Genomic DNA, 141,097 nt, shown 5'->3' on the forward strand with positions numbered 1-141,097 from the left:
TCGGTAGATGGAAGACGTGTCGGAGAGTGTTTACTGGGATTCCTAGTTCCAGACCCTTTAAACACCTGGTGCTATTCTGAGTCGTCTTTCAGGTTTTCACTCACATTCCAGGGAGGGGTGCAATCACCTGTCACCCTAGATCGTCCCAGACCCTACTGCAGAAGCCTGGGCAAGTGGGTCAAAAAGTATCCATAGGACACCACTGTGCTTCATTTTAACACTAAGCTCTCCACCGCAGGAGGTGCTTAAGCCTTGTTACCATCTTATGCAACCCATGTTGAAGCATATTTCCGAACTGTTCTTGTGTGGACTTGTATCCATTCCTGCATGTGTGGACAAGAATACTACGTAAGAGGTATTCATTTTCACCTAAGACAAAAGATAACCTGTTTTCCCCGGCTTGTGGAGACACAGCTTTAGGAATAATTCCCTATGGTTTCCTAATTTGCTGCACTAAATTGTTTGGTGTGAGGACTCCTTCTGGGGTGTTTCTTGATTGAACTCTGGGAAGAAAGGCCCACAATTTTGAGTGACAGCTTGACCTAATTTGGAGTAGGATTATGAATTTGATGCTTATGCAAAGAGATACATTTTTAATAAAGTTACCTTTAGTCCAAGCAGCTTTTGTGAGTAAACAAACCACTCGTTTTGCAGGTGCCATTTTTCTGTCTGAAGCATTGTTAACAACTTAAGTACACGAGTTCTCTTCCTTGCGGCCCCCAAATAAAACTCATTTGGGGCAGCCATCCTCAGAACTCAGTTTTTCCTGGGTTCTCACTTAGGGATTGTGCTGGAGGTTTCGGCTCATTAGGATCGCCTGGCATCACTGTAGTGATTCTGATTTCATTTGAAAGGACTGGGGCCTGAGCATTAGTTTTCTTTTTCTTTTCTTTTTTTAAACACACACACACAAAAAAAACCTATTCCAAGTGATCTCAATGAGAAGTGAGAACCCCTGGGTAATTCCATTTCAAAGGCCCATATTCTCTGGGATATTTTGTGTGGGATTAGGGCCCACCTTATTCGCCCTGTTATTCCTTGGGCAGATATATAAATCTGTGCCACAACACATGCCCCTGAGATAAGCTTTTATAAGAAAAATAACAGGTAGAAGAGAATGTGTACTAATATTTTTGTATTTTATTGGAGACTATAAAGTACATATTTATCATATTTTATTAAATGTTTCTCCTAAATATTTTATAAAGATTTCCACGCACTTCATGATGACATTTCAACCAATGATGGACCAAATATAGGATCGTGGTCCCATAAGATTACAATGGAGGCAAAAAATTCTTATCTTCTAGTAACATTGTATCTGTCATAATGTTGTAGTGCAACACAATATCCATTTGTGGTGATGGCCATATAAACAAACCTAGTGTATTGCCACTCTTATAAAAGTACAGCACACAAGCCAGCTGTTGTGGTAGAGTGGGTTTAGCTGCTGCCTGGGATATCCCATATCCTTAGTGGAGTGCTCTGCCTCATTTCCAATCCATCTTTCTGAGAATTTGCCTGGGAGGTGCCAGAAGATGGATCAAGTACTTGGATCCCTGCTACCCACACAGGAAACCCGGATTAAGTTCGGGGCTCCTGGCTTCAGCCCTGGATGTTACAGGCATTTGGGGAGTGAACCAGCAGATGGAAGGGCTCTCTCTGTTTCTCTCCTGTCTCTTTCACACTCTGAGTTTAGAGTAAACACTTTTTTTTGTTTGTTTGCCAGACAGAGTTAGAGAGAGAGAGAGACAGAGAGAAAGGTATTCCTTCCATTAGTTCACCCTCCAAATGGCCGCTACGGCTGGCATGATGCACCGATCCGAAGCCAGGAGCCAGGTGCTTCCTCCTGGTCTCCCATGTGGGTGCAGGGCCCAAGCACTTGGGCCATCCTCCACTGCCTTCCTGGGCCACAGCAGAGAGCTGGACTGGAAGAGGAGAAACCAGGACAGAATCCGGCGCCCCAACCGGGACTAGAACACAAGGTGCCGGCACCGCAGGCGGAGGATTAGCCTAGTGAGCCGTGGCGCCAGCCTTAGAGTAAATACATCTTAACAAAAAGAAAAGAACAGTGATACAATTATATACAGTACATAATACTTGATAATAAATAACTATGTTACTGGTTTATGTATTTACTACCCTATACTTTTTTTTAAAAAGGTTTTATTTATTTATTTAAAAGTCAGGGTTTACAGAGAGAGAAGGAGAGGCAGAAAGAAAGAGAGAGAGAGGTCTTCCATTCACTGGTTCACTCCCCAATTGGGCACTACGGCTAGAGCTGCGCCGATCCGAAGCCAGGAGCCAGGAGCTTCTTCTGGGTCTCCCACATGGGTGCAGGGGCCCAAGGACTTGAGCCATCTTCTACTGCTTTCCCAGGCCACAGCAGAGAGCTGGGGATCAGAAGTGGAGCAGCCAGACTCAAAGCAGCACCCATATAGGATGCTGGCACTGCAGGCAGCAGCTTCACCTGCTACGCCACAGTGCCAGTCCCTATCCTATACTTTCTATCATTGTTTTAAAGTGCATCCCGGCCGGCGCCACAGCTCACTAGGCTAATCCTCCGCCTGCGGCGCCGGCACACTGGGTTCTAGTCCTGGTCGGGGTGCCAGATTCTGTCCCAGTTGCTCCTCTTCCAGGCCAGCTCTCTGCTGTGGCCCAGGAATGCAGTGGAGGATGGCCCAAGTGCTTGGGCCCTGCACCCGCATGGGAGACCAGGTTAAGCACCTGACTCCTGTCTTTGGATCAGCGTGGTGCGCCGGCTGCAGCACGCCAGCCGCGGCGGCCATTGGAGGGTGAACCAACGGCAAAGGAAGACCTTTCTCTCTGTCTCTCTCTCTCACTGTCCACTCTGCCTGTCAAAAAAAAAAATTAAAAATTAAATAAAAGACTTAAAAAAAAAAAAAAGTGCATCCCTCCTGCTTACGAAAAAGAAAAGGTTGACTGTAAAACAGGCTACTCTGTTACACTGGCAGCAGCTGCAAATGTCTTGGGTTTGCTGCCCCTTTTGATCACATAGAAGTCATGTGGAGTGACTGACCTGGACCATTTTAAGTTTGTGTAAGTACACTGGTATGCACACAATGGTGAAATTGCCTAACTATGCAGTTCTCAGAGATGTGTCAGTGAAGATTACATGAAGAATGTAAGAATAACATAATGAATACTAATACACCCACCACAATTTTGGGAAATAAAGGGGGCAGGCCTAGCAGTTAAAATGCTGGTTTGGGGCCGGCGCCATGGCTCACTTGGTTAATCCTCTGCTCGAGGCGCTAGCACCCTGGGTTCTAGTCCCGGTTGGGGAACCGGATTCTGTCCTGGTAGCTCCTCTTCCAGTCCAGCTCTCTGCTGTGGCACAGGAGGGCAGTGGAGGATGGCCCAAGTGCTTGGGCCCTGCACCCGCATGGAAGACCAGGAGGAAGCACCTGGCTCCTGACTTTGGATCGGCGCAGCGCGCCGGCTATGGCGGCTATTTGGAGGGTGAACCAAAGGAAGGAAGACCTTTCTCTCTCTCTCTCTCTCACTGTCTAACTCTGCCTGTCCAAAAAAAAAAAAAAAAAAAATGCTGGTTTGGACACCAACACCCTGTATCAGAGCATTTTCTTTTCTTTTTTTTAAAGATTTATTTTATTTATTTGAAAGAATTACAGAGGGAAGTCGAGACAGAGAGAGGTCTTCCATCCGCTGGTTCACTCCCCAGTTGGCTGCAATGGCCGGACCTGCGCTGATCCGAAGCCAGGAGCCAGGAGCTTCTTCAGGATCTCCTTCGCAGGTGCAGGGGCCCAAGGACTTGGGCCATCTTGTACTGCTTTTCAGGCCATAGCAGAGAGCTGGATCAGAAGTGGAGCAGCTGGGACTTGAACCAGCACCCATATGGGATGCCAGCACCTCAGGTCAGGGCTTTAACCTGCTGTACCACAGCGCCGGCCCCCACTTTAACTATTTTAAGTGTACATTTTAAGTGTAGCATTAAGTACATTCACATTGTGCAACCATAATTACCATCCACTTTCAGAACGATTTTTCCTTTCACAAAACTGAAACTCTGTAGCCATTAAACACAAACCCCCTTCTCACTCCACCCAGCCTCTGCAGCCATCATTCAACTTTCTGTTTGAATTTGACTATTCTGGGTATTCCATCTAAGTGGAATCATACAGTATTTGCCTTCTCTCTGAATTATTTCACTTAGCATAATGTCCTCAAGGCTCTATGATTTCTTTTGCAGTTATTTTGGGTTTCCTGCGCACAGCATTAATTACCTACATTAAATTCTCCTCAAACTTTTGTTGTACAAAGGAAGGGATGCTACTTCAAAAGCTTATAAAAGACATCTGGTATGTGCCAATGTTCATAGCAGCGTCACTCACAAGAGTCACAAGGTGGAAACAACCCAGGTGTCCATCAACAGCTGAATAGATAAACAATGTGCTACATATATTCAGTGAAATGATGCAACCTTAAAAAGGAAGATTCATACACATGCTACAACGTGGATGAACCTTGAGGACATTAGGTTAAGTGAAATAAGCCAGATTTAAAGGATACATGCTGTATGATTCCATGAGTCAAGTCTGACTATGTAGTCAAAGTCCCAGAGACAAGAAAGCAGAGTGGCGGTTGTCAGGGCCCGGCAGGGGTGGGAGAAGGATGCAGAATTAATGTTTAATGGGTATAGAGTTTCAGTTTCAGGTGATGAAGAGGTCTGGAAATAGTAGTGGCAGTTGCAAAACAGTATGACTACTTAATACCACCTAACTGCACACTTTAAAATGGCTAACAAGGTAAATTTCATACATATTTTATCACAATTTAAAAAGCAATTTAGGCCGGCGCTGTGGCTTAACAGGCTAATCCTCTGCCTTGCGGCACCGGCACACCGGGTTCTAGTCCCGGTTGGGGCGCCGGATTCTATCCCGGTTGCCCCTCTTCCAGGCCAGCTCTCTGCTATGGCCCGGGAAGGCAGTGGAGGATGGCCCAAGTTCTTGGGCCCTGCACCCCATGGGAGACCAGGAGAAGCACCTGGCTCCTGGCTTCGGATCAGCGCGATGCGCCGGCCGCAGCGGCCATTGGAGGGTGAACCAACAGCAAAAAGGAAGACCTTTCTCTCTGTCTCTCTCTCTCTCTCACTATCCACTCTGCCTGTCAAAAAAATAAAAATAAAAAGCAATTTACTAGGCTGGCATTGTGGAGCATCATTTAAGCTGCTGCTTGTAATGGCAGTATTCCATATGAAAGTGCTGGTTTGAGTCTCAGCTACTTCTCTGCTAATCCAGCTTACGCCTGGGAGAGTAGCAGATCAGATGATCGCACCACGTGCTTGGGCCCTGCCACTCATGTGGGAGACCCGGATGGAGTTCCCGGTTTCTAGCTTCTGCCTGGGCCAGCCCTGACTGTTACAAGTATATGGGAAGTAGACCAGAGAATGAAGATCTCTCTCCCTTCTCTTTATGTCTCTCCCTCTCTCTCTGGTACTAACTTTCAAATAAATAAATAAATATTTTAAAATATTTAAAACTCTTTACACAAACCAAATCATTTTAATCACATTATGTTAGCTCTCTATAGAAATGACTTTGCAGGACAATGACTTAATAGTTATGTATTTTTTAACAAGATCAACATAAGAAATGGTGACTTGGGCTGGTGCTGTGGTATAGCGGGTAAAGCCACCGCCTGCAGTGCCGGAATCCCATAAGGGCGCTGGTTCGGGTCCCAGCTGCTCCATTTCTGATCCAGCTCTCTGCTATGGCCTGGGAAAGCAGCAGAAGATGGCCCAAGTCCTTGGAACCCTGCACCTGCGTGGGAAGACCCAGAGGAAGCGCCTGGCTCCTGGTTTTGGATCAGCACAGCACGGACAGTTGCGGTCAATTGAGGAGTGAACCAGTGGATGGAAGACCTTTCTCATTCTCTGCCTCTCCTTTCTCTGTATAATTCTGACTTTCAAATATATAAAATAAATCCTTTTTTTATAAAGAAAGAAATGGTGACTTGAAAGAAGTTCTATGAGAGTCATGAATTGAATTTTTGGCTATTGGTGGCAGGATACATTATATTGTTAACTGTCCAATAAATTCTCTCTTGACTTCAGTTCAAGGGTGAGTTTGCTTTCTTGGTGAATTTCTGCCTGCTTTAGTAACCAAGAGTGTAGGATTCAGGCAAGAGTAGGGCACTGGGTTTACTGCTTCGGCTTGTTTTTCAGTGGATGCTCCAGGAAAGCCCATCTTACACAATCGTATTCAGAGGAGGCCAGAACACCACGAACAAGGAAAGCTGCAGGAAACCAGTCTGAGTCAGATTTTTGAGCACACAAGGAATAAAGATGTGTATCGCAAGCAGGAAGGCTCTCTGGCTGCTCCTGTCCCCGCATCCTGCAGACTCCTCTGACCCTCACTATAAAAGCTCCAGCAAACTTCCCAGGGAGGCAGTTTCTTCAGGGAACTATAGCTTCCTGTTGTCATATTCATCACAAATAAAACTTTCCTCTGCGCATCTCCAGTTTGAGGTTGATTATTTAGTAACATCCCAAAGGAACAGACTCCTTGTGTCCACTAACATTTTCTTTCAGACAACTAGAAATCTATTTACCTTTGACTGTCAGGGCCTGGGAGACATGGATTATGCTGAATTGTAATAAATAGCTGGCCAAACCGGATTTGCCTTGAGAACCATTAACTATCATTAAACTGGTCTACTTAGACCATTCCTCTAGGTGTGAAGTTAGGCCCAGCCAATCTGAAACACTCACTGTCTCAACAGGCCTTGTATTTTCTTACCTTAATGCTTTGGTTCATGTTTCTAGGCTTTGATAGAAAGTGCTTCTCTTTACCAAAACTCCAATTTCCACCAGCCAGAAACACTACTCTTCCTATGTATGACACTTCCTTCATTAAACATTCCTTGATTTTTTCCAAAGATGTGACCTACCTCTCCTGATTTTAATATGCTTCCAGCCTTTTATGAGGGTTCTTCAGAAAGTTCACGGACTTAAAAGTTCATGGGAATTAAAAGATAAATTTATGGGGTCTGGAAGTGTGTCACAGGAGGTTAAGTCACAGCTTGCAACACAATATTCATATACCATATTGGAGTGCCAGTTTCAGTCCCGGCTTCTCTACTTCTGATCTAGCTTCCTGCTAACGCACCTGGGAAGGAAGCAGAGGAGAGCTGAAGTACTTGGTTCCCTGGTACTCCTGTGGGAGATGGGAATGGAGCTCCTGGATTTGGCCTGGCCCAGCCCTGGCAGTTGCCAACATTTGGGGAGTGAACCAGCAGATGGAAGACCTTTCCCTCTCTGTCTCTCCCTCTCTGTCACTCTGCCTTTCAAATAAATATCTTAAAAAAGAAAGATACATTTATGGTGCAAAAATAATTTGAAACCAATTGTGGTAAATAAGATTTTTCTTATATTACACTTACTTGTGTATTTCTCTCTCCTACATAAGCTCCTAAGGTAATGAACAATAGCAATTTCTTTCTTTGCAGTTCTTTAAGTTTTCTGCCTTAGATCGATGTCTTCTACTCCAAAGTACTCAAAACGTGCTTACGGAATTGAAATTGGCACAAATACTGGCACTCTATCCCAAGGAAAGTACTCGAAGGGGGCTTTTAAAAAAATGTGCTATTTGTATAAAAATGCTGGTTCAGAACAGCAACACATAATAAGCAATCCAAAAATTCAACAGCAAGGGAGCGGTTAGATAAACTAAGGTCTGGGCCAGAATCTTACTCTGCTCCTGGCCCATTTAAAAGGCGTCCTCACTCGTACTCACTTTGATTCTCACAACAACCCTGCGAAGTACACACAGAGAGGTTGTCATTACCTCCGCTTCACAGGAAGGAAACCGCCCCACCGGGGTCGGGAATGACCGGCCCAGGCGGAGCCAGGACTCTAGCCCCTGCCTGCCGGGTGAAGGCGTCAGCCTAGGTGCAGGCGCAGGTGCAGGCGCAGGCGAGCGCGCCTCCGCAGGCCGAGTGTCCGGCCCGGCCCCGACACCATAGAGTCCGGAAGTGCGGACGGAGCGGCTCCCGGGGGCGGGGCGGTGGGCACAGCTCAGTCCCGCCGGGGACCAACGAGGGTTGCGCCCCGACTGGCGGGCGGGATGGCCGCAGCGCTGGCCCTGCGGGTGGTCGCGGGGCTGGCGGCCGCGGCGGTGGCGGCCCTGCTGCTGGAGCACTACGGCCTGGCCGGGCCGCCGTCGCCGCTGCCCCGGCCCCGCGCCCCCCGGAGGCCGCACCCCGCGCCGGGCCCCGGAGACAGCAACATCTTCTGGGGCCTGCAGGTGACACGGCGGGAGCCCGGCGGGGGGCGGGGGCGGCGCGGGCACGCTGCGGAGAGGCCCTGGCGGTTTCTGCGGGGCACGGCCCGCGCCCGGTGAGGGCCCCAAACTCTGAGGTGGGGGCGTCGGTCATGCGGTAACTGGAGGGTCTGTCCTGTGCTGGCCTCGCTCGGCCCCGCCTGGGAGGGCAACGACGGGTCGTTGGCACGCTGCGCGTTTGTCTTTTTTTTCCTTCCGCGCGAGAGCCGCTGGGCCGCCCCTGCCTGACTCAGACGTCTCTGTTCCATGCCTGCTTTCGGCAGATTTCCGACATTCACGTGAGCAGGTATCGCGATCCAGGCAGAGCGGTAGACTTAGAGAAGTTCTGTTCTGAGACTATTGACATCATTCAACCAGCTCTCGTCCTAGCCACAGGTAGGGAGGGTTGCCGTGCTGCGATGGTGTTCGGTGGTCCGGATGGTAGCATGCTAAGCCGGGGCTGCAGCTGTTCTCCCTGGGGACGTTGGGCGCGCGACGGCCACGGCCCCCCGGCGAGCCCGGCGAGGTATAGAGCAGTTGGGACGTGCTCTTTCCATTTGTCCCTGGACAGCCTGGGTCAAGGCCCAGGCTCAGGTGTCGGCCACCATAAGGTTTCCGGAAGTAGTGGAAGCAGCAGTTGCGTGGTCGGCTGTAGTCAGTCGTCTCTTTTTTTTTGGTTATTGTTGCAGTTCTAGAGAGGATTATGGAAAGTCTTTTCGTTACGGATCAAAACTTGTCTTCTTTTTCCAACTTCCCCGTTTTCTCTGCAGTTTCCATCTTCTATTTTTTAGTTGTTGGAGGCTTCAGGTGACTCAGGGGCACTTTTCCTTCATCCCTTGAGGACTTTGTGACTTGGGTTCGTTGGGCTTTTCAAACCCTTGACCATAGGCTCCCAAACGTGGCGGGTAGAAGCAGCTGCAGGAGCGTCTGTAGACTGGGGGATTCATCTGTCTCTCGGCTGAAAGCCGCCTGCTGATGTGATGGGGTGTCTGTCCTCATTTTGTCCACGGGTCCCTGCTTCACGTGTTCGGTTTTATTTCTGAGAGCCTTTACTCTTATTTTCTGAACTGCACCTTTCGGATTGGTTCCTAATGTGGAAATAATACGTGGTCAGGTCACACACTGTCCTTCTGGGTTTGGAAAATATGGTTGCCATTAATGTCAAGCACCTGCCTCGTGTTGGCATTTCTGATAAAGGATTTTCACTTTATCAGTTTATTCATGTACTTTGAACTGCTCTCTTCAAAGACTCCCCCCTACCACTCATTCGTTTCTAATATCCTAGGAGGTTAAATGGGCTCTGGCTAACTGGTAAGAAACAGACTGCTTGCTGAGAAAATCTTGTTCATGTAGACGGCTGCTTTAGGCATAAGTGGACTCCTAAGTGGCACCTGCCATGTGTTGAGTACTTTATCTTTGTTCCTTCAGTGTGCGTTTTTTAAACATTTGAATCCCCTGGGGTCTATTTGCACTGTGGTTCAGTGCTTCTGTAAACTTACAGGAGACCTGACAGACGCCAAAACCAAGGAACAGTTGGGATCTAGGCAGCAGGAGATAGAATGGCAGACTTACCAGGATATTCTGAAGAAGACAAAGGTGTTGGAAAAAACCAAGTGGCTGGATGTCAAAGGAAACCATGGTAAGAATCCAGACGCAAGTATAGTAAAGACCAGTTTGTTTTTTCCTTCAGGAACCTAGCTTCTCCAATTTATATTGTAAAACTATTTAAAAAAAAAAAAACATTAAATTTAAATGGACTGAAGGCCACAACTCTGAAACACAACTTTAATATGTGGTTCCAAAACTGCATTTGTCACCATTAGTCTTTGAGTTGAAAGTGTAGTCTTGTCTTCTTTGCATGGAAGAAAAACTTCTTGCAAAAATCGTAGAGGTAAGTATGTATGTGTATATATGTATATGTTTTAAAGTTTTATTTATTTATTACTTGAAAGTAAGAGTTAGCAAGATCTTCCATCCGCTGGTTCACTCCTCAGATGGTTGCAATGGCCAGTGCTGGGCCATGCTCAAGCAAGGAGCCAGGAACTTCTTTCAGGTCACCCACATGGGTGGCAGGGACCCCAGCAGTTGGGTCATCTTCTGCTGCTTTTCCCAGGCCATTGGCAGGGAGCTGGATCAGAAATGGAGCAGTTGGGGGCCCAGCGCTGTGGCACAGTGGGTTGATGCCCTGGCCTGAAGCGCCAGCAACCCATGTGGGCACTGGTTCAAGACTTGGCTGCTCCACTTCCAATCCAGCTCTCTGCTATGGCCTGGGAAAGCAGTACAAGATGGTCGAAGTCTTTGGGCCTCTGCACCTGCGAGGGAGCCCTGGAAGAAGCTCCTGGCTCCTGGCCGAAGCGCAGCTCTGGCTGTTGCAGCCAGTTGGGGAGTGAACCATCGGATGGAAGACCTCTCTCCCTGTCTCTCTGCCTCTTCTCTCTGTGTAACTCTGACTTTCAAATAAATAAATAAAAATCTTTTAAAAAAATGAAAAAAAAAAAAAAGAAAGAAAGAAATGGAGCAGTAGGGATTTGAACCGGCAGCCATATGAGATGCCAGCATTGCAGGCAGTGGTTTTACCTGCCATGCCACATGCTGGCTCCAAAAGTGGAAGAAGCTATCCTGTTAACTGCATAATGTATGATTCTATTTATATGACATTCATGAAAAAGTTAAACTATAGACAACAGATTCTGGTTGCTAGGGGTTGGGGATGGGGGAAGAGATTGACTACAAAGAGATATCATGAGAGGATTTTGGGGGGTGATGGGACTGTTTTGTATTTTGATTGTGGTGGTGGATTTTGTGTGCTCATATCTGTCAAGATACACAGCACTGTGCATGATAAAGGATGAACTTCATTGTGTATAAATTAAAAATTCTTTTAGTTATAAACATCCCCATAGACTAGGCAAAAAAAATGGATAATCTGTTGCATTGTTTAGATTATCCTTGTTGTGTTAGTACAGAAATGAACTCTTCAAAAGAGTACTGAGGGTAGATGTAGTTGTTTTATTTATTCTTTTTTTTTAACAGGCAGAGTGGATAGTGAGAGAGAGAGACAGAGAGAAAGGTCTTCCTTTTTGCCGTTGGTTCACCCTCCAATGGCCGCTGTGGCTGGCGCATCTCGCTGATCCGAAGCCAGGAGCTTCTCCTGGTCTCCCACGGGGTGCATGGCCCAAGCACTTGGGCCATCCTCTACTGCACTCCCTGGCCACAGCAGAGAGCTGGTCTGGAAGAGGGGCAACCGGGATAGAATCCAGCGCCCCGACCGGGACTAGAACCCGGTGTGCCGGTGCCGCAAGGCAGAGGAGTAGCCTGTTAAGCCACGGCGCCGGCCGATGTAGTTGTTTTATAAAGACTGACTATCTTACTAGTTAAGTACTTCATTTATCTGCTTTATTCAATCATTAATAGCCATTGAGTACCTATTTATATATTTTTTAAAAGTATCATTTTAAACAGATAGTTCTTCTTGGTGACATATACAACTCTTGGTTTAGTCAGAAAATGCTGTTTATAAATAATTCTTCCAAGGAGCTCAGAATTCTTAATTTAGAAAATAGGCTATCTGGCTTACAGCTTTCTCTGGCATGTGTTTCACCTTTTCCCGATCCTACATAGTGGTATAGGTAAAATTTTTTTCCCAGTAAATGCCAAACCTGCTTATATTTTTGAAAGTGTTCCAAGCCAAATTACTGACTTATTTATTTCAAGTAATAAATATAAAAAAGTCTTCCAATTCAATAATTTGGGCAGTCCTTTGTAGTTCATAATTACATAATTTGACTTGTGTAGGTATAAATGCTTATGATGTGTTCACATAGGGTTCACATATCATAAGATAGGTAAGGAAGCTTGATGTCAGTGAAATTTAACTACAGGTTGTTCTTGTTAGTAAGGAGATTGATACTTCTTTTGGCTTAACTGAACTCACAGGCTTACTCTCTAAGGTTATTAGAAATACAGTGGATTCCTGGAAGCTAAAAATGATGAGCAATTTTAGCTGTTGTAACCAAGCAATCAAAGTCTCTCGAATCATTATACTTCTAGGTGAATGTTCCAAGATATCTTAAACTTTACCATTCTATAACATCATTCCCATTGAATCTTCTAAGAGTTAAGAGAGGGGATTTTTCCCTGTTACCAAAGTGATCCACCATTTGGAATTACTTCTTCCTAGCTTCCAGAATCACATGATTTGACAGCAGCAACAACAGTCTATTCTTATAGCTTCAAATTGATTTATTCTGAATTTACATAATTCAAAGCACCTATTATTATCCAGTATATAGGTGCCTTAGAGAATCTAGGTAGTCTAAATTATTTTAAGCTATCATGATTTTAAAAAAAATATTGGTATAACTGAGTGGTGTTCTATTATTTATAAGTGTTATGGAAAGAATTGTCATTTTTCTTTAGTCATTAACATGTTTGCATTTTTCTTTTTAATGTAGATCCATGTTTGCTTTTTTCTTTTTGATTAGATGCATACAACCTTCCAAGTCTCAACAGTGTCCAGAATTATTACAGGTACTGTACTGATCAGGAGACAGACCACCATATGGAGCCTGTGTTATAAGCAGGTGCACTCAATTGAATGAATAAATGAAAACATTTTTAACATGCAACTTCTACATGAAGAACTTTTGGTAATTTAGAGAAGGAAGCTGTGTATGTATGTGACAAATTCAATACTTTTTGTTTTTTGAAATTTTTGCTTTCCTTTCATTCTGTTTCAAATACTTTAATGCTTTGTGTTAGTCAATGGTACTTTTATTTATTTATTTTTTAAAAGTTTATTTATTTGAAAGGCAGAGTTACAGAGAGGCAGAGAGAGAGAGAGAGAGGTCTTACATTTGTTGGTTCACTCCCCAGATGGCCACAGCTGGCTGGAGCTATGCCAGTCCAAAGCCAGGAGCCAGACGCTTCTGGGTCTCCCATGTGACTGCAGAGGCACAAGAACTTGGGCCATCTTCTGTTTTCCCAGGCCATAGCAGAGAGCTGGATTGGAGGTGGAGCAGCCAGGACTCAAACTGGTGCCCATTTGGGATGCTAGTGCTGCAGACCAGGGTTTTAATCCACTGCACCACAGCGCCGACCTTAGTGGTACTTTTAATACTCTACAGAGGCTTCTTTTGACCATTGGTGCATAGCAAAAGCCATTTCAGTCAGAGTTTGATAGCCAAATCCCTGAAGCCAATGGGTTTTCAGAATGCTGGGGTGGCTAGAGAGCCCAGTTGGTCACCCCTAGCTACTGTATCCTCCCTTCCTTCCTTCCTTCCTTCCTTCCTTCCTTCCTTCCTTCCTTCCTTCCTTCCTCTCTCTCTCTCTCTCTCTCATTTATTTATTTTTAAGATTTATTTTATTTATTTGAAAGACAGAGTTACAGAGAGAGGGAGACAGAGACAAAGAGGTCTTCCATCCGCTGGTTCACTCCCCAGATGGCCGCAACAGTAGGAACTGTGCCGATCTGAAGCCAGGAGCCAGGAGCTTCTTCTGGGTCTCCCATGTGGGTGCAGGGGCCCAAGGTCTTGAGCCATCTGCTGCTGCTTTCCTAGGCCATAGCAAAGAGCTGGATTGAAGAAGAGCGGCCGGGACTAGAACTGGTGCCCATATGGGATGCTGGCGCTTCAGGCCAGGGCATTAACCCGCTGCACCACAGTGCTGGCCCCTCTTTCTTTCTCTTTTTTTCTTATTTATTTGAGAGGCTGGTTCACTCCCCAAATGAACAGAGTTGGGCCATACCAAAGCCATGAGCCAGGAACTTCTTCTGGGTCTCCCATGTGGGTGCAGGGGCCAAACGACTTGGGCCATCTTCGACTGCTTTCCCAGGTCATTAGCAGGAAGCTGGATTGGCAGAGGAGTAGCCAGGACACAGACTGGCCCCCATATGAGATGCCTGTGCTGCAGGCAGAGGCTTAACCTACTACACCACAGCACAGACACTGCTCTATCCTTGCATCCCATGTCATACAAATAATAAATTTTCTTTATATGTCATAAATGTTAAAAAAAAAAGCTAGGAAATTTCTGAGTTAGAAAACCAGTTCTTTAGTTTCAGTGTGTTGAAATTCTTTGGGTCACAGTTTCACTTTCAATTCTTGGGTCACCATTGGCTTTGTTCTGCATTGTCAATCAGTAGCCAAGTGTTTATTGAGATAAAGGAGCTAATGTTTAAAAATGTGGCCTCTGTCTTCAAGGAATTTATAGTCCAGCTAAGGGAGAAAAGGATTACATAGGGAATGACTAGAAGAGAGCATGAAGGCAGGGCTAATGGAATGCTGGATGACTTAGTGCCCATGATAATCACAATGAGAAGTCAGAAGAGAGACTAAGGGGTGGACATGGGTCATAGTTTATAAAAGAAATAAAGTGGTCGGCCGGTGCCGTGGCTTAACAGGCTAATCCTCCGCCTTGCGGCGCCGGCACACCGGGTTCTAGTCCTGGTTGGGGTGCCAGATTCTATCCTGGTTGCCCCTCTTCCAGGCCAGCTCTCTGCTGTGGCCCGGGAGTGCAGTGGAGAATGGCCCAAGTCCTTGGGCCCTGCACCCCATGGGAGACCAGGAGAAGCACCTGGCTCCTGCCTTTGGATCAGCAAGATGCGCCGGCTGCAGCGGCCATTGGAGAGTGAACCAACGGCAAAAAGAAAGACCTTTCTCTCTGTCTCTCTCTCACTCACTGTCAAAAAAAAACCAAAACCATTGTGTATATTAAATTACATGTGTTTGTCAAATATTTCCTAAAAGGGCATTTAAATCTCTTCTGATTAGAGTCCTTTCTTACAAAGGAGAAATATAGCATTCTAAGAGAGTATGTGAGTTCACATCATCTATTTGTCAGAATTAGGATCCTTCCTTCACTAATGATAAGGAAGCTGGAAAAGCATAACAACAACAAAAAAAAACTTAAGTAAAAAAAAAAAAAAAGAAAGAAAGTGGTGTCCAGGCTTAAAATATAGCTTGCATTTGGAGAAGTAAGAAATACCAGGGAGTGTATTTTAGGCAAAAGGATAGGCATGAACAGAGCTTTGAAAGCTAGATGAGTTTGGAGTGTGGAGACAGGGGATGGCAGTAAAGAAATTAGTTTCATGAGAATGAAGATTCTCACTGAGGACTGGTGTGATGCTGGATAAGTAGCTTAGAGCAAGTTTATGGAAGTCATAACTAACAAGCACAGACATTTAGATAAGATAGGTAATAGTTCATAATCCAGTATAGATTCTTTAGGAGACAAGTAACATAATGAACACAGTATTTTGTACAGGGCAGTCTCACAACAGAAAAAGAAGAAGATAGGAGTAAAAAGGAAAACCTAGGGAGAGATTGGAGTTCGTGGGTCAAATAGGAGATCCTACTCCAGTCCTCTCTGGTATAGGAAGGGCCTGAAATGAACAGAAGGCATCTGTCTGTACAAAGTCCTTGATATGGGCATGCTGACATCAGCTTGGGGATGCCAGATCAAAAAGCTTTGATTAACCGACTACATTTATAGGATTAGAGTCACTGTAACTTGGAAGAAGAGATAATTCTTTTTTGTTAATGTGAGACAGGGAAAAGATAGATGAAAATCTTTCTTTTCACTGTTTCTTAGATGGTGACTAAGGACATAGTTATGAGACATTTTCAAAGAAGAATTACAGGACTTGGGGTCTGAGTAGTTACTGGGAAAGTAAAGTGATTTGTGACTTTTAAGTTTCTTTTATATTTTTTTGTTCCTAGCCATCTAAACAATCTGAATTTAATAAGTGACATTTTGTGAGAGATACACATTTTACAGAAATGTGAACTTGAGGGAAAAACATTTTAAGCTCAATCTTAATTTTTTTAAATTTATTTATTCATTGGAAAGGCAGAGTTACAGAGAGACAGGGGGAAACAGAGAGAAAGAGAGAGAGAGAGAGAGATCTTTTATCTGCTGATGACCAGATTAGCCCAATGGCTGGGGCTTGACCAAGCTGAAGTCAGGGGCTTTTTCTAGGTCTCCTAGGTGGATGGTGGGGACCCGAGTGCCTGGGACATCTGCTGCATTCCCAGATGCGTTAGCAGGGAGCTGAATCAGAAGCCGAGCAGCCAGGATTTGAATTGTACACAGTAAAATAAGTTTCAAATATTAGTTGGGAGATATACTAACAAATAATTGGGGTGGGGCCGCCGCTGTGGCGCAGCAGGTTAATGCCCTGGCCTGAAGCGCCAGCATCCTATATGGGCACTGGTTCAAGACCCAGCTGCTCCACTTCCAATCCAGCTGTCTGCTAGGCCTGGTGTATTTAATACCATTTTTTGAATTCTGCATTTTGGCTTTCTCTGGGGTCTTTTTTGTATTTCTATACTATCTTTTTATTCTCCTTTAAATGTTCTATACACACAAGGGATACTCTCTTTTCATCATACATTTCTTGGTAAAATTTTTTAACTTTAGGATATGGCATTTAGCGTGCTACTTTGTTTCTAAGTACTCCAGTTATTTGTTTTGTTTTATTTATTTTTAGGATTTATTTATTTATTTGAAAGTCAGAGTTACACAGAGGAGAGGCAGAGAGAGAGAGAGAGGTCTTCCATCCAATGGTTCACTCCCCAGTTGGCTGCAATGGCTGGAGCTATGCTGATCCAAAGCCAGGAGCCAGGAGCTTCTTCTGGGTCTCCCCCACTAGTGCAGGGGCCCAAGGACCTCGGCCATCTTCTGCTGCTTTCTCAGGCACATTAGCAAGGAGCTGGATCAGAAGTGGAGAGCTGGGACTCAAACTGGAGCCCATATGGGATGTTGGTGCTGCAGGCATTGGTTTAATCTGTTATGCCACATTGCTGGCCCCCAATTTTTTTAAATTTATTTATATATGAGAGACTGTGAGTGCTACTATTCATTGATTCACTCCCCAAATGCATGAAATAGCTCTTAGCCTGTTAGGAGCTGAAGCCAGGAGCTAGGAATTCAATCCATGCTTCCATATGGGTAGCAGGAACCCAACTGCCTGAGCCATCATTGCTCCCTCCTAGAGTCTTCATTAGCAAGAAGCTGGAATCAGGAGCTGGAGCTAGGAATTGAACCCAGGCACTGAAATATGGGATACAGGGGTCCCAGATGATGTCTTAACTGCTAAGCTAAATGCCCATTCCCATCATATATTTTACCCTCTGCTTTCAAGTGGGTGTATTTTTTTTTTAAGATTTTATTTATTTATTTGAGAGGTAGAGTTACAGACAGTGAGAGATAGAGACAGAGAGAAAGGTCTTCCTTTGGCTGGTTCACTCCCTAAATGGCGTCAACGGCCGGAGTTGCATGAATCAGGAGCCAGGAGCTTCTTCTGAGTGTCCCACTTGGGTGCAGGGGCCCAAGCATTTGGACCATCTTCCACTGGTTTCCCAGGCCATAGCAAGAGAGCTGGATTGGAAGAGGAGCAGCTGGGACTAGAACCAGTGCCCATGTGAGATGCTGGCGCTTCAGGCCAGGGCTTTAACCTGCTGTGCCACAGCGCCGGCCCTGAGGTGTTTTTTCCTTAAAAATTCTCATCTTTTTGTGAAAGGCAGAGAGACACAAAGAGAGGGAGAGAGTGCCTGTCCAATGGTTCACTTCCCAAGTACCCCAACAGCCAGGGCTCTGCCACATTGAGGCTAGGAGGCTGGAACACAATCTGGGTCTCCCACATGGGTGACAGTAGCCCAAGCATTTGAGCCATCACCTGCTGCCTCCTAGGGTTCACATTAGCAGGAAGCTAGAATCATTAGTACTAGGATTCAAACCCAGGCACTCTGAAATGGGATGCAGGCATCTTAACCACTGAGCCAAACATCCACTCAGATATTTATTTATTCAAATTTGTTACTCATTTTTATATGTTTGAAAGACAGAGCAAGAGAGAGAGAGAGAGAGAAATATCTTCTGTCCTCTGGTTCTGCCTCCAAGAGCTGGGACTGGACTAGGCTGAAGCCAGAAGCCAGGAGCTCCTCCATATGGGTCTCCCATGTGGTGGCAGGGTCTCAAGTACTTGGGCCATTGCCTGTTGCCGCCCTCGAACACTGGGACTGGATCCCAAGCATTCCAATATGGGATGCAGGCATCCCAAGCAGCCACTTAACCTGCTGTACTACAACCTCTGTACCACCCACACCCTCCATATATTTTTAAATGATTGAATTTTAATGTGTCAAAAAACATAGCAAGAGAAACAACTTCTGTGAGATAGTAAATCCTGAAGAGTAAGAATGAACAAATAAATAAATAGGTACAAATTTCAGAGAACCCTGAAATGGAAATTCATTACCAAGAGAGGCAATAGAATTAGTTGACTTTGTTTAATATAGGTTTGACTAATTTTTCAGTATTGATTATAATGTTTATGTAATATATTTTCTTTGTTTATATTGATGGCTGTTGTGGCTTAAATATAGCTCCCTTGTAACACATTAAATTTCAGAAGTCTATTTGTGTTTTAGAATATGTCTGTTAGGTTAAACATTATTTAAGACACTTAGACAAATTATGATACCAACTTTTCTTATGATGTTCTGCCATTTGAATAATATATGTATGCCCCTAATAGAACCTGTACTTTCCTAGTCATTTATTCCACAAATGCTAAATGAGAGCCTACTCTGTTAACATCCTTTTTCCCTGTCTTCACTCCTTAACTTTCTGGACTTGAGCACTGTTGACATTTAAGGAGGTTTGGACTGTCATTACTACCTGTGGACCCAGTATATTTTTAGGAACTGAAAAAGATTTACTCACCCAGTCCTAGATGAGCAGTATATGACTTCATCTTTGCAAGTCCTTTTTGAGAACTAAGCCTTTCTAGTCCTGTTTCAAGAAGCAAACACCTTTGGGGCCAGTGCTGTATCGTAGAGGGTAAAGCCTCCGCCTGCGACACCAGCATCCCATATGGGCACCAATTCAAGACCTGGCTGCTACACTTCTGATCCAGCTCCCTGCTAATGTTCCTGGGAAAGTAGCAGAAGATGGCCCAAATGCTTGGGCCCCTGTACCCATGTGGGAGACCTGAAAGAAGCTCCTGACTCCTGGCTTTGGGCCTGGCCCAGCCCCAGCTGTTGGAGCCATTTGGGGAGTGAATCAGCAGGTGGAAGATCTCTGTAACTCTGACTTTCAAGTCAATAAATAAATCTTTAAAAATAAATAAATAAAAGGAAACACCTTTTTTATGCAGAGACTTCAAAAAGTCAATGAAAAATGGAATTAAAAGATAAGTTTATTTTGGTACAAAAAAAGTTTGAAACTCATGCATAATTTTTTCATAACATTTTCCATGAAGTTTTTGAAGCCATTTCATATTTCACTACCCCCAGAACTCACTTGGGTACTCAGTAGGCTCTCACTGAAGTTTTAAGTGATTGATAAGTACTATTTCACTGGTTTCTTATTCATTTCTTTACAGTATTTATTGGATTGCCTAAAACAGCCTTTTTATTTCTCAGCTTTATTTGGTGACCTTATATTTGATTATTGACGAATTAGCTTGCACACGGCTTTGAAGACAGGAGAAGAAAATCTTCGAAATTTCTTTTAATCAGTTTATCCGTTGTGGACCTAATTTAATGTATTTCTCTGTCAGATCAGCAAATTTGTCCTTGAGAGGGAGGGAAAATCTAGTGTGATATTAGGGGAGGAATGTACATTGACCTTGTCTTTCTTATGGTTGCACTACAACTTTCCTGTCTTGTATTTTTTAGGAAATATTCTGCTGTACGTAGGGATGGCTCTTTCCATTATGTCCACAGTACTCCCTTTGGCAACTATTCTTTCATCTATGTGGACGCCACCCAAGATCCAGGGCCTAAGAGACCCTATAATTTCTTTGGGATTTTAGATCAGGTACAGTAAAAGTCTCACTTCCCTTTGTAGCTTACCTATTTTTTATTTTTTCCACAGATACATATGTATCACTTAAAGTTTCCTAGGTAAACAAGTTCTTATGTACAAATGCTTAAGAAAATTTTTATTGTGGTTCAGGTATAGCTCGAAGTTGTGCTACTTCAGCCATGTTATCAGATATCCCTGTTCTTAACCCCAAAATCTGGAGAAGAGGCACCTTGTATTTTGTATTTAGTCAGTAAGCATTTGTTAAACATGTACTAAGTGCAATATGTATTTTGTGACGTGCAGGGCATATAGCTTTGTGTGATGTGTGTTATAATACTAAATTCCTACACTTGGCCATTCTAACTAGTAGTCTACTTTTTTTTAATAAGTAAGGACAACAATTAAATTTGTTTCTTTTCAAATATTTTTGGCAAGACTAGTTAAAACTATAGCTATTTAACTAGTAAAACTATATACAACTGTCTATACAGTTACATTATCAACCTCTCCTTATGTCTTGGTCCAACAAATGCCAACTCATCATTTAATGAGCACATATACCTATCTAAGACATGTGTACCCATATGTAACTGTACAAAGCTGATAAGATAAAGTCCCTGGCCTCTTATTTAATCTAGTGGTACAATATACATCCAGTACAGAAATAACTAAAATAAACATCAGAATCTGCTAAGTGGTGAAAGAGGTTAGGAGTTATATGATGGTTCAAAAGATCTTTTTTTAATTTTAAGATTTATTTATTTATTGGAAAAATCAGAGTGACAGAGAAAGGGATGGGCCAGGTTGAATCCAGAAGGCCAGAACTCCATTCAGTTGTCCCACTTAGGTGGCAGGAACCCAAACCCTTGAGCCATCATCTGTTGCCTACCCAGTCATACAAACAGGAAGCTGGATCAAAGCAGAGGATTCAGGACTTGAACCAGACACTCCTATAAGGGATGCAAGTGTTGAAAGTGCCAGTTTAACCTACTGTGCCGCCATGCCTGCCCCTCACACCCCTCAAAGGGTCTTGAAATCAAGTTGAATGTTATATTGTCAAATGCATTGTGTGGTTTTCAACATTTAAATTAATAAAGTTAGATTTTGTTTCCTACCAACCAAATGTCTTTGGTCAGAATGGAGTAACTTTTTTTTTTTTTTTAAAGGAATTACTTATTTATTTGAAAGCATCATGGGGGGCGGGGAGAGAGAGAGAGAAAGAGAATCTGCCATCTGCTGGTTCACCCTTCATCCTCCAGACTGTCACAACTGCCAGGGCTGTGCCAGGCTGAAGCCAGGAACCAGGAGCTTCGTCCAGGTCTCTCACAAGGGTGCAGGGACCCAAACACTTGGGCCGGCTTCCATTGCTTTTCCCAGGCAGCTGGGATCAGAAGTGGAACAGCTGGGACATGAACCAGCACCTATATGGGATGCTGGCATTGCAGACAGTGACTTTACCTGCTCTGCCACAATGTTGGTCCTGGGTTAATTTAATCAAAACAACTGGAGTATTATAAAATGCAGATTCCCTGGCATTACCCCATACTTACCAGATTAGAAACCTTGAGGGTAGGGGTCAGAAATTTAGTGCTGTAAGCAGCACTTCACAAATCCTATCAATGCATATTTATGTGCAAGTTAGGTTTTGAAATCAACTTTATATCATTTATATGTAATAAAACACTTATTTTATATGTTTGAAGAGTTTTGACTGTTGTTCATATTGTGATACCACCACCACAGCCAAGAAATAGAACATTCCTACCCCGTAGAGAGTCTCCCTATACAGTCTATTTTCACCCGTTTGGAACCACTGACTAGTTTTCTCTTAGTATAGATTAGTTTCATTTGTTCTAGAGGTTTATATGAATGAAACCATTGAGTGTGACTTCTTGGGTGTGGCTTCTTGCGATCAGTCTATTTGTGAGATACACCACAGGGTTGTGTGTGGCCATAGTGATTTCCTTTTTATTGCTGAATAGTATTCCTTTTTATAGATATGCTGCAATTTGTTGATGGTTTCTAGCTTTTGGCTGTAGTAAGTAGAACTATGATGAAACATTTAGGTACAAAGTCTATCTGTTACATAGACACAGATGTGTTATTTTAGAAAATTTAGTTTTGGGGGCTGTGCTCTGACGCAGTGGTTAAGCTGCTGCCTGCAATGCTAGCATCCCATATGGGCACTGGTTTGAGTCCTGGCTGCTCCACTTCTGATCCATCTCCCTGCTGATGTGCCTGGCAAAGCAGCAAAAAGATGCCCAAGTGCTTGGGCCCCTGTACCACAATAGGAAACCCTTATGGAGCTCCTGGATTCAGCCTACCTCCTTCTCTCTATCTCTGGTTCTCTGTCTCTAGTTCTCTCTCTGTAACTCTGCCTTTCAAATAAATAAATAAGTCTTAAAAAAAAGAGAAATTTAGTTTCAGTTACCTCTTTATTAATTAAAGTGTGACATACAAAGCTAAAACTATTACTGGTAACAACTTTATTTAGTTTCCTTATCAAATGGTGATAATTCCTGCCCTACTTATTCCAGGTTACTTTTAGGATTAAATAAATTATAATGTATGTGAAAATAGTTTGAAACTTACAGGGGTTCAAATAGGCCATTCACTAGTAGGGTTTTTGCCTTTGATACAATATAATTATTATAAAACTTGAGAGCAGTTATTTAAATCTATTGACATTAGATTTCAACCTGAGCTCTAATAAAAGATGCTTCCCTCTTTATCCCATTTCAGAAGCGGATGGAGGAGCTCTTATTACTGTCCAAGGAAAGTAGTCAGAGCAACCACACTATTTGGTTTGGACACTTTACAACATCCACTATCCTTTCTCCATCACCAGGAATCCGGTCAATAATGAGGTGAGACGGCTTCCAAAATAAAAAGTGTTACACAGTGCTGCTCCTGAAGAGACATTTCAATTAGTTTTATATCACAAGTTATCTTTGTTCCTTTATCCCATTTATTTTTCATTGGCTAGTTCAGCCACGGCTTATTTCTGTGGGCACCTCCATACGCTTGGTGGACTGATGCCTGTTTTGCACACTCGTCACTCCCAAGGCACTTTGGAACTTGAGGTGGGAGACTGGAAGGATAACAGAAGGTAAGAGATCTACTCCATAAAATAAAACTGACATGCTGAAGTTTTGCTGAAACAATGACAGTTTTCTTATTTACATCAAATGTTATTCCAGTTAAGGAAAACTTGAGACATAGATTTTTGAAAGTAATGTATGTGTCTGTCAATCATCTCTATGCAAAAGCCTTGTTACAGCAGTGATGTTTACAATACCATGTTACATTGAATTTTTAAGTTGTATCCACCAGGAAATAGTCTCAAACTCTAATGTGCTCAAAAATTATAGAGGAGCTTATTAAAACTAAAAAATTTTGGGGGGCCGGTGCCATGGCTCACTTGGTTAATCCTCTGCTTGCAGTGCCAGCATCCCCTATGGGCACCAGGTTCTAGTCCTGGTTGCTCCTCTGCTGGTCTAGCTCTCTGCTGTGGCTCTGGAGGGCAGTGGAGGATGGCCCAAGTGCTTGGGCCCTGCACCTGCATGGGAGACCAGGAAGAAGCACCTGGCTCCTGGCTTCAGATCGGCGCAACGCCGGCTGTAGTGGCCATTTGGGGAGTGAACCAACGGAGGGGAGACTTTTCTCTGTCTCTCTCACTGTTTAACTCTGCCTGTCAAATTAAAAAAAAAAAAAAAAATTCATTCTTGCTACTTGGAGATTTTGATTGTGTTGATCTGGATTGGGGGCCAAAAGACTTTATTTTTAAAAAGCCTTATCAGGGGGCCGGTGCTGTGGCATAGCGGGTAAAGCCTTCGCCTGCAGTGCCAGCATTGCATATGGGCACTGGTTTGAGTTCCGGCTCCTCCACTTCCAATCCCATAAGGGCGCCTGTTCTAGTCCCGGTTGCTCCACTTCCAATCCAGCTCTCTGCTATGGCCAGGGAAAGCAGTAGAGGATGGCCCAAGTCCCTGCACTCACATGGGAGACCCAGAAGAACCTCCTGGTTCCTGGCTCCAGATTGGTGCAGCTCCGACCGTTGTGGCTATCTGGGGAGTTAACCCAGCAGATAGAAGGCTTCCCACTCTCTTTTCTCTCTGTAACTCTGCCTTTCAAATAAATAAATAAATCTTTTAAAAAAAATACCTTATCAAGTGGTTCATGGGCAACACATTAAGAAACAGTAGGACTAGGAATGCCATTCCCCCCACCAATGAATTTTATATCTACCATTCTATTTATTGCTGCAAGATGTTAGTGATTTAAGTTTTTCAAATATATAATAACTAGTTTTACAAAGGTTAAAGTCTAGCAGAGAACAAATGTGTTTATCAAAAGCATATAGTAAGATTAACTGTTTTTTCTCTTTTTTTTTTTTTAGAAGTATTTAAGTGAAATAGTGTAAGTGTATGAGTGTCATCTCATTGTTTAACAGAATTGTTTAACCTATTCAAACCTAGTACTGTGGAAATATTAGGCACTTAATAAATATTTTGGAACTCAACATTTCATCTTCCTATTTTTAATTACTTCCATTTGGTAAAAAGCATCTTTATATCTTGAAAGGTATTTCCTCATTTTCTTTGGCTTTCCTGGAATTTATAAGAGCTATGCTTACAGCCTATAATTACTTGGCAACTATAATTACTTTGAGCTGAGACTTGTTTTTCGTGGCTGTGAGACTGTGGGCTGGGCTGTGATTACCTTTTGTCACATAGCCTTCCTAACCCTTGATCAGCTTCTTTGTTTCTTCTAATGCTGCAGTTAGAAGTTGTGATGTTAACTATGAAACCATTTCCTTTCTTTCTCTTTCCTGAATTCCAACCTTGGTTTTATCTGGAGTTTTACTCGAAGTACCTGACCTTACCTACCCTTGTAAACATTTAAATTATATTAGTTCTAGTAGAATTTTTAAAAATAGTTAATCTATTAGTAATATTAGGCCATGTCTTCTTGTGGATGCTAGTAAACCCAGAAATATCAGTGGCTTAACACAATAAATGTTTATTTTTCATTCATATAAATCCAGTATGAGTTGGGGCACATCTTGTCCATGGGATGACTCAAGAATTCAGACTTCTTGCATCTCATAATGTCAATGTTTCAACATGCCAGTACCAGGGCAGGGAAGAGAACACAGAGAACTCACACCCACTCTTAAATGTTTTGGAGCAGAAGTGTGGTACATGCCACTTCTATTCACAGCCCACTGGCTGGTACTAGACACAGGGCCACAGTCTAAAACCAGGGAGAGTGGGAAATGCACAGGAGCTCGTGGAGTATTTGGTTAGCACTGGTTTCTGCTGTGATTAATCATTTCTTTTCTCAGTTTTAAAAGCTGAAAATCATAAAACTCAGGTCCTCTTTAATTAATATTTCATAACTTTTATCTTGCATTTGGAAAAACAAAACAACTTTAATTTCTTTGAAATTATAGAAATAAAGATAGATGGAAAAAGGAGCATGAAAGATTTCTAATTGTGCTCATATCAACCATTTTACTATGTTACGTAGCAATGCTGATAGGATGAAGAATGCCAGGCATTAGGCTTAGGATGAGTGGCTTAGGTTCAAAGTACTCTTAAAGTATTATATAAAAATAAAATTAATTTAAGTAACTATTGATTTAAAATTAAAACATGCATGCTATGTACTGGGCATTATTCTAGGTCATAGTTAAATTAGTTGTCTCAATCAGAGCCCAGCTGTAGTATAAAGTGATGGCACCAGGAAAGAAAGAGAAGCAATATTATTTATTCTGTATTCAAATTCATCATGTAAAAAAGTCCTAGTTTTATATTTTCGCATTTATTCTGTGTATTACTTACAAACCTTGTAATGTGAAGTGACTAAATTCCTTTATTGTCCTTTGCTCTCTAGGTACCGGATCTTTGCTTTTGATCATGACCTCTTCAGCTTTGCAGATTTGTCTTTTGACAAGTGGCCTGTGGTTCTCATCACCAATCCTAAACCACTGCTCTATACTTGTGCTAAACATGAACCACTAGAAAGACTCCTTCACTCAACACACATCAGGTATGTAGTCGTTTTTCAGAACTTACTTTCAGTTTGCTTTCAGTTTGATGTTGATGGGGAATAAGTCTTTGTGATTTGCTCCCATGTGAAACTGTGATGTCCTTCTTTATGTTTCTCAATAATGGAAACATTGTATAAATTTCTTATAAATTTCTTACTCTTGTTCACATTTAATTAAAAAATACATAATTTTTTTAAGCTGATGATATTCTAAAACCATCTGGAAACCCATAATCCAATCATTCTTTTTTTTTTTTTTGAGCCTTTTCATTTGCATGTTTTTTCGTTGTTATTATCTGGAGATACATATTCCATAGTATCCTATTTTTAAAAATTTATATTCCATATCAGAAATAGTTTTCATTTTGCTACATAGTCTTTCAAACAAACAAAAGCTACACTCCTTAGGGAATAGAAAATTCAGTTTGCATGTAACTTCAACAATATAGATTACTAGAATTTTTTTTTTTTTTTTTGAGAGGCAGAGTGGATAGTGAGAGAGAGAGAGACAGAGAGAAAGGTCTTCCTTTTTGCCGTTGGTTCACCCTCCAATGGCCGCTGCGGCCAGCGCATCTCGCTGATCTGAAGCCAGGAGCCAGGTGCTTCTCCTGGTCTCCCATGGGGATGGGGTGCAGGGCCCAAGGACTTGGGCCATCCTCCATTGCCTTCCCGGGCCATAGCAGAGAGCTGGCCTGGATTACTAGAATTTTAAGCAGATGTTAACATTCTTTTTGCAAAGAATCAAATAATTTTTTTCAAATTTCAGGGCATTTTAAAAATATACTCTATTTTATCTTAAAAAATAACATAACCTTTGGAAAATAGGGTGATGGGATTATAGAACATTTAGCCCCAATAGAACTTTTAGTCACATTTCTTAGTGTTCCTTCTGAGGCATAATCTTTTAGAAATGTTTTTACAATATAGGGCATAGTCTATTCCTTTTTTAAAATTTTATTTAAGTCATAGTCTATTCTATTACAGACAATATATCACAATTTCACCATTTTTCTATCATGTTAGTGAACTTTTACTTTTTTAATTAAATTCTTTTTTTAAAGATTTATTTATTTATTTGAAAGAGTTACACAGAGAGAGAAGGAGAGGCAGAGAGAGAGAGAGAAAGAGAGGGAGGGAGGTCTTCCATAAGCTGGTTCACTCCCGAGTTGGCCACAATGCCGGAGCTGTGCCAATCCAAAGCCAGGAGCCAGGAGCTTCTTCTGGGTCTCCCACACGAGTGCAGGGGCCGAAGGACTTGGATCATCTTCTACTGCTTTCCCAGGCCATAGCAGAGAGCTGGATTGGAAGTGGAGCGGCAGGACTCGAACCAGCACCCATATGGGATACCGGCATTGTAGGCGGCAGCTTAACCTGCTACGCCACAGCGCCGGCCCCAGTTAAATTCTTTTTAATACTGGCAAAATATACATAACATAAAATGTGCCGTTTTAATCATTTTTCAGTGTATGGTTCAATAGTGTTAAGTACATTCACACTGTTGTGCAACCATAACCACTACCCATCTCCAGAATTTTTCTCATCTTCTAAAAGTGAATTTTTGTGTCCATTAAACTGTAACACCCCACCCCCCTAACAAAGACCTTGACAACTTCCATTCTACTTTCTGTCCCCAAGAATTTGACAACTTTAGGTACCCTATATAAGTGCTTTTCTGTCTGACTTATTTCATTTAACGTAATGTCCTTAAGGTTAAATCATGTTGGAGCACATGTCAGAATTTCCTTCCTTTTTGAGTCTGAATAATATCCCACATAGGCCTCTACCACATTTTGTTTATCCTTTCATCTGAAGACAGACCCTCGGGCTGCATCCACCTTGTGACTGTACTCCTATTGAATCAATGCGTCTGTGAACCTCAGTGTACAAATATCTGCTCAAGCCTCTCCTTCCATTTATTGTAGATGTGTATCCAAAAGTTGAACTGCTGGATCTTACAATAATTTATTTTTAAAGATTTATTTATTTATTTGAAAGTCAGAGTTATGGGGAGAGAATCAGAAAGAGAGAGAGATCTTCTGGCTTGACCAGGCCAGAGCCAGGAGCTTCATCCAGGTCTCTCACATGGGGGCAGCAACCCAATTAGTTGGGCCATCTTTTGCTGCTTTCCCAGGCACATTAGCAGGGAATGGGATTGGAAGTAGAGCAGCCAGGAAGTAAACCAGTGCTCATGTGGGATGCCAGCATCACAGGTGGCAGCTTTACCCAGTATGACACAATGTTGGCCTCTGTTTTTTTTTTTTTTTTTTTTTTAACAGGCAGAGTGGACAGTAGAGGGAGACAGAGAGAAAGGTCTTCCTTTTTGCCGTTGGTTCACCCTCCAATGGCCACCGTGGTAGGTGCTCTGCGGCCAGTGCACCGCGCTGTTCCAATGGCAGAAGCCAGGTGCTTCTCCTGGTCTCCCATGCGGGTGCAGGGCCCAAGAACTTGGGCCATCCTCCACTGCACTCCCTGGCCACAGCAGAGAGCTGGCCTGGAAGAGGGGCAACCGGGACAGGATCGGTGCCCCGACCGGGACTAGAACCCGGTGTGCCGGCGCCGCAAGGCGGAGGATTAGCCTGTTAAGCCACGGCGCCGGCTCAATTCTGTTTAATTTTTTAAAGAGCTGCTTTACTGTTTTCTGTGGTGGGTGTACCATTTTACATTCCCACCAGGAGTGCACCAGGCAACCAGTTACTTTTAAAAATAGATAATAATTCATAAGGTTGCCAAGAAAGATGAGTACCAAATTTATAGCCTTCTTATAATTATTAGTTGTTTAAAAATAGTATATAAAATAGTAAATAAAAGTATTTACTAATTAATATGGAAGAAATGGTACCAAGCCGTTTATTTTTTTGACCACTAGTAAAAGTGAACACACATCTATCAGGCAGGTTTTTTGGTTTTTGTTTTTACAATTGATTTATTTATTTGAAAGTCAGAGTTAGAGAGAAAAAGGGAGAGACAGAGAGATCTCCCATCTGCTAGTTTACTTCCCAAGTAGCCACAATGGCCAGGGCAGAGCCAGGCTGAAGCCAGGAGCCAGGAGCTTTATCTGGATTTTCCACATGGGTAGCACCTGGGACGTCTTCTGCTGCCTTTCCTAGGCCTTTAGGAGAGAGCTGGATTGGAAGTGGGGCAACTGGGACATGAACTGGCACCCATATGGGGTACAGGTGTTGGTGGTGCAGGCCAAAACTTTACTCACTATCCCACAGCACAGGACCCTCATGCAGGTTTTGTAACGGGAGCTGGATATCAGGGTTAGACATTATACTTATGGAAGGGCCTGGAAGCCCAGCCCTGGTTTTGACCTTGCTTCTGTTGGGCAGAATCAAATGAGTAGAGGAGAGGTTTGGCATTAGAGTAGCAAAGTGACTTGTCTGCCCTGCATTCTCTGCCGAAGAGAAAAACCAGGACTTCAGGAGGTTCTTCAGAGAGACTTGGAGTAACCACAGCTGTATTTGTCAAAGAAATGAATTTTCCTTTCTGAAAAGTTAAAGAACAGTTTCTGAATCCTTAGCAATTCAGGTTTGCTGATCTGCCCAACTCTAAAAGCTTCCATTTAGAAAAAAATCAGATAGCTGTCCTTACAGTTGTGCAATGTGCTGGTACTGCCTCCACATGTGTTTTTAGGTTACAATAGAGTTGTTCTCCTTTACAGAAACAATGACAAACGCCTAAAACCATGCATTTAATGTATGCTCTCATTTCAGAGTCTTGGCCTTTTCCTTATCCTCCATTACTTCTGTCACAGTTAAGATTGATGGAGTTCATTTAGGGCAAGCTATTCACTTGTCTGGGCCTATTTTCATATTGAAGTGGAACCCCCAAAACTACAGTAATGGGACACATAACATAGAAGTGACTGTCCAGGTAAGTTAGTAATTTTTAGTTTGCTATGTCTGTGTTTTGACTGTAACCAAAATAAGCTCTGATTTAGAATTTCTTTTTTTATTTAGTTGATAAAGAAGCTGTTTAATTAAAAAAAAGAAGAAAACAACTAAATACACTGTATTTCATTCTGAAAATGAGCACTCATGAGTAGTTCTACTATTGGGCAAAAATGGGGCTGAGGAGAATGTGCAACTACCTTTTTTAAAATATTTATTTATTTGAAAGGCAGAGTTACAAGGAGAGAGGGAAAGGCAAAGAGAGATCTTCCATTCTGCTGGTTCACTTCTTAAATGGCCACACCATTTGGGGCTGTGCCAGGCCAAAACCAGGAACCTGCAACTCTTTCCAGATCTTTCCAGATCCTGAGCAGGGACTCAGGCACTTGGGCCATCTTCTTCTGCTTTCCCAGGCACATTAGCAGGGAGCTGAATTGGAAGTGGAGCAGCTGCAATGTGAACCATTGCCCATATAGGATGCTGACATCACAGGCGACATCTTAACCCACTACACCCCAAGGCCAGCTCCTATCCTTTTTTTAACCCCAAGAAATCATTCTCTTGTTTTCTTCCAATATACCCAAAGATGATGGAATAGGTCAGAAAATCTGTATTTATGTATGCATGCCTTTGATTGCTGTCTGTAAGTATAGGAAAATTGTATCACTTTTTAAGAAAGATTTATTTGTTTATTCAAAAGGTAGTTACAGGGAGAGAGACAGAAAGAGACAGAGACCTACAGTCTGCTGGTTCACTCCCCAAATGGCTGTAACAGCCAGGTCTGGGCCAGGCTGAAGTCAGGACCCAAGAACTCCTTCCTGGTCTTCCACATGGGTGGCAGGGACTCAACCACTTGGGCCATCTTCTGCTGCCTTCCTAAACATATTAGCAGGGGGCTGGATTAGAAGCAAAGCAGTCAGGACTTGAAGTGTTACTTTGATATGGAATGCTGGCATTGCAAGTGGTAGTTTAATTTGCTGCCCACAGTGCTAGCCCCTTTGTCACTTTTTGAGAGCTCTAGAACACAAATTTTCAAGGCATCAAAGGGACTTTTTTGTTTGGAAGAGATGCATTTCTATATGCAATAACAGTCTGCCTGCCCTTGCTCTGATTCAGTTTGGGGCATTTAATTCATCAGCACCTACCAGAGTGGAAAGTGGTAATCATGACCAAAATAGAACAATTTAATCAAACTCTGCCAGGAATAAACTGTGATCAGGAATTAGTTTCTAAGGAAAAAAAACTGTCAATTTATACAACTTTATAATTTGATGATAGTTTGAAACTATTTAATTTTCTAGAGTTGTAATTTAAAACACCAAATAATCCTTCAGAAAGCACATGTAATTATTTTCATTATTTTTTTTTAATATGTTTTCCACAGAGACAGGAAGTAATTATTTACTGAGCTTCTTTTCAGGAGATGCCTGGCACTTAGAAGTTTTTACTTAATCCACAAAACAATCCCATGTGGTGGGTAGTTTAAGTCTTAGTTCATGGATGGAAGAATTTGTAGATCTGTACAAGAGTAGGTACTTTGCTATACCACCCTTCTTTGGAGTGTTCTGCATAGGAGGAAAAAGAAACTTGGAGGGAGGAAATAGGAGAAGGGATGGACCCTTAATGTCTTTCCTATTAGAAACTGGATCATGTTGAAGATACCTGAGGACACACAGATTCACCTAGAATCAATTATTTCCCATCTTTATAGTTATGGGAATGAAATGGGAGTGACCCATGACCAATCTTGTTTCATCTCTGCTTCTATCTGCTTCTCCCCTCCATGTACCATGATGTCATTTCATTGGTAACTGTGTCCGTATGTGTTACTAAAAGATAAGGGCTATTTTCAAAAATAAAACCATGACACTATATCACACCTGAAAAATTAAAATTCATTTCTTAATATCACACTATCCAGATGGCATTCATTTTTCACATTTTGTCATGTATATATGTGTGTACTTCAGAAAGGTCATGGAAACTTAGAATTAAAAGATAAATTAAGGCCGGCGCCGCGGCTCACTAGGTTAATCCTCCGCCTTGCGGTGCCGGCACACCGGGTTCTAGTCCCGGTCGGGGCACTGGATTCTGTCCCGGTTGCCCCTCTTCCAGGCCAGCTCTCTGCTGTGGCCAGGGAGTGCAGTGGAGGATGGCCCAAGTGCTTGGGCCCTGCACCCCATGGGAGACCAGGAGAAGCACCTGGCTCCTGCCATCGGATCAGCGCGGTGCGCCGGCCGCAGCGCGCCGGCTGCAGCAGCCATTGGAGGGTGAACCAATGGCAAAAGGAAGACCTTTCTCTCTGTCTCTCTCTCTCTCTCTCACTGTCCACTCTGCCTTTCAAAAAAAAAAAAAAGATAAATTAATGGGGCCGGCACTGTGGCATAGCAGGTTAAGCTGCTACCTGTAGTGCCGGCATCCCATGTGGGCACTGGTTTGAGTTCTGGCTGCTCCACTTCCATTCCAGCTCCCTGCTAATGTGCCAGAAAGCAGCGGGGTATGGCCCAAATCCTTTAGTCTGTGAACCCACATGGGTGACCTGGAAGAAGCTCCTGTCTCCTGGTTTCTGCCTGGCCCAGCCCCAGCCCTTGTAGCCATTTGGGGAGTGAACCAGTGGATGAAAGACCTCTCTCTGTAATTCTGCCTTCTAAAATAAATAAAATATTTTTAAAAAACAAAGATAACTTGGGTGCAAAAGTTCAAAAATCCATGCCTACTTTTTTCATATGACTCTTCCATGAGCTTTTTGGAGACCTGTTATGTATTTCCTTTTGGTTGGTTAAAATCAGAATCCAAACAAGGGTCATGCATTGCATTCAGCTGATTGTGCCTTCGGTCTTTTTCAGTCTCTGTGTGCCATCCCTCCCTTCATTCCACCCCCCTACCCTGCTCCTTGGCCCCACTCCTTACAATTTATTTGCTTTGGAAACTGGATCTTTGTTCCTGTAGAGTATCCTGTATTCTGGGTTTGTGATGTTTACATCTGTCCCTGTGGTATCATTTCACATGTTCCTCTGCCCCCTGCCCCGGCCACCAGTTTCTATGTGTAGGAGTTAGATTCAGCGGTTTGATCAGATTTGAGTCTGTTTGCTTGACTACTTCATTACGTGTTTTTTGCTTTTATCAATATGCCCATCATATCTAGTTGTCTCTCTCTTTTATAATGTTAATATAGATCAGTGTTTTCAAGGTTTGTTAGCCTTATCCAATGAGGTGTTTATAAATATTTAACAACCAGCTTGGGGTCATTGGTTTGTACCATTTCCCTAATTTGTACCAATTTCCATAGGATAAATATCCCTACCGTGGTTGGTTTTAAACTACCAACACAATGCTAACCAACTTGCAAAATTCCTGACACTTTAACAGTTGGCCCTTGTGAGCCAGGCAAGCTGTGTCCAGCACACTGCTGTCTTATTGCTAAATCAGCCTTTCATTTTTTAACAGTACTGCCTAGATTTATTTCTCATTAGAGTTATAAAATTATGATATTCAAATTGTCTCTCCTTTTAATAGGAATATCAATTATAATAGTCCTATAAAGGAAAAATGTTCTCATTTATTTTGTATCCAGATATAAAGTTCATACAAGAAATGTAGAATAAGTTTTTGATTCGTTCCCCAACCCTCCTCCCCTGCCTTTTTCTAAACCAGTTTTCAGAATAATGAGTTGTCAAAGGTGACCAATGAACCTTTTATTTTTAGTAATATTATTTATGAATTTGAAGTTATAAAAAATGTGTATTTGGTGTACATTTGGTCAACCCCTTGCATTTATTTGTTTGTTTGTCAAATTGTTCCATCTTAGACTAGTGGGAAACTCTTCATGTTGACTGCTAGGTCCTTTGACATAATCCCAATAGTCTTTGTTAGTTTTTTACAAAGCATGACAAGATATTCTAAGCTCTTGTGCATTTCTTACACAAGAACTAGAATCAGCCATTTCTATAAGAGCACAGGTACATTGTAGTAAGAAATGCAATTTTGATACCATAATCTTAGCATGAGCCAGAAAGTTCAGTGCTATTGCTTTGGTAATTATTTCTAGGCCTTTTTTAGTCAACAGAGGGAAATAAAAATTTTTTTAAAAGAGAAAATAATTGTATGTGTTGATATTTCTAGTTGAAGTCTAGAATTACAAGGTTTAAAATAAATGCTATTAAAAATATTTATAGAGGAAGCAGGCTTTTAGCCTAGCAGTTAAAATGGCCTCTTCTCACATCCCACATCCCACATTAGGGTGCCTGGATTCAATACCTTCCTTTGACTCTAGCCTCTCACTAATGCCGACCCTGGGAGGCAGCAGTGATGGCTCAGGTAACTGGGTTCCAGCCACCCACATGGGAGACTTGGATTATGATCCTGACTCCATGCTTCAGCTGTGGCCCAGCCCTAGCCATTGCATGCATTTGGGGAGTGAACCATCAGATGAGAGCTCTTTCTCTTTCTCAAATATTTTTTTAAAGAACATTTTAGAAGTGTTTATAGGGAAATTAAAAGTAAATTTAAAAAACGAAGATGTTCAGAGATAACTAACAAAAATTACTGGGAATTTTTGTAAGTAATTTGTGTGAAGTAGAACATTATACAAATTTATTTTTTATCTGAAAGCAAGCAAGCAAGGTCCCATCTGGTTACTGTCCAGATGCCCACAGGGCTGGGCCAAGCTGAAGCTGGGAACTAGAAACTGTCCAAGTCTCTCACATGTGTGGCAGGAACTCAATTACTTTGAAACATCACTGCTGCCTCCGAAGTCTGCACTGGCAGGAGGCTGCAGTGAAGAGCTGGAGCTAGGAATTGAAACCAGGTACTCTGGTGTGGTCCACAGGCACCTAACCCCTAAGCTAAAAGCCTGCACCTTACACATTTTAAATGTGCATGCAAGTCACCTCTGTGTTGTGCTTGTAACTAGGATTCTGCTGGAAGAAGTAAGAATGTTCACCACACATTTTCTATTCAAGAAAATATTCATCTCACGTTTGATCCCCTGGCATCCTTTATTCTCCTTACTGAGCACTGCACTGTGGTGAGTGAATTCAGTTAAACATGTGTGTTTTTATTGGATTTGGTAACTGCAAAGTCATAAATAATATATAGTCATGACAAGAAAGCTGAAGTTTATAAAATTGAAGTTTAGTTATTTGTCTAGATTAAAAGAATAAAATGCTTTTAAATTCATTTGAATTAGAAGGTGCAGAGGCATGGAGAAGTCATTTGAAACCTGGTTCTACTTAATGTGATAAAACCAGAACAACTACGAGATTTATAATGACTGTCCTAACATTTCTTCTTACATAAGTACTATATTCTAAATGTAGAAGACAGAGAACTTAGAAATAAACTGATATTCATTATAACCATTGTATTTGACATTGTGATACTCTATTTTTCTCTCTCATATATACTATATATATAAAACATAGTATTACTGTCATTTTATTTCGCCATCTTGTTTTTTCCCAATGAATAAATTTGTTTTAACTATTTCCTTGTATCAACTTGTATTCTTTTATAATATGATATTAGCTACATTATATTATCAAGATAAACCTTAATTTATTTAACTACTTCCCTGTTTTGGGACATTTGCTTCCAATTTTTCTCTCTACTTTATAAATAATACTTGTAACTAAGTTTTTACATATATCTAATATAGTTTCTAGGGATAAATTCCTAGAATTGCTGAATCAAAGGGTAGGCACATTATTTTATATACTTTACTTTTTATTATATAATTATACAAATTATTTCATTAAAATATAACTGTCATGAGGGCAGGCATCTTTGTATTTGGGAACTTGAATGTACATATGAATCACCTGGGGTATTACTAGACTATAGATGCTGATTCATTGGGGCTGAGATGGGACCCGAGATTCGACATTCCTAACAGGCTCAAGGAGATTCCAGTGATGATCTAGGACCGATTTTGGGAAACAAGCACTTAGATCACCTGTCTACTGAGTCCATCTCTTAAGTGAATGACTGCTTGTTGGAGAAAAGCAAAGATCAGTCTCTGCTTGCTCAACCTTCAATGTACTGTATACTGCTATTTTATGCTTACACAACTTTAGATAAAACAAACTAGCCTCTCCTAATACAATAGCAGTGTACTATTTTAATTTGATCACTTAATATAACTATTTAACTACTTAACTTCAAGATTGGTCTAAGTATCGAAATTCAGAAAGTCATGCTGAGACAATGTATGGTTTTCCTAATTGGTAAATCAGATGTTTGATTCTTTTTTTTTTTTTTTTTTGGAAGACAGAGTTTCAGAGAGAGGTAGAGATAGAGAGACAGAGAGAGAGGTCTTCTATCTGCTGGTTCACTCCCCAGATGGTTGCAATGGCCAGAGCTGGGCTGATCCAAAGCCAGGAGCCAGGAGCTTCTTCCGGGTCTCCCACGTGGGTGCAGGGGCCCAAGCACTTGGGCCATCCTCTGCTGCTCTGTCAGGCCACAGCAGAGAGCTGGATTGGAAGAGAAGCAGCCGGGACTAGAACCACGCCCATATGGGATGCTGGCACCTCAGGCCAGGGCTTTAACCTGCTACGCCACAGTGCCAGCCCCCAAGATGTTTGATTCTCTTTGACTATATATTTTTCAACTGGAGTAATTTTTTGTTAGTGATGATTAAAAGAAAAAAAGAAACTGTTTCTCTATACTTTCATTGGTACCAAATAACTCTCCAGTTCTTGGACACTGGGTATTTTACAGTTAACTCAGTTCTGATCCTAGCTGCCAGAAGTTAGCACAGACCCCAGGTTAAGGACTTAGTCCCACAAGACCTCCCAATTCAGATACCAGTTGTGAGTCCCTGTTATCACCTGTGCTTTGGCCAACAGGCTCTAAAATCAGAGGTTCCGAGGACTCCCAAGAGAGCTCACAAAACTCAGGAAAACAGCTTATTTACTAGACTGCCAGTTTGTTATAAAAAAAGTACAACTCAGGAACAACCCAATGGAAGAGGTGCATAGGGCACAGAGTGGGGCAGGGCTAGGAGCTTCTAAACACCCTCCAGACACACATGGCCTTCACCTTGGCAGTATCTCCCTGTACTCACCAACCTGAAAGCTCTCTGAATCTCTTTGGTTAACGTTTCTAGGGAAAGGTCATCATGTAGGCGTAATTAATTTAACAATTGGCCATTAGTGATTAATGCAACCTGTGGTAGTGGGAAGCCCCCACCCTTCAGGGCTTTTCAAAAGTCACTTTATTGATCAGAGTCAGTGAACTCAAAAGGCTTCCATAGCCTTGGCAACTCATGACAAGAGCCTAGGGTGATTACTGATGCCATAAACAAGAGTCACTGTGCACTTACTCCTCATGTAGGATCTCTGTCCTTAACGTGTTGTACATTGTGAATTAATGCTATAACTAGTACTCAAGCAGTATTTTACACTTTGTGTTTCTGTGTGGGTACAAACTGTTGAAATCTTTACTTAATAAGTGCTGAATTGATCTTCTGTATATAAAGATAAATGAAATTGAATCTTGATGTGAATGGAATGGGAGAAGGAGCGGGAGAGGGGAGGGTTGCGGGTGGGAGGGAAGTTTGGGGGGGGAAGCCATTGTAATCCATAAGCTGTACTTTGGAAATTTATATTTATTAAATAAAAGTTAAAAAAATATAATCTAAAAAAAAAGTCACTTTATTAACAAACTGATGAAGATGAAAGGCGCTTGTGGTAACAAGATACTTCTTTCAGTTTTTCACTCCAGAGTTATTTGAGGAGTCAGGGACAAAAACCAAAGACGTGCGGCTTTTTTTGTTAATATTTATTTTTTTCACCTACTTGAAAGGCATATCAGAGAGAGCGAGAGGGAGAGAAGGAGATCTTCTCTCTGCTCTTTCACTCCCCAAATGCCCACAACAGTCAGCACTGGGTCATGCTGAAGTCAAGAGTCTGCAGCTGCATCCAGGTAACTGGATTGGAAGTGGAGGAGCCAGGATTTGAACCAGGAACTCCCAGATGGGATGCAGGCATCCTAAGACATGGCTTAACCCAGTGATCTACAATGTGCACCACCACGTGTGACTTTGACTGAGATACATACTGAGAAGTACACTTACATGATTTTGTCATTGTGTGAACACCATGGAATGTACTTAGACTAAGATGGCTATGATGCTACCCGGCAATATAATTTAAGGAACCACTACCTATAAATGGTCCATGCTGACCAAAAAGTCGTTATGCAGCCCATGACCGTATAACAAGACATGCTCCTTAGGACTGTTTCTCTTAGAACATTGCAAGGGTTGGAGACCAGCATTGTGGCACAGCAGGTTAAGCTGCTGCCTGCGACACCAGCATCCCATGTGAGCACTGGTTTGAGTGCTGACTGCTCCACTTCTGATCCAGCTCCCTGCTAATGTGTCTGGGAGAGCAATGGAAGATGGCCCATGATGAACTTCCGGACTCCTGATTTTGGCCTGGCCCAACCTTGACATTGCAGCCATTTCAGGAGTGAACCAGCAGATGGAAAATCAATCTCTCTCTTTCCCTCTCTTTGTAAATATGCCTTTCAAATAAATAAATCTGAAGAAAAAATTCCTGCCATTAAGATTTTCTTTAAAAAAGAAAAAGAAAATCGCAACATCTGTCCAGGCGCTGGAACAAAGACCAAAATATATATTTGTTATTATGTCTAATATCACAGATGCTGTTTCCATTTTTGTTAATGAGGCCAGTTCAAGCACCTCACATGACTGTTCACATGCATCTGTTTTCACATAAACTTCTATTTCTCTGCAGGTGCGGATCTGTTTTGTGATGATTGTGCTGATCCAGCTTGCTATTCTCATTACTTTTAGGTATCTAGGATACCCAAAGCTTAAAGGTTAGTCTTGGTTCCTTTTATTGTTAGAAGACTTTATTTCACAGTATCATGTAATGTCCTCACTAATACCAAGTGATAAATAACAGCATAAATTGTCTTTGTGTGCTCTGTGAAGTGCATCCTTTAAACCATCACTCTTCCACAATATTCTTACCTTGAAAAAAATTCAGTTTTTGTGCTACCTTGTAGTACAATTAGGCTCAACCAAAATGATGGGAAAAGTCACAATATAGCTCAAAATGACCAGCTTTTAATGTAAGTAGCAAGTTCATTTTCATATGAAATACTTTTAAACAGGAAAAAAAACCCTGTTAATTCAAATAATTAAAGATAAAAAAAATACATACCTGCTTTGTGCCTAGCACCTTCATAATGTCTATGAAGTCTATTGAGTCTTGCCCCCATTAAGGAGGTAATAAAGAGTTGGCATGCCACCTCTGAAAGAGGCTAAAAAATTTTGCCAAGACTTACAGGTGCAAGTTTGGAGCATTCAAAGGGCTGTTGGCTAATTATTCCCTCCAGAGTAGTATCCCTTTAGTAAACCTAGGCTGAGTCCGCTTGAAAGTCATGTTTTTAATGACCTTTTGGAACAATGAGCAAAATAATCAAATTTTCTACATACTGTGCATTTTCTAATAAACAACTATTTGTAACTATATGAAAGCACTAGTGTTGACTATTTAGCAGTGATTAGCTATAGACGTGTAGGTTCAGCTGGATAATTTCTCTCCCTAGTTTTCAGCTGTTGCCATCATTCACTGCTTAATCTAACTTTGATTCTATCAGTTGTCTCTGCTTAGGCTAATGGCTAACAAGTGAGAAATTTGTAATGGTCCTTTTTGTCTTCCAGTGTTCTTGGTCTACTTGAAACCCTCTTTACATTCTTTGTGCTTTCTTGCAGTGATTCTGAAACCTGTAGCACATCAGAATCACCCATGGACATTTAAAAATATATGGAGGCCAAGTCCTATTTCAAATTTACTGAATTGAAATATCTGTGAATCTGTAGTTAATTAATTTATTTAGAGACAAAGAGAGAGAGAAAGAACAGAGAAACTTCTCATCTGCTGGTTCACTGTCCCCAAATCCCTGCCGTGGCTGGGACTGGGCTGGGCCAAAGCTGGAAGCCTGGAACTCAAGCCACCCTTGCTACACTCTCATCCCATATTGGAGTGCCAGTTTGTCTTTGCTGCTGTACTTCCAATACAGATTCCTGCTAATGTGCCTGGGAAAACAGTGAATAATGGCCCAAGTACTTGAGTTACTGTCACTCTTGTAGGAGATTTGGATGGAATTCCTGGTTCCTAACTGTTACCAGCATTTGAGGAGTGAACCAGCAGATGGAAGATCTCTTTCTCTGTCTATCTTTCCCCTTTCACTCCGTCATTCTGCCTTTGAAACAAACAAATAAATAAATCTTTTTAAAAAGAATGGAAAAGTTTTGATATTTCTTTGATACATTTTTTTCCATATTTTGATACAGCTTTTGAAAGATTGTATATTTCAATAAATCTAGAAAAGACTTATCATCCATTGAAAAAAGAACTATCTTTCACACCTACAAGAAGATAAAATAGTATAGGCCTCTGGCAGATATGTCTGTTGTTTTCAGTAATTATATATATAATGCATATGTAGTTCCAGTAATATTGTGATATAGTTATAATAATTGTATATATGCATCTCTTTATATGTGGCCTCACAACTATATCATTTCTTTGAACTTTCTACCCTCTACAGTTCTAAATTTATTGGCTCCCAGTATTCTGACTTTAAAGTGGTGTCTCCTGTGTGATTATTACATACCAAGATCTGCTGAATATATAGTAGTAGATAGCTTATTGAAGTCATACAGGATATGTTATTAAAAAACTGAACTTTGCTTGTGTTCACTGGATTTTTCAACTTATTCTGTTTAGAGCCTCCAGGATGTATAAATCTGACATCATTTTCCCTTCATATCTTGAGCAAAATAAACATCTTCTACTATTCTATGTTGTTGCTGACTGTATATACAGTGTTGGGTAAGTAAATGAGTAAGCTTGAAATTGTGGAAAATTCTGCCACAGTACATTTTGAGAATTTTGACAACAGAATAATTTAGGTTCTTGAGGTTATAACAAATGGCACATGGATTTTTCATAAATCATTTCCTGGGACGTGGTTTTGGGAAATAAAGTTTTTTTCCTAACATGTAAAAAGGACATTTAATCAACACCAAGTTAAGGGCACCAAGAAGACCATTAAAGAATTAGTACTTTTGTAGAAATCTCCTCAGAGCAACCTTCTTTGATTACCTTAAAGTTTTATCCTTATTTCATTACACTTTTTATTTCCTTTTAAAGATTTATTTATTTATTTGAGAGGCAGAGAGAGAGGTCTTCCATCCACTGGTTCACTCCCCATTTGGCTGCAATGGCCAGAGCTGCACCGATCCAAAGCCAGGAGCCAGGAGCTTCTTCTGGGTCTCCCATGTGGGTGCAGAGGCCCAAGGACTTGGGCTGTCTTCTACTGCTTTCCCAGGCCATAGATGAGAGCTAGATGGGAAGTTGAGCAGCCAGGACTTGAACTGGCACCTATATGGGATGCCAGCACTGCAAGTGGTGGCCCTACCCACTACTCCACAGTGCTGGCCCCCTCCATGAACTTTTAAAAAATTATTTATTTTGTTGGCAGAAAGAGATAGACAGATGAGATCTCCCCAAACACACAATAGCTGAGACATATCCAAGCTGGGACTCAGGAACTCAATCTGGGATTTCCCATGTAGGTGGCAGGGACTCAAGTACTTGAGGCATTTCTGCTGCCTCCCTGGTACACATTAGCAGGAAGCTGGAATCAGAAGTGAAGCCAGAACTCAAACCCAGGCATTCCAGTAAGGATATAGGTATCCCAAGCAGCATCTTAACCACTGTGCCAAAAGCCTACCCCTTCGTGAACGTTGTGATGACTCTCATATGTAATCAAAATGATAGCTATCTAATCTCATTTTCTGGTCTTTGCCTCTCTCAGGGCCTTGGTTTTGTGGTGAAATCACTGATGGCAATTTGGGTTGCTGCTTTTCCTTTGGGACCTTTGTTAGTGGACATTTCCTACAAGGCAGCGTAACGTTTCTGTTTGGAATTCTCCAGGTAAGAAGTCGGAAATGAAGTTCAAGAGAATCTTGGTCTTGTTGGACTGATTGTATAACTGTTATAAATAAACTCAAAGGCCCTAAACTAAATACCATAAATCCTCTTCCTACTTTATTTTCAGGGCAATCTTTAATAACTGGTTTTTTTTTTTTTTGCTTTTAGAGTACTTCCTAAATTTCGCCTTCTGCCACTCACACGTCTAAAATACATTTTTGGCAGGTTTTCTAAGAAAAAGTTTTTACTTGTTTGTTTCATTGTATTTTTTCATTGATAACAAATAAAATTTGGGACTCATGGTAGAATAAAATAGATTCTGAGTAAACCAAAACAGATTATAGTAATAAAGAAGGAAAATGTTTCAAAGGGAGGGAAAGAAAAAGAAGATACAGGAGAAAAGTGGGTCACTTACTCAGTGGAAACTGCACAAAACAAAAACTAGACCTAGGCTTTCCAGGGATAGCCTAGCCGTATGCTTATTTGGATAGCATTGATATCTTGGATTTACATTTGATTCTTTATTTTTTTTAAAGATTTATTTTATTTATTTGAAAGACAGAGTTACAGAGAGGTAGAGACAGAGAGAGAGGTCTTCCATCTGCTGGTTCACTCCCCAGATGGCCTCAATGGCCGGAGCTGTGCCAATCCGAAGCCAGGAGCCAGGAGCTTCCCCCGGGTCTCCCATGTGGGTACAGGGGACCAAGGACTTGGGCCATCTTCTACTGCTTTCCCAGGCCACAGCAGAGAGCTGGATCAGAAGTAGAGCAGCCAGGACTAGAACCAGCACCCATATGGGATGCCAGCACTTCAGGCCAGGGCTTTAACCTGCTGCACCAGCCCTTACATTTGATTCTTTTAAAACAAACACATAACACCCCTCCCCCCAAAATCCTGATCCATAGCAAAACTCCATAAACAAATTTGAAAAGTATCTACCTTTCTTTATTTTATTCACCTAATAGACTTTGAAATGATAAGTTGGAATTCTGTAAGAGGTGCAAAAACATTTAAGTGTTCAGAATGAGTTCAAGGCCTCCAAACAGGGCAGTAAAACACGATCAGCAGGATTAGAGACAGCCGAGTAGGGGGCGACCCCTGCCTCACTGATGCTGACCTGCTCCAGACTGTTGCATCCAGAGCAGCGTTGTAGCTGTCAGTAGGTCTGGGTCCAGTTCCATTTTCAGTTAGGTAGATGGAGGTTGTCGGTCAGGAACACTTTGTTTAGATTTATTCGTTTGATGGGCAGAGTGACAGAGAGAGAGAGAGAAACCGGCAGAGACAGACATATCTTCCATCTGCTGGTTTACTCCCCCAAATGCCCACAACAGCAAGAACCCTATTCAAGTCTCCCACATGTGTAACAGAAACCCAGGTTCTCTGGGCCATCATCAGCTGCCTCACAGGCTTGTTAGAAGTGCAGAGTAACTAGAACCTCAACTGGGCAGTCTGATAATGGAATGCAGGCATCCCAAGCAGTGGCTTAGCCCTCTGCCACAATGCCTGCTCCCAGGAGTACCGTAATGCCATGTGGAACTTGAACCTCACCAAAAGGCAAGGCTTTCTCTTGTAAATGTTAACATTCATATTTTAATAAATATATCATCCAGGCCCATGACTGCCAAATCTAAATCTCTGACCTAGACATCTTTTCACTTCAAATGCCTACACAACCAAACGCCATTTCATATCTTCCTTTAGATGTCTAATAGGCACCTCACCTTAATATTATGTCTCTGTTCCTCTGCAGTTTTTTCTTTTTTTTTTTTTTTTTTAAGATTTACTTATTTTATTTGAAAGTCAAAGTTACAGAGAGAGAGAGAGAGAGAGAGTTTTTCCATCCAATGGTTCACTCCCCAGTTGACTGTAACGGCCAGAGCTGCGCCGATCCGAAGCCAGGAGCCAGAAGCTTCTTCCGGGTCTCCCACATGGGTGCAGGAGCCCAAGGACTTGGGCCGACTTCGACTGCTTTCCCAGGCCATAGCAGAGAGCTGGATGGGAAGTGGAGCAGCTGGGTCTTGAACCTGCACCCATGTGGGACATCGGTGCTTCAGGCCAGGGTGTTAACCCACTGCGCCACAGCACCGGCCCCTTCTGCAGTTTTTCCACACATGTCTCAGTTTGAAACCCTTTAGGAGCAGTGACTTGATCTGGGTCCTGCTGACTGGTCCCATTTTTTCCTGGCTCTTCATGCTCTAGGAGCATTGCCTTACAGAGGCCAAGACTTCTCCCACCTCCAGGCTTTTTTGGTTCCTTCTGCCTGGAATGTGCTTCCCTCTGTTGATTCATTCCTATCCGTCAGCCTCACACAGCCTAGTTCCCAGTTACCTTCTCATGATCCACTTGTTTCCTTCAGTGAACATATCACAGTCTGTGATTTTATGTACTTTGGGTCTCTAGTCTCCTTGTTAGAATGCTACGATGGATCTGTTTTGTCTTGTTCACCACTTCGTCCTTAGAGTCTAGCTACATAGACTCAGTATATACTTGTTGAGTGAGTAAGTGAATTGTATAAGTTAAAGTTGGATTTTAACTCAGATCTTCTAATCTATATTTCAGCATTCATTATGCTGCCTCAAAAATATAAAGATAAATAAATAAATAGAAAAACACTAATATTCATCTCCCCCCCATTCTGCCCAAAAAGAGTATATACTCGGGTGTGTGTGTTTGTGTGTATATAATTATTCAGTTCCAACGTAAAACACTATTAGATACCTTCTGTGGATGGAATACTGTAGTACAAATTGAGGCCTCAACATAAATTAAGTGATTCTTTACCTGAACACAGGCAAATACACAACTAGCCACAAGTCAGCTATTGTGTTGTAAGTGAATGTGACCAACACTTAGAGTGAGACAGCTAACAAAGAAAGAAAGCCACTGATTCTTAGGAAGCAGCATAATGTGCTTGGACTTGAGCCCTGCAAGGAAGGCTAATGGCGTGTTCTCTTCCCTCCAGCTGGTGTTCTTTAACATCCCCCTGATGGCCTACCTGTGTTGGAGCTTGCTGCAGCGCTGCTTTGGGCACAACTTCAGGTCCCATCTCCACCAAGGAAAACACTGGAAAATCATGCCTGTGCACCTGCTTATGTTCCTGCTGTACGTCTGGCAGCTTTATTCCTGCTACTTTCTTCACGTGACTCACGGCACTCTAGCTCTTTTATTCTCCCCTCTGCGGACCTGGTTGTCACTGCTGACACCTCTTCTCGTTCGTTATGTGTGGAAACTGAACTCCACTGAATTTGGAACCTTCATGGTGCATTTTAAAAGCCACCTGAGCTCCTGAGGGCCATGTCTTGCCACTGGCAGCCGGCTGGAAGTCCAGCGTCTGCACCTGTAGCCAGGCCCCCGCTCCAGTAGCAGGTGGAGGGCCAGCACTGCTGTGTGAGCCTCAGGGAGCTGCTGCTCTTTGGACACTTGGATGTTGCAGGGATTATCCACTGTTGATTCCTACAGAACGGACTGCAGAAAAGTCTCTAAATAATGACTTGATTCCTTCCTTCCCTGGGGAGGCAAAGGATTGATTTATCTTTGTGAAGGGAAAATCCTAATCTGGGAGCTCCACAGGGCAGGGGCTGGGTGTGTGAGTGGGAGCATCTGAGGTCCCTTGTGTTTTTAGGGTTATCCCATGTAAAGCACCTAGCACCACTGCCTGGACCTCAGCAGCTGTCAAAGGTGCTATTAGGGGCAGGGAAACTGTGGACTTTGGCCCAACTCTGACTACCATTAAGAAATTAGTTCCCAGTCCTGTTTGACCACCGGGTTATGAGCTTTTGGCCCTAATTGGGGATGCTTTCAATTAATTGACTTAATGAATGAATAAATACCACGAGGGCAGGCATTTGGCCTAGTGGTTAAGGCACCAGTTGAAACAGCCCTGGCTGTGCCCCCTCTGGAGTCCAGCTTCTTGATAATGCACACCCTGGGAGTCAGGGAGTGATGGCTCAAATGGTAGGCCCCCTGCCACCCACGTGGAAGACCCCGATTGAGTTCCCTGCTGCTGGCTTGTGGGTTTTGGGGAGTGAATCAATGGATGGGAGCATGCTCCCACTGTGTCCCTCTCTGTCCCACTGTCAGCCTCAAATAAAGAAATAAAAATTTAAAACAACAAAAACCATAGTATTTCCTTTAAAAGAAAAAGATCCGGGACGTGAGCATTGCTTTGCTGTCCGGCCTCTGGAAATGGGTGGTGCTTGGTCTCGGCCGGGTTGGGGAAGGCTTGGCCGGGTCTGGGGGCGTGGCCTCCGGGAGGCGGAAGGGGCGGGGCAAGCGGCTTGTTGCCGGAAACGAGCCTAGTGGGACGGCTGCTGCGCTGCGTCTCCGGGGTCACCCGAGCGACTGCGATGGCGAGCGCAGCTGCACCTGCGGCCGCGGTGCCCACCCTGGTTCCGCCTTTGGAGCAGCTCCGGCACTTGGCGGTGGAGCTGCGACTGCTCCTACCTCGAGTGCGGGGTGAGCTGACCCAGGGGGGCGGAATGGCAAGGGCGTTCTCGGGGTGGGGGAGAGGCCAGGCTGGACGGCGACCGGAGGCGGAGCCCCGGGCCGAGGCCGTGGTTCCGCTTACCTGAGCTTTTCCTTTCGCCGCCGTCTGGCCCTCCCGTGCCGTACCCACAAGTCGGCGAAGCCCGGGGCACCGTGGAGGAGTTTAATCGGGAGACGTTCTGGAGAAGACTCAGTGAGTGCCCCTGGCGCCGGGGACCCCCATCCTTCACCCTCCTCAGCGTCCCGGTCCTTTAACCTCCCGGCCGCCCCTAGGAGGTGACTCCGTCCCCGTCGCATCCTCTCTGTGGGAATACCCCACTTTGCCCATCCCTGGCACCAGAACGGTTGACATGTAAACCACTGACTTTGAGAAGTGTTTTTGCTAGGCCTCGGGCGGAGAGGGACCGCACACTCCGTGCGGAGCGCACGCAGCTGCTCCGCTTGTTAACCTGCCCTGCCTGCCCCTCTGCCACCCCGCAGATGAGGCCGCTGTGACCGTGTCGAGGGAGGCCACGACTCTGACCACAGCCTTCTCTCGGCTTCCGCTGCCGTCTCCACAGGTGGGCTGCCCTTTCTCGGAGTCCTCGGACTTTGTTTTCACCTTTTACAGTCAGGCCAGCAAATGTGCTTTTCTCGGACGGGATTACAGTTCTTACCTCGCAGGATTGTTGTGAAGTGCACTTTGGGGCACGGAATAGGCAGGTCCTCCGACTTTCAATTTGCAGTTCGGCCTAGGTTATTTCCTTTTCGATATATATATATATATATATATATATATTTTTTTTTTTTGACAGGCAGGGTTAGACAGTGAGAGAGAGAGAAAGGTCTTCCTTCCGTTGGGTTCACCCCCCAGGTGGCTGCTGCGGTAGGTGCTTCTCCTGGTATCCCATGGGGTGCAGGGCCCAAGGACCTGGGCCACAGCAGAGAGCTGGACTGGAAGAGGAGCAACCGGGACAGAATCCGGCGCCCCAACCGGGTCTAGAACCCGGGGTGCCGGCTCCTCAAGGCGGAGGATTAGCCTAGTGAGCCACGGCACCGGCCCCGATATCTTTTTAAAGCACTGGTTATTCGCTAGATGTTTTTACCCTGACAGATGAGTAAGTAGGCTCAGAGGCTGAGGTTAACATACATAAGTGATAGAGCTAGAATTTAAATCTACCTGTTGTCTCAGCTACTCCTGTGCCACATAAAGCCCTTTTATATTAGTACTTTTCCATTCTGTATTTAATCAGTAACTTTTAAATCATACTATAATAATATAAAATTCAAAAAATATCAAATATAAGTGTGCTAAAATGTTTCTTACCACCCCATTCCTCATTTTTGTCTCCCTTCCTGGTTACTTTTCCATTTTTTTCCTATACAGTATATTCTGTGTGTATATACATCCCTGTACATTTATGTGTAAATGAGCTGCTTTTTATACAAATAATAGGATACTACTTTGTTCTGGACATTCTTTTTTTAAAAATTGGCAACATAGTTTGGAAATCAGTGTGTTCTTGATGAGTATACACAGTTGCTCAATTCTTTGTAGTGTCTGCATGGTATTCAACAGAGTGAATATTACCATAATTTAACCAATACTCTGTGGACATTTAAACTTCTTCCATCTTGTCAGTATTATAAATTGTGAATTGCAAACTACAATCTTTGTATGCCTGTGTACCTCAGTAGAAAAAAAATCCCAGAAATGAAATTGCCAGAACAGAGAATGTATACATGGATAATAATCCTTTATTGTAAGACTGATGAAAATAAACATATTGGTTGTGAACAGGTATGCCCTATGCTGCTGACTCCATTTTTTCTAGAGCTATATATGCCTAATTTGGGCGTGAGGTTATTTCAAAATGGTACATTCATTGATTTCTTTGATTTTCATAGTAGTTTTGGTCTTTTTTCGATCTGTGTATCCAGGTATCTTGAAATGATAAAAATATCTTTTTGCTACATATACCTACAATAAAAACTCTGTTTCCTCTACATCCTTAGAGATTTTGATGAGTAAGCAAGAATTGTATAAGATCATTTGAAACTGGAGTACTAATATTATCTTTATTTTCTTGTCTGCTGACTCCTTTCAGGTATGATTGGGGTTTACTGCTAAAACTCACAGCAAGTACCGTGAGGAACCAGCACAGAAATATTTTTCTGTACTTGCTAAGGACTGTAGTTTGCTCATAGATGGGTGAAAAATTAGGATTTGGTTTTATTATATATATATATGTATGTGTATATTCACAAATATATGTGTTCAAATGTGTATTTAAATGATAATCACTTTCTAAAATCCCAACACTTCATTCCTACTGATGGTTGACTTGAATGGACTGATATTTTTTTATAATCTTATGTGCTTTGATGTTGAAGCAATGTCAAATTGCAACTCTCTAAACATTCTCAATCACTGCACTTACTTCATCCCAAACTGGGAGCAGTTTGCTAACTGGTACCAGTGTGAACCAATGAGGACAAGGAAGATGAGAGAGCCAGTGACCATTTAGATGGAAAACAGTCAACACTAAACATGCTAGTTATGTTTACTTAAAGATTGTAATTTTGCTAAAAGAGAGAGAGAGCTGGTTAATGATCTAATGCTGGGGTTGGCAATTTTTTTCTGTAAAGACTCAGTAAAAGGGGCTGGTATTGTAGCATAGTGGGGAAAGCTACCTCCTGCAGTGCTAGCATTCTATATGGGCACCGGTTGGAGACTCGGCTGCCCCACTTCTGATCCAGCTCCCTGCTAATATGCCTAGGAAAGCAGCAGCAGATGGCTGAAGTGTTTGGGCCCCTGCCACCCATGTGAGACACCTGGAGTAAGCTGCTTGCTCCTGCCTACAGACCAGTCAGGTCTGGCCATTGTGGCCATTTGGGGAGTGAACCAGCAGATGGAAGATCTATCCCTCTTTCTCTCTGTCTCTCCCTGTAAAATTCAAATAAATAGATAGATAGACTCAGTAAATATTTTAGACTTTGCAAGCCAACTACTAAGCTCTCCTAGTGCCAACACAATGTAAGCAATATGTAAACCAGTGAACATAAATATGTCCTGGTAACATTTATTTACTGGCGACCAGCCTGATTTAGCCTCTGGGCCATAGCATGCTACCTTCTGGTCTAAGATAACATGAATATCTCAGAACAAATCATGAATATCTTAGGATGTAGAGTATCAGGAGTAAGTTTTTTCTGTTGTTTCTTAATACTTTATTAAATTGTCTGCCCAGTGTCTGATGATCAGCTGACTCCTCACTGGTATAGGTTAAGTATAGCTCAAGGCCCAACTCATAAGAAGACTTTTACAATGCTGTATGCTTGTTAGCTTTTTTCCTTGGTAGATGAATTGACCACATTGATCTAATCTTCCTCTTCTTTTTTTTTTTTCCATTATGGAACTTGTCCATCACCTTGCAGGAAACCCAGGGTTTCTGTGAACAAGTGTGTGCTGTCATCACAGCAATTATTGCAGTATACTTTTCACTTCCTAAGGAGCAGGGTAAGCCACTGTGTGTACTGAATGTTGTGATAATACATTAGATCTTTGCTAATATGTTGCATGATGTCCTCAGACAGTCCCCTTTCCCCAACTTGAGCATGTAGCGTTCCCTATAAAACACAGGTAAAGATAATTCTGTAATGTCAGTGGCCTCTAAAAACAAGCCATTGTGCTAAGATACACAAGATACCTAAGACGTGAACTTCTTATCTCCCCTGCTTTGCTTGACTCTGAACACCTGTGGTTCTTGCTGTCTCCTCCTCCAACACATTCTAACCACTGCAGATGCTGACTGAATCTGAGCCCCACTTCCAGGCCCAGGCCATTGCTGCTCTTCTCCACTCGTACCACATCAAGCCCCATTTCTAGACTCATTCATGCGTTAAGTGGCCTTCAGCCCTGCCTGTGGATCATGGCTTGATTATAGTGATGCCAGCGTTATAGAGGAATACATGTCATGGTTCTTTGTGGTTACTCACAAATGGTTTAAACTTCCGGTGTTTCAGCCATAATTATGTCGTATTGAATGAGTCCATGCTATCGTGGGAAGATTCTATTCCAAATCTCTTACAGAGAATGGCTCTAAAGGATAGAGGGAGGGGCAAGACTATAATGTGGGGGTATAAATAAGACCTAAATTTTGTGCTAGCACTTTGCTTAAAGCATGTGGTGCCCGTTACCTTGTAGTTCTTAAAGTGCTGACAGTTAGGAAAGCAGATGGTAACTTCTGAGAAGAGGCCAACTGCTTACTCTTTGGGTTGGGCCATAGGAATCACACTGAGGAAGCTGGTTCGAGGCGCCACTCTGGACATCGTGGATGGCATGGCTCAGCTCATGGAAGTACTTTCCACCACTCCAGCCCAGAGGTAGTGATGTCCCAGTTTGGGTTATCAGTTAATGGGTTCCTTGCCTCTGGGAAGGAAACTCAGTTAATAGTAAGTCTGCTGATAACTGAGAATAATAACCAGTAGGAAGAAGCTTTTCAGGAAAGAGAAACCTAGGTTATTGACATATCCTCACTGATTTCTTTCTCTAGCCCTGAGAACAATGACCTTATATCCTGTAACAGTGTCTGGGTTGCATGCCAGCAGGTTCCTCAAATACCAAAAGGTGAGTAAAAGTGGGAAGTGGGCCATTGACTCTGATGGCCAAAGCACAGACCTCTCATATCTAGTGTGTGTTTTCGTTACTGTAGAGTTTTGTAAAATATGTAGTTTATCATTAGCATTAATAGGTAGATAGTAATATTTTTTGCCACTCTCTGACTCTCATACTTGCGAGTTTAAGCTCCCCTCTTGCTGTGACTTTGTCTCAAATGCAGTTTTTTCTCCTAGTCCTATCCCAGGAGCAGTATTATGGGACAGTGAGGTAGAGCCAGGTGCACCAAAAGCAGTGGTCATCTAGGAGGACCATGATGAGAACCATCATATGACCATTTATTTCTTGTGGCAAATGCCAATGGATGTAGTAAGTCAATTTTTATATTAAACTGCCACACTTATTGACTGGCATTGACACATTTCAATAGCAAGTGTTGGTTGCTCTTTGCAGTTTTAACAGAATTGTCAGGTTTTTCCTTCTAATTTTTTTTTTAATTTAATAAATGTGAATTTACAAAGTGCAACTTTTGTATTGTGGCTCCCTCCCACCCCCAACCTCCCTCCCTCCCGCGGCCCTCCCCTGTCCCACTCTCTCTCCCATCCCGCCCTTCATCGAGTTTCATTTTCAATTACCTTCATATACAGAAGATCAAATTAGTATATACTAAGCAAGGATTTCAACAGGCTGGACTCACACAACCACACAAGGTATAGTTTCCCTCTAATTCTACTGCTTCTGATTTTCCATTTGTAGATAACAAAGCTGCAGCCCTTTTAATGCTGACCAACAGTGTGGATTTTGTGAAGGATGCACATGAAGAAATGGAGCGGGTGAGGGAAGCTCTGTCTTTGCTGGTCTTAAAAGGCCATTCCAGGGGCGGCGCTGTGGTGCAACGGGTTAAGCTATGACCTGCAATGCCAGCATCCCATATGGGCACCAGTTCTAGTCCCCACTGCTCCACTTCCAATCCAGCTCCTTGCTAACCTGCCTGAGAAAGCAGTGGGTGATGGACCAAGTAAATTCAAATAAGTAAATAAATCTTAAAAAAAACCCAATCAATCATGCCACTCCATGGCTAATAGATGAGACCTAAGAGAGGTTTCCTGAGCACTGACTGAATAGGTCCCATTCGTAGTCCTGCCCTCTGTTATGGGTTAATAGCAATCCTCTCTGTTCCATTGCTGGACACAGAAAGCAAGAACAGGGTTTACAAAGTGATTTGATTCAGTAACAGTGAAGTAGCTAGCTGAGGGTTTTAGACAACTCAGTCATGGTACAAAAAGTGTAATAGGCCCTTTTTTTTTTTTTTTTTTTTTTTAATTAAAGGTTTACTTATTCATTTGAAAGGCACAGTGATGAAGAGAGAGGGCAAGACAAACAGAGATTGTTCATCAACTGGTTCACTCACCAAATGTTTGCAACAGCCAGATCTGGGCCAGGCTGAAGCCAGGAACCAAAACTCCATCTGGGTCTCCCATATGGGTGGCAAGGGCCCAAGCATTCAGGTATTTTCTGCTGCTTTCCCAGGCACATTAGCTGGAAAGTTGACGGGAAGTGGAGCAGCTGAGATTTGAACGGGCACTGTGATGTGAGATGCCAGGATTGCAGGAGGCAGCTAACCCACTGTGCCACAGCACTGGCCCCAGCAGTCCTTTTTCTCTTGCGTTCACATATATCATGGTATGTTTTAGGCTGTGGAAGAATGTGACCCTTACTGTGGCCTCTTGAATGACTCTGAGGAGGACAACTCCGACAGCCACAGTAATGGGGATGACATGCTGGGGCTGCCAAGTAATCGGGATTTGTATTGGTCAGAAGTAGACCAGGAGCTCATAATCCCTTGCCTGGCACTGGTCAGGGCGTCCAAAGCCTGCCTGAAGAAAATCCGGATCTTAGTGGCAGAGAATGGGAAGAAGGAGCAGGTGGCCCAGCTGGATGACATTGTGGACATTTCTGATGAGATCAGCCCCAGGTAAGTGTGAGCCCTGCTTGGAACCATTTTGATCTCAGTCTGTGTTCTCATTCCAAAGCTTTTCCCAGTTTTTAATATTTTGAAAATTTTCAAACCTACAGGAAAATTGAAAGAGTACGTCAGTGAACACCTCTATTCTTTTGTCTAGATTCACCTAGTCACATTTTATTCCTGTATTGATTCCCTTTTTTTTTTTTTTTTTTTTTTTTTTAAGATTTTTAAGAACATAGAGTGACAGAGAAAGAGAGACTAAGAGAAAGAGATCTTCTAGCCGGCGCTGTGGCTCAACAGGCTAATCCTCTGCCTTGCGGCGCCGGCACACCGGGTTCTAGTCCCGGTTGCCCCTCTTCCAGGCCAGCTCTCTGCTGTGGCCAGGGAGTGCAGTGGAGGATGGCCCAAGTCCTTGGGCCCTGCACCCCATGGGAGACCAGGAGAAGCACCTGGCTCCTGCCATCGGATCAGCGCGGTGCGCCAGCCGCAGCGCGCCTACCGCGGCGGCCATTGGAGGGTGAACCAATGGCAAAGGAAGACCTTTCTCTCTGTCTCTCTCTCTCACTGTCCACTCTGCCTGTCAAAAAAAAAAAAAAAGAGAAAGAGATCTTCTGTCTGCTGGTTACTCCCTAAATGCACTCAACATTTGGGCCTGGGCCAGACCCAAGCCAGGAGCTCAGAACTCCATCTGGATTTCCCATATGGATGACAGGGACTCAAGTACTTGATCCATTATCCAGTGCCTTCCTAGGTGGATTAGCAGGAAGCTGGATTGGAAGTGGAGTAGCTGGAAGTTGTATCAGCACTCCAACATGAGATGCGGGTGTCCCAAGTGGTGCTTAACTCTCTGTGCCACAATGCTCGCCCTTTGAGTTAAATCCCAGCGCCGTGGCTCAACAGGCTAATCCTCCGCCTTGCGGCGCCGGCACACCGGGTTCTAGTCCCGGTCGGGGCACCGATCCTGTCCCGGTTGCCCCTCTTCCAGGCCAGCTCTCTGCTGTGGCCAGGGAGTGCAGTGGAGGATGGCCCAAGTGCTTGGGCCCTGCACCCCATGGGAGACCAGGATAAGCACCTGGCTCCTGCCATCGGAACAGCATGGTGCGCCGGCCGCAGCGCGCCTACCGCGGCGGCCATTGGAGGGTGAACCAACGGCAAAAGGAAGACCTTTCTCTCTGTCTCTCTCTCACTGTCCACTCTGCCTGTCAAAAAAAAAAAAAAAAAAAGATTTTATTTATTTATTTGAAAGTCAGAGTTACACAATGATAGGAGTGGCAGAGAGAGAGAGAGAGAGAGGTCTTCCATCCGATGGTTCACTCCCCGATTGGCCGCAACAGCCAGAGCTGTGCCAATCGAAGCCAGGAGCTTCTTTTGGGTCTCCCACACAGATGCAGGGGCCCAAGGACTTGGGCCATTTTGTACTGCTTTCCCAGGCCATAGCAGAGAGCTGGATTGGAAGTGGAGCAGCGGGGTCTCGAACCAGCGCCTATATGGGATGCCGGCACTGCAGGCCAGGGCGTTAACCTGCTGTGCCACAGTGCCAGCCCCTGATTTAATCCTTTATAGATAGACATATGTTTCCTGAACTAATGAAGAGTAAGTTGTGGATGTCAATGATACTGCATTCCTAAATACTTCATGTATCTCCTAAGAACAAAGACATCATTGTTATGACATACAAGAATTTAACATTGACTATAAGGATATTATCTGGTATTCAGATTTCTCCAGTTATCTCTAAAATACATTATATAAATCCAGGGTTCTGTCCACAGGTCTCACATCACATTTGATTGTCATCTCTTACATGCTAGCATAGTCCCTGTCTATTTAGTCTTTTACATTGATGTTTTTAAAGAAACCAGGTCATTTGTTTTGTAGAATACCCAACATTCTGGAGTAATAGCATTATTTTCTCATGTTTATATTCAGGTTAAACATTTTTTAGCAAGAATATTATGTAGTTGAGTATTTTGTGCTTCTCATTGCATGATGTGGGAAAGGCAAGTGATACAGGTTTGTCCTCTTCTTGGTGCTACTAAACTTGATCACTTGGTTAAGTGGTACCATGTTAGTAAGGGTGTCTTTTACTCAGTGACTTCAGCTTCCATGCTGAACCCTTCCTGTGTCAGTTACTGAACTGATGGTTGTAGAGCCTCACATTTGTGATTGAATGAATTATTCACCATCCTATGAACCGAGAGCATTCCCCCCAGCTTCCTAGTGAAATGTATGTGTGTTTCAGTATATACCAGGTCAACTGTTCTGTGTTGGTTGCCTGGTTACCCAATTTAAGGAAGTAAAACTCATTTCTGGCACTGTTAGTTTCTCACTCGTCTCATAGTTGTATGCTAGAAACAACCCAGCTGAGCTTTGTTCATTTTTTTGTTAATAGTTGTTTTTGCTTTCTACTTCTTAGTGTGGATGATTTGGCCCTGAGCATATATCCACCTATGTGCCATTTGACAGTGCGAATCAATGTAAGTACCAGCTTTGAGGGAATAGCTACAGACCTGATGCGTAGAATTTCACTCATCACTATATAGTGTGTGTATTTATTTATCATACTTGGATGTATGCACAGTAGTAATGTCACAATTCTTACATGTGTTTGAGCTTGATAAATATTTGCTAAAGTTGAATTATAATAGCCATGAACTTTGGTAGTTCCTTCTACCATAACTACTTGCCTAATCACTTCTTCTTTTTTTTTTTTTTAAGATTTATTTTATTTATTTGAAAGAATTACAGAGAGAGGTAGAGCCAAAGAGAAAGGTCTTCCATTCCACAGATTCACTCCCAAAGTGGCCACAACAGCCAGAACTGAGCTGATCCAAAGCCAGGAGCCAGGAACTTCTTTCCAGTCTCCCACACGGGTGCAGGGACCCAAGGACTTGGGCCATCTTCCACTGCTTTCCCAGGCCACAGCAGAGAGCTGGATCGGAAGTGGAGCAGCCAGGTTTAGAACCAGCACCCATATGGGATGCCAGCACTGCAGGCCAGAGCTTTAACCCATTGGGCCACAACACCTGCCCCGGCTAATCATTTCTAAAAGGCCAATGATGGGACCTGCATTGTGGTGTAGTGGGTAAAGCCGTCACCTGCGACACTGGCATTCCTTATGGGTGTTGGTTCTAGTCCTGGCTGTTCTACTTCCAATCAAGCTCCCTGCTAATGTGCCTGGGAAAGCAGCGGAAGATGTCCCAAGTGCTTGGGCCCCTGCCACCCATGTGGGAGACCCAGAAGAAACTCTTAGCTCCTGGCCTTGGCTTGGACCAGCCCTGATCATTGTAGCCATTTGGAGAGTGAACCAGCAGATAGAAGACCTCTCCGTATTTCTTTCTCTCCCCTTCTCTGTAGCTCTGCTCTTCAAATAAATAAAATAGATCTTGAAAAAAAGAGGACCGTGACCTTTCAAAAGAAAGTCTTAAACACACTGTGTTGTAGGAACCTCTCCACCTATTGTGACAAGTGTCTAGACAGACGTAAGTGTTCCAGAAACATCCTCTGTTCTGATTTAAACATATTGTGTGATTTAACCGTTGGGAGTCAGCTCCTTTATAAAAACCATGATTTTAGTGTATTCTTTCAAGTACTATGCCTTTTAATAGAGGGATTTCTGTTCTCTTACTTTTGTTCATTTTTTGAACAAAGTTCAAAACAAATTCTTATCACTAATGTTGTTGAAGAAAGAACTGCCAAATGGCTTATATTTTATAGTCAGATGTATCAGTTCTAAAATTTGATAAATTGGATAATGGATACTAGACTCACCAAATTTATGTTCATGATATGCAGACATTTTGAAGTAGAATACGTCCCTCTGAGGCACTGACTTTTTTTGGCATTAAATGTTTAAAAATTGACTTCCTAAGCAATATGCCTTGTCAGTTATCTCAAACATATATCTACTATGGACATTTTTTAAAATGTGCTGTATTTGTGTATTTTTTAAAGACTTATTTTATTTATTTGAAAGGCAGAGTAACAGAGAAAGATATCTTCCATACTCTGATTCACTCCCCAAGTGGCTGCAATGACTGAAACTCCGTTTTGGTCTCCCAAGGGGATGGCAGGGATCCAAGTACTTGGGCCATCTTCTGTGCTTTCCCAGACACATTAGCAGGGAGCTGGATGGAGCAGCCAGGACTCAAACCAGCATTCAGATATGGGATACGGGCATTATAGGCAATCGCTTAACCCACTGCAGCACAGTACTGGCCCATGTGTATTATTTTATATTGGTGACATAATTATGTCCCGTATTATCTTGATATTGATGTTCTTGAATTTCTATACATTTTTAAAAGGAACATTAGTTGTTTCTACTTTCTATTCTGAGTTGTGAACAATTGGGAGAAATTTAGGTTATCTTCCTTTTCCTTTTAAAAAAATTTAAATTTAAAAACTTATTAAGAATATTATAGCAGAAGTATTAATAAGATTTTGCAAAATAGAAAAGAACCCATGATCCTACCACCCTAACCTACATGGCATTTTTGTTTTTGTATATTACCTTAAATGTGGTGGTTTTTTTTTTTTTTTTTTTTAAGTTTGAAAATCAGAGTTACAGAGACAGAGAGAGAGAGAGAGAGAGATCTTCCATGTGCTGGTTCAGTCCCCAGATCACCACAACAGCCAGAGCTGGGCCAGGCCAAAGCCAGGAACCAGGAGCTTAATCCAGGTCTCCCACATGGGTGGCAGGGACCCAAACAGTTGGAACATCCTCTGCTGCTTTTCCCAGGCCATCAGCAGGGAGCTGGATTGAAGTGGAGCAGCCGAGACTCAAATTGGTGCCTGTATGGTATGCCGGAGTCGCAGGTGTGGCTTTACTTGCTGTGCCACAACACTGGCTCCAGAGGTTCTTTTTTCAAAATAACTTGTTATTACTTGGATCTTTTAAAATACTAGAGCTCTGCTTTCCCTTCTGTGGTAGAGCTCAGGGTGAGTAACTTCTGTTTCTTTTCTAGTCCGCGAAACTTGTGTCTGTTTTAAAGAAGGCACTTGAAATAACAAAGTAAGTATGAGAACTTCTCCCCAGATAGCCTTTTGAAAATAAAACTGGCTTCTTCTCTAGCCACTCTCAACTCCCAAGCCCCCATTTCAAGGAGTGGGCAAGGGTGAATGTGGGGGTCTTTTCTCAACGTTGGCTGTGGAGCACTTGTTTCTGCAAAGCAGCTTGCCTTTTCTTGAGTGGTTTCCTCTGCTCTCTCTTGAGGATAGGTGTTCCCTTTGGCACTGTAAGAAGTTTAACTTCTTTTTTTCTCTACTTCATTTGCAGAGCAAGTCATGTGACACCTCAGCCGGAAGATAGTTGGATTCCTTTACTCATGAATGCCGTTGATCATTGCATGAACAGAATCAAGGAGCTCACTCAGAGTGAAATTCAGATATGAGTGTTCAGGTTCATTTGTACTCTGCTCTCTTGCTCGCTCGCTCGCTCTCCGTGATAGCTAGGCTCTGATGTTTGCTTTTTAAAATGGAGCCAGAATGCTTGCTGGGATACAAAGGGAGATCCTATCTATATTTAACAAAAAACACTTTTACCAAAGATTCTTGGTTAGACCAGTCTGGCAAATCATATGGGTGTGATATATTTTTCTGTGCTAGATACAACTGATAATAGCATGCATTCGTGATCCTGAATTGACTCTCAGAGGTTACTAGGGAAACTGCCTTATTTGTAATAAATTATGTTGTTTCATTGTTAAAGATGGTGGTGGTCTCAATAAAATGCTGACCTGCCAGTGATTAAATGAGTACCCTTCCAGAGTTTCTTCCTATCAGAAAAACAGCAGTTTGAAACTAGAACATAGCTTTCATTTGGGTTTATAGGTCTACAGATCTCATTCTGATCAGAAGTCTATTTAGAACAATTGCCTGCAGTTTATTTAGAGAAGGTGACTCCAGTGCCCCTCTTAGTACTTCAGCATATTCTGTGATATTATTCTTTTTTTTCAAAATTACTCATACCTTATAAGTGGTTGGTATTTCTAGTAAGTCTCTCAATCTGTATCATTTTTTTAAGATTTATTTATTTATTTGGAAAGCAGGTTACAGAGAGGCAGAGGCAGAGAGAGATCTTTCATCCACTGATTCATTCCCCAGATAGTCCTTCTGAATGCTGTCCCAGTTTACTCCATGCCTCTAAAATATATTAAACAGATTTGTTTTTCTTATGCATACCTATATTGTTGTACATGCATCCATTATTATTACTTGTGTCCCCAAATGTAAATATCACATTTTTTAAAAAAAGATTTATTAATTTATTTAGGAGATGAGTTACAGACAGAGAGAGGGAGAGACAGAGAGAGAGGTCTTCTTTCTGCTGGTTCACTCCCCAAATGGCCGCAATAGCCAGGGCTGGACCGATCTGAACCCAGGAGCCAGGAGCTTCTTCCTCGTCTCCTATGTGGGTGCAGGGGGTCCAGGCACTCGGGCCATCTTCCACTGCTTTACCAGCCATAGCAGAGAGCTGGATCAGAAGTGGAGCAGTTGGGCTTTGAACTGGCAGCCATATGGGATGCCAGCACTGCAGATGGAGGCTTAACCTTCTTTGCCACAGTGCCATCCCTGAAAATTTTTTCTTTTTTTTTTTTTTTAAGGCAGAGAGACAGAGACAGAGATCTCATTTTCTGGTTCACTTTCCAAATGCCTACAACAGCCAAGCCTGGGACAGTCTAAAGCTAGAAGCCTAGAACTCAATCTGGGTCACCTACACGGTGGCAGAGATCCATCATCTGCTGCCACCCAAGGTGCGCATTAGAAGGAAGCTGGATTGGAATCAGACGAGCCAGGGCTCAAACTGGGAACTCTAATATATGGGATGCAGGTGCCCCAAGTGGTGACTTAACCACTGTGCCAAACTCCTACCCCCAAATGAGTTTTCATTTTCTTTTTTAAGATTTATTTCTTAATTGAAAGAGTTACAGAAAGATGGGAAGAGACAACAAGAGGCAGATCTTCCATTTGCTTTTTCTGGCTGCAATTGCCAGCACTGTGCCAGGTCGAAGCCAGGAGCTGCTTCTGGGTTTCCCATGCAGTTGTCAGGGTAAGTACTTGGGCTATTTTCCATTGTTTTACCAGGCCATTAGCAGGGAGCTGGATGGGAAGTGGAGCAGCTGCGTCTCACACGGGTGCCCCTGTGGGATGCCCGCATCAGAGGCAGAGGCTTTACTTACTATGCCACAAGGCTGGCCCCACTGGGTACCTTTTCAAAAGCTTCCTCTTATCACTCAAGCCCAGCAGTTTCTATTCTAAAAACAACCAGGGCCCATGGTGCCTTCTGCTGGGGTGACAGAAATGAGTGTCTTATCTATTGATTCCTGGGGATCTAGTTTGTGTTTGGTCACTCTTCTGCTCAACCTGAGTTTGTCTTGAGGAGCAAAGTTTCCCTTCCCAGTACAGGTTTGGTGTTAGATTTGTAACATCAAGGGTTGGTTGGGGAGAGTGGTGAAAGAGTTGGAAGTTCAAGCCGGAAGTTCAGGGGCTACCACAGTGACACTTCTGTAATTGGTTAGATTCTGGAACATGTTGCAGTCCATTTCCACAGTCAGCCTGTGGAGCCCCAGGTGTGTTGGTGTGAACTGGAACTGGGTACACAATGTGTTTCCAGGCCACACGGGGCCTAACCTGAAATAAAAGAAAAGGCAGGTACTAGTTCTGTCCCAGGTTGCTCTGCTCATGCCAGTGACTCTGATCCTTCCTTACAGGGAGAGGTTGCCCATGCAGAAATGAACAGCTAAGAACCTTGCTGTTAAAACAGAGGTGGTTATGAAGGGAGAAAAGACAGGAGCCTCCCTATGCTGAGCACTTGCATGGTTGAGAAGAGAAATATCCTAAGGGCTGTCAGCTGCGTCTGTTTTTCCTTCGGTCTCTTTCAGTTCTCGGTAATGATAGTACTAGTAAATGATGGTTGATTATAGGTGTCAACTTGACTGGTTTAAGGAATACTAGAAACCTGGAACAACATTGTTTTGGGTGTGTCAGGGTGTTTCTAAATGAGATTAGCATGTAGATCTGAGCAGACTGGGTGGGAAAACCCTACCTCCATGTGGGCAAGGACCACCAGCTGGCTGGGAGTCTGGAGAGAATAAATACGGAAGGCAAAGTGGTCTTTCACTTGGAGAGCTGGGACATAATCAACTTGCTCAACTCCTGCGACCCCTGCTGTGAACATACTCCACACTTGGTAATCTTACATCAGCAGTCCCCTTATGGGACTCAGGTTTTCAGGCTTGAACCGAGAGTTAAACTCCTTGGCTCCCCCGGTTCTGAGGCCTCCAGACTTGGATTGAGCCATGCTACCAGCATCCCAGGTTCTGCAGCCTGCCTGTCACCTGTTGTGGGACTTCTCAGTTGGTATAATCCTGTGAGCCAATTCTCCTAACAACACCCTCTTCATATGTCTCTATAGATAGCCTATTGATTCCGTTTCTATGGGAGCATGACTAGCACCTTGGATGTGTTTGGAAAAGCTAGTTTTGGACTCCTCGCTTGTTGGTAAGTGCGGAGTGCCCAGCAGGCCTGCCGAGAGGGCGTCGAGGTGTCAGCAGGTGGTGTGTGGTGCCCTGTCAGTAGCCTCCCGGCCTCCCGGCCTGCCTGTGGACCTTTTGGTGATTGACGGGATGCAGCAGATTTCTGTTGGGGAGCTTTGCACAACCATTGATCTGGGAAGCCACAAAAGTCTGCTTCGATGTTGCCAGTTTCTCTTCTCATCATGTTGACAAGATTGGCTAACTCAATGAGGTTTCATGAGGCAGAGGCAGTGGCTCCTTAACCCTGACTACCACCTGCCAGTGAGCTCAGCGATGATGGGAACAGGCATCCTAAACTTTAAACCATACGCTATGAGTTCAAGAAAGGCTGTGATGGACATAATGTGAAAGAAGGTATTTGCAACATCTAAACCCAGCAAGGGACTAATACCTAGAATGTATGAGGAACTTGAAAAAAATTCATGGAAAATGCATAATATGAAGAAACTGTTTTTTGTTTTTGTTTTTGTTTTTGCACCGAAGTAAACCCTATCTTTTAATTCCATGTTTTCATGAACTTTTTGAAGTCCCCTTATGTTCCCATGGATGTAGCAAAAAGACATTCATTCCCTTTGGACCCTTGGCTTTCTGACCAGTTGAGATGTTTCAGCGGGACAAAGAGCTTGCAGTCTCACCTGTAGTTCCTCTCTCTGTGAAGGAGTCCCCTCCCGAGGATGGAGATCACACAGTCCTTCATGGGGGCATCTAGGGTGTTATGGATGCTGACTGACGCCGTCAGAGGCTGGTATTGCTCTGCTGTCTCTGGCATCTGTGGGAAGAAGCAGTACATGGAGCGGATGCCAAAGGCACAGAGCCACAGGCACCCCTGTGTCCCCACTTCCACCCCCATCTCTGCCATCCTAACCCTGACTCCACAGCTGACTTCTGTGCGCCTTTACCTGATCTTCCTGCATGTTCTCCTGCCCTCTCTGATGTGTCATTGACAGGCTCTGATCGTGCCTGTCCTCTGCTGGAGACCCTTGGCAGGTCTCCATTGTCTTCAGAAGTCAGCTTCAGTTGGCCCCAGCCCACCTCTCCCGGCTCACCTGTTCTTCCCTCAGTTAAATGACACCCCAGCCATGTTGTGGACTTGCCCGTGCCCAGCACATTCCTCAGGCTCCTTTCCTTTGCGCCTCTTTGCTCAGTCTCCTGCCTTTGGGGGCCTTCCCCTACCTCTGGACTGAAAGTGCACTCGCTCTTCAAGTCCTCAAATAAGTGCTACCTCCTCCATGAGCGTGTCCCCAAAATCATCAGCTGGAATTAGTCCTCTTTACTACATTTATCCATGGTGACTTTGTGCCTCTGATAAAGCACAAAGGGCCGAGTATTGCATCTCCCTTACCAAGCTACAGCCACCTGCAGGCCAGGGACCAGATCTCATTCACTTTGGCCAGGGTAGACAAGTGAACCAACAGCCACAGACTCTGGAGTTTCCTGTTTTAGGATCCTTGGCATTTGTTTTAGGACTCAGTTTCCTCATCTGAATAATGGGAATAGTTCCACCCCATAGGGCCTTTGTATTAAAAGAGGAGAAAATACTTTGGTGTCTGTATAAAGTATTAAATAAACACAGGCTATTATCATCTATGTAAGTATAGCTCAGTGACTGGAAAGAACCTTTACTTAACCAGTTAAAGAAGTTGGAAGATTTAAATCTTCGTAGTGCGTGTAAGAGGACCATCTCTGAAGAGAAGGGGCTCTCCAACCCAGCATTTTCTGGTGATTCTGCAGTGTCGCCATCTGCTCTGCAGCTTGAGGGGCTCGGATTCCTTCTGAATGGAGAGCTCAGTGGTAGCAGCTGAGAGCGACTCAGGGAAGGACTGGGGCCTACCTCGATGGCAAGCTGTGGTCTACAGATGGCGACGTCTTCCTGGGCAAAACAGCTCAGGCTGGACTTGGAGTGTGTAGCCATGGCCGTGAGTCTGAGGAAGCTGTTCTCTGGCGGGTTTGGCTCAAAATAGGAGAAGGACAGGCTGGTGGTTATTCTCTTAACTGAAAGACATGACAGAGGGAGTCAGTGAAAAGGGTGAGTGTGTATCCTAGAAACAAGCCATCATTGCACACAGCGGAAATGCAGAGCACTTAGGGTCTCACAGGCCAAAAAGGTACCTCAGTCCCCACTCCACTTGTACACTTTGAACCTACCCAAGACCTCACCCTCCATCCTCTACCCATCGCCACTCTTGGCAGAGCACCCCAGCGGGGTTGTGGAAAGGTCCCTGTGGACTAGAACCAGCTAAGCTCTTTGGCCTCACTGTACTTGTCTAAGGATACTGCCTGCCCAGCGGGATGATCGGTGTTAAATGCAGTGCTGCGAGTGGTGATCTCTGAACCCACCACCTAGCAGTCTCTGAATAGATGCTGATTCCCTCCCATTTCTGCTGCTTCTCCTCCCCTTTGGCAGAGAAAATGAAGCCATCAACTGGAGTCCTCGCCCCTGCTGTGCCCCTGCTCGTTATGTCTAGCCCCATCATGACCCCACCCACCACTGATGGCTGTGTAACCTTGGGCAAATTACTTAAACTCTCTGTCTCTGTCTGATCCCCCTATCTATGAAGTGGGAACAGAAATGGATCTTGCCTCATAAGAATGTTGTGAGGATTAATGAGATAACATAAATACAGCCCTTAACACTTTTTTTTTGGAAATATTAGGTGCTCAATACGTGTAAGCTACAGTGATTCCAATTATACTCCCAAGGATTGCTTCCTTGATTATAACCCATTTCTCCTGAGGATCAGTCTTGCCCTCTATGCTGATTGTTTTCCTCAGCACAGAAGCAGATGGATTCTCTCTCATCTAAATAAAGCAGCGTCCACCCCCATAGAGACCCAGCGTCCCTGGCTGGCTACCACACAGCCTGTCCTCCTCCCGTCATGCTGCCGGGAATGGCCGTGCAGCTTGGCTCACCTCCTCCACTTAATTGGTTGAACCTCCAGGAAACTAGCCTGCACCGCTGCTCCTGGGTGAAGTCCCTCTCTCAAGGGACGCCTCTGAGCTGGACATCTCACGCCCTGTTTGCTGGCCTTGCTGGGTACCCCCTTCCTCTCTTTGACTTCTTAGTCTCCTTTACTCTGCTCTTCCTGACTGCCCCCTCTGTGCTGGTGCTGCCTGGGTTCCCTCCTCATCCTCTTCTCTTCTCACCACCTCCCAAAGCTCATTCAGGTTCTGACTCAGCTGCCTCCTCTGTGCTGGGATTCTCACCTCTGGTCTCCAGCTCAGGACTTTAGCTTAAATACAAGGTTCAGGTTTCCAGCTGCCTTACTGGCCATCTCTACTTAGACACTTCTTGGGTTTTCTTTTTTTCTTTTTAGGTTTGGTAAGTTTTCTGTCATTATCTCCCTCTCTCTTTTTTAAAGATTTATTTATTTGAAAGAGTTACAAAGAGAAGGAGAGGCAGAGAGAGAGAAGTCTTCCATCCCCTGGTTCACTCCCCAATTGGCTGCAACTGCCAGAGCTGTGCCAATCCAAAGCCAGGAGTCGGGAGCTTCCTCTGGGTCTCCCATGCGGGTGTAGGGGCCCAAGGACTTGGGCCATCTTTTACTGCTTTCCCAGGCCATAGCAGAGAGCTGGATTGGAAGTGGAGCAGCCGGGACTCAAACTAGCACCCACATGGGATGCCGGCACTGCAGGCAGTGGCTTTACCTGCTATACCACAGCGCTGGCCCCAATTTCTTGGGTTTTCACAAGCAACATACCACAGCCAAATTCATCATCATTCCCCGGAATCTGCTGCTCTGTCCCATTTTCCCTGTTCTAATGATACACCCAAGTCAGAAGGCAGCCCCCCCGCTCCCATGCAGCTAGTCTGTCCCATCTCCTTAACATGTCTTCATTCTAGTACTGCTAGCTTCATTTGGCTTGCATTTCTCGGCTATTACAAAACCTTCCAACCTCTGATCCAGTGGTTCTTCACATCGGGATATTTTATAGAACAATCCCATTGCCAGGCCGTACCCCAAATCGATGATGTGAGACTGGTGGGTCTCGAGGTGATTTAATGTGTAGCCAGCGTAAAGAACCATTACTGAAGGGCTGGGGGTGTAGCACAGTAGGTTAAGCCACACTTGTGGTGCTGGCATGCCATATCTGCCAGTTCAAGTCCCAGCTGTTCTGTTTCTAATCCAGCTCCCTGCTAACATGCCTGGGAGAGCAGCAGCAGATGACCCAAATACCTGGACCCCTGCCATGTGGGAGACCCAGAAGTTCTGAGCTCCTGACTTCCTGATCTGGACCACGTCCAGCTCTCATGCCATGCTCCCCACTGGTCACTGATTCTCAGACTTGCCTGCTCCTGGGATGACTTGAGGAGTATTCAAAATCCTGTTGTTTATGTCCCACCATAGTTTCTGATTTCATTGCCTGTGGGGAACCGCAGGCTGGCCACCTGTGAGAACCTCCTCATCTGCATAGCTTGCAGCAATCGGTCGACCACAAGGCCCACGAAAACAGCCAGGTGAAACAGATGAAACAGAATGGACTCTGCATAAACAACTAGGAGGAACCAGGTGAAACAGATGAACTTTCGACCTGAGACTATGCGTGTCCTTTCATCTGATTGGACGATACCAGTGTGAGCTGCACAGGAAGAGAGCCGCTATTGGCTGTGGAGCGGATGCTCCACAGACTTGGGATATAAAGAGACATTGGAAATTGGGCTTGGAGCTGCTCCTTCTCTTTTCTTCTCTCCCTCCCACTCTTTCCTTCTGCCCCCACAAGTAAAAGTTCCTTGAGAACCGATGAACAGTGACCGTGTCGTGACTGCGTTGGACCCTTGCTGGCGAGGGTCCGATAAATGGTGCCGTGACTCGGATAGCCGGACCGGTCGCTGGAAGCAGGTAAGAAAAATTAGAACGTGTGTAAAACACAGGAATCTAGGCGGTAAAGTCTAGGGTTGGTACCGGGAAAAAAATTAGAACGTGTGTAAAACGCGGGAATCTAGGCGGTGATATAAAAAGCCTAGGGTTGGTACCGGAAAAAAGGGAATAGGAAAAGTAGAGCGTGTGTAAAACACGGGAATCTAGGCGGGTGATAAAAAGCCTAGGGTTGGTACCGGAAAAAACAATGGGAAACACTCCCTCGACAACCAGGTTGCGCTTGTTATTAAGCTGTCTTTTAAAAGTAGCGGGGACGCCCGTGAAAGCGGCCACTATACGTGCATTCACTAGAGCCGTTGCTCAGACCTCACCCTGGTTCGAGGAGAGTGGTGAGTTAGATCAGGAACAATGGCGAGGGTCCGACAATTGTCTGCGATGCAAGCTGAACATCAAAGTTCCCTGGATGACTGTAAAGTACAGCAAAATTTGAGAACAATTGTTCTAGACCAGGGAATCTTAACTCTAAAATAGCATAGAGAATGGGCCTTTGGTGCAATGGTTAAGACGTACTGGAGTGCTCAGGTGCATGGGCAACCCGGATTGAATTCTGGGCTCCTGGCTTCAGCCTGGCCCAGCCTTGGCAGTTGCAGACATTTAGGCAGTGAACAGAGGACAAGAGATCTCTGCCTGCGTTTCTTTGAAGAAGAAGGGAAGAGGGAGGAGGGGGAGAAGGAAGGAGGAGGGGGAGGAGGAAGGAGGAGGACCTGTGAACCTGCTTCTTCTGTCAGGAAAGCCTGTTCATCTCTTCCTTACTCACCCTTCATGACTCAGGGCAGGGGTGTTTATTTGGAAGCAAGGGAGATATTCTGCAGTTGTACTCTGTCTACACTTCTTACACTGCTATGCTGGATCTGTTATCCAATTGCAGTTGGAATCTGTGTGTGTGTGTGTGTGTGTTTCCTGTGTCAGGCTCAATAAATATGTGTTGAATGAATGAGAGAGATTGAGAGAACACGTGAGCACCAGAAGCTAAAAGCCATCTCTGGAGACCTGTGGGGGTGTGCCCTGTGGCTGCTGCACACAAGGCAGGAGCCGGGTGTGTTCAGGATGTCTGATAGGGCCATGGAGACTTACCCAGGTTGGCACTGAGCGTGAGGGACAGCTTCTCCCTCCAGAGCTCAGTAGCAAGGACGCCGTTGTAGTACATGGCCTGGGCCCCAATTGTCAGCTGCACAGCCTTCTCCTGGTCGCTAGGGTTAATCAGGATCACTGAGAGCTGGGCCTCCCCTCTCAGGGGTAGAGAGCTGGGTGCTTCCAAGAACAGGTACAGGGGATCGGCCATCTCGACACTGGGAGGAGGGATGCCATTGTCTTTCCCTTGTTCCATCCTCTTTTTCTGGACTCTCTCCAGCACCTCTTTTTCTTGAAGGGATCCTAGGGAATGCAAGAAGCAAAGCAGCCTCTTACCTAGCAGGCATAGACCCTTCTAGTAAAGACCCAGGATTAAAACGTACTTACCCACTTCCACTCAATACTGCAGCCGCTAGAGCATTACGGACCTCTAAGGTCATGCTGGTATTTAGCCAGACAAATCGTCAGTGTTAGGCACGTTCACCACAGATACAGTGTGTTACCTTCAAACCACATCAGGACCAAGTTCTTCAAATGCTGACTTTGCTCCTTGAGCAGTGAGAGATCAGACCTTGGGACAAGCCCACACTCTCTTTGAGGACAGTGTTTCCAGGAATTGAATCTTCCTATGTGAAGGGGTCTGGATGGATTCCAAGGGCAATGGGGGATGATGGAATGTTGTGGAGCAGGGGAGTAACATAATGATACTTGTGCATGACATTTGTGTCTTAGAAAGCACATTCTGGAAACTGAAAGCTGGAAAGGGAACAAGGATGGAGAGCTGAAGGCAGAGTCCAGCCAGGAGACTGTAGACAAGAGTTGGTGAGGCCCCAGGCAAAGAGGGAAGAGTTGAAGAGACCAAGGTGAGAAATAGCATCTGATGATGGTTAAGAGGGAGCCCCCAGAGTAGCATAAGCCTCCCTGTTGGGACAAAGGTAGAAGTGCCATCAACTGACATGGAGCAACAGGTTAGGGTGCGTTGGAGGAGTGGCAGCATCACAAGGCTTCAGGCAGCTGTTTTATAGCAGAAATCAACGGGGGGCCATTTTGGCCTCTAGAGACACCTGGAACCATTATTTTTGGTTGTCACAACTGGTAGTGGTGGTGAGGGGTGTGCACGCTGTCATCTCTTGGATAGAGGTCAGGAATGGTGCTAAAGGTCCCATGACACATAGCCTCCCCACCACCCCCCTCACCCAGATATCTGTCCCCAGATGTCAATATTGTGAAGCCAGGGTGAGAAACCCTGTTCTCCATGATGGGGAAAAGGACTAGGACTGTGTCTGGCCTGCATTTATCTGGCCAGCCCTTCCCTGGTCAGTACCTTCAGGGTACTTGTAGTGCTGCGTGATGTCCTCACAGCGGTCACTGCCCACGGCCTTGGTGCTGATGTTGCTGCCGACGTACTTGGTGTTGGAGCTGGTCAGCTCCAGTGTCCCATCCTCACAGCACTTCCAGACCACACACGAGGCGTTCACCGAGGCAAAAATGTCTGACACTGCAGGGCTCAGCCCCAGGATCCCCTCCTTGACTGCTCTGACAGGGACCAGATCGCAGGCCTCCAGGACTGAGGGAGGGAAAGTTCACCCGTGAGCAGGGCAGCCATGCCGAGTCCCTGTCCTGTATCCTTTATTCCCTCCCCCAGGATCAAGGTCAGAGGTTGGTACCAGGCAGGACTTGTGAGAGGGTAACCCAGAGGTGAACTCACAACTCTCTAGTGATGGTACTTTCTGGGCATGGCCCATGGCAGGACCCCCTCAGAAACTGGGCAGGTAGAACCTTAGAGTAGGAGGCTTAGTGCCCAGGAGTCCCCCAGCCAGCTGTGCTCCTCATGATCAGGACTCGGTCACCTTTCCTGAGCACTTACTGTGTGCCAGGCTCTGTGACAGTTCTGTTCCTGGGTGAAGAGAGCCATCCTGCAGTGGCTCTGGGAGCTTCCTTCCTGGGCTTGAGCCTCTCCCGATACCCTCTGCAGCCTCTCCAGAACCTAGGAAGGCCTACCTGCAAGTCTTCGGCCCAGCACTTCCTCAGCCACCATCGAGCCCTCTGCCCTTCTCCGAGTCTCAACCCCTCCATGCGCCTAGCTCATGGCTAGGGTAACTGACACCTCCGCTTCCTTGCACCTGCTGGCCCCAGGGCCCTGCTCCTGCTTCTCCTGTTTCAGAGGAGGCAGAGCCTCTCTGGCCTGCCTGCTGCTCCTGCTTCCATTCTGAGGGACCCTAGGCGGTCGTGGCCAACCCCTAGGCATTACCTCCGCTCCCACCAGAAGCAGTTGGGTACAGAATCTGCCATCCATTGTACTCCTGGGGCAAAGCAGGCCGCTTCATCCAGCACTCCGTGGAAGTCTGAAAGATCCTGACAGTAGCACAGGGAGAAAGTCAAGTGGGAAACAAAGGAGTCCTGAACAGCTTCTAGAAGTGCAGCTGGGCAGGGCGTTGTTACTATGGGGATGGGAGGACGCTGTACAAAGGTGGCTGTAACACCCCCAGTACACACCCCCACTGGCCACAGCATCTGCCTGCAAGGGCCTCCAAGGTCAGTCTCAGCGTGGGGCACTCTTGGGAGTGGAGGCTTCCCCTAGGTCCGCCCCTGCCCCCCCCCACACCCCCACCCCACCCCCATCATTTTGGAGCCCTTCCTGGGCCAGAACCGCATCTCCCTTGGGCTTCTCACCAGACTCGGCCCCGCTGGCCTTCCCCATTCTGGAGACCCTCCTCATTGTAATACTCATCCACCAGCAGGCCCCCGCCAGTGCCCTGGGCTGAGGCATACGTCGTGACCACACGGGCAGGGACTCCCAGGCATCGCAGCACTGTAAGGAAGAGGCACAGCGTCAGAGGGTGCAAGAAAGACCAAGGTGTATGCAGGGGTGTGTGTGGAAGGGGGCCAGTAGGGGAGAGGGGTGCGTGGAGCACATAGGGCTCTGTCTTAATGCCAGGTGACGTCATGCAAGGAGGAGGGACACAGGCACCAGGGAGTCAGACCTGACACCGACAGCAGGATGCACGGAGGCTAATGAGGCAGGGCCAACAAGTTCACAGCTAGCAGAGGACAGGGCCGGGGAGAGGGGTACAGAATATGTGTTGCAGCGCCAAGGGGCTTGCTTGGCTGGGGCGGGGTGAGGGGAGGTCCCGGGGAGGAAGTGAGTCTGGGAGCAGAGTCTACAAATGGGCCCATCTTTGCTGGGGGACAAAGAAGCAGAAGCTGGTGGGGAAGGGTGGCCGGGATGAGCAGGCAGTTTCTTGGCCACGTGATGCACCTGAACCTGCCGGGTGGACAGAGGCAGCACCTGCTTTTGGAGCTGTCCCTCCCACATGGAGGCTCACAGATCACCCAAGAGTGAGGGCAGACTCTGTACAGCAGCCCAGGTGACCGCCCTGTGCAGCCCCTGCTCTGTACCTGTGCACATGACAGCAGCCAGCACCCAGGCCTGACCGTCATACACGGGCCGCCCTTGGCCAGTGAGCCACTGCCGCAGGATGGGCACGCTGCCCCGGCGCTTGTTCAGCAGGGCCTCCTCCTCGGCAGCCTGGGTCTGTGGGATGGGCAGGACACTCTTCTCCTTGAGAGCATGCAGCTGTTTGGGGAGATGGGTGGTGTTGGTGGGGGTCCTGCAGGCAGGACAGCCCCCATGTGCTGAGTAAAGAGGGCTCAGCCCCCTGTCTGAGCAAAGGACAAACCACCTGCGTCAGAACCACGGGTGCCTGTTATGCCTGCATTCTGCTGGTTCCCTCCTAAGCCCACGGGTTACGATCTCCAGGGCTGATGCCATGAGAGCTGCCCACCAGCAAGCACTGACTTCTTTGAGGTTGTGTGCTGCTGGGTCCTGCAGGCCACTTATCCCAGCTTCCTCCTCCTCCTGGGCCGACCTTGACCCTCAGCACCTCTTCAGGGTGGACTTCAGAGACACAAAAAGAGGAAGCGGAGAGCGCAGGATTCCTACTAAAGGACTTTCAGAGATAAGGGGAAGCACCAGACCAGCTCCCCAGTTTGCATCTTAGGACTCCTTTGGAAGTAAATGCAAGTCCCTTTGACTACTGTGGCAGCAAACGTGGGGTAAGAGGTGCACCCTCCCCACCCCCACCCCCGGTTCTGAGGATGACACCTCTCCACCTCTCTTGGCTTTTGTTGTCCCTGGAGATGCTCTCACCTGTCCCTCTCCATCCTCACCCAGACTCTTTTCTAGGAACTGCCTCCCACCCCCTGGGAGCAGGGAACCATTTGTGATGTGCGGGACAGCTCTGTCAGGGCTCTTGTCCCACATTCTCCTCCCTCTGCCTCCCCTGCCTCTCACTCACCAAGGCACCCAGCACTCGGGCCACATGCACAGGTTGGCTCCACTTCTCTACCTGCTTGTCCACGCTCAGCAGGGCCAGGCTGAGGTCCACGACATCCCCTTCGAACTGTAGGGACCACACAAGGCCATGATGAAGGGCCTCCGGTCAGGCCCTCATCCCACAGCACAGCCTCATCATCCCATCCTCTTCCCGAGTTCAGGCTCCACGCCTCCTCTGCTGACTCATTGTCCCCCGAGGGAGCTCTGGTTTTTTCTGCCTGCCCTGTGCCCGAGCACCCAGGCCTTCACTCTTCTGGGGTCTGACTCTCCCGCTAGGATGTGAGCTCTTGAGGACAGGCACTGAGTAGCTTTGTTTCATTGCATTTTCATCAGGTGAGCTCCTGCACTGAAGGGGCCCACAGTTTAGGATTGGAGATGGACACATGGCCCCTTGGATTACAGATCACAGCCACATGGCCAGAACCCAGGACACAGAGGAGAGACACCCCTAGCCTTCAGGGGCTAGGGAAATGTTTCAGAAGGTCTTAAGAGATGGGTGGGAGTTTTCCAGGTGCTGAAGAAAGGCAGCTGTTGCAGGCAGAGAGAATCTGCAGCTGTGCCCACCAGGCTGGTGAGGCCTGCAGCCTGGGGTGGCCTGTGGAAAGGCCTTAGATGGAAAGCCAGGGTGCTTGGTCTTTACCTGGAGACAGAGGTTTGACTCACCTCAATGTGTAGCCAGGTAACTCTGGTAGCTGTGGAGGAGGGTCTGCTGTGAGTCAAAGGGAAGGGAGGCACCCCAGGGCTGAAGTGAGCTAAATAAGTGGTGGCCTGTGTTGCGGCATAGCAGGTAAAGCTGCCACCTGCAACACCAACATCCCATATAGGTGCTGGTTCGTGTCCTGGCTGCTCTAATTCAACCCAGCTCCCTAACGGCCTGGGAAAAATAGCAGATGATGGTCCAACTGTTTTGGCCTTTGCTTCCTACATGGGAGACCAGAAAGTTGCTCCTGGCTACTGGCTCCTGTCTTTGGCCTGGCCCATTCCTGGCCATTGTAGCCATCTGGGGAGTAAAGAAGTAGATGGAAGACCTCTCTCTCCCTCTCTCTCTAACTCTAACATACAAATAAGTGAGTAAATAAATAAAGAAGAAGCTTCCCAACCAGGGCCTTTCACCTGCCAGCTCTTTCTGGCATGAACATTGACGGTTATGGGCCACCCCTCTATTCCCTGGAGCTCATTTGTACCTGGCCAAAGTCCCAGGACTCTTCCTGGATGCAGTCAGCCGTGCCCAGATAGACGAGGCCATTCTGGTTCAACACATACTCCCTGCGTTGAGCCTCATTCTCCAGGAACACAGTATCCTCTGTGAGAAACAGGTGGGGATGGATGAGGACCTGGGCAGTGCTGGGCCCGTGCTCCATGCCCAGGCCTCTGCCCTCCCTGTGCAGGTCAGGTTCAGCTCTCAGCCTAATGAATACAGGGGAGGAAGTCCCTTCCCACTACCCTCTGTGGTACCCAGCCTGGAGCCCCTGGGTCAGTCAGGATGTGGCTTGTGTGATCAACCAGGCAAACCACCTCAAAAAGCCTGGTGGTTCCCAGAGAACATTTGTAGCCGGAGCAGTGTCAGCCAAAGAGATGTTGGCTGCCACTCAGGGAGATGCCCAGTGGCCTGAAATGTCTTCCCCCACAGTTTCCATTTCTGACCCAAAAAAAAAACATGTTTCAGAAATGAAGCAATTAAGCATAGTTTGGGGAGCAGAGGATAGAGGAGCATTTGGCAAGGTTGGGTCAAAAGGAGCAGTGGGGCTGGGGAAGTGGAAGCAAGAGCAATGGGCTTCTGCCCTGGGGTGTGTGGTGGGCCCAGGACTCCCGTGGTCACTTCGGGTAGCCTTCTTGGCTTTTCTCACCCAAGGGCTGGACTGGACATCATGTGGAGGTTGGACAACCTTTGAGGAGGCCATCATCTACTCTAGGAAGCTGGGGGCAGTGGGGATAGCTGCTCTGCTTGCCAAATGCCCATGTGTCTGATCTGGCTGCAGGAGTGGAGTGGGGGTGGGGAGGCGGGTAGTCTAGTTCCTGGAAACTAGAAAGAGCAAAGCGTTCCCACATCGTCTGGAGGAACTGCTGGGCTGCATCTCTCGGGAGCCTCAGGCATGCAGCTGGGATGGGGGCAGTCAAGGCAACAGAAGGGTAAGATATTGCAAGTCAGGAAGCCCTGAAAAATCTCAGTTCTAAAATCATAGAACCATAGGCCCAGAGAGCCCTTGTCTCCTGTGCTTCCGTCCCTAATGCTCCAGGAAGTCAGCTTGGCACCACTTCCTTGGAAATCCCTTCAAACTGAGATGTTTGGCCCCAGCCTTTTGCAGGGCTCTGGGAAGTACAGTAGGGTACAGCCCCCTTTTATAAAGTCCCTGCCCTACAGACTGGGCTCTGACTTTCGTGATACGATGTAAAATTTCTTTCCTAATGCAGGTGACTTCCACCTGCAGGTATGCTGAGATGAGTCTGAGACCCCAGAGAATCTCTCTAAATCCCTTATTCAACTCCCAGATGAGCAGAACCAGTGATCCACCCCTGCCCAGACAGACTCACATGGAGACGCCATCCCTAAGCAACTCCCTACAAGCGGAGCATGGAGCAGGGATCTTGGCACTGGAGTCAAGACTGTGGATGTCTTTTCTCTGCCCTTCCTCTGGCTGCCAGGGCCTAGCTCTGCATGTGTCCTGGGAGAAGGGAACCCACAAAAGCCTTGGCTTTGGGGAGAAATGGCATGAAGGCCAGGATGGGGAGAGCCATGGGGCCTTCCTTAGGCCAACGGCTCTGAAGCCACAGTCCTTCCCAGGGGCAAGGGGCACCTGCATGATCTCTAGTTCCCACCCATTGTTCCTCTTGCCTACCTACTTGGAGCAGGAAAGAAAGGCCTGAGCTGAGGACAGGCAGGGCCATCTGAGGGGGGCTTAGAGAATTCACTCTGGTCAAGAGAAGTGGCCAGAGAGGCCAGAGGGCTTCAGTTACCATAGAGAAGGACTGTCAGGAAGTGGGGTCCAAGCCTGGGGCCACAGGAACCAGGAAAGACTCTTATACTTCCCCGTATTTCTTCTAGTTTCCTGCTCCTGACATATCATGGAGTCCCCCTCAAGCTGGCAGTGAAAATCTTGAAAGGAAAGGGCAGGTGTACAGGACAGGGAAACTGGGATAAACTGTTTTCCATTCTCCCAATCAGCTCTTCATGGGGCCCAGAGGATTAAGGTGGGTGTGGTCCATTCTAAAAGGAGACATGGAGCAAATGTTTGGCACAATGGTTAACACGCTACGTGGGAGGCCCACATTCCATATCTGGAATGCCTGTGTTCAAGTCCATTTTCTGCTTCCAGTTCCAGCTTCATGCTAATGTGCACTCTAGGAGGCAGCAGGTGATGGCTCAAGTCTTGGGTCCCTGCCACCCATGTGGGAAACCTGGATTGAGTTCCGGGCTCCTGGATTCAGCCTGGCTCAGCTCTAGCTGTTGTGGGCATTTGGGGAGTGAACCAGTGGAAGAAAGATTTTTCTCTCTCTGTCTTTTAAATTTAAAAAAAAATCAGTTAATTTAAAAATAGAGAAGAGATAGGCTCAATATTCAGAATGAGAAGGAAGAAAACGTGCCCTATTCGGTCCTTTTTTGGGCAAATCAACTGTGCCTGCTGGCCCTCTCCTGATGAAATAGCTCCAGCCACGGCAAGAGCTGAGCTCTGCCTGAGGGGCACTGATTGGACAACAGATGTCACCTGACCACAGGAAAACCCACCCACAGTATGTCTGAACTATCATGGCTCCAGGAGAGGAGCCATGCACTTGTAATAAGAGCCGGACAAGCAAGTGGAGAGGAAGAAAGGGCAGATTTACTGCAGCCTAGGGATTCTCACTAACCTGGAGCCTGCTGCGTGCTCCAGCAACTCAAAGCTTTGTATTCTTTCTCTTAAAGAAGGTCCTCCAAATTACAGAAGCTCCTGGGCCCACAAAACCTAAACACATCCAAGAGACAGACCAGGGGAGTCTGGAGAGAGCGACAGAGAAGCCCTTCTGGCCACCTACTCATTCCCAGAGGTCTTCCCAGTTCTCGACCCTGTACTGTTAAAGGGTAGCTTTCCTAGAGTCGTCTCAGTGAGTCTGAACTCCTATGACCAAAAGAACCTGAGCTAACCCTCGGGTTTGGTGATGGGAGCTTTTGCTTTCAGTGGCCCCCAGGCTCCTTCTGATATACATGATGCCAAGGATCCTGGGTCTGAGAGTCTTTTCACCCAGGGAGAAGGCGGTAGCCGGGACTGAGTGCTGGTGCTGCCCTGGAGGGAGATGCCTGCAGGTATCTGGGGGCAGGTGCTCCCTGCCAGAGCCACCCCCCAGCTCTGGTGCCTTGAGTCCCTTGGAAGCTCAGGTCAGCCAGGTCCAGACTCACCTCTATTCCAGGGGTTAAAGAGCAGCGTAAACTGTCCTAAAAGGCGTTGCTTCCTGCCTGAGACCTGCAGCAGGAGTGAGTAGTGGCCAATGACAGCATCTGCAGGTGTGGTCACAGAGATGGTCCAGGATTGGTCATCTCTCTCCTCCACCGCCGCGCTCCACCCTTTTCGGTCCCCAAGGCTGGAAATCGGGAAGATGGCTTGGGTCCTATTGGCCGTGGAAGGTTGCTCTCCTGTAGTCACATAGCAGTGAATCAGCCATTTGAACTTCTTGGTCACGACCCAGAGTAACTAAGTCCCAGTGTCACAAAGATGGAGCAGGGGAAAATTGGTTTTGGAAGAGAATGAAAGAATTGGGAGCAGCAAAGGGTGATGTGGAAGCCATAGGCTGTTGGCATTCATGGGCCCACATCTATCAAAGGCTCATTGTCTATAAGATGAGCATAATGAGAGCACTCGTTTCATAGGGCCAGTGTGAGGGCTGAATGAGATACTGCACGTGAAGTTCACGGCCCAGTATCTGACATGTAGCTTGGATGTAACAAATGGCAGCCGTTCCGTGTTACACGCATCCTTGGTGAGATCCCACACAGGCTCTTGTGCACAGCTGAGCGTGTGCTTGGAGCCAGAGGAGCCAGTGAGTGACCCAGTGAGCAGTCTGTGCTGTGTACACTGTCCGGTGGTGCCCTCACACAGTCCTGCCCACCCACGGGACTGTAGAAGGCCCAGCTGCCGGGGCCGCCATCTACCCGCCGGGTTCCCTGACAGGGTGCTGGAGAGAGAAGCTCCCCCGCTCAGTCCTGCTGCCAGAGGGGTTCAGGTTCACTTACCAGTTTGTATGACGAGGGCCACCTTCTTCAGGGTAGGCAGAAACCTGCGGACTGGGGTGCGGAAATGCAAGAGGACGGTGAAGGACTGCCCCCTCCTCACGACAAGGCGCCGGGAGCTGATGGCCTTGGTGTGGTGCTCCTCGTTGTTTCTTGCCGCCTGCAAGTCACAGCTCATGATAGCCAGGGCTATTGGGGAAGAAAGACAAGGAGGAGACCGGGTCAATGTGACGATGTACGTAAAAGCAGAGACTCTGCAGAGACCAGGGTTTAAATGCTCGACTCAGCTTACTTACGAGCTGTGCAACCACAGGCAGGTCACTTAACCACTCAATTTCAGTTTCCTTGTCCTTTGCATAACTACCCTTCCTTGCAGAATTGTGGTCTCAGAAATGAGATCATGTATACACTTAGCGTGGTGTCAGACACATAGTAAATCCCATTAACTGTGACTGGTGGTGGTGGTGACGAGAGCATTGCTTGTTCTCATTGTTGACATCCCTTTTCTGGTCCCAGTTCAAAGCAATGAATAACACCCAAAATTTTGCTCTCCCTACTCATTCTTTTCTTCAAATACAATCAGAGAATTTGGGGGGAGGCTTATTTTTGTCTTTAAGATTTATTTATTTATTTATTCGAAAAGCAGACAGGGAGGGAGGGAGGGAGAGAGCTTCCATCTGATGGTTCATTCCCCAAATGGCTACAGTGACCAGAGGTAGGCCAGGCCAGAGCCAGGAGTCAAGAACTCCATTCAGGTCTCCCACAGGGGTGACAGGAACCCAAGAATTCAGGCCATCTTCCACCGCCTTCCCAGGCACATTAACAGAGAGCTGGATCAGAAGTGGAGCAGCTGGGACTCAAACTGGCAGTCACATGGGATGCTGGGAACTCCAGCCCCATTCAGAGAATTTTTGGAGCTGCCTTTAAGGTCAGTGAGTCCAACTGTCTTGTTTTACAGTTGAGAAGAGTGGAGCTGACTCACCCAAGATCACTTTGACTTAAAGGCTCATGGCTTGACGCACCCCAGACAAACTCTCCAAGGAGGTGGCCTAGGAGTCCTGAGTCTGTCAGCCAGCTTCCTTTTACAGAGGGAGGGAAAAAAACCAGAGAAATAAGAAGATATGCTCGGTGCACCCAAGATAAGGCCCATGACTGAAAACAGAGCGGAGTTTCTCTTGCAACAGAGGACTTGTGTGCTTTTGTTCTCTTTGTAGGCAGAAGGCCATGGGGAGCCTCCTTGGTCTGGGAGGCAGAGTGCGATTTTGCAGCGGCTTAGCTGCTAGGGGAGAGACCGCTTGCACGTGTGGACTAGGGTCTGAGCTTCTTCGGGGGACTGACCTGAGCCTGAGGGTATGGCCTTCAGGCTCCGAGACATACTCAGGATATTCCTACTTCAGATCCCCTCTGCTCCCCACCTTTCTGGCATAGAAGGAGGATGAGGGGCAAAAGGGAAAACAACCACCCTGCTCGACTTTTTCTTTCATTCGTGATGGAGCTGATAGTAGAGGCCAAGGACAGGGAGTCAAGGGGGAAGGAAGGAACTGCTGAATACAAAGCGATGTGAAAGTGAGTGGAGGAGGGAAGGGGCCTTCCCCATCCTGGTGCCCCAGAGGACCGCTTCTGCTCTGTGTCTCCCTCATCCACCAGTGGGATGGTCCATAGATAGAACAGCCACCGTGAGGCTGGAGTTAGTCCATGGAAACACAGAAACCACAAAGCTGCTGCCGGGGCTCAGGACCAGCCCTGCCTCTGGAGCCTGGGCACTGGACGGGTGAGCAGTGTGACTGCAGGCTTTGCTTTGTGCCTTGAGGTGTCTGAATGCACACAACGGCAGCCGTGTTCCTGCAGAGCCACTCCTCAGAACTCATCTGGGCTCTGGTTCTGTCCGGAAGGCTGTCCCTGCCTCTTCTCTGCCTGGTAGACACCCACTCACCTCCCAGGATTCAGAGGCACCCGTCTTCACTGACTCTCCCTGTGGAAGTCAGTCCTCTGAGCTCCCTTGGTGCTCTGTGCCACTCTTTTCAGCACTTTGTCATTTTTGTGGCTATAATCTCCTTAGCCTCTTGCTCCCATCCTCCGGTGAGCTTCCCCAGGTACAGTATTTTTTCATAACTGTGTTTCCTGCCCCAGTAGATATCCAATTGCTCGTGCTTGCTTGATAAGGGAAGAGCGGGAACACACTGACATCTCAGGTGCCTTGGACCCACGCCCATGCTGACAGACCCCAGCAGAGCCTTAAGATTGCTGCATCCTCCAGGTCTGCTTGGTGTCTTGTGCTTTCCCTGCCTCTGCCCCCTTGTAGTTGGATTCGCAGACTCCTGCCTCCCCATTTCCATCACTTGGCCTCGAGGCTCTGACACCTCCCCATGGCACCTCTAATTTGTATCACAGCCCAGTGAGCTGTGAGCAGTCACATGATGATGATCCTGGGATAAGAATATAGATCTATGTTAACCACCATTGCCATCCCACCATCATCATCACAACTGACCATCAGTTTACTCCAACAACTTACCACACCCCACCCCATAGCCGCACCACCATCTGCCATACCCCGCATAGCTGTACCACCATCATTTCTGCCTCCACTGGCTCTCTCTTACTGCACCCAACTCCATAGCTGCATCACATCCCCACCACAGCCACAACCCCTCCACAGCCACAACCCCCTACCATAGCCACACCACCACCACCACCACCACCACCACCACCACCACCACCACTGTCCTACTTCCTTTAATGAAAACACATGATGAGCAGGGGCTACTGACAGTCCAGTAAACCCTGCTGAGGGCTGTCTTGACTCACCGTGTCCCATCGCTGAAGGCTGCTCTCCTCCACTTGATCACAGAAAATGCCTCTCTTGAGCTGTTGCTTCTAGGCCTCCTCTCTGAACCTGTCTTCCAGACAACGATGGTGAACTGCTGTGAGCTTAAGGATCTGTGAGTAGTGACATTTCCAGCTCCTCCTCCTGGGAGCACCTCAACAGGCTTCTTCTTTGCTGCTCTCCCTCTGCTGGTATCTCCTGGGCCAGCTGCTGCACGGAACCCTTCTCATTTTATCTCTTGGGCCAGGAGGCCCAGGCAGAAGGATGATTGCCGGGCCTGAAGGAGGGGGTGGAATAGGGAAGATGCGGCAGCTGAAATCCAGAAGAAACCATGAGTCCTATTTTCTTAGAGGCCTCAGGAGACTCTCAGCAGTATTATCTGGAAGACTCTGGAAGAGATGACTCCATGGAAACAAGAGGCCCATATCTAGTCCCAGACGTCACAGCTGTCAACATATCATGAGCTGCAAGTTGCTAGATGTTCATGGGCTATGTTGGGTAATGTAAAGAGAGAACTCACGCGTCTGGAAATCATCTGTGTGAAACAGATAAGGAGGTAAAATTTGCTGGTGAAAAATACATGCCCTAAAAGCAGAAGCCAGGGCCCCAGCTCTCCCAGGCCCATCTGGTGGGGACACTCTACCAGAGAATGTCTGGAACTCTCTATGGCTCAGGTCCGATGTCTTTTGGATTTCTCCTGGTTTGGTTTCTGAGGAGACGAGGCACAGGAGAGAACCTCGTACCTGGCCCTCTTTGGCCCTCCAAAGCCCAGCGTCAGCCTAGGCTCTGAGACTATGCAGTCAGCAGCACTCTCGGGGGCAGCTGGACTTGGCTGCACGTGCGGGGTTGTCTATGGGACAACCCACAAAAAGCTGTGGTTGCCGGTGGGAAGGGATCTAGGGGGTGTGGTAGGAAGATGATTTTCTGCTATTTACCCCTTTGTAAGTTTAAAACTTTAACCTATTACTCATCTGAAGAAACATGTAGGAATAAGAAAAGAAAAAGAAACTGCTGCTTTCTCACTTGCCCCCCGGAAGAACAGTCCTCATAAGAAATGAAGCTGGAGGGCTGGCACTGTAGTGCAGTGGGTAAAGCCATTGCCTGCAGTGCAGGCATCCCATACCTGTTTGAGTCCTGGCTGATCCACTTCCGATCCAGCTCTCTGCTATGGCCTGGGAAAGCAGTGGAGGATGGCCCAAGTCCTTGGGTCCCTGCACCTGCGTGGGAGATTGGGAGGAGGCACCTGGCTCCTGGCTTTGGATCAGCGCAGCTCTGCCCTTTGTGGCCTTCTAGGGAGTGAACCAGCAGATGAAGATTTCTTTCTGCCTCTGCCTCTGCCTCTGCAGCTCTGCCTTTCAAATAAATAAATAATTTTTTTTTTAGAAAAGGAAGAAATGAAGCTAAGACCAACATTATGGTATATCAGGTAAAGCCGCCGCCTGCAGTGTTGGCATCCTGTATGGTTGCCGGTTCAAGTCCCAGCTACTCCACTTCTGACCCAGCTCCCTGCTGATGGGCTGGGAAAGCAGTAGAAGATGACCGAAGTGTTTGGTTTCCTGCACTCACGTGAGATACCAGGAAGAAGCACCTGGCTCCTGGCTTCAAATCGGCCTAGCTCTGGCCGTTTTGGCCATTTTGGGAGTGAACAAGTAGATAGATCTGGCTGTCTGTCTCTCTCTGTCTGTAACTGCCTCTCAAATGAACAAATAAATCTTTTAAAAAAAGAAAAGGAAAATAGATGATGAATATGAGAGGCAGTTCACAGAAAAGGAAAGGCAAATATCTTTCAAACATATGAAAAATGTAATATTACACAAAATAAACCTTCCCTGAGATATCTTTTTTAACCTATCAAATTGGTAAATAAAAAATTGTTGGACAGCACTCTAAGCTGATGATGGTTTAGGGGAAAAGTTACTCTTGGGAGTGTGAATGCCGACCTGGGCTGCCGGGACAAGAGACCACACTCGGTGACCTCAATAACAGACATTTGTTTTCACAGACCCGGAGACCAGAAGTCCAAGATCAAGGAGCCGTCAGGGCTGCTGTCCGGTGATGGTCTCCTTTCTGGTCTTTTCACCATGTCTGCTTCTCTGAGAACATGAGGAAACAGATTTCTTTTTAAGAATTTTATTATTTTTTTTATTTGAAAGAGAAAGGCAGACAATGAGCTTCCCTCTGCTGTTCACTCCCCAGATGTCCGCCCCAGCTGAGGCTGGGCCAGATAGAAGCCAGGAGCTGGGAAGTCAGTCCAGGTCTCCCTCGTGGGTGGCAGGGACCCAACAGTGCTGCCTCCCCAGGTGTGCATCAGCAGGAAGTTGGAAGCAGGAGTAGAATTGGGAACTCGAACCCAGGTGCTCTGGTACGGGATGTGGACATCCCAAACGATGGCTTAGCCGTTAAGCCAAACTCCCACGCTGCTCACCCTTTCCTTACAGGGTCCTGAGTCCACCTAGACTTTGTTATCTCCTCACAGGCCCTGTCTGCAAACCCAGTCCCATTATGGGTGGGACTTCAGCATACGGATTTCCAGGGCACGCAGTTCCATCCATTCAGCCATTCCACTTCTAGATATTTACCATGGCAATAGCCAAACAGAAAATGAAATTTGTACAAATGTGCTCAGAGCATTGATATTAATATCATCAAAAGACTGCCAACTATATAGACATCTATAGAAAAGATGTTGATAGACTATGTGCATTGAGAAGAGCACTATACCCGGGTAAGAACTGGCGCAGTCTCCAAGCTGTGTTGTTAGATGCAATCAGCAGGGTAGAGAACGGGGTAAACGCTGAGCTGCCGTCAGGTGGGGGCTGTATGTGGAAGGAACGTAAATGAACGTGCAGGCGCTTACACAGAGGCTGTCTGGAGAGTTCCTGCTTCTGATGATGAGATTCAGTGCCAAGACCCAAGGTATTTTTCTGTGTATACTTTTGTGTCTTTGTACCATGTGCATATATTTATGTGTGGGATTTTTTTAAAGAAAAAAAAAAAAAACTTACAAGGGGGAAGAAAAGGCTGACCGAAAATCGCTGTGTGACCACAGACAGCTCTCTCCCTCCTAGCTCCCCTTTTCGGGGTTGCTAGCAGAGAGAAGGCTCTCCTTCCTAGGACAGTTCCCACGAATGCTTCTTGGGGCACCTCCGGGGGTGCCTATGATGAGCCAGATACTGCTGTGGTTGAGTTGGGATAAGCGGGTGAGTGGGAGACAGGAGGAGGATGGAGGGAGGGGTGACCAGAAAGATCTGTCCTTCTGCTTCCTACGGCACCCACACCATTCCATTCCCCAGCCGCCAGCAGAAAAACACTCCCGTGTACCCAAGAGGGATTCACGTATTCATTTGTGAAACAAGTACGTACTGAGCGTGACTGTGCACCAGGAATGGGTTGAGCTGTTAGGTACTAATGATGGAGTAGTAATTAGATCCAAGTGTCCCTGCCACCAAGAAGCTTCTATCCCAGCAGGGGGAGACAAGCACTAAGTACTCACAGCTCAACCCTCCTGCCATTGTGGTAGGCAAGTGCCGTACCACAGAAGCCATGAGCTCTCGGACCTAGGAGTGGAAAGCAGGGTGAGCTTCCTTGAGAACCTGGGAGGTGAAAGGGAGTCGCTGGGCCACAGGGCAAGGAATGAAGTGGGTGGAGTGGGAGGAGAGAAAACAGCAGGTGCTCAGGCTCTAAGGCGGGGAGGGAGCGGGGAGTGACAGAAAGAAGGCAGTGGAGCTGCATCCCAGAGCGAGATGGCGAGAGGTAAGGTAGGGGTGAAGTCTTGCAGAGTTGAGTTGCAGATTTGGGGTGTTATCCTGGGAGCAGTAGGAAGCCGCTGAGCAATATTTTAAACCAGGGAGTAACACAATCAGATATGCATTTTTAAAATATCCCTCTGACTAAAATAGGAGACATTATTTAAAAAGAACAGAAGGGGAAGGGGGTAACCAAGGAGAGACCAGAGAAATGGTTCAGGCGAAAGACGACAGTGGCCTGCTCAGGGGGTGTTGGTGAGGGTAGATGTGGGCAGATTTGAAAAGTGATTCACAGACGTTGTAATGGAGGGGCTGGGGAAGGCAGAAGTATTCAGTGTCACTCCCAGGATCAGATAAATTAATTACGCTGGAACATTGTTTCACGAAGCACTTTCACATCCATTCTCTCACACGACCTGAAGAATCCATCCTATAAATCAGGTAACAGATCATTATTCCAACTGTATTTATGAGAAAACAGGTTCAGGAGTAAACATTTATTTTAATGAATGGATTTTTTTGAACAAATCCATTCATATTCCTCATAATTCGAGAAAGACTTTAGGAAAACTAATAATATGGTTGAAGAGCTCATTAAAATGAAAACAATGAAAGAATAGACAAGGAGCCCATACCAAGCCGAGGGTGAGGCTAAAAATGCACCTCACAATCGACCTGTCCACAGGCTGTGCACGCACTAGAAATAAACCACACAGCTTTCCAGGAGTTGAGGCTTTCTTTCCCGGTGCGTCTCAGCTTACGGCAAGGCCTAGACAGAAGGCGAGGTCTCCCAACCCCGGTCCCACACACGAGATTTCACTTTAGTCTTCAGTGAAACTGTTTTACCAGGAAGGTATCTCTTGTTCAACCTTCTTTTTAAATCTCTTAAGGATTTCTGCTTCCAGATACAGCAACTAGAATGATCTCCTCTGTTGGGGGTAAACTAGAAACGCAGGATAAATATCTTAAGTATTTGTTTGAAGACAGCAAGAATTTGAAGCATCAAGCCCTCAGGGGTAGAAGGGAGGTGTTGTGGTGCAGTGGGTTAAGCTGTGGCCTGTGATGGCTTCCGATCCAGCTCCCTGCTAATGGCCTGGAAAAGAAGCAGCTGATGATTCATGTGCTTGGGCCCTTGCCACTCATGTGGGAAACCAGGATGGAGTTCAGGGTGGAGAGTGAACCAGTGAATGGAAGATCTCTCGCTCTCTCCAACTCTACCTTTTGAACAAACAAATAAATCGATCTGGCGTGTAGGCGTTGCTGCCTGCCCCACCCTCTCCAGGTTCCTCAGCCCAGCCTGGTCCAGCCAGGTTCCTGGGTAGATGAAGTTCTTAAACAGGAGAGAGGAACCTCCCTAAGGATGAGAAGACAGGGAAACCTGGATGGACAGAAATACCCAATGCCTTCTCATCTCACAGTTGTTCAGTTATGCTTCTTGCTTCAGAAGCAAATTTGTCTCTGAGCTGTGGCTGCCTTGTTTTTCCCTGTCAGCGTTGTCATCCCGGGTGCAGGTGCTCAGCCTTGAGGTTATGACACTGGTATCTCACACTGGAGTGTTTGGGGTTAATTCCCAACTCTGTCTCCCAGTTCCAGCTTCCTGCTAATGCAGATCCTGGAAGGCAACAGTTATGGCTCAAGTGATTGGAGACCTGGATTAAGGTCCCAGTTCCCAGCTTTGGCCTGGCCCAGCTCTGGCCTATATGGGCATTTGGGGAGTGAACCAGAGGATGGGAGCTCTCGCTCTGTTCTCTGCCTCTCAAAAAAAGAAACAAGCAAAACAAAGCACTGCATCAATTACTGAAAAAAGAAAGTCATTCCACCCACCAGTGCCACACTGGGTCAGCCATACCAGGAACACTACGAAGACAAATTTTCTCTGTACATTGTCTACAGTGATGAGAGGGTCTGGTCTGAGAAGCTGCTGCCTGAGTTTGGGGGGTGGAGTCCTATTCTACAGGGAGAGGTGGCCCCCTTCCCCAGTTCGGCTCCCCCCCAGGACCTGCATTTCTTAATGTTTGATGTTTTTCCTCTGGCCCCTCTCAGTGGATGGGGTAATGTGGGGAGGACCCGGTACCTTTTCTTTCTCCTTTCTGCTCCCATGCTCGCCTCGCTTATGCTGCTATAGACTTCTTCTTCTTCTTCTTCTTCTTTTTTTTTTTTTTTTTTTTAAGATTCTTCCCTATAAGCTTGGTTTTACAGTATGAGATAATTTTTAAAAAGACTCTATTATAGGCCGGCGCTGTGGCTTAACGGGCTGATCCTCCGCCTTGCGGCGCTGGCACACCGGGTTCTAGTCCCGGTTGCCCCTCTTCCAGGCCAGCTCTCTGCTATGGCCCGGGAAGGCAGTGGAGGATGGCCCAAGTCCTTGGGCCCTGCACCCGCATGGGAGACCAGGAGAAGCGCCTGGCTTCGGATCGGCATGATGCAGCTGCCATTGGAGGGTGAACCAACGGCAAAAGGGAAGACCTTTCTCTCTGTCTCTCTCTCTTTCACTATCCACTCTGCCTGTCAAAAAAAAAAAAAAATTTATTATTTTTATTTATTTGAAAGGCAGAGTTACAGAGAGAAGGAGAGAGAGAATCTTCCATCCGCTGGTTCACTCTCTAATGGCTGCAATGGGGCTGGGCCAAGCCCAAGCCAGGAGTTTCTTCTGGGTCTCCCATGCAGGTACAGAGGACCAAGGACTTTGGCCATCTTCTACTGCTTTCCCATGCCATCAGCAGGGAGCTGCATAGGAAGTGGAGCAGCCGGGACTTGAGCCAGCACCCGTATGGAATGCTGGCATTGCAGTTGGTGGCTTAACCCTGTTAGGCCACAGTGGTGGCCCCATTCTGTAGACTTCTTGACTGTCAATCTCTGTCGCATTCAGTGGTTGCTTTGGTTTCTGTTCCATTTCTAACTGCCCCATGGACAGCCCCTTCCTTTTGCTACTTTCTCTTTTTTTGGAGGGGGGCCTAGGTAGAAGGGACTGAAATTGTTGGGGAAGATAGGAAGCACATCAATAATGAAGAAGCACCACTCACACCAAAAACCGAAAGGAAATGAAACAAAGGCCTTGGAGAGAAGAAGAGCCAAAGAGATAGGTTGGACCCTGAGGGCATTTTCCATCTGGGGTATTTGCTGACTTATAATTTGCAGGTGACAGCCTAGAATCTGAACAGACTTTGGGCAACCTCACAGGGCTGGAGTTCGAGGGCAGCCAAGGATGAGGGGCCCCAATACACATTTCAAGTTTTTGGCTGGGTTCCCAAAAGGGCTGTGCTCCATGAGCACAAGTGAACAGGAAACAGGTGAAGCCTTATAAAACACTGAATCCCACTTCACATTTTTTTAAAAATTTACTTGTTTTCCTTTTATTTGAAAGGCAGAATGAGAGAGAGCTTCCATCAGCTCTTTCACTCCCCAAATGCCAGCAACAGCCAGATCTGGGCCAAGCTGAAGCCAGGAGCCCAGAACTCAATCTGGGCCTCCAGTGTGGGTGGCAGGGATCCAAGATCTTGAGCCTACCGCCTCCCGAGGTGCACTTTAGCAAGAAGCTGAACTGGAAGCGGAAGTAGCTGGGACATGAATCCGGTGTCCCAAGCAATGACCTAAGTGCTGTGCCAGACATCCAACCCTGAAACCAGTTCTAAATCAGCCCTGATTATGGCGCTCTGCCTCTCTCCTAACTGCCTGTCACAAAGAAAATTCTCTGGAGGATGTTGGGATTATCCGAAGCCTGGCATTATCTAAGTCCACAGGGCTCTCTCTCACATTCCCACAGATTGATTCATCAACCCAAGCCTAGCAGTCCCTGAACCCCTCACTGTGCAGGGCACAGGGCCAGCCTCCCTGCAGGGTGCTCTGTGCTCTCGTACTATCTGAGGCCCAGTGCCATCCCGTGGGCTCGAAGGAAGGTGAGTGTCTGTGGTCAGCACTCTGTAATCAGATTACTCCTGAGAAGGCACCAGGCCCAAAGCTGGCACCAGCTGCCTCCCACATACTTGAAACTCAGATCTCAGGGACTGGTAGTGAGGTGGCACCTGCCGTACCTGGGCAGTTGCCCGTTGGTCAGTGGACACACGATGAGAAAAAAAAGCTGCACAATGGGCCTGGAAGGAGGAGCAAAGTCGAGCTCTTGCTGTCACCTGTGCTTTCTACACAGCCAGCCCCAGCCCCACCAGGCTCCAGTGAACTGGAGCTTCTGCCACGCCCTTGAACTTCAGGCTAGCTTGTGACGCTGAAGGGCAGATCTCTAGGAACATGGGGCACCGTGGCACAGTGGGAATTTGGAGTCAGACAAATCATTCTGTGTGACCTTAAACCCAGTCTTGAACAGATAAAGTCCTTTGAATGCAAGGGACTGAAACTGGTTTTAATCAGCTCGAAGAAGCTGAAGTATGAGGGAGCTCCTGGGCTGTTAGGAAAAAGGAAAACCAAGCTGAGATCTAGGAGAAGGGTGGAGACCTGGACAGTGGGGAGGTGGAAGCAGCTGGTCTGTTTCTGGCTCTCTGCTGCTGGCATGGACGGGCTCCGAGTTTCTCCCTGCTCCAGCACACTGCACTCTGGAGCCCACGTCAGGGAGAGGAGTCCAGTGGTCCAGTGTAAGTCACATGCCCAGCTCTTGGGCATGGGAAGGCAGGGCCTTCTTGCTGACAGATCCAACAAAGCTATACCCAGCCAGGGAAAAGGAACTCCTTCAAAAGCCCCTGTCAGAGCTCCTTTTGATGAGGAGCTGAATTGAATGGTGTGTGAGTGATATTATATGAGTTCTTTGGAGCTCGGGGGTTAGTTGGGGATGGACTGGGGAGGACCCTATCTGCCCCACTTCCCATGCCTTCCCCCAGGCCTAGAATGTTCAGCACATTGGCACTGAAAATGTTGCAGGAATGAGTGAGAGACAAGCTTTGTGATCGAGGAAGGCCCTACACTCACAGGAGTGACACTGCTGGGAACTGAGTTCCCATGGCAGCTGGTGGAGAATTCTGTTTGTTCTTTAAGTGCTGCTTACGTCACAAGAAGGGTGCTCAGCGCCACAAAACTGAGCTCTGTGAGCCCACACTCACAGGAAGCAGATGCCTGTGGACCACAGTGTTCGCACCTCCAACCGCCACCTGAAGCTCTCCACCACCTGGCTTTTGCCTCATTTTTTTCCTGCTACTTTCTCCCTCTGAATGACTTGCATGCAGCTCTACGCTTTCCCCTTCCAACTCCCAGTCCGCATTTGACCGGCTCCTAGCCTTTTGACTATCAGTCTAAATGCCTCTCCCTTTAGGAAGCCTTCCTTGATCCCCAGTCCCAAGATTGGACTGGTTTTCATTACTCTGTGTCATCACCTCCTGTTTATTTTTCATTCTTCATTGCCTTCGACTTGAGCTTCCTGACTCCTCAGTACCTACCTAGCTCAGGACCCGGCCCCTCGTAGAAACTCAGTAAATATTTGTTGAGTGGAAGAGTTAATGGTTGCAGTGTTAGAATCAGGACTCAGGAAAGGTCCCAGGGTGTGGTAGCTGAAATCATCCCAGTTCTACAGAGGCATTCTCTCTCTAAGTCGTTCCTCTTCACGGCGTTTTCCTTAAGTGATTTCTTCTGATTGTCAGGTAGTAATTAACAGGTTGAAATAATTGTACGTTACTTCCAGTTCCCTGCCTCCAGCTCCTGGTTCTCAGCCCACTCTCTAACAAGGCTACCAGCCTACCACATAGCTCTCACCACACCCCTGGCTCTCCCTCTGATTAACTACACTAACCCTTTTGTTTATATATAATGGAAGTCTTCAACTTTTTATTCAATGTGTGGACATTTATCAAGACAACTGGCTCAGTAGGAAGCCAAGCCTGGAAGGCAGGTGCATCGTGTCTTTCTCCTTTTAGGACTTTGCACAGGCCTGAAAAAGCCAAGTGTGTTCAAGGGATAATGATGGCTGGAGTTGCCTTGGGTTCAGTAGGACCCAGGAGAGCATGGGGCACAAAAATTCACACCTTTGTGTTATTCAGCTGGCTCTCTCTTCTGTCCCACCCAACCCAAGGTGGACCTGGATGACCATGCACTGGGGGACTTTGCGTGAAGGGGTTTAGTCTTCTTGGATGTGGCAAGGGACTCAAGGGTAGGTCAAGGTGAAAAATCTCCCAGGGTTTTTCCCAAGACACCGGATGGTAGGTGGTATGTAGAAACACCTACAGAGGTGTTGATTTTCCTGATGGGATCCATATACCGTCTGTAAGAATCTTGTCTGTTGACATGTTTATTGTCTGTCTTCCCCAGCTCCATGAGGGCTTTGCTGATTGCCTTGTCCCCTGCCCTCAGAACAGTGCCCGGCACATGTGAAGTCATGAAATATTCTTGAATGAGTGAATGGGTTCAGGCATTGGAACTGCAGGATGTTCCCTGCATCCAGGGAACAGATGATGGGGAAGTGATGATTGCACGGGGCAGGGAGATGAGAACAAGGACTGACCTTTATTGGTAAGAGGGAAGTGGCCAATAGAACAAATAACAGCAAGCTGCACAGCCAGTCTTCCTCTTGCCTTGATGTCTGAGGGGCAGCAAGTCACGGCCAAGTCCAACAAGTGTGCTCTGCCCACTGTGCTGAATCGCACTTCTGAATGGGCTACCATGGAATCCCCAGGCCCTGAACAGAGCCCTGGGGGCTGTCCAAGTGGCCCAGGGAATGAGACATCACCAGCATCTCTCTTGCCGCTCATGTTGCAGCTCTGTGGATACTCTTGAACCTGCTCCTTTTCCTGAAACTTAAAATCCACATGTGTAGCTCATTGTTCCGGAATTTACAACCCAAAGTCTACATATATGCTCCTGTAACCCTTGATGTCCTTAAACTTGTCGCTCTTCAGATTAGCTTGGATCTGCCTTTGGCCACTCTTGAAAGGGACAGTCTTCAGCGTGATGCTGGCCCTGTGTTGGGGTTTGAGGACACCGATGCTGCATCAGAAAATGGAGAAAATCAAACAGCCACAGGTATTAGAATAATCCCAGAACCCTTGCCCTCACTTCCTGGCCTCCCCTCCCCTGGTGTTCTCAGAACCTGGCCTGGGATAACGCTAATCCTGCTAATCCTAGGATGAAAGGGGAGAGGTGGGGTCAGGTGCTAGATGCTGGAGCACTGGAACACAGCAAGTTAAGCTGCTGTCTGCAATGCAGGCATCTCATATGAGAGCCGATTTGAATCCTGGCTGTTCTGCTTCCAATCTTCTCCCTGCTAATGCGCCTGGGAAAAGCAAGTGGAAGATGGCCCAAGTACTTAGGCACCTGCACCCATGTGAGAGACCTGGAAGAAGCTCCTGCCTTTTGGCCCAGGGCTCCAGCCCTGGCCATTGGGGCCATTTGGGGAATGAACCAGCGGATAAAAGATTCTCTCTCTCTCTCTCTAACTCTGCCTTTCAAAAAAATAAACCTTACAAACAAACAACAACAACAACAACAAAACCGGAGTGCTCCTGGTGCTTACAGGACTCTCTGCTGTTTCTTGAAGAGGCCACTGCCTTCCACAGTCAGGACGCAATTCGCAACCTGCTCCAAGAGGGGGTTTGAAAATATCACCTGAATGGAGAGCGGCTGGTTCACGATGGCTGCCCCTAGAACCTGAACAGAGAATGAGAGCACGGGAAGGAGCGGGACGTCAGGGCACTGCTTTGTGGGTAGTAAAATGAGAGGAGGCAGATGGTAGACATACGGGGAAAGTTCTCTGGCCTCCCTCTATTTCCTAAAAGCAGGATGCATATGTACAAAGGTGACCCTCCTCCCCTCTCTACCAGGAAGGACAAAGGCTAACCCATGAGACACCTCAGACCCTGATCAGACTGGAGACAGAACCAGAGGAACTTGACTCACCAGCCCCTGTCTACCATGAGGGTCCCATAGCTTTGCCTTCCTACAGTTTCTCCCCTGGAGACTCAAGGTCCTTTCTCTGTATCTTGTCCCTTCATTACATTCCTATTGCCCCCCTGCTCAGATGCTATAGAAGCCCAAGTTCTAACAAAACCTCTGAGTTGCCCCCACCCCCCACCGAGAGCCCCATGGGTCCAGGAGGCTGTTTGACTTTGGGGAGACAGCAATTGAAGGAAGAGAGCCCTGAATCTCTTCTTCCCACTCAGAGGACCACCAAACATCAGAGCAGGAGGGGTCCGCAGAGGCTACCCAGTCTAATTCTCTCTGACAGTTCAAAAAGTAGAGGCCCAGGGGGACTTGTACAGCCAGAAAATGGGAGTCAGATGGGAGCTGGCCTCCAGGCAGAGCCGTCCCCCTTCCAGGACCCTCCCGTCTTGGCTGGTGTTTCCCCATGTAGGCCCTGGGGATGGCCAACCACAGCAGGTGGCACAAGAGCGGACCTCACACTCTGACTGTCCATAGCCCCTGCTCAAAGCTCTCCTCTAAGGCCTCTGGTGGTATAACAGGAAGAAGATTTCTCAAACTCTCCTTCCCCGGGGGCACCAGCAGAGATGAAGGGAAGAAGGAAGGGCTGCTCTCCCGGGCAGGCCCTGGGTGCCCTCTTCCAGGGCGCCACCCTCTCCCTCTGGATCCCAGGGGGCCCACAGGTCGTCTGCAGCACTCTGGCCTACATTAATCATGATGCCCGGGTAAGCCAAGGTGATGATCTTGTTCACCAGGATTTTCTCTAGACTGTTCTTCTCCTCACTCAGGGCGCTGATGCGGATCAGCTTGTCTGTGGACAGGTACTGGCTGTACTGGCAATAGGGGATTATGCAGGAGTAGGTCTTCACTAGGGAGAGAACACAAGGATAATGTGAGAGGAGCCAGACAATCAGCTGGGCCTGGGTTGGATCTGGTGGCTCTTGCTTAGAGGAGAGGAAGCCAGCACGTACTGAGCCCTGGTGAGGCAAGGATTAGCCCTGCAGGTGGAGAAATGGAGGCTGAGAGAGGCAGAAGGGCTTGTTCCAGGTCATTCTGCAGTAAATGGGTGAGCTGAGGCTGCAAAGCTCGGGCTGTTCCCACTAAGCAGGCCACATTCCCTGGGGGAGTAATGCAGGGGCGGGGGGGGGGGTGCAGAGGAGGAGGAGAAAGGAGAGGAAGGGAGGAAGAAGGCAGTGGAGGAGGGGAAGGGGAGGAATGTGTGCCAGAAGGGACAGGAGGAAGAAAAGCGTTGGCTGGCTTGTCCCCTCTGGCCCTGACATGACTGAGCGCACACGGGCTGCCCTGCTCTGCCCCCGAGCCCATACCTTCTTGAGAAGAGAGCGTGAGGAACGCCGTGTCCTGCCAGAACGGGGGCATGGGGCTGCCGTCGTGCAGCAGGGACTGGGCGCTCAGGTTCACTTTCAGGTCCTTGGACTGGGGGGACACGTTGATAGCCAGCAGCATAAAGTTGATGTCCTGGCCCATCTGGGGCGGTTCAAGAAGCTTGAACTTCAGGGAGACCTGGGCAACCTCACCGGGTCGAAGGGAGGGTATGTCCAGGCTCTGAGGGCTGTCTCCACTCAGTGGTGTGGAGCTGGAAGGCGGGGTGTCTGCTCCTGGGGGGCCTAGGGACTTCCCAGCCTTGAGCTTCTGTAGAGCCTTCAGGAACACCTGCCTCTCTTCGGGGGAACCTGGAGGGCAGAGCACAGCACCAGCGGTGGGCCAGGCTCCCCCAGAGGGAAAGCTTTACGGGGCAGCCCGCCCGCCCTCTCCCCTCCTCCGGCACCACTGCGGCAATGGGGAGGCCTAAAACCCTCGTTTTCAAAAACAAACACTGCCTCCCATTGGTCAAGCGCTTCCCAAGAGTCAGGCTCTACCAAGTGTCTCACATTGTCCTTGTACGCGAAATGTCATTATTCATTGTTATGATTTTCGGAGAAGTCATGTCCCTTGCCCATGTCACACAGATAGCAAGGAGCAGAGTCCAGGTGGAAACCCGGTGCGTCTGGCTCCAAAACCCATGTCCGTGACCACCTGAGTCCACCCTGGCATCCTCAATGGAATGACGAGAGCCCACAAGTGCAGGAGAATAAATCTCTTAAAGACAGAAGAGGATGGTGTGATTTCCTGTTCTAGAACTAAACTACTGGTCTGGTGTAGGCGATTTCCTGGAAACTGAGAAACGGAAACACAGAGAAAGCAAGGAAGAAACACGTTCAGACGAGTGTGCAGAGCGAACCAGGCCGCCCAGCTTGCTCTTGGGGACCCTGAGGGCAGGAGGTGCAGAAAAATTCCCCAGGTGTCCCTAATTATGCGAGAAGCTGCCTCCACTGAGGGCCCCGCTCCACCCGCTCAGTGCATTTGCCACAACCTCCCAGGGCAGAAGCCACTTGCTCCGGGTCTAAGTCTAAGCTCAGCTCCACTTGGAAAAGGATCTTGAGATGTTGTTGGCTTCGGTGAGAGTGGGCCCAGAAAGGTGCGAGTCAGATTTAGTGCATCTCTGGTCTACTGACCCCCAGGGTGCTGTCCACGCTGGGTGGTCGGAGGCCCCCCGGAGGGTAACTCAGTCCCCTCAAGTCCCCAGGAGACCCTGGGCAGCTCTGCAGCAAATGCCGCCAGTGCATCCTCGTGGCCCCCGCCACGTCAGTGCCCATCGGTCCTGTTTTCACATCATAGACTCTGTGTCTCTGAGGTGCTCTCGGCCAACAGAGCAGTCTCAGCCCACGTGTGGGGCAAGCCAGAAGTGCCAGGGAGGCGACATCCCTGAGGCACCGCCCTTAACTCTTAGTTGGTGGATAATTACCCTGTGTGCTTGCCTTTCTGGTGCAATAAACTGGTGGTGGTGTCATCTTGCACTTGACACTGAATCCGTAGTGGGGTTGTCAGATTCAGCAAATAAAAATGCAAGGCCCTTTAATTTTAATTTTAGAGAAACAACAAAGAATATGGAACATATGGCTTCCTCCCCTTCCAGGCTCACTTCCTCACTCTCCTACTATGTATTTCTTGGGGTTCCTCCCACAGAAACCACCTGCACTGGAATCCTACCGCAGGGTCTGTTTCCAGGGCCTCCGTAGCTGCGGAGTTGGTGGGATGGGGAACGATACTGCTGGACTGTGATCAACAACTGTCCCTCTTCTGGGCATGCCTTTTTTTTTTTTTTTTTTTTTTTTTGATAGGCAGAGTGGACAGTGAGAGAGAGAGAAAAGTCTTCCTTTGCCGTTGGTTCACCCTCCAATGGCCACTGCAGCCAGCGCACCTCACTGATCCGAAGCCAGGAGCCAGGTGCTTCTCCTGGTCTCCCATGCGGGTGCAGGGCCCAAGCACTTGGGCCATCCTCCACTGCACTCCCTGGCCACAGCAGAGAGCTGGCCTGGAAGAGGGGCAACTGGGACAGAATCCGGCGTCCCGACTGGGTCTAGAACCCAGTGTGCTGGCACCGCAGGTGGAGGATTAGCCTGTTGAGCTGCGGCTCCGGCCTGGGCATGCCTTTCTCAGCTTTAGGGTTCTGGAGCCTCTCAGGGTCTGCCCCGAAGACCCATGCGAAGCACAGACACCCACTCATCCACACTCCCAGCAACCAGGCAGCCCTCCAGGCCCCTGCCCCCTGACTTCCTCACTTCCTCCCGCTCAGGTCCTGCCCCTGCCAACTCCTGCTCTGGCCCCGCCCCGCCCCTGCTTATGGCCCACTTTGCTTGATTTCCAGGTGGTGGATTCCAGTGATTGGCCCCCCTCAATTTCCGGGAATGCATCTACACCTGGCCAACTTAACCTTCCCCCTGGCCTTCCGGGCTGGGCTTAGAGGCCCCTCGGAGTCATCCTCTGGCCCTGCTTGCCCCACAGCGGATGGATTCGGAAATGAACACTTGGCCTTACACCAGCCTGGCTGTCTAGCTGGTCTTCCAATTAAAAAAAAAAATGCAGTATTAAACAAACACAGTGAAATTAATCACCAGGAGAGTCTACAAAGGTGGCAGGTTGATTCTGGGGGAGGCAGGGGTGAAGAACTCGTCCATCAACATGAACACCTTGTGGCGGGAGCTCGTTGGCCTGCAGGCTGTAAGGACATCCCGACCAGCACCTCCCTGCGGAACCGCCCCCTGGCTCCCGGGACTTGGGCTCTGAGGGGGGCTGCTCCGTAGTACCTTCTTGGTACTTGTAGTTCTCAGTGACGTCATCCCGCTCGTCGCTCTGGATGCCCTTGGTGCTGATAAAGCTGCCCACGGCGTTCGTGTTGCGGTGCAGTTTCTGCTCTTTCCCACCGTAGACCAGCCAGGACACGCAGTCGGCGTTCACCATGGAAAACGCAAACGGCGTGTCGTACTTCAGGTCCACTTCCCCTTCCTTGATGGCCTTGACGGAGGCGGGCCCGCAGCAGTAGAGGCCTGAGGAGAGCCGGAGAGGGGGCGGCGGGTTGCAGGGGGGGGGGGGCGCACTCTGTGGGGGCGGGGCGGGTCCTGCCTGCCTTCCCGTGCACTCACCATTGCTGGTCTCCTGAGGTGTGGCGTCCAGCAGCTGCCAGCCCCCGTAGCCAGGAGGGAGGTCCCTGCGAGCCATCCAGCATTCGTTCCACACGTGGAAATTCCTGGGGGAGCGGTCAGAGGAGCCTGTCAGGCGAGGCTGAGGGAGAGGTTGCACCACCCAGTTCATTTGTTTTTACTTATTTGAAAGGCAGAGCGACAGGGAGAGAAAGAGACAGCGTGGGAGGGAGACAGAGACAGGTCTTCTGTCTGCTGGTTCACTCCCCAAATGCCAGCAGCGAGCCAGGGCTGGGCCCGGCGGGAGTCAGGAACCAGGAACTCCATCTGGGTCTCTGAGGTAAGGACTCACGTATGCGAGCCATCGCCCGTTCCTCCCAGGGCGCACACTACCGGGAAGCTGGACAGGAAGCAGAGTAGTCAGGACTCGAACCAGGCACTCTGCTATGGCGCCCCAACTTAACCACTGGGCCAAATGCCCACCCGCGAACTGTTAGATGGAAAGACAGACTCAGCCCACAACGGGGCATGAGAGCTGTAGGGGTGGATGGACAGTGATGGGTCTTCCTCCTGGCAGCTCCTGTTCCTCACCCAGAAAAGCGTTGCCCTCTGCTGACTGTGTAAATAGAGAGCAAGGCTTCCAGAGTCTATAGAACCAAAAAAAAAAAAAAAAAAAAAAAAAAAATCCTTCACTCGCCCTCAGAGAGAGCCTTGTGGCCCTTTTCCTGTGTGTGTTATTGCCAACTCCAAACGCTTTGCCTCCAGAGTTAAGATTTGGCGCCCCCCTGTGCTCAGACGCCAAGGCTGAACACTAGATAGAGGTGATGAAGAGGTGAACTCAACGCAGGGCGGAGAGCTCTTAGGGTGCAAGGATCCTAACCCCCAAATTACTGTCTTGCCCAGCTGCCTCCCAGCCTTCTGTTGGAGACGAAAGCCCAGGGGTTGGCGAGTGGTGGAGGGATGGGGCGGGCGGCAGCCTGTGGCCCCTGCTCAGGAGGTGGACTTGGACGGGCAGCACTGGGGGTGGGCTGGGAGGGCCTCTCACCAGATGCTGTCCTTCTTCTTGTTCTCCAGGATTCTGCCTGTGCTGTCGTAATACTCGTCTATGACCAGGTTTCCATCGGTGTCGTGGCCAGAGTCAAAGTTGGTGATCACGCGGGTGGGGATCCCCAGGCACCGCATCACTGCAGACAGGGCAGGAAAACTCACCCAGGGGCTGCGGGCTCGGGAGCGCTGTGGACTCCTGGCCCGCAGGCCCCGGCTCTAGGGAAGTCATTCATTCTGCCTCTGAGGGACCAGGCGGGAGCTGCCTGGGCAGTGGGTTGATGACATGTCCCGCCTCCCTCCCCACTTCCTGAGTCCACAGGAAAAACTGCACAAAGGTTAGAGTGCTGGCTGCTCAGGCAAGCACAGCCGGATGGACAGAAGGAGCCAACAGACAATGTAGCGAGTCGTGGACTCATTGCTTCTCCTGCTGACACCGACAGGGCGGGATTGGCACGCCTCCTCTGCGGGCAAGACTCACAGGCCTGGCTCAGTCAGCCTCACTTCTCTCCTGACCGGAAATCTCCATCTTCAAACCAAGCAGCTGGATAATGTTCTGTGACTGGAAGTGCCCCTTCCCCTGGATGTGTGATCATGGAAAGCTTCACAGATAGAGCCAGGCAGGGAAGCAGGCTGTGTCACAAACACTTGGGGAAGTGAGAGCGCGCCCCTGGGAGGCCACCCTGGACAGGACACCAAGGGCTGCCTACCCCCGAGGGGTGGCCATTCCCTCTGCCAGCCAGCTTCTCAGCATCCCCAGCCCAGCCCACAGCCACCTGCCCTGGAGATCCCTTCACACTCAAGGCCAGCAGTGATGACCCACCCAGTTCAACAATGGTCTTTGTCCCGAGGCCTACCAGCCAGGCAGAGTGTGAAATGTTTCACCTACATCATCCTCAGGACAGCACCACGTGGTAGCTGCTGTTAGGATCCCCATTGTGAAGACCGTGGATAAGAAAGATAAGAAGACAGAGGACAAGAAACGTCACACAGTGGGCAAGGAGCGGAGCTGTCACCAACTCCTGAGCTGAGCTTGTACTCGATACTGAGCCTGCTTCTCAGCATCACACAGGTCAGCATCTAGTATTTGCAGCTAATTGTGCATCGCATGAATTTCCCCGTGTTATCAAATATTTGTCCAAAGCGATTTCTAGTGGTGGTTATTTTTAGGCATTTTGTTGGTTTCCAGTTTTTCTCCTGGTGTAGGTAATGCTGTGATGAATAAATATCTTTGTAGATCAATTCTTCCCCACCCCCTGCTACAGATTACAAGAGGTAAAATGACTAAGTCACAAATATAGATATTTCCAGGGCCAGAATTGTGGTGTAGCCAGTTAAGCCAACGCCTATGACACGGGCATCCCAAATGAGTACCGGTTCAAATCTGGCTGCTCCACTTCCTATCTAGTTCCTCACTAATGCTCCTGGGAAAGATGCCCAAGTACTTGAGCCCCTGCTACCTATGTGAGAGACCCTGATGGAGTTCAGGGTCCTGACTTCAGCCTGACCCAGTCCTGGCCATTGTGAGGACTTGGGGAGTAGAACTAGCAGATGGAAGATCTGTCTCCCCCTCTCTCTGTAAATCTGCCTTTAAAATAAATAATCTTAAATATGTATAGATATTTCTAAGGGTTCTCACACAACCACTATCAGTTTTTTCTTAAATCAACTGAGTTACAATGTTTTTGTTTGTTTGTTTGTTTTTGTTTTTGTTTTTGTTTTTGGTTTTTTTTTTGGTGAAAGGCAGAGAGAGAGGGAGTGAGAGAGGGAGAGAGATCCCATCCACTGGCTCACTCCCCAACTGCCCACAAAGGCTGAGCTACACTGGCCTGAAACTTGGATCTAGGAACTCAATCCAGATCTCCCACATGAGTGGCAGGGACCCACGTATTTGAACCATCACCTGCTGCCTTCCAGAGTCTGCATTAGCAGGAAGCTGGAACAAGAGCCCGAGGCAGGCATTGAACCTAGGCACTCGGATATGGGATGTGGCTGTCTTAACCTGTAGGCCGAACCCCTTTCCTACTATTGTCCTTTTTAAATATTTGGACTTTCTAGTTTAAGTTTTTAATTGCTCATTGATTTAGTTGAGGTTCCTTCTGCACTTTGGCAGAAAGCTGCTCCGGGAGAGGGTGGCGAGGGAAGAGAGAGGCTCAGGGGGATGCCCCGAGCTCTGCCGTGAGAGGCAGGTTTGAACAGGGCTAAAGAACTAGGGCAGGCAGTGGGCAGAGCCGATGGATGACTTATGGGGAAGCGGTGACACAGGACTGCTGCAGAGGGAGGGTGAAGGCTTGAAAAGCTATCGCTGAAGAAATATGAGCTGGGCGTGAGGCAAGAAAGAAGCATTGTGTGGGCACAGGGATGTTAAAAGTACAGTCAGAAGGGTGGGTGACAGGGTAGCGAGAGAATGTGCCCAGGACGGGTGAGCAGGGAGAGAGGGCAGGGAGCACCTCTCCCACCCTTCACCTTGATGGGTAAATTCAGGAATGGCTACTTGAAGTGTCTCCTGCTAAATGTGACTTGGAGGTCACCGGTCTGGTAGCGCTTTGAAGGTCTTGGTTACACCAGAGTGCATGCATGTAACAAATTGTTTACAAGCCTGTCCTCCGCAGGGCAGGGACTGTGTGTTGCTCATCGTCAGTACTAACAATCCAGGCCAAGGCCTGCTTTGCAGGTGCTTGGTGCATCTTTGCTGGATGGCTGAATGTGAGCAGTCTTGGGAATCTTTGCCCACTCTGGGATTTGCAGTTTCAACACAGCTCTGTCGTAACGGCTGTGTGCTGTGTGTTGGGTACCAAGCTCGCTTGTCCACAGAGTGTAAATGTTGACAGTAATGGGTTTGCAATGCTGCTTTCTCACTGTTTTCTCATCACACCTTGGGAGAGGATGCATTTGGGGGACAGGCTGTTCCAGTGGGGCAGGATGAAGCCATAGAGGACCAAGTCGGGTCTCTTACACAGGGATGAGAGAACAAGGCTTTCACCTCAACATCGTGACGCTCAGATCTGTCTGCATGTGTTTCCTGGAGCCTTATTCCCTCCGTCCTTCCATAAAGAGCTTGTCTCTTCTACAGCATCCATTCCCCTGGGCCTGGAACTCCTGAGTATGTACCTGAAGCCTATGTGGAAAACTCACTGTCACTAAACACAGCCTCAAGTGAACTTCCTGTCTTCCAACTTTCCCAGCCTCCCTTTCTTGTCAAGGTCATCACGGTGCCAAGCTCTGCACACACATAATCTCATGTAATCCTCTCCACAGCCCTCCGATTATCCATTTACAGATGAGACACCTGAAGCTCAGAGGGGCTGATACTGAGCAGCCTCCATAGAGCTGGGAGACCAGCTCTGGGGCTTGCGTGTTTGTGTGTGTGCATTTCTTTTTCTTTTTATAATTTATTTATTTGAAAGGCAGAGTTAGAGAGGGGGAGAGAAAGGATCTTCCATACACTGGTTCACTCCCCAAATGTTCACAAAGGCCAGCGCCGGGCTGACCGGAAGCCAGGAGCCAGGATCTTTCTCTGGGACTCCCACATGGGTAGCAGGGGCCAACCACTTGGGCCATCTTCTACTGCTTTTCCAGGCCACAGCAGAGAGCTGGATCAGAAGTGGAGCAGCCGAACTCGAACTGGTGCCCATATGGGATGCCAGCACTGCAGGCGGCAGCTTTACCCATTATGCCACAACCCCTCCCCTGATGTGTGCATTTCTAAGGGTTGTCTGAGGGGTCTGAAGTGGTAGCCAAGGCCCCTTCATGAGGCACTGTCCCTATAGTCTAATTCTGTCCTCATAGAAGTCAGGCACTTGGGCCAACAGAGAAAAGACAGAAATTTCAGTCACGGTTGTGAATACAAACAATCAAAAAGTGGTTTTACAACACACAGCCTCTAATACAAATGTTTACTTCAAATATTTTAAGACTTTATACCCAACGTCTAGTTACAGAATACAAGGAACAGTAGTGCAAGGAGCCCCACTAGGGGTGCAGGACAATGGTCCTGGCATCTATGACAAAATCACTCATTGAACACAGAGTGTTTTCTAGGCTACAAAGGACATTGTAAGCAGGCGCAATGCTTGGCTCTGGATTAGATTCTGGTTTGTACAGGAAAACACCACAGTCTCACCCCTGCCACCCTTTGCCAGCAAAAGGTGAAGCATCCCAGTGAGGAACCACGGTGAAACCGACAGTGCCACATCACAGTGCCACGCCCTTGATAGGATATGATGGACTAGCACTCCGCCTTGTGTTCCTCTTCCCCCAAACACACACTAGTCCAGTGAGAAAAATGCCAACAAACCCCACAGAGGGGCTTCCTGGAGGCAGATCCCAGCCCACCGCACAGCAGTCTTAGTGAGTAGAGGAGACAAGGCCACAGCTCAAGGAAGCAAAGGTGATGAGGATTTGCAGGCTTGAGAAGTCTGAAAGGGAGAGAGCTGAACAGGAAACAAATTCCAAGGATCTGCAGAGAGGCCCCTTCAAGTCTGGCTGAGCGATGATCTGTGTACACGTAGGGGTGAAATTCTAAGGAAGCCAGAAGAGGAGATGGAGCAGGGAGGCTTCGAGTACACAGGCTTTGGTAGAGAGTCCTCAGAAGTGGTGGCTTAACAGCGGGCTAAGTTAGCCTTAAAGACTGCTCTTTTTCTTTTTTTTAAATTTCTTGGCAGTCGTCTACCTTTTTTTTTTTTTTAATTTATTTATTTACTCGAGAGGCAGAATTACAGACAGAGAAAGGGAAAGACAGAAAGAAAAATCTTCCATCTGCTGGTTCACTCCCCAAATGGCCACAATGGCCAGAGCTGGGCTGATCCAAAGCCAGGAGCCAGGAGATTCTTCTGGGTCTCCCACGTGGATGCAGGGGCCCAAGGACTTAGGCCATCTTCTACTATTTTCTCAGGCCATCAGCAGGGAGCTGGATCAGAAGTGGAACAGCCAGGATACGAACCTTCATGGGTGGTGGCTTTACCTATTACACCAGAATACTGGCCCCTCAAATAATTTCCTTTGAAAACTACCAAGTGGGGCTGCCACTATGGTGTAGCAGTCGAAGCTACTGCCTGCAACACCAGCATCTCATATGGGTTCTAGGTCCAGTCCTGGCTGCTCCACTTCCAATCCAGCCCCCTGGTAATGTGCCTGGGAAAGCAGAGGAAGATGGGCCAAGTCCTTGGGCCCCTGCACCCACTTGGGAGACCCAGATAGAACTCCTGGCTCCTGGCTTCAGCCTGGCCCAGCCCTGATGGTTATAGCCATTTAGGAAGTGAACCAGCGGATGGAAGATGCTGCCCTATCTCTACCCCTCCACCTCTTTGTCTCTATAACTCTGAATTTCAAATAAATAAATCCTAAAAACAACAACAAAACAGGGCCAGTGTTGTGCTGGCATCCCATGTGGGCACTGGTTTGAGTCCCAGCTGCTCCTCTTTTAATCCAGCTCTCTGCTGTGGTCTGGGAAGGCAGTGGAAGATGGCCTAAGCCCTTGGATTCCTGTGCCCACCGGGGAGACCCAGAGGAGGCTCCTGGCTTGGGATCTGTCGAGCTCTGACTGTAGCAGCCATTTGGAGAGTGAGCCAGCAGATGGAGGACTTCCCTCTCTCTGCCTCTACCTCTGCCTCTCTGTGACTCTGCCTTTCAAATAGGTAGATAAATCTTAAAAAAAAAAAACAAAAAAAAAACTACCAAGCATGTAAAGAAACAGGAAAATATGACCCATAACTTGGAGAAAAATTAATCAATACTGCTAGATCCAGAAATGGACAGGACATAAAGGAGCTATTTTAAATATTATAAGCATGTTCAATAGGAGACAGAAGAAAATATGAACATAAAGAGATGAGAAATGGAAGATAGAAAAAAGACCCGGGGGGAAGGATGTTAGGCCTAGTGGTTAAGATGCTGTATCAGAGTGCTTGGGTTTGAGGCCTGGCACCAATTCCAGCCTCCTGCTAGTGCGTACCCTGGGAGGCAGCAGGTGATGGCTCAAGTCGTTGTGTCCCTGCCATCTACACAGGAGACCTGGATTGAGTTCCACGATCCCAACTTTGTGCCAGTTCTGTCCCAGCCATTATGAGCATGTGGGGAGTGAACCAGCAGATGAGAGTTCTATCTAGGCTGGCGCCGTGGCTCACTAGGCTAATCCTCCGCCTGCAGTGCCGGCACACCAGGTTCTAGTCCTGGTTGGGGCACTGGATTCTGTCCCGGTTGCTCCTCTTCCAGGCCAGCTCTCTGCTATGTCCCCGGGAAGGCAGTGGAGGATGGCCCAAGTGCTTGGGCCCTGCACCCGCATGGGAGACCAGGAGGAAGCACCTGGCGTCTGGCTTCGGATTGGCGCAGGGCGCCGGCCGTAGCAGCCATTTGAGGGGTGAACCAACAGAAGGAAGACCTTTCTCTCTCTCTCTCTCTCTCTCACTGTCTAACTCTGCCTGTCAAAAAAAAAAAAAAAAAAAAAAGAGAGAGAGAGAGAGAGAGTTCTATCTGTCATTCTTTCCCTCCCTTTTGAATGAATTAGTAAGTAAATAAAAGGGCCGGCGCTGTGACTCAACAGGCTAATCCTCCGCCTGCAGTGCCGGCACACCAGGTTCTAGTCCCGGTCAGGGCACCGATCCTGTCCCGGTTGCCCCTCTTCCAGGCCAGCTCTCTGCTGTGGCCAGGGAGTGCAGTGGAGGATGGCCCAAGTGCTTGGGCCCTGCACCCCATGGGAGACCAGGAGAAGCACCTGGCTCCTGCCATCGGATCAGCGCGGTGCGCCGGTCGCAGCGCGCCGGCAGCGGCGGCCATTGGAGGGTGAACCAACGGCAAAGGAAGACCTTTCTCTCTGTCTCTCTCTCTCTCACTGTCCACTCTGCCTGTCAAAAAAAAAAAAAAAAGTAAGTAAGTAAATAAAAGAAAAAGACCCAATGGAACTTCTAAAGGGAGGAAAACATGTCCTATGACACCAAAAACATACTAGAATAATGCATGGATTCAACAATTTACTTTTTGGTGAGAAAATATTCAAGAACGATGCTACACATAAAACAAATTAAAACGCTCATCTACTGTAGGAGGAAGAGAATGGAAATGGGTTATGGGAGAAAAGGGGGAAATGAATTAGCTTAGTATTTTTAAAAATGGAGGCCTGGGGGTTGATGTTGTAGCACATTGGGTTAAGCTACAACCTGTGATGCTGGCATCCCATATGGGCACCAGTTTGTATCTTGGCTGCTGCACTTCTGATCCAGCTCCCTACTTATGGCCTGAGAAAAGCATAGGAAGATGGCCCAAGTGCTTCTGCTCCTGCCACCCATGTGGAGACCTGGATGAAGTTCCCTGGCTCCTGGCTTTGGCCTGGCCCATCCCTGGTCGTTGCGGCCATCTGGAGGGTGAACCAGTGGTTGGAAGATCTCTCTGTCTCTGTCTCTCTCTGTGTGTAACTCTGCCTTTCAAATAAATAAATAAATAAATATTTTTAAAAAAGAAAGAGGGGGGCCAGCACTGTGGCATGGCTGGTAAAGCTGCTGCCTGCGGTGCCAACATCCAATATGGGCACCGGTTCAAGTCCCGGGTACTCCACTTCCGATCTGGCTCTCTGCTATGGCCTGGGATAGCAGTGGAGGATGGCCCAGGTCCTTGGGCCCCTGCACCCACGTGGGAGACCCGGAAGAAGCTCCTGACTTCGGATCGGTGAAGCTCCAGCCATTGCGGCCAATTGGGGAGTGAACCATTGGATGGAAGACCTCTCTCTCTCTCTGTAACTCTGACTTTTAAATAAATAAATAAATCCTAAAAGAAAAAAAAAAAAAGAGCAAGAGAGACCCAAAACAGACCAATTATGGTCATGCCATGAAATGAGGAATATGATGTACTTAACTCTGAACATTCCAAGAGAGGAAGAAAACAAGGAGGGGGAACCGTGGCAGGGAGGATTGGAATGTAAATCTGGTGAATGACTAAAAACACCTTTTGAATGAGATCCAGAAAAGGTCCGGAACCTAAGAGGCAGAGCATAAAACAGTCCCAGACTAATTATAGCAGCTAACACTTATGTAAAGCAGACCAGGTGCCAGACATCTTTCTAAACACTTGTCATGTATTAACCAACAACCCTCACAGGGAACATTCCATACAATCTGGATGTCTCATAAATCAATGGAAAATAACGGTAGATTTGTGTCCAAGCCAGGCATTGCACAAAGGAGCAATTGGACTGGGATCTAAAGAAAGCTTAGGCTAAAATAATGCACCAGGTTCTTGGCCCAGGTTCCTTCTTTGGGATGCAGGGCTCAGTAAAAACAGTGAGAACAAGAGCTACTGTATTGAAATTAAGATCTAGAGACCACCACCCAAGTGAGTTAGAAAAAAAGCTTAGATGATAGGGAGCCTAGGGGTTTAAAAAAATAGTTTCAAGCAGAGGACACTGCATAGAAGACCAGTCCTGAGTGGAGATCCAACAAACTTAAGACATATAAGTGGTGTTGGACAGGGAAGGCCCATCCCTATCTCCTTCAGCAGTTCCCACATCCCCTTCCCAGGCCCAGGCCCTATTTCACAGAAGAGGGGATGGTGCCCTAGACCTGCTCACAGTCACACATGAGTGTCTTCCAACCCTCCACCCAAGCCACTGCTGCCCCCATTCCCTGCCCCAATGCAGCTGTGGGCAAAAACAGGCAACACACATGCCCAGGATGCCTGGCTTTTTCTTAAACAACTTTCTTGAGAAGCAGCTTACCTACCATGAAATTCACCCTTGTAAAGTGCACAATTCAGGGCTTTGTACTATTGTACTATATTCACGGGTTGTGCAGTAATCCCCACTATCTAATTCCAGAACATTTTCTTTTTTTTTTTTTATAAAGATTTATTTATTTACTTGAAAGTCAGAGTTGCGCACACACACACACACACACAGAGAGGTGTCTTCCATCCGTTGGTTCACTCCCCAGTTGGCTGCAACGGCCAGAGCTGTGCCGATCTGAAGCCAGGAGCCTGGAGCTTCTTCCAGGTCTCCCACACAGGTGCAGGGGTCCAAGGACCTGGGCCATCTTCTACTGCTTTCCCAGGCCATAGCAGAGAGCTATTGGAAGTGGAGCAGCCGGGACTCGAACTGGCACCTATATGGGATACTGGCACCCATATGGGATGCCGGCACTGCAGGCGGTGGCTTTACCACTATGCCACAGTGCCAGCCCCCAGAACATTTTCAACACATCAATAAGAAACCCCAGAGGCCAGTATCATGGCATCTCCTATGGGAGTGTTGGTTCAAGTCCTGTCTGTTCTGCTTCTGATCCAGCTACCTGCTACTGATTCTGAGGAGGAAGTGGAGGATGGCCCAAATATCACTCATGTGGGAGACCCAGATGGAGTTCCCAGCCCTTTCCTGGCTGTTGTGGCCATTTGGGGAGTGAACCAGCAGAGGGAACGTTTCTCTCTCTCTCTCTCTCTCTCTCTCTCTCTCTCTCTCTCTCTCTCTCTGCCTTTCAAGTAAATAAATAAATAAATCTTTAAAAAGTAAGCCCATGCCCATTAGCAATCACTCCATTATCCCCTCCTCTCAGCCCTAAGCAACCACGAATCTACTTTGTATCTCCATGGATTTGTCAGTTCCAGTGCTTTCACTGTATGGAATCATTCAACATGAGGCTTGTTTATATCTGACCCTTTGGGGAAGAATTTTCAGAACAACAGAACATCACTGTCACGCAAGGCATCCAGGCTACGTCTCAGCTGAGGACTGCAGGTCTGAGCCTTGTCTGGGAGAGGAGGGTCAGGCCAGAACTAGCCCACTGGCCAGGGGCTTGGTGGGAAGGGAGAGGCTGGTGCTGAGCACGGGAAGGGTAAACCCCAGGTTCCCTGAAATCCCCAGGTAACAATCTACCAAATGGAGCCAAGGAAATAGCTTGCCCAAAAGATTGTAACTGTATCTTTGATGCACACCAAGATGCCTGTGATTTTTCTATAGGAAACTGAAGTTAATATGTGGACATTTTAAAAGGCAACACTAGGAGGAGGGCTGCAGAGTCAGGCAGAGTTACACGGTCACTTTAAGCCTCAGTTTTCTCGTCTATAAAATGGCTACGATGATATTTACTTTGTAGGGTTGTGAGGATTGGGAATAGCAGAAGGGGAGCAGGCACTTAGCCTAGCAGTTAAGATACTAAAGATACCAGTGTCCCATATCAGAGTACCAGGGTTCAGGTTCTGGCTCTGCTCCTCATTCTAGCTTCCTGCCAGTTCAGACCCTGAGAGGCAGGAGTGATGGTTAAACAACTGGGTCCCTGCCTCCCGTGTGGGAGACCCCAGATTGAATTCCTGCCTCTTGGCTCTGGCTTTATCCCAGCTCCAGCTGTTTGGGGCATTTGGAGAGTGGACCAACAGATGGGAAATCTCTCTGCCTGTCTCTCAAATAAATAAAATACAACAATAAAGCAACTTTTTAAAGAAACAGTAGAAGTGCCAGTGTGTGACGGAAGCATGCTAAATGGCAGCTGCCAGCAGTGTGCATGAGGCAGGATAGCCTGATGGTCACAGCACAGATGGCAGAGCCAGCTACGCTTGGGGGCAAGACCAGCTCTGCCGCTTAATTCCCTGATCTGTAAAATGGAGATGATAGAACCTAGCTCATGAGGTCATCTGGGGAATCAAATGAGACAACCCTAGCTGCTACGGAACACTCTAAGTGCCCAGGCACTACCCTAGACGCTCTCCACATACAAAATCACTTAATCTTTTCAGTAACCCTAGGGAGAAGGTGCCCCTACTCCCCCCATCACACATCTGAGGAGACTGAGGCACAGACTAAGTGACCTGCCGGTGGGCACTCAGCCAATTACCAGTAGTGCTGGTATTGAGAGCATCCTCCTTTATCTGTAGCTTCCTTTAGCCACGGTTTCAATTACCCTGATTCAACCACAATCCAAAAATATCAAATGAAAAATTCCAGAAGTAAACAATACATTTTAAATCACACACCATCCTGATTAGCGTGCAGAAATCTTGTACCATCCCTCTTCATCCCACCTGGAATAATATGTTTGTCCACTGTATCCACTCTATATATGCCACCTGCCCATTAGTCACCTAGTAGACATCCTGGTTATCAGATTAACAGAGTATGACAGTGTTTGTGGTCAAGAAACTCTTGTTTTATTTATTAATGGCCCCAAAGTGCAAGCGAAGTGATGCTGACAATTTTATTTATTTATGTTTATTTGAAAAGGAGAGAGACAGACAGAGATCTTGCATCCACTGGTTTACTCTTCAAATACTCAGAACAGCTGGGACTGTACCAGGCGGAGGCCAGGAGCCTGGAGCTCCATCTGGGTCTCCCACATGGATGGCAGGGACCCGAGTACTTGAGCCATCACCTGCTCCCTCCCAGGCTGCGCTTCAGCAGGAAGCTGGATTGGAAGCAGAGGCGGGACTCAAACCCAGGCACTCTGAAATGGGAAACTCATGTTGCAAGCAGCATCTTAACTGCCGTGCCAAACACCTGTCCGTAGCAATTTTATTACAGTATATGATGGCACCTCAAATAGTCCATGGACATAAGTAAAAGGTAAGTTTATTGTGGCACAAAATTTTTGAAATTCATGCACAACTTTTTTCATAATTTTCATTTTCCATGAACTTTTTGAAGACCCCGATTATTATTGTTTGTTCTATCTTATCACCCGTTATTATTAATCTCTCACTGTACCTAATTTTGAAGTTTAATTTTCTGAGATGTGCATTTGGTGCAGTGGTTAGGATACCATATCCCACATCAGAATGCCTAGGTTTAACCCTGGCTTCGTTTTCAATCTCATCTTCCTGGTAACACACACCGTGGGAGGCAACAGGTGATAGCTCATATTCTTAAGTCCCTGATATGCACATGAGAGACTCAGATTAAGATCCAGGCTCCTGGCATCAACCTGGTCCAGCCCTGGTTGTTGCAGGCATTTGGGAACTGAACCAGCAGATGGAAGATTTCTGTCTCTCTCTGCCTTTCAAATAAATAAGTGAAAATTCTTAAATAAGGAAACTTTAAAAAATTAAGTTTCCTCAAAGGTATGTATGTTACAGGAAAAAACATAACATGTCCATCGATACTGTCCACAGTTTCGATTGTGTCTCCTGCAGACAGAGGGGCTCTACTGTTATCCACACCGTCTGTCTCTGCAGTCCGCACGCTTCATCGCTACTCTAGACTGTCAGAATTTCACACAGCGGAGCGCACAGGAAATAAACATTAGCTATTGTGGCTATAAAGTAATAATAATAATAAGAAGAAAATTTAATGTGCTTTGGCAGCTGTATTGGGTTAAGGAGTTTGATTAAGTCCTGAACTTCAACTTTGGTAGAGGATAGAGGTAGGATCTCACCTATCTTTGTATCTAAGAATACTTGGAACACAGTGCCTGGCATAGCATAAGGACTCGATAAGCACAGGATGAGTTAACGAGTTTTTCCTACTGATATATTTATTAGCATAGCACACAGTAGCCCCTTAGGGGAAGACTGGTGCTGATTGCTGTAGCTGAACCGAGCTGTGTTTGCTTCTCAAGCCACTAAAGGGCCATTAATCTTGCAAACATTTTAATTGGTCTGCTGTCAGGGCATAATCGCCAAGCCCTGGCTCCACCTCTTTCATCACCTTGTTCCAGACAACCACACCCAAACGCAGCCTTCTCCCTTTGCACACGCACTTGGCATTTCCACACACTAGAAGTTTCCCTCTCGATCTTGCATAACATCGTTCTCTGCCCGTCAGTCTCATCCTTGCTTCCTGAATGACTAAGATCTCCACTGCATCCACATCTCCAAGAGTCTGGGTACCAAAGCTGTTGGAGTCTTTGCTCCTAATCCCTGAGCAGTCCAAGCGTCCCGCTACAGATAGGGCAGCTGCCAAGCAGGGGAGGAAACTCAGGATCACGCCATCATCCACTCCCGCCGAGCCTTCCTCTGTCCAGAGTGACAGAAGCCTCCTTGGGCCCTTGGACAGAGGCCGGGGGCTGCCTGTTCAGGAGTTTGGGGCTCTTGGGGATTCCTCCAGGGCTGTCACATATCTCAGGGAGCCCAGAGATGGGAGCAACACACACACATACCATACCACACACACCACATACCACACTCCACACCACCATACACACACATACCATATCACACACACCACACACACACACACACCACCATACACACCACACACATACCATACCACACACACCACACACCACACTCCACACCACCATACACACACACCACACACATACCATATCACACACACCACACACACACACACACCACCATACACACAAACCACACATATACCATACCACACACACCACACACACACTCCACACCACCATACACACACACCACACACATACCATACCACACACACCACACACACACTCCACACCACCATACACACACACCACACACATACCATACCACACACACCACACACCACACTCCACACCACCATACACACACACCACACACATACCATATCACACACACCACACACACCACACTCCACACCACCATACACACACACCACACACATACCATACCACACACACCACACACCACACTCCACACCACCATACACACACACCACACACATACCATACCACACACACCACACACACACTCCACACCACCATACACACACACCACACACATACCATACCACACACACCACACACCACACTCCACACCACCATACACACACACCACACACATACCATATCACACACACCACACTCCACACTCCACACCACCATACACACACACCACACACATACCATACCACACACACCACACACCACACTCCACACCACCATACACACACACCACACACATACCATATCACACACACCACACACACACACACACACCACCACCACCATATATATACACCACACCCCCACACACACCACACAATCACATACCACATACACATACACCATACCACACACACACAACCCCCACACATACACCACACCATACTATATATACACACAACCACACCACACACACATCACATACACACCACACACACACACACCACATACACACATACATGCCTCTCCCACCACACACACACATAACACCAACTGCACCAAGCTTTGTCCCACAAGAAATGTACGCACAGGAGGCCTGAGCCTGCAACTTAGGGGTACACCTGGCCTCCCTGACTTCGACTCAACAGTCCTGTGAGCGGAAGCCTGACTGGGCCTCCTGCCCTGGCTAACACAAATAACTACCTGACTGTGACCCAAGTCCATCACAGGTGTGCGTGCCACGAAGCTGAGAACCAGCCTTGGCTGGGGGCAGAGTGAGGGTGAGGACCAGGAACAAGCTCTTAGCTGTTGGCCCTGGGTGAGGCAAAAGGCCTCCTCCTGTCGCCGCCAGTGTGTGACTCATTTCCAGATGTCACTTCCCTGGGGATTTCCTCCCCACCTCCTCCTGCTGCTTGCTCCTCTCACCACACACAACCCAACTTTCATTTTTCCATTTGCTGCTTTTCTCCACATGTAATTTTTTTTTTTTTTTTAGAATTTCTTCTACTCGCGTGGTGTCTACTTCCCATCTGAAAAGCTGATCTCTCATTTGCCCCCGTCCCTTAACTCCCCAGGCCCTCTGATCTCAACAGCTCCAAGTCCAAGGTTATGTAGGCTATGTTTCTCGGGCTGCTGTCTTGCTCTGAGCCCATGGCCCATTTCACAGCTCGGATGCACGTTTCCCCTGCATGCACATATCGTCACTAATCCTGTTCTCTGTGCTCAGAAAGCACAGGCTTCAGTATGTACATTTTCTCATCACTTGGCCTCTCGCCTCATTTCTGCCTTGAACCTGGGTGATTCCCAGGGAGTTTTCTGAGGAAAATGCTCAGAAGAAGGGAAGGGCGCCCAGTCTTGGGAAGCGAGTAGCTTCCCCTCCAGAACTATCCTCTGAAATCAGCCTGGGCAAGTGAGGCCTGAGAGCAGGGACGGGGCATTCCAGTGGGAACGTGCCCTAGCGGGGACTGTGTGAGACGAGGACAAGAGCCACTTGGGGCCCTCGTCCTGCCTTTCCATGGGTCCCTTCCACTCCCTACCTGTGCACATGACGGCAGCGAAGACCCAGCACTGCCCGTAGCGCACGGGCTGGCAGCCCGTGGCGTGCCACTGCTTCAGAATGGCCACGCTGCCAGTCCACTCCGCGGGGTTGAGGCCGTCCGTGTAATTCTCACTCCAGTTGCCGTTGAGCACGCCGTTGTCATCGTTGCTGTTGATCTGAAGAGACGCCGGGCGTGGGAGGGTTAGACCCGTGCTTGTCCTGTGCCACGTGGGCTGCCCTGAAAAGCCCACGGGCCTGAGCCACCCAGGAGCCCCTGGATGGCATTTTACTGGGGAACTTGCAGACTTGCTGGGGCGGGCAAGGGGAGAGGAGGCCAGCTCTTCTGACTTGTGTTCTACTCTTAGTTGATTGTTCTGTTCCTGTCCTGGGGCTTGGCCTCGAGGACCTTATACATATTTCAGAACAAAGACAATTTAGGGAAAAAGAAAAGAAAAAATAATAACTCAAATGATAAAAAACCAAGACCATCTATCCAACTGGAGCTACACTTAGCCTTTCTCAAAAACGCAACTTGTAGTTAACATCGGCAGTGGCCCACACCCAGCCATTTCCACACTCCGCCGTGAAAACGTGTTCCCCACATTTTGGCATCAGCCTCACTCAAAATTTCACGGCCAGGGTGAGGGGAGCCTCTCTCTCTCACTCCTTCATGGTGGGGGGCAGCTGTGAGTGGGCACAGCTCCCCCACCCAGCTTCCTCCCTCCTTGGGCACTCCCGGGACCTCACCATGGCACACACCACTCTGCCGACGTAGACAGGGCTGCCCCGCAGGGCACAGTCTGTGGCTGGGTCCACCTGGAAGTTGAGGCTCCTGTCCAGCAGCTCCAGGCAGATGTCTACGATGTTCTCTTCAAACTGCAGGGGAGATGCAGACAAGGTGTTACCGATTTGCTTAGTAATATATTCATATTCATATTTAATTATTATATTATTTAATATTCAATTATCACAAATATATTAATATCAACTTTAATATCTTATTAATGTGAATATGAATGTATTATTTTAAATATTTGATTGACAATTAATATGAATATTATAACATATTATTAATATACGATACTACATTGTTATTAATATATTATATATTCATATATCCATATTAATAGACCATGTGGGCTCTTGTCAAAGCAGGTCAAAAGCCACGTGCAGCAAGCATTTGGTTTTGAGCAGCTATAAGCAGCTTATCACGGACAGCGAAGCGAAGGCAGAGAGCGATTTGGGGGCACTCCTAGCCTTTTATATGCTTTTCAAAGGGGACATGGTCTGGTGGGCAGGTGGGCGCCCAGGTGTGGTCACGTAGGGACGTGAGATCACACAGGGTGCGTGGTGGTGAGTGTGGTCTCCAGCTTACAGACCTCATAGGTTTTGTTCTATCTGCCTGCCTGTTTTGTAGGCTTGCAGATGGGGCTATGGACAGAACTACAGAACCCACCCCGCTGTGTGTTGGAGGAAATCAAACCCATTTGTAAGGTAACTGCGCCAAACAGAACAGCCATGAACCACCCTCGAGGTGTGGGGTTCAAAGCTCTGGGTTTACGACCTAGCAGATGCCTTTGCCTTGCAAGTCACATGCCGCCCTCTTCATTTTGAAGTGGCTGCTGTTACTGTAGGGTTTCTTTTCCAATGAGTCTCCCTGCCTGGAAACCTGTGTCTTCCTCTCAATCCCTCAATCCCCACACTTGTTGGGATTTGCTTGGTAAAACCATTTGGCCCCTTCTGCCATGGCTTCTGCACACCCAGGTCACACTGGCATCAACCTGTCCTAGCAGCTGGACTAACAGCAAGTGAATTATGGAAACTGCCCACGTAAGATGTATGGCTCCTCTGCAGCCTTCATGCCTGGTGTGAGGTCACTTCCTCCGTGACCTTTGCCAGCCTGGGCCCGCTGTAGCTCTGTAGGCCTGGATGTGCTCCGTTTACGCGTCACTCCGTTACAACCATACAGTCAAGGCCCGTCTCTCCTGCCTGAGCATCAACTCCATCTCAGCCCAGCTCTTTTCACCACTTTAAACCCCAAACCCACGCGGTGCCCAGCACATGCAAGGTGCTCAGAACACTTTTGCTGAAAGAGAACAAGTGAATGCATTTATTCCCAAATAACAGTGGGCAATAAGCAGAACGCGGCGGCTTTTCTAAGCCATCGTCCCCGCAAGACTATCTATTCAGTTCACTTTTCTGCTTTCCCAAGGTCCCCACAGCCCAGAGAATGAAGGCTGCATCCTGTAGAAGACACAAAAGAGCCTCCCTGGCCTGGGGCCCCCTCCCACCTCTCCAGCCTCCCGCCTCTGTGCCCACTGCCTTGCTCACTGTTGTTGCTCCAGCGACACCAAATTCCTCATCACCTCTGCAGGAGCCAAACTGTCCCTCACCTTTGTGTCTGTGCTCACATTTTCCCTCTGCCTGGGAAATCGTTCCCACCTGCTTCTCTTGCCTGACATAGTTCAAAGCTCCTCTTTCAGGAAGCTTCCCCTATACACCCCTACCCAACCCACAGCTCTTCCTCTGGCCCCAGAACACTCAGCACCTGTCTCTCGATCTTTAACCATCCCCTCCAATGGTAAGTGGCTTGTTCCTGTGTCTGAGTCCCTGCTATACGTGGGATCAGGGACAGCGTTCCATTTACTTTTCTGTGCCTAGCACATAGCACTCAGCCGGGCCTTAAGCAGGCATTCAGTGTACGTTCACAGGGGACTGCAGAAAGGAAGGGACCTAGGGCTCAGAAAGCAGTGACTCCTCACCAACGTTTCTAATGAGTATGACAGCAAATGCCTGTTCAAGAGCTCTCACAGCCCAGGGCTGATCCCCTCCCTCCCTTAGTGCTGCTGGCACCAGGCTCAGCGTGGAGAAACCCTTTCCCTGGCTGGCCCTGGTCTTCCAGGAGCACCAGCTATGGGCTGAGCCTTAAGTGAAAGGCAGCCTTTTAGAAAGGCATATAAGGCTGGCGCCGTGGCTCAACAGGCTAATCCTCCACCTTGCGGCACCGGCACACTGGGTTCTAGTCCCGGTTGGGGCGCCGGATTCTATCCCGGTTGCCCCTCTTCCAGGCCAGCTCTCTGCTATGGCCCAGGAGTGCAGTGGAGGGTGGCCCAAGTCCGTGGGCTCTGCACCCGCATGGGAGACCAGGAGAAGCACCTGGCTCTTGGCTTCGGATCAGCGCGGTGCGCCGGCCACAGTGCGCCTACTGCGGCGGCCATTGGAGAGTGAACCAATGGCAAAAAGGAAGACCTTTCTCTCTCTCTCTCTCTCTCTCTCTCTCACTATGCACTCTGCCTGTCAAAAAAAAAAAAAAAGACATATAAAATTGTAGAATATGCATAGAAAACAAAAATGTAGAGGTGCACCCACCAAGCCAGTGAGGTGCATTGGCTGACTTACAGGTACCCATTTTTGTAATGTGTTTTTGCAAAGTTTTTTTTCTTTTAACGATCATGTGTTATTTCTTTTCTTTCTTTTTTTTTTTTTTTGACAGGCAGAGTGGACAGTGAGAGAGAGACAGAGAGAAAGGTCTTCCTTTGCCGTTGGTTCACCCTCCAATGGCTGCCGTGGCCAGCGCGCTGCAGCCGGCGCACCGCGCTGATCCAAAGGCAGGAGCCAGGTGCTTCTCCTGGTCTCCCATGGGGTGCAGGGCCCAAGCACTTGGGCCATCCTCCACTGCACTCCCTGGCCATAGCAGAGAGCTGGCCTGGAAGAGGGGGCAACCGGGACAGAATCCGGCGCCCCGACCAGGACTAGAACCCGGTGTGCCGGTGCCACAAGGCGGAAGATTAGCCTGTTGAGCCACGGTGCCGGCCTCGATCATGTGTTATTTCTATGATGAAAAAGATTTATCACACAAACAAACAGAGAAGAGGCAATGGTCATGAAGAGGGAGAGGTGTCGCTGCTCATCAGCCCAGCTTCTGGCTGAGATGACTGAGTTTTCATGAGTGTGGCAGCATTGAGGCTGGCGTCTGTCACCAGGGCTGTGAGGACAGAGTGACAGAGTGGGAAATGAGACCCTATTGGAAACACACTTAACAAACAAAAAGGCCATCACTGCCTTTGTGAATGATATCCCCTTCTTCCTCACCCTCAGCCTTAGTGGACTTCCTGGCTGGGTAGCCTTTACCTGCCCTTGCTTCTTAGGTCCTGTTGTCCAAGTCGGACATGGTCAGCAGTGACTTCCCATGGCTGGTCCTATAGCAACCTGGGGTCACATATCATACCATCCTGGTGGCATTCAGTTAGCGTTGGTCAACAGTATACCCTGCTCCCACTCCCCCCTCCCCAGCAGCCCACAACCTGAATGGTCCAAGAGCAGGGCTAAGACTCACTTGTCCATAATTCCAGGGGCATGGACGGATCCAGTTCTTGTTTCCTTGGTAGATGAAGCCATAGTCATTCACGACATACTCCTGCCTCTGGGGCTCACTGTCCAAGTAGACAGCGTCTTCTAGGAATCAAAGAGGGAGGACGCAAAGCAGCAAAGTCACCTTGCCCTTCCTGCCCCATCACCACCCTCACAGTCCTGTGGAAACTGAGTTCTGGAGAGGGCATCTGGTGACACAGAGTGGGGAGGAGGGGCTTGGGGAGACCACACCCCCAGTGCCAGCAACAGGGTCAATAGGAACACAAGGTGGAATAATAAGAATTGACCTGGTTCCTTGGTTTGCAAATCACATTTATACACTATGGTTATACACTAAAGTTGAGAGAGTAAGCTGAAAGCACACCTAACTGTAGAGCTAGAAGTTGAACAGAACCATGAGACTCCATGTTCTGTGTTTTTCCTTCAATACTCCACTGATCTTTGCCAGAAAATTGCAAACCAGAACTTAAGTGTTGGCATGGACAACATCATTTCTTTTGGAAGAACTTATGCTAATGTAAGTATTTAGGATGTGCACAAACATTTAGATCCTAAACTGTTCATCTGAGTGCTGTTCATAATACTGAAGAGTTGGAAATTATCTAAATGCCATATTCCTGGGGACTGGTTAAATAACTCCACCACAGAACTTCATACAATATTAATATAAGGGGCAAAATGGTATATATAACATAGAAATAAATCTACATGTGCTAGTTTTAGTCTCAATAGGTTACAAAATAATATGTATGTCATGAGTTGACTTTTTGTTAGAAAAAAAGCAGACTTCAAAAAGTGAGAAATGGAATTTAAAGTTAAGAGTATTTTGGTTCAAAAACAATTTGAGATCCAAGCATAGGTGAGGGTCTCCAAAAAGTTAATAGAAAATGCATATTATGAAAAATTATGCATGGGTTTTGAAAACTTTTTGCATCAAAATATACTTACGTTTTCATTTCATTTTTCTTGAATTTTTAAGGCACTCTCATATATATGTCTATGAACACAGACTTAGGAGCCTATTCCAAAAGACATTTACAGTAAGTGTTTTGTTTTGTTTTGTTTTGTTTTTTTTGACAGGCAGAGTGGATAGTGAGAGAGAGACAGAGAGAAAGGTCTTCCTTTTTGCCATTGGTTCACCCTCCAATGGCTGCTGCGGCCGGTGCATCGTGCTGATCCGAAGCCAGGAGCCAGGCGCTTCTCCTGGTCTCCCATGCGGGTGCAGTGCCCAAGCACTTGGGCCATCCTCCACTGCACTCCCGGGCCACAGCAGAGAGCTGGACTGGAAGAGGAGCAACCGGGATAGAATCCGGTGCCCCAACCGGGACTAGAACCTGGTGTGTCAGCGCCGCTAGGTGGAGGATTAGCCTGTTAAGCCACAGCGCCAGCCAGTAATTGGTTTTGTTTTTCTTTTTGCCTGTTGGTTTTCTCCAGATTTTTCTGGCATGAACATGTGTTGCTTTTTGATATAGCAAATTATCTTTTTTTTTTAGCACAGTGTTTTTTCTTTTTTTATTTGATTACTTTATTTGAGAGACAGAGAAAGAGAGAGAACTCCCCCTCTGCTGGTTCACTTGCCAAATATCTGCAACAGCCAACCAGGGCTGGGCCAGGCCACAGCAGGAGCCAGGAATTCCATCCAGGTCTCCTACAAGGGTGGCCAGGACCCAAGTACTGGCCATCTTCCCTCTCGTCCTCCCACCTTTGTCAACCTTATTCCCAGGGGGCTGCTGGTCCAATCAGGATCCAGAGCCCTGGCTGCATTTTAAGACTCTTCCAGCTTTCCACCTTCCTGTCACTGAAGAGCTAAGAACTCTCACCAGCCAGGTGAGGAGGCCCTGCCACTGGATCAGGGAGGGCCAGCTCTGGTTGCCCCTTTTCCGGTCCAGCTCTCTGCTGTGGCTCAGGAGGGCAGTGGAGAATGATCTGAGTGCTTGGGCCCCTGCGCCTGCATAGGAGACCAGGAAGGGGCACCTGGCTCCTGGCTTCAGATCGGCATAGCTCCGGCCGTAGTGGCCATTTGGGAGGGTGAGCCAGTGGAAGGAGGACCCTTCTCTCTGTCTCTCTCTTTCACTGTTTGACTCTGTCAAATAAAAAAAAAAAAAATGCATGCTGCAGGTAGAAGCTAACAGTGTTATGTAAAGATGGTTTGGTTCATAATTTAAAAAAAATTTTTTTTTTGACAGACAGAGTGGATAGTGAGAGAGACAGAGAGAGAGAGAGAGAGAGAGAGAGAGAGAGAGGTCTTCCTTTTTGCCCTTGGTTCACCCTCCAATGGCCGCTGCGGCCGGCGAATCTCACTGATCCGAAGCCAGGAGCCAGGTGCTTCTCCTGGTCTCCCATGGGGTGCAGGGCCCAAGCACTTGGGCCATCCTCCACTGCCTTCCCGGGCCATAGCAGAGAGCTGGACTGGAAGAGGAGCAACCGGGATAGAATCTGGCGCCCCAACCGGGACTAGAACCCGGTGTGCTGGCGCCGCAAGGCGGAGGATTAGCCTGTTAAACAGGGGCGCCGGCCTCATAATTTTAAAATTCTAACTAAGAAAGCAAATAGCAAGGTCCTTCCGCCCCGGCTATTGGTGGTAGGGTGGGTACTGAATGAGAGGAGTGGGGGAAGTCTGTGAGCATGAGCCTGGCTGGCTGTGGCAGCACTGTCAGACGCAGAGACAAGGGACCCCCACCCGAGCCCCCAGTCTTACCTGGGCACCAGGGATTGAAGAGCAGGATGAACTCCCCAAGCTGGTAGGCTGTGATGGAGCCCTGGAAGGCGTCAATGTGGACTTTCAGGAGGTACCGCCCCACGGCCGCCACGGGGGGCGCACACAGGCTCACCTCCAGCGAGGTCGCCCCGTTGTTTTCCAGCGAGGCGATCCACGGGCTGGGCCCTCCGCGGCTTGCCAGGCCGAACACTGCCCGGGTTCCTTTGGCCACATCTGGCAGGGGTCCTTCGAGGGAAGCAGAGCTGAGACCCTCTGTGGTGACCTCGCAGCCCGTGGGGATCTCCCCGTGGGGGGCGCGCACACCCACCCCCACCCTTGAGCCAGCTGGGGCCCTCACCAGTCTCAGCCACAAAGATGATGTTGTCCAGGCCCGGCTGGAAGCCGCGGTTCCTGAAGTACAGGGTGATGAGGAAAGCCTGGCCCCGGCGGACGAGGAGGCGGTCCACGGCGATCTCCTCCGTGTGGTGCCGCACGTTGTTCTGGGAGCTCTGGAGGTCGGTGAGGGCCACCTCCAGCCCTGAGATTGGCGGCCATGCGCAGACGAAAGAGCAGAGCTGAGGGTCTACTCCAATCCTGCCCACCACTCACTGGTCATGCAAACTTGAGAAACTTACTTAGTCTTTCTGAACCTCAGCTTCCATGCTGGGGAAACAGAGTCCGTAACACAAGCCTGACAGCATTGGCAGGAGGATTAACCAAAGCTCTGGGTACGCAAGCTCCTCTCCCTCCCTCCCTCCCCCACCTCTCTGGCCCTCTATGCCCTTCTCCTTTATGCCCTCCTGGAGGTGGACAGCTTTCTGACCCCGTCCGTCTACTCTGTAGACCTGGCTGAGATTCATTGCTCCCTTCAGCTTACCATCAGTTTCCCCTGGTATCCACATGTAAAGAAGTACATTTATTTGAAAAGCAGAGTGACAGAGAGAGGGACAGATATAAAGAGTGGGAGATCTTCCATTCACCAGGTCACTCCTCAGATGTTCACATGGCCAAGGTTGGATCACACTGAAGTCAGGAGCCGGGAACTCCATCCGGGTCTCTTGTATGGGTGCCAGGGGCCCAAGCATTTAAGCCATCTTCCGCTGCTTTCCCAGGCACATTAGCAGGGAGCTGGGCCAGAAATAGAGCAGGCAGGACTCAAACTAGCTCTCAGAAATGAGATGCTGGCATAGTAGGTGGTGACTTAACCTGCTGTGCCACAATGCTGGCCCCTGACACCCTCTTTTTTGGACTTAACAGCCTCATCTGCCCAGGTATCAGCCACCACCAGACTTGGAGCAGGGTTAGCTGCCTCTGGATTCACAGCTCTTCACTCAGCAATTTGCTAACTCTCCGGCCACCAGTAGTGCTATACGCCCAGTAGCTTGGGAACCTGGATGCTGAGGACTGTCGGAGCAAGTCCCCACTCCCAGACTTCTGTGCAGTCTTCTGAGAGACTGACCTCGGGAGCGCTGCTCCTAGAGGGGCTCCATTCCTGACTCCTCCACTTGGGATCACGGGCCCCAGGCATCTGGGAAGCTCACAGCCTTTCGGTCACACTTGACTCAGTCTGTGGCCATTCACATGTCACTTTGCTGCTTTCATTAAAATGCCTCCAGGTGGGGGGGTGGGAGATGGTGCTGGTGTTGTGGCACAATGGGCTAAGTTGCTGCCTGCAATGCCAACATCCCACAGGGCACTGGTTTCAGACCCAGCTGCTTCACTTACAATCTGGCTCCCTGCTAATGCACGTGGGAAGATAGTGGATGTTGGCCCAAGTCCTTGGGCCCCTTCCACCCATGTGGGAGACCCAGATGGAATTCCTGGCTCCTGGCTTCAGACTGGCCCAGACCTGGCTGTTGCAGGCATTTGGGAAGTGAACCAGTGGATGGGAGAGCTCTTTGTCTTCGCCCACTCTCTGTGTCACCTGCTTTTCAAATAAATGATAAATAAATAAATAAATTTTAAAAGATTTCTCTGGAAGTGGGCATTTGGTTTAGCAGTTAAAACACCTGCGTCACATATCAGTGTGCCTGGGTTGAGTCCCAGCTCAATTCCCAATTCCTACTAATGTTCACCCTGGCAGGCAGCAGATGATGGCTTAAGTAGTTGGGTCTCTGCCACCCACATGGGAAACCTGAACTGAGTTTCTGACTCGGGCTTTGGCCTGGCAGTCCCTGGCTGTTGTGTGAGCATTTGGATGTGAACCAGCATATCGGCGCTCTCTCTCTCATCTCCATCTCTCTCAAAAAAAAAAAAAAAAAAGTTTCTGTCCACCTGTGCATAATCCCAACCACCTCTCCTCAGTCCTAGTGACTGGAATCTGTCCCCTTCATCTGTTTCCTGCTTCCTGTCTCTTTTCCCACCCCCCACCCCCCAGCACATCACCAGAGCAACTTTCCTCAAGATAGCTTGATCAAGCCATACTTTTCTTGGAATGTTCTGAGATAGCCTGTGGTCCGCCAGACAAAAGGTCTCCTTGGCCTGACTTTTATGATCCTCCATGCCTGGCCTGAACTCTCTTCCTACTACTCCCACCTTGAGCACTCTCCCCCAGCCAGTCTGACCTCAAACAACTGGTACCCCCACTTGCCTGTGCTTTGTTCTGACTACAGCCCCAACTCAGAGCACCCCTCACTGTCTAATTCTACCTGCCCTTCAACACCCACCTCCTTCCCAAAGCCTGTCCTTGCTGGCCTACCCTTATCTCCATCTCCTACTGACCCACAGCGCTTAACCGCACTTCCTGACAAGCTCATGACCTGCCATGCCCATTTGTCCATTTAAAACTAGTTTGTTTGTTCGTTCTACCAAGAGCCTACCAGCTTCAGACTCAGCATGAGGTCTGCAGGTAGTTTCCACAGTAGCTTTTTTTGTCTGCCTTTCAGTAAGCGAGATAATTCAGTAAGGACAAGGACCTAGGGGCTTTGTCTTGGCTGTGTGTCAAGTTAAGATATAAACAAACCAGACTACTGGTAAAATCACGATTAACACATGCGACTAGTGAAGGATGACTTCCGCAGGCTCGTAAAGGACATTGTGAAGTCCCTCAGCTGACCGTGTCTACCTGGGGACGCTGGCTGCCTTCCTGCTGAGACCCAGAACAGACAAGGATGTCTGCCCTCATCCTATCTGCTCAACTCTGTCCTGGAGTTTCCGGCCAGGGCTCTCAGGCAAGGAAAAGAAATCGATGACCTCCAGACTGAAAGAAGTGGAATTATCCCTATTCTCCTATGACACGATCTTGAGTATGAAAATCCAGAGAAATCCACTCCCCAAAACTAGAATTAATGAACAAATTCAGCAAGGTTGCAGGATGTAATATCAATATACAAAAATCAATTATATTTCTAGACACAAAAATCAGTTGTATTTCTGGATGCTTGCCAGAAATAATCTGAGAACATAGTTAAGAAAACAACTCCGTTTATGATAGCATCTGTGGCAGGCATTTGGCCTAGTGGTTAAGACGCTGGTTGGGGCATCTGCATCCCATACTGGAGTGCCTGGATTTGTGTTCCAGCTCTGCTCCTGACTCCAGCTTTCTGTTAATGTACACCCTGGGAGGCAGCAGGTGATGGCACAAGTGCTTGGACCCCTGACACCCTTGTGGGGAGACCCAAATGGAGTTCCAGGTTCCTGGCTTCAGCTGGGCCCAGCCCCAGCCATTGTGGCCATTTGGGGAATGAACTAGGGATAGATCTCTCCCTCTCTCTCTCTCTCTCTCTCTCTGTCTCTCTGGCTTTCAAATAAATAAAAAATGATGTTTTATTAAAAATGGGCAGTTTATCTGAATAGACATTTCGCCAAAGAAGATATACAAAGCCAATAAAACCTCTAGTCCTTAGGGAAAAGCAAGTAAGATACCATGTCACAGCCACCAGGATGGCTAGAATAAGAGAGACAGGTGATACTCATTGGTGAGAATGTGGAAAATTGAAACCCTCAAATACTGCTAGTGGGATAAAGTGCACTTTGGAAAACAGCCTGGTAGCTCCTTAAGAGATTAAATGTATGGTCACCGTATGGCCCAACAATTTCATCCTTAGGCGTATAGGCAAGGGAATTGAGACCTACATTCACACAAAACCCGTACATGAATGCTGCTAGCAGTATTATTCATAAAGCCTGGGAAATTGAAACAACCCCGGTGTCCATCAACTGATGAATGGATAAACAAAGTGTGACTGCTCTGCCACAGAAGGCAATGCTGGGCAGACTGTATGAACCTGGAAGACGTAACGCTAAGTGAAGTAAGTCAGACCCTACAGAGCAGGTGTTGTAAAACTCTGTCTATAGAAACTGTCCAAAACAGGTAATTTCACAGAGACGGAAAGTAGATTGGAGTGTGCCAGGGGCTGGGGAAGGTGGAAGAAGATGTGACTGATAATGGGGACAAGGTTTCTTTTTGAGATGACAAAGACATTCTGGAACTAGATAGTAGTGAAGCTTGCGAAAAGTGTATGACTATACCAAAAGCCACTGAACTATACACTTTAAACTGGTGAACTTTAGTGGCATGAATTATGTCCAATAAAGCTGTTATGGTATGAACCAAATCAACCATACCAAAGTATCTAATAACTATTTTTTTTTTTTGACAGGCAGAGTTAGTGAGAGAGAGAGACACAGAGAGAGTTATAGTCAGTGAGAGAGAGAAAGAAAGATCTTCCTTCTGTTGGTTCACTCCCCTAATGGCCGCCACGGCCGGCGCTGCACTGATCTGAAGCCAGGAGCCGGGTGCCTCCTCCTGGTCTCCCATGTGGGTGCAGGGACCCAAGTACCTGGGCCATCCTCCACTGCCCTCCCGGGCCACAGCATAGAGCTGGACCAGAAGAGGAGCAATCGGGACTAGTACCCGGCACCCCAACCGGGACTAGAACCCCGGGGTGCCGGCACCGCAGGCGGAGGATTAGCTAAGTGAGCCAAGGTGCCGGCCAGTGTCTAATAACTATTAAACTTTATCTTTTTAAATCTCTGTAACTTCTTTTTGTTTTGTTATTTAAAAAAAATACTTATTTTAAATGCAAAGAAACAGAGAGACAGAGACAGAAACAGACAGAGATCTTTCATCCACAGGTTCACTCCCCAAATGCCCACAACAGCCAGGGTGGGGCCAGGCCCACACCAGGAGTCTGGAACTTGTCTGGGTCTCCCGTGTTGGTGGCAGGAACCCAAGTACTTGAGCATCATGTGCTGCTTCCCAGGGCGTGCATTAACAGGAAACTGGAATCAGAAGTGAAGCCAGGCATTAATATATGAGATACGGGCATCTTAACTGCTACACCACGCACCTATCCTCGTTCTGATTACACATCTTTTTCATAAATTAGCTTATTATTATTATGCAAGAATAGAAGCATGATGATTAGCACATTGTAGGTACTCAGAGATGTCTGCTTGGTTAATTTTGTGAAATCATCCTGTATTTCTCCAGATTCCAGGCTCAATCAGCATTTTATTGGCAGCCTCTCTGCTACAAACCAGGCCCTGTGCTAGGCACTCTGGGACAGGTATCTTATCTCACCCTCAGCACAATCCTGGAGGGATAAAATGTCACGTCATCCACACTTGGAGACCAGAAAACTCAGGTTCCAGTAGACTACATGTCACCCTAAGATTAAAGCCAGAATTCCTGACCCAAGTTCAGCGCTCTTTCCATTACCCAAGAGTGCCATACATGGCCAGCTTTTACTTATGTTCAAAAAGATCATTCCGATCCGCTACCAGCTTGGAAAGCACTTGGCATTTTCCTAGTAGTGGGGAAAAAAAACTCACTCCTTTGTGGAGACCAATAGACTAAACAAGAGAGCAGCTGCTGGCTCCTGTTCAGGTTGAGCACATGACTCAGACTACCCAGCAGGTGTGGTAGCCTCTGCCTGACAGCCAGCCCTGCAGCCAAGTCTCATCCTGTGGACACACCATGGGTCAAGTTCATGTTTACCCACAACACAGGGAATATTCCTCAGCCCAGACACCATGCATTGAGAGGGGAGGTTGATTTTTCTGTTGGGCATTTTTATTCTACTTGAGGTGAAGGGAGGATGAGATGAAGTGATAAAGGAAATAAAAAGCAGACTGTAGGAAAAACTTTGAAAGTAAATGACCTCAGTGTCTACCATAGAGAGACACTCCCACATGAGCTGAAGGAAGCATGGACAAAGATGCTCATCCCATTATGGATTGTGTAACTGAAGAATTGGAAATAACATAAGTGTCCATCCAGAGGGGACAGGATAAATAAGCTCCTTACACCCAAACTATGGAAAATATTGATGTAGAGCTATAGATACTTATTGGCATGGACAGAGCTCCAAGACATACTGTTGAGTGAAAAAAAGTCAGGTTGTAGAAAAATATGTAAAATATGATGACAACATGGATATACCAAAAAAGAAGCACACATGTTAACATTATGTATTACATGTGATATCTATCATCTATATTGATCTGTCTCTATCCATTTGTCTACTTATCTAAAGAATGCAGATGTATAGAAAAAGATTAGCAAAAGATGAGAAGAGGCTGAGATTGAGGGTGGCAGTTGGAGGATGGAGCTTTAGTTATTGACTTGTCCTACTCCAACTATGTGTCCCTGTAAAAGTTACTGGAATTTTAAAATAAAAATTTAAGCACCAAAAGTAGCAGATGAAGGTATACTGTTATAGCTGTAGAGCAAGCTAAAAGCTCATTCCTACAAATAGTTTCCACTAAACATTTCATTTCGTAGCAGGTCTTTCTAGAGAAAAAGGAGGTAGTTTAGCGAGGAGGAAGACAGTGGACGATGTGCTAAGACGAAGAGCAGAGGCTCTGAAGCGAGGGAAGGGAAGACATGAAGACCGAGGCAGTTTTGGAGCCGTAAGGCAACTTCAAGATGGTCTGGCCCGATCCCTTCCATGTCTCAGGCACGGGAAGTGGAAACTAGAGAAGTGACTTGACCAACATCCAAAGATCAGCTGGAGGCAGAAAAGGACAGGAACTCTGACCCTCTGCTCACTGGCCCTACCCTGCTGCACCTGGTGATGGGAGCAGGCATTGGCACCCATCTGTTTGGTGGGGTTCAGCTGCCAGCCTCCGCCCTGTCCCCTGCTTCTCAGGCCACCAATGAATCCAAAGGATTCTGGGGTTCCTACTCTTGCTGCCCCCATGTTGAATGTACTTCTTCCTTCCTGTGAATCCACTCTCCCTCCCTTGACTTCCCGCAATCTCTCTGTGTCCTGTACCCAGCGGCCCAAGCACCTTCCCTACCTTGCGCCATGGTGGCTGCCTCTGGTTCCAGGGCTGCTCCCCCACAGGACAGCTGGATGAACTGGAGCTTCAGGAAACTGGTCCCAGAGTGTCTGCCTCCTTTTCCATCTTTGAGACTCCAGGAGACACTGAAGGCGGGGTCCAGCTGATGCACTGGCACCTGCTCGCTGGGCAGGTCACAACTGGTTCCCTCACTTACCCTCTGGTTTTTCTTGGCAGTGTTGCTCAGCTGAGAGGAGGTGTGGAGCCCGAGGAAGCAACAGGGCCTTGTGCCATGTGGGCCTTTGATAGCTCTTGGGCAATGAGGATTCCCTGGCAGGTGCTGTGTTGTGGGCCAAGAGGTGAGCTGATGGGGTCTCCAGGGGATGGAGGGGGGCTGTGTCTTGGTGAGAAAGAGGATCAGGATCCCAAGACTGCTGCTCATGTCTAAGAGCCTCCATGAGCCTCAATCCCTGCTCTGCTCTCTTTTAGCCTGAAGAGTTACTTTCTGGACACGCAATGCAAAGAGAGCCCACTCTGGATCACCATGAGTGTGGGTTTTATTGTGTGTGTGTGTTTTTAAAAGATTTATTTATTTATTTGAAAGAATTACACAGAAAGAGAAGGAGAGGCATAGAGATAGGGAGATCTTCCATCCGCTGGTTCACCCCCCAACTGGCCGCAAACCCCCGAGCTGCACTAATCTGAAGCCAGGAGAGCCAGGAGCTTCCTCCAGGTCTCCCATCTTGCACTTGGGCCATCTTCTACTGCTTTCCCAGGCCATAGCAGAGAGCTGCATCAGAAGTGGAGCAGCCAGGACTCGAACCAGCATCCATATGGGATGTCGGCACTTGAGGTGGCAGTTTTACCTGCTATGCCACAGCACCAGCCCCATGTGACTGTGTTTTTGGCAGTGGCACTGTCTAGCCCGAGACTCGCCATATCCAAGGATAATCTCAAATAAAAGCAGTGGGAGACGATTGATGGAGGAATTTTGAAAATAAAGTGAGACAGTGAGAATGCTAGTGAGCATGGTCCCTGATCCCAATAAGAAAAGTACAAACCCTTGCCCTGCGGACAAAGCACGTGAGGGAAGGGACAGGAGAGCTCTACACGCAGCCATTAGGAGGGATGGGACCCCTACTCCACCCTGCCTTCCCTGCTCTGGGACACTTCTGCACACCCCACCCCTACCCCCCTGCTTTCTGGGTGAACTTCATCACTAGCTTTATCCTCCCTCCAATGTTTTTTAAAAATTTATTTTCATTTTATTTGAAAGGGAGAAAGATCGATCTTCCGTGCACTGGTTCTCTTCCCAGATGCCTGCAACAGTGGGAACTGGGGCGGGATGAAGCCAGGAGTTTGGAACTCAACCTGGCTTTCCCATGTGGGTGGCAGGGACCCAAGTACTGGAGCCATCATCACCTGCTGCTTCCCAGGGTGCGCATTAGCAGGGAGCTGGAATGGGAGCAGAGCCGGGACTCGAACCAGGTACTCTAATAGTGGTGGCACGTTAACTACTGCACCAAATGCCTGCCTCCTTCCTGCATTTTCACCTCTCCTTGTCCCCAGGCAGCTCTTGAGAGTGTACACCATACACAAAAGCACACGAGTCATTGCTTTCCTACCCCTTCCGCCACACCAACCTCAACTCCAGCTCCTGCCCTTTCTCCCCAGCTCTTAGCCAAGTCCCCGTCTGCTGCTGTGCCTCCCCCCTCCCCCTGGCTTTCTGTTCCTGAAACTTCCCTGACCCCCCCACCCTCTCTGACCTGAGGCCCCAGGCGCCCTTTCCTCGCACGTTGCAGGAGCCCCCTCCCTCTGGGTGAGGTGGCTTCTCTCGGTGGTCCTCCCACCTCCCTGGCCTCTTCATTCAGTCCCTTGCACAGGTTGTTCCCCCATCCTGCTGGTGCTGGCCTAGGATTTGTCCTGGGCTGTCCGCTCATTCCAGGTGTCGCTGTGACCTCCCAGAACTGTGGGCTGCAGGCTCCACCTGCTGGACCCCTCCATGATGAACCTCAGACTCTTCACTCCCCATGTGCCCAGACAGACCTGCTCTCCTCTCTCTGTCCTTCCCCTGCCCTGCTGGCCCTAGTGGGTGAGGACTCCGCCCACGCAATCACTCCTGGAGAACCCGGGTGCGTTCGGGCTTCCTTACCTCCTTTAACCCTCAGCCCAGTCTAGCTCCTTTTAGCTCCTAAAGCTGGTGCCTCTGCTCTGCGTCCGAGGCCCTGCCCCGCCGAAGCCCTCACTTTGCTGCTCAACAGCTCCTGCCAAGTTTTCCATCCATTCTTTCCCCCAAAGGAATCACAACAATTTTCCTGAAGTACCAGTTTGACCAAGTTGCTCCCCTGCTTAAGACCCAGTTGGGGCCCCAGACGTCTCAACATCACCATCAAAGTCCTGTGGTCCCTTTCCTCCCCGCTTGGAGTCCCAGCTGGGCCACACCCCTTCAGTTCCCGGGTGGAGACCTCTCTGTGCTCTCTCCCGAGTGTTGGTCTCTTTTGGAATCGTTCTCTTCCCGCTTCCTTCCTCGGGCTGCAGTATCACCCTCTGGCAAGTCTCTGACACCGTCCCTCCGCCACACCAGCAGTTTAGGGGTTCTTTGTCTGTGCTCCCCGTTAGCCAACTCCTACTCCAGCTGGGCCCTGGTGCCCCTGAGGGCACAGACTGTGTCTTATTAATAGTAGCTCCCATGCTTAACAATGAGAGTGGCTATTAGTAGTAAAACCACTGAAAAAACTAGTGGTAGCTTTTAAGCTAAGTTCTTTATGCACATTATCCAACTTAATCTGAAAACATCCCTGTGAGTTAGGCCCGGTTATTGTTCCTATCACAGATGAGGGAGTCAAGGCTTAAAGACATTAAGTAGTTTTCCCAAGTTCACTCATAAAGAACCAGCGGCACCAGCTTTTAAAGGCAGGCAGGCAGACTCCAGGGACTGGGTGCTTCCCAAGTGCTCAGTGCAGTATCTGAAACATGGTTGGGTTTCCACTTCCTGTTTGTTGTCTGATGGAATGAATGAATGTAAATGGATTTAAAGATGATCCATGAGGGTGGGCATTGTGCTACAGCAGGTTGGGCTGCTAACTTGTGGTGCCAGCATCCCATATTAGTGCCTTTTCCTGTCCTGCCTACCCTGCTTCGGATGCAGCTACCTACTGATGCGCCTGAGAGGGCCAGGTGCTTGGCCACCTGCAGCCCATGTGACTGCCCACATGGCATTCCAGGCTATCAGCCTGGTCCAGCCTGGTGACTGCAGCCGGGACAGGCAGCATGAGAGGGGGAAGGTGCCCACAGGCCATCAGACCATTGCTAGTTCATGGTGCCCCTGGGGACAGCCCAGAGGAGCTGGGGAAAGGTGCTAGGATCGAAGAGCTCCCAGGAAGCCACTTGAGACAAAGTGCCTTGAGTGGACCGCACACTGGACAGCTCTGCCAGCCCCCCACACCAGCCCCCTGAACCAGGGGCAGAGGTCCTCACAGGGCCTGGACCTCCCCAAAGGCTCTCATACAACCAGGCGGGGCTGGGAGAAGACTCTCCCGCCCGGGCAGTCCTGGGAAGGGGAGAGGAGGTGGGAGCGCCGCTGGGGCACGATGCCCATGCACGGGGCCAGGAAAACCTGTGCCAGGGGCTCGGCCCAGCCCCTTGGTGCTGAATAAGCTCTGGGCCCTGGGCCTAATGAGGTGATTTACAGGTTCCTGCGAAGCATTAGTCAGAGGATGTGGGGTGGGCGTGCTGAGGGGAGACAGCTCTGATCAGAGCAGTGTGGTCCTGGGCGAGGAGGCAAAGGAGCGTCGGGAAGGTGAGCCCAGCTGGCAGGCACCTTCCTGTCTGCACGGAAGCAGGGCTGAGCCTCAGGGGAGGGATGCTGGAGCAGAGACGTGGAGGCGCGTGCCCGCCCCATGGGCCAGGCAGCCTTTCTAGTACCCAGAGAGGCTTGGGGGCCAGTTCGGCCCCTGCCCTGAGTTTCTTGTCTGCCCTTGGCCAGGTCCCACTTTCCTTGTGTGCAGTCGGTCAGGCTCCTGACGCCCTGGTGCCTGGGTCTGAGAGGCGGTGGTGGAGAGGGGTCTCCATGGATGGCAGCACAGGGAACCTGGAAATGACAGATCCAAGTGGATCTCACTGTTGGCACCCCCTGCCCACTCCCAGCCACAGGGAGTCGCACCAGAGGGCCCTGCGAGGGAAGGTAGGGTGGGCACCGCACCTGTCAATTTACACTGGGGTGGGGGAAGCAGGGTCACGCCAGGAGCGAGTCAGAGCCCTTTGCTGTGTATCCCACATTGATGCTGGACATCGTGGGACCCCCAAAACTACCAACCTCTCAAAATATGAGCATGACGGCCTTTGCCAAGTCAGAAGCCATGGGCGTGGCCTGGCTGATCTCACCCCTCACTTCGCAGGCTGACCCCCCCTGCCCTAGTTTGTCCATGAGGGCCACCACCTGCCCGGGTGTGTCAGCCTCACTGGGTGGTTTCGAGGAGAGAGGGTGGCTCAGGACCTAACAGCAGAGGTGCAACGAAAGTGGGATTGAACCCCAGCATTCTGGGCCCCAGGGGATGTCAGCTGGAAGACAGTTTTTAAATGATCTAGCTCCTCCGACCGAGATGGGGACACAAAGCCAGACAGGCGTGACCAAGTGAAAAATGGGAAGCAGAAGAAAATGCTGCAGACTGTGACTTCGAAGCCAGTTGTGAGGTGGGGCCAGGGAAATCATTTGAAAGGGGCACTGGGGAGGTAGAGGTGGCACTATCCATGCTCTGGCCTCTTCAGGGGCCCAGCAGGAAGTCTGCCCACTGTCCCCTTCCGGCAGGACTGGAGGGCAGTGACCAAACAGACGGGCCCGGCACTCAGCACACGAGCAGATGCCACGTCCCTGCAGGGTCCAGCACAGGCGACCCTGTCTCAAGGGCGGGAGCCACCTGAAACAACCAGGACAGGGCAGTGACAGAGCTCCACAGAAATGGCCGATGGCATTTCAAGGAAACAGGCGCGGCTGGCACACATGGTGGAGTGAGGGCGTGTGAGCTCTGGCTGTTCCTGCCCCCAGAAACTGAGTGAGGACCCGGCAGGGGGAGGTGCAGCCTAGAGAGGTTGCCCAGATAGGAGAAATAGAAGGAGGGGAGGACTCAAGGTAAGTAGACAAATAAAAAAAAAAAAAAAAAAAAGGAGGGAGAGGAGGAGCAGGAGGAAGGGGAGGTGAGGGAGGACGGCAAGAGGAGCCAAACAAACCTGCAGAGCCACGGAGCCAGTGCGGAGCGGGCAAGGGCAAAGGCCGATGCCTGAAAACCTACAGGGACCTGCTGCCCTTTCCTGTGGTTCTGGGTTTCCTATTATCTATGATCAGGATGCATCGACAAGTTTATGACTTAAAAATTTTATGTATTTATTTTCAACTTATTTTTTTTGAAAGAGAGATAGAGACAGAGATGTTTTCCATCGTCTGGTTCACTCCCCAAATGCCTGCAACAGCTGAACCAAGCCAAAGCCAGGAGCACAGAACTCAAGCTGGGTCTCCCACACAGGTGGCAGGAGCCTGGCTGCTTGAGCCATTGCCTGTTGCCTTGCAGGGCGCACGTTTGCAGGAAGCTGGAATCAGGAGTCGAGCAGGGACGGGAACCCAGGCTCTCAGGTATGGGATGCAGGTATCCCAAGCCATTTCTTAACAGCGGCAGCAAACACCCACAGTGATGACTGTGTGCACACACAGTGGGAGGGGAAGTCCAGAATGCCGCTTTGGCACTTCGGCAGGGGTTTCCTCTGGACGGGCCATGCTGTCGGTGGTTTTTCTCTTAGTTCCTTTTCACTTCGCTGTCTTTCCAAATTGTCTGGAATGAGCACGAATGGGTTCGATAACCACTGGGGGGAGGGGAGGTTATACAAAAGATTGGTTCCCTTTGTCCCTAAAATAACAGAAACAGGGGACACCAAGGAGGAGAGGCTGCGAGGTTAGGGTGAGGGGGGCAGAGCAGCAGGCTGGGGCTGGCAAAGGCCAGGGCCTGTGGCTGGAGGGAGCCAGCCAAGTCATCATGGGGTGGGGCGGGGGGCCTGCCGCACGCCTGCCACAGCCAATGTTTGCTGAATGACTGCCCGTGGGAAGGCAGCTGCCTCACCCTTCGGGAAGGCTAGTGGGCCACCAGCAAAGAAACCAGGCTGGGCAGCTTTGGTTAGTGGCCCAGGGGGCGCTGTAGTCACTGTCTTCGAAGTCATGGCCCTTGCTAAGACCCCCGCGGCACAGAGACCTGGGAGATTAGCTCCAGAGGGGCTGCTCCACAGGCAATCATGTTGGGCTTATTTGATGGATGAGGCCCTGGATGGAGAGGAGAGAGAGGGTAGGAGGAGCAGCAAGGGCCCAGCCACACCGCTGGCAGCCAGGCCAAGAGCACCAGCTGGTGGCACGGGAGCTTGTTAGAGTCCTGCGATGGATGGAGACGCCCCGGCCCCTTGACAAGGTACACAGAGGTCCCCCGACCCCCACTCCCCGGCAGGCCAGGCAGAGGACCCAGCTGCAGTGAAGATAACATAGCCAGGAGTAGCAGGGAGCAAGGTGGGGCTGGGAGGCTGGGGAGGCCTCCAGGAAGGCTTGGAGACCCGGAGGCCAAGACGAGGGAGGGGCGGGACTCAGGAAACTCTCGCTGCAGTGACAAAAATGTCCTTGTAGCCCTTGATCTCCTTGAGCTCGTCGCTGCTGATGAGGACTTGCAGCTGGCGGGGCCCCGCCCTGATGGGGTACAGGTCCACTTGAATCTGCATGGTGTGTCCCGCCTCCAGCGTCCCAAGGCTGGGAGTCAGAAAGCATCTGTGAGCACCTTGAGTTTAGGATCGGATTCTCCTTCCGGCTGGGTGAGGACCTCCCACTCCCCAACATCACCGAGCCCAGCTGAGTGAGGGTGTGTAGGCAGGGGCCAGGAGACGCAGGAGGCCGAGGACCTGGGCACGGGACAGGCGCCTGGGCAGAGTCACTTACTCATCCGACAGCTGCCCGCTGATGAGGCCGCTGCCCTCCAGCACCATCGTGCAGTTCCTCAGAGACACCATGAGGGTGTTGGTGAGGGTGATGTGGACTCTGAGCGCCTTGCCCACCTCCGCCCTTCCAGACACCTGTTGGGGGAGGAAGACAGGTATCCTGGGCACCTGGTCTCCCCAACTCGGCGGTCCCCCTCTTCCTCCGGTGACCACCAGGGACTGCTGCTAGGAGCTAAGACGCAGCTCCACGGAGCTGCGTCTGAGATTAATGTGCACGCTGGCATGTCAGCTGTCGTGCCAGCCCCATCCGGTTACTGGCTAAGCAAGAATCCTGTGTTACCTAGGATCCGAGGACAGATCCAGTCAGAGCGTCGTCACTGATGAGCAGTGTCTGACGCTGGTGTGGCTGAAGGAAATGATGTCGAGGGTGCTCCCTGGGCCACCAGTGTCATCCCAGCCTGTTGCTCCACCAGTGAGAGCACAGGGCGGCCAGGAAGTGTTCCTCCAGCCTAGCACGTCTCCCCCATGCAACTGTGTCTCCCTATACCCGAGCAGGACACTCTCTTGAGCTTGCCCGGGTGTATTCAGCGCATCACTTGTGAGGGCTGCATCACAGGGCAGCACAGCCTTGACCGTGAGCGGGGGGCAGGGATTCTGCCCCACTCCTTGCTGGAGCCCCTGTGTCCGGCTCAGTGCCAGCCAAACGGTGGACATCGGTACACACGGGTTGGTCTGAAAGAGGCTCTGACAACCCATGTCACACAACGGGCGTGTTCTGGTTGGCCAGAGAGTCAAGGAGAAGGAAAAAACACACTGAATTGTATCTGGAGTTCAAACAAAAGAACCCAGGACCGTGGATCCTCATGAGAGTGTCAAAGGAAAACCAGTTGAAGTAGCCCTGGAATCCAGCAGTCACACAAGTCCCCAGGGAATGGCCTCTCTGGCACCTGCTGTGTACATCAGGATCCTGTTGCAGCCAGAGCTTTGTTCTGGTGAGCGCACAGCGCTGTGGCTCAGCAGCGGGCTGCACCTGCACCTGCACCTGCCATTCTGCCTACCTTTGCCCCACTGCGGAGGCTGCCCAGCTGGCCCCATGCCACGGCAGTGTACCCAGGGGAAAAGCATGGGCTGAGGTTGCTGATTTATGACCCAGAGCCACTGATGCTCATTCTGGGTGGGGAAGGGGCATGGTGATGCCGGGGCCACCAGGTGCACAGCCATGTGTGATCTCAGCAGTAGGCAAGCCTTCAGAGTTAGAGGAGGCTTCAGGGAAGGAAAATGCTGGTGACAGGAGATGGGGCACACTCCTGCCTCCTCCTCCTCCCTCCCTTCACCTGCACCTCTCCCCTCGTGTAAGCCCCCAGCAGCCACTCCGGCGTCTGAGCTCAAAATCTGACTTCTCACGCAGCCCTCCTCTTTGTGCCCTCCGTCGTATCTGCAGTCACCTTTCGGATCTGCCCTTGGGGTCTCTCTCAAATCTACATCTTCTACATCATCTCCTGCTCACTGCCTTTCTGGTCTCTTTGCCTCTGCAAAGCTCTTTCCTTACTTAACATGCCTTCCTGCGCATCTCCTGCCAGGTGTCACCTCCTCCGAGAAGCCTTCATGCCCCACCCTGCATTCTGTACAGCAGCCACCACTGTGCTTTCATCACTGGGTTGCTGTCCCAGGCAGGGACAGTGCCTTGTTGGCTGCCACACCCCCAGTCCCCCCTGGGGGACAGGCGAGTCAGAGAGCACCCCAGCCCCCGTCCGCCGCCTTACCTCGATCGACAAGTGGGGCGGCTCCAGAGAGATGTCCTTCAGGACCAGGATGGATCTTCCTGTCTTCTCAACCTCAGCAATGCCCGACACGCGGATCAGCTTCTCGTCCGTCAGCTTGTTTCTGTACGTGCTGTAGGGCAGCAGGAGTGGCCACCAGATCTCTAAACACAGCAGAAACCATCCTGATCCAGAGAACCAGAGGGGGGAGGGGGGAGGGGGAAGGCGGAGGGGGAATGGAGAAGGGGGAAGGTTTGTTTTTTTAAAGAGACATTAAATATGAATCTATGTATGTGTGTGTGTGTGTGTGTGTGTGAGAGAGAGAGAGAGAGAGAGAGAGAGGGACCGAGAGAGAGAGAGACAGCATGCTTACCTGAACCATGCACGAACTGGCCACAGAGCTCCCTGCCCTGTCTCACCTGATGGGATGGCTGCAGAGTCACAGCAGCTGCCATTCCAACCACCCTCCAACGCCGGCTTCACCGCCGGGCACTGCTGTCTGTGTGACCGCCCAGCTTTGTTCACCACCCCAAGGAGCCCCTTGTTGCAGGCGCCTTCTCGGGCCTGCCTCATACTCACCCTTCCCAAAGTCCAGGTTCAGGTGCACCGTTTGCCTCCAGAGGGGCCCCCAGGTGCCGCCTGCGTGCAGCAGGGTCTGTGCACAGAACCGTACCACCAATCCCATGGGGCCCCGGCCGTGGGCTGTGTCTGGCACCCTCTGGGCATGCAGCATCAGCAGCAAGTCCTGGCCCCACACGGGCGTCCTGGACAGGTGAAGCTGCAGCTGCGCCGGCTGGTCCTCAAAGCCCCTGGACCCCAGGAGATCCAGGAGCGGCGAAGAGGCCCTGTGGGGCCCCAGCATTTTCTGGGAAGCCTTCATGAACACGGCGCGCTCCTCTGGAGATCCTGGCACAGCAGACACAGGACAGGTGTCAGTCGGGAGGGGAGGGTGGGCCAGGGAGCTTCCCTGGAAAATGGGGGCCACCCAAGGTGACTTCAAACCCTCGGTCTGAGTCCCCAAATCGCTCAGCGACATCTGCTTGCCTCATTCATGGGTTTGCTCAAAAAGCTGAGCAAAGGGAGTTGTCACGAGTGCCACCACCATCACGACCATCATCCTCATAGCCTGAGACTTCTCGCCCCCAGCGCCCTCACTCCTGTTCCCAGTGTGTTCTGCGTTTTAACTCATTCATCCCTCCCCACAGCCCTCGGAGGAGCCGTGATCCCATTTCACAGATGCGGAAGAGGAGGCACAGGGATGGGAAGAGTGCGTCTGGGCCCACACAGCCAGAACACAGCAGAGCAGCGTGTAGCACGCAGGCAGCCTGGCTCCCCCTGCAGCTTCCTCCCAGGAGATGCCGCTGCTTTCACAGGTCCAGGGCCCTGTCTCTCTGGCCCATCCACCTCCCCCCTTGCTGCCACCTCTCCCTCCGGGACATGGGAAACTGCAGTGTGACCCTGGGATACGGTCACCAGATATAACATAGGGCATCCCGCTGGGTTTGAGTTTCAGAGAACACATCACATTTTAGTGCAGCGTGTTGCGTGCAGTTTTTGGCACAGAGCGACACTGGAAATCACACCCAGTTGACTTTGAATTTCAGATCAACAGAAAATACGTTTTACTACAGGAATGTCATTTGCAGTATCTGGGAGAAAGTTTTACTAGTAAAGTGTCAGTGTCTCTGAATTTCTCTCGAGTTAAATTTTAGCCACTGAGTCCAGGAAGGCACCCTGGGCATCTCCCACACAAGGTGATGAAGCAGTGATGGCTTTAACCTGGAGCCATCCTAGGTGGGGGTGGGGCAGTACAAAGGAGGCCACCCTCGTCCCCTCCCCAAAGCCCCCCGGGCCAGGAGCACCTTCTGGGTACTTGTAGGAGCTGGTGATGTCCTGGCGCTGGTCTGAGCCCACCGCCTTGGTGCTGATCTCCTTCCCGATGGAGCGGCTGTCGTGGGCCAGCACTTGCTGGGCCTGGCCATCCCTGGACAGCCACACCACTTCATCAGCGTTCACCTCGGCGAACACAAAAGGGGTGTCGTAGGCCAGGTGCACCTCCCCTTCCCTGATGGCCCTCACAGAGGCGGGGCCGCAGCAGAACAGCCCTGTGGACGCAGCACAAGGAACAAGGCTGCTGACAGCTGGGCCGGGGCGGCTGGCCGTGGGGGTGGGAGGGGTGGACAAGGGACAGGCTGAGCTCGAATAGCTCACCCACAGGGGGCCCTCCCGTCGCATTAAATCATCTGACCCTCACAGCTGCCCTGGGAGGGGGCAGTTCGTGTCATTACCTCTGCCACTGGATAGTGGAGAGAGTGACTTACCCAGGTGACCCCCCCCCCCCACCCAGGTCAAGGCGGAGTGAGCCTCCCTGCCGGGAGCTGCCTCTGCCTGCTCACATGGATGGCCACTGTCCTCAGCCTCCCCACGGACCCCAGACCCTTCCACCCTGGTCCTCACACACCACTGCTGGTTTGCTGGGGGGTGGGGTCCACCACCTGCCACCCATTGTATCCGGGTGGGAGGTCTTTCCGGATCATCCAGCATTCGTTCCAGACGTGGAAATTCCTGCAGGAGAGAGTAAAGGGATAAGACCTTAAGCCCTGAGCTTTACCTAGCACCACACACTATCCTGAGTGCGTTAGAGCACTGCTTCTTGTTTTACTCTTTGTTTGGAAGTAATTTCGAGCCTACAGTAAAGCCAAAAGAGTACTATAAAGAACACCCATAGATCCACTTCATCTATGGTTAATATTTTGCTCCATTTGCTTTTCTTCAATATAGATGTGGGCGTGTATACAGTAGTCCCCCTATGTCTGTGGCAGATATGTTCCAAGACTCCTAGGGGATGCCTGAAACCATGGTTAGCATTGAACCTTGTACATGCTGTGTACGTGTAATGATGATAATGTTTAATTTATAACTTAGAGCAGATTAAAAACAGTAATAAAATGACCATAACAATATACTGTAATGAAAGTTATGTGAATATGGTCTGCCTTCAGAATACTGTATCTTACTGTACTTCACCTTTTCAGTTAAAGGGAGCACTTACTGGCTTCTCTCTGCATGTCTGAATAGCCAGCATTACTACTCTTAGCAAACACAGGCAGGCATTTGGCACAGAGGTTAAGTCACCACTTGGGAAGCCTGCATCCCGTATCAGAGTGTCTGGTTTGAGTCCTGGCTACACCACTTCTGATTCAGCTTCCTGCTAATGCATCCTGGGAGGAAGCAGATGATGGATCAAGTGCTTGGGTCTCTGCCACCCACATGCAAGACCTGGATGGAGATCCTGGCTACTGGCTTCAGCCTGGCCCAGTCCCAGCTGTTACAGGCACTTGGGGAGTGAACCAGCAATTGGAGGATCTCTGTGTGTGTGTCTTTCTCTGTGTCACTCTGTCTTGCAAGTTAAAAATGAAAAACAAATAATTTTTAAGAATTTTTTTAAAGTAAAATAAAAGCTAGTCGAGCACAAGTACCCAGTACTGCTAGTCGATCTGATAATCAGAAAGGCAACTAAGTGACTAATGGGTGGGCAGCATATAAAGTGTGGATACGCTGGACACAAGGTTGATACACTTCCTAGGTAGGACGGGGTAGGACGGTCTAAGATTTCTTTATTCTGGGGCTGGCATTGTGATGAGGTAGGTTAAGCCACAGCCTGAAATGCTGTGCATATGGGCACTGGTTTGAGTCCCATCTGCTCCACTTCCAATCCAGCTCCCTGCCAATGTGCCTGGAAAGGCAGTGGAAGATGGCCTAAGTACTGGGCCCCTGCCATCCACATGGGAGCCCCAGATGGAATTCCAGGCTCATGGCTTCTGCCTGGTCCAGCCCCTGAGGAGTGAACCAGCAGATGGAAGGCCTCTGCCTCTCTGTCTCTCCTCTCTGTAACTGCACCTTTCAAATAAACAAATAAATGTCTTTTTTTAAAAAAAGATTTCATCAAACTACTCAGAATGGCACACAAGTTCAAGGAGAGGAGACACTAGGAGAGACGAGAAGAGGCACTCCGAGGCAGCAAACCCAGGCTCCGGCCCTGGCAGGAGAAACAGAGTGGGACCAGTGGGGAGACACAGGGAAGGAAGACCAAGAAGAAAGGCCTTAGGGTCAGGTGGAGGACACACAGCTGTTCATTCGGTCAGGGCTTCGAACATCATCCCCCTGACCTGTGTCTCTGGGGTGGGTTTGATTTGACGGGCCAGTGAGTCAGGACCACCTCCTGGGCTGGGGGATTATTCTTGGAGCATCCACAGCAAGGTAAAGGGCCCCATGAGCCAGAGAAGCAGTGACAAGTTTTCCTGCCTTACCAGATTTTATCTCGTTTCTGAGTCGGCAGCATCTCTGCGTTTTGGTCGTAGTAGGTGTCAATGGTCAAGTTCCCATCCACATTGTGTGCAGAACGGAAGTTGGAAACAACACGGGTTGGAACACCTAAGCATCGCATTACTGAAGGGAACACAAGGAAGAGAATCCCTGAATCCACGTCGAGCATAACGACTGGGTAATTTCTAACTTCCAAGCTGGAAGAGACAAAGAAGCCAAGGCCCAGAGCCCTGCTGCCCACCTGCCCTGTCCATGGCTCCGCCACTCCAGGAGGATGGGATCCTCCAGGAGGATCATGGGAGAATCACTCTAAACAATGAACAAACCCAACTCATCATTTATGGCTATCACTGCTGCACAGCTTTCCAAGTTAAAAACAGAGAGCGGAAAATATGGCAATTAGGAGGAAAAAATGTAAAACTGTGGCCTGTACTGTGGCCAGTTCCAAAGCTGTGTGACCTTAGGTAAGTGGTTTAACTTCTCTGGGTCTTAGTCCACTTGTGTGAAACAGAATTAGGAGCAGGAGTAGATGACTTTCAGTTCAGAAGTTCTTGACAAGAGTTTCCCTGGGGGAGGTAGAAGGGAAATCAGAGGACGACTAGGCTTCTAGAGATATTTTGGCGGAAGCCAGGAGGGAAACCCCAGAGGAGGTGGCGGCCATCTTCAATAAGGCAATAGCTCCCTCTTGTGGCATCCCAGGATAGTGCTACACAGGCTTTGTTAAGCTGAGCCTTCCCAGATAGGGTCAGAGCTGGCATTATAACCCACCACCACATACATACACACACATGTCCAAAGAGAGATGGAATGAAGCCAAGCGGTGACCTTGAGGACATGGGTCCCCACCTCTGTCAGGAGGAGCAGACAGAGCCCACCAGGCTGCTGGGAGGATACCACCATTTTAAAGGGTAAAAGGACCAAACCTTTGGTTTCCATTCACTGAAAACCCCCACAAGGGCCACCTGTTGACAGTCACCTTTCCACTCTCAGCACAGCTGTGCTCCAAGCTTCTCACAAACTCTTGGTAGGCAGGAAAGTCAGCCTTGAGCTGTGGGGGGCTGGAGTTGGCGAGAGCAGCTCCCCCTGCTCAGTGGCCCCAGAACTCCAGGGCCTGGTGGGGCTCTGGGCTCTGCAGTGGAGCAAGGTGGTGGACCTGGTTCTCTCTCCCACCAGGACTCATGGCCGAGGCCTCGTCTGTGACCTGCCTGGCCGCTGCCTGGGAGCTCCCCAGCTCAAGGCAGGATTGGGAACACCAGGTGATGGCGCAGCCTCAGCTCCGTTTCACGAGGGAACAAGTATGGCACTCGATTTGAACCCTCAGATGTATTTTTATTTACTTGAAAGACAGAGTTACAGAGGGAGGTAGAGACAGAGGTCTTCCACCCGCTGGTTCACTTCCCAGATGGCTGCAACGGCCAGAGCTGCACCAATCCGAAGCCAGGAGCCAGGAGTTTCTTCCAGGTCTCTGGGTACAGGGGCTCAAGGACTTGGGCCATCTTCTACTGCTTTCCCAGGCCATAGCAGAAAGCCAGATCAGAAGTGGAGCAGCCGGGACTAGAACCAGCACCCATCTGGGATGCCAGTGCTTCAGGCCAGGGCGTTAAACCGCTGTGCCACAGCGCTGGCCCCGAACCCTCGTATTTTAACCTC

General features: G+C 48.0%; 5 protein-coding genes across 9 annotated transcripts in view; 2 read left to right on the top strand and 3 right to left on the bottom strand.

Annotated features, from left to right (window-relative positions):
- The first annotated feature begins 8,105 nt into the window (after positions 1-8,105).
- On the top strand, positions 8,106-46,137 carry TMEM62 (transmembrane protein 62). Of its 5 annotated transcripts, XM_062205755.1 has the most exons (14): positions 8,106-8,285; positions 8,585-8,696; positions 9,802-9,939; positions 12,785-12,830; positions 19,982-20,123; positions 22,854-22,978; positions 23,098-23,220; positions 26,010-26,165; positions 29,882-30,041; positions 34,971-35,084; positions 38,818-38,902; positions 40,822-40,926; positions 41,915-42,033; positions 44,993-46,137. In XM_062205755.1, the coding sequence occupies exons 1-14, from the start codon at positions 8,106-8,108 to the stop codon at positions 45,317-45,319; spliced, it is 1,932 nt and encodes a 643-aa protein (XP_062061739.1). In that variant the 3' UTR covers positions 45,320-46,137. The 5 variants fall into 5 exon arrangements, with proteins under 5 accessions (XP_062061739.1, XP_062061742.1, XP_062061744.1 ...); XM_062205758.1 differs by lacking the exon at positions 8,585-8,696 and having other exon boundaries at positions 8,207-8,285; XM_062205760.1 differs by lacking the exons at positions 8,106-8,285; positions 8,585-8,696; positions 12,785-12,830.
- Positions 46,138-46,324: 187 nt separating this feature from the next.
- On the top strand, positions 46,325-58,831 carry CCNDBP1 (cyclin D1 binding protein 1). Its single transcript, XM_062205763.1, has 11 exons — positions 46,325-46,485; positions 46,649-46,708; positions 46,996-47,075; positions 49,933-50,014; positions 50,784-50,880; positions 51,051-51,124; positions 51,869-51,945; positions 52,807-53,087; positions 55,495-55,555; positions 58,046-58,092; positions 58,357-58,831. Exons 1-11 carry the CDS (start codon positions 46,377-46,379, stop codon positions 58,469-58,471), a joined length of 1,083 nt encoding a protein of 360 aa, XP_062061747.1. The 5' UTR covers positions 46,325-46,376; the 3' UTR covers positions 58,472-58,831.
- A 1,716-nt stretch (positions 58,832-60,547) lies between these two features.
- On the bottom strand, positions 60,548-79,917 carry EPB42 (erythrocyte membrane protein band 4.2). The gene is made up of 13 exons (XM_062206634.1): positions 79,908-79,917; positions 77,103-77,288; positions 76,272-76,505; positions 73,084-73,202; positions 71,862-71,966; positions 70,963-71,140; positions 70,237-70,375; positions 69,815-69,918; positions 68,888-69,130; positions 67,567-67,866; positions 63,447-63,607; positions 62,251-62,384; positions 60,548-60,710 (listed from the first exon to the last, which is right to left on the bottom strand). Exons 1-13 carry the CDS (start codon positions 79,915-79,917, stop codon positions 60,548-60,550), a joined length of 2,076 nt encoding a protein of 691 aa, XP_062062618.1.
- Positions 79,918-90,182: 10,265 nt separating this feature from the next.
- Positions 90,183-126,843, bottom strand: TGM5 (transglutaminase 5). Its single transcript, XM_062206635.1, has 14 exons — positions 126,420-126,843; positions 123,039-123,060; positions 119,533-119,768; positions 119,175-119,420; positions 116,442-116,560; positions 112,853-112,981; positions 112,104-112,281; positions 97,044-97,182; positions 96,002-96,105; positions 95,666-95,905; positions 92,846-93,211; positions 92,228-92,388; positions 91,117-91,250; positions 90,183-90,590 (listed from the first exon to the last, which is right to left on the bottom strand). The coding sequence occupies exons 1-14, from the start codon at positions 126,841-126,843 to the stop codon at positions 90,437-90,439; spliced, it is 2,652 nt and encodes an 883-aa protein (XP_062062619.1). The 3' UTR covers positions 90,183-90,436.
- A 6,173-nt stretch (positions 126,844-133,016) lies between these two features.
- Positions 133,017-141,097, bottom strand: part of TGM7 (transglutaminase 7) — a 26,148-nt gene continuing 18,067 nt past the window's right edge. The window contains exons 7-13 of the mRNA XM_062204756.1: positions 139,432-139,570; positions 137,583-137,686; positions 136,984-137,226; positions 135,701-136,027; positions 135,125-135,285; positions 133,363-133,496; positions 133,017-133,176 (exon numbers count right to left, since the gene is read on the bottom strand). Of these exons, the coding sequence (XP_062060740.1) occupies positions 133,017-133,176; positions 133,363-133,496; positions 135,125-135,285; positions 135,701-136,027; positions 136,984-137,226; positions 137,583-137,686; positions 139,432-139,570 (1,268 nt within the window). The remainder of the gene's footprint in view (positions 133,177-133,362; positions 133,497-135,124; positions 135,286-135,700; positions 136,028-136,983; positions 137,227-137,582; positions 137,687-139,431; positions 139,571-141,097) is intronic.

This window comes from Lepus europaeus, chromosome 11 (genome assembly GCF_033115175.1).
Source record: "Lepus europaeus isolate LE1 chromosome 11, mLepTim1.pri, whole genome shotgun sequence".
In the NCBI taxonomy this organism is placed as follows: domain Eukaryota; kingdom Metazoa; phylum Chordata; class Mammalia; order Lagomorpha; family Leporidae; genus Lepus; species Lepus europaeus.

Coding starts and splice junctions, on each gene's coding strand:
- TMEM62 (XM_062205755.1), top strand. CDS start 8,106: ATGGCCGCAGCGCTGGCCCTGCGGGTGGTCGCGGGGCTGGCGGCCGCG. Junction 20,124..22,853: donor TCTTTGGGATTTTAGATCAG/GTACAGTAAAAG, acceptor ATCCCATTTCAG/AAGCGGATGGAGGAGCTCTT. Junction 42,034..44,992: donor TTCTGTTTGGAATTCTCCAG/GTAAGAAGTCGG, acceptor TCTTCCCTCCAG/CTGGTGTTCTTTAACATCCC.
- CCNDBP1 (XM_062205763.1), top strand. CDS start 46,377: ATGGCGAGCGCAGCTGCACCTGCGGCCGCGGTGCCCACCCTGGTTCCG. Junction 50,015..50,783: donor TTCACTTCCTAAGGAGCAGG/GTAAGCCACTGT, acceptor GTTGGGCCATAG/GAATCACACTGAGGAAGCTG. Junction 51,946..52,806: donor CACATGAAGAAATGGAGCGG/GTGAGGGAAGCT, acceptor GGTATGTTTTAG/GCTGTGGAAGAATGTGACCC.
- EPB42 (XM_062206634.1), bottom strand. Junction 73,203..76,271: donor CTTTAACCCCTGGAATAGAG/GTGAGTCTGGAC, acceptor TGTTTCTCACAG/AGGATACTGTGTTCCTGGAG. Junction 67,867..68,887: donor GCACTACAAGTACCCTGAAG/GTACTGACCAGG, acceptor TGCATTCCCTAG/GATCCCTTCAAGAAAAAGAG.
- TGM5 (XM_062206635.1), bottom strand. CDS start 126,843: ATGAGCAGCAGTCTTGGGATCCTGATCCTCTTTCTCACCAAGACACAG. Junction 116,561..119,174: donor CTTCAATCCCTGGTGCCCAG/GTAAGACTGGGG, acceptor TTTGATTCCTAG/AAGACGCTGTCTACTTGGAC. Junction 91,251..92,227: donor ACCCGGGCATCATGATTAAT/GTAGGCCAGAGT, acceptor TTCTCTGTTCAG/GTTCTAGGGGCAGCCATCGT.